This window comes from Haliotis cracherodii, unplaced genomic scaffold, assembly GCF_022045235.1.
Source record: "Haliotis cracherodii isolate W230 unplaced genomic scaffold, xgHalCrac1.p SCAF_16, whole genome shotgun sequence".
Taxonomy (NCBI): domain Eukaryota; kingdom Metazoa; phylum Mollusca; class Gastropoda; order Lepetellida; family Haliotidae; genus Haliotis; species Haliotis cracherodii.
In genome coordinates this window covers 720,474-864,652 of record NW_027266271.1, presented here as the reverse complement: position 1 = coordinate 864,652, position 144,179 = coordinate 720,474, and the positions used below count along the sequence as shown (strand labels likewise).

The 144,179-nt window shown below is 39.4% G+C and overlaps 2 protein-coding genes across 2 annotated transcripts; both read right to left on the bottom strand.

The window, feature by feature from the left end:
• Window positions 1–14,057: 14,057 nt before the first annotated feature.
• On the bottom strand, window positions 14,058–15,299 carry LOC139464124 (uncharacterized). The gene has a single exon (XM_071245659.1). It carries the CDS (start codon window positions 15,060–15,062, stop codon window positions 14,058–14,060), a length of 1,005 nt encoding a protein of 334 aa, XP_071101760.1. The 5' UTR covers window positions 15,063–15,299.
• A 17,853-nt stretch (window positions 15,300–33,152) lies between these two features.
• LOC139463337 (uncharacterized) lies at window positions 33,153–100,465 on the bottom strand. The gene is made up of 6 exons (XM_071244587.1): window positions 100,345–100,465; window positions 85,903–86,012; window positions 80,409–80,531; window positions 77,688–80,048; window positions 64,227–64,349; window positions 33,153–33,829 (listed from the first exon to the last, which is right to left on the bottom strand). Exons 1-6 carry the CDS (start codon window positions 100,436–100,438, stop codon window positions 33,641–33,643), a joined length of 3,000 nt encoding a protein of 999 aa, XP_071100688.1. The 5' UTR covers window positions 100,439–100,465; the 3' UTR covers window positions 33,153–33,640.
• Between the last annotated feature and the right edge of the window lie 43,714 nt (window positions 100,466–144,179).

The following is a 144,179-nucleotide window of genomic DNA, read 5'->3' as shown; positions in this document are numbered from 1 at the left end:
CAATTTAATAGCTTTTTCCATTATTATATATATTTATGTAAGCATTTGTCTAAATGTGATCAAACGATAGTAAGCAATCTATTTTTAATCTCCAACCAGTTCTTTGGTTTTGGCACGGAATAATTGACGCGCTTGTTGCCTCCCCTGTTCTATGAACTTTTTTTTCTCATCCTCGCTAATACCACAGGTCTTATGAGATTTTGATCGAATCTCCTGCTTCATTTCATTGTATTTGGTGATTTCCGACAGCACTAAACAAAACTCTTCTTCGGATATCTTACAATCGACCATTGCTGTCGAAATATGATCCTCAATGCTGTTCAACTTTGCTTCGGCGAGTATCCGAATACTATCGTGTTTTAATGCTTTCTTTTGCAACCTACGAGTAATGAAATGAGTCCCGAGACTCCAGCGGCTATTTCTAGCTCCATTAGGCTTAAAAAATTCATCATTGAGTGAGCATACGCTGTAATACCCATCAGGTATAATAATGAGGTTTTTTTCACTTGATATCCATATCTTATTATTACCTTTCGCAGCACTTATATTGGTCAACAGCGGGTAATACGTTACATCGCATAGAGCGACTTCGAGTTGACCAGCCGAGTTATCGATAGTATGAAGCAGTTGAATAGACTGACCATTTGTTATTCCCGGGTGTGTAACATACATATTAAATATACAATGATACTATATCATAACTTAAATATGAAATCGAGATACATTACTAATCAATCGATTATAGTAACTGCCTCTGGTGCTGAGTTTACCGTTAAATTCCACGATATCTTTAAAAAATACAGTTTCACAGCAACTAGCGATAAAATGGTGCACGATTGGTTTCACAATCCGATGCAATTTTGGCACAATCAGTTAAACGTTGCCGTATGGTGTGCCACAACGGGATGTGGCGTATCTGTTAATGCCCCAGGATTTAAACTATATAAGTCTGTTATATTATTTCACGTGTACTATGAGATTAGACGTATACTTAAAGAAATTAATGCTCCATTACCGCTGGATCCAGCATGGAATCACGCAAATAATATTTATGATAAGAGGGCCTTCGAACGTATTTGTAATGAAGTTAATGTTTCTACGAGTAAAGATTGGCACATTAGTGGACCTAGCCATGGTCTAGGTATTCCGTACTCTGGACAAAGAACTATTAAAGATAAAAGCGATTATTTAATTAAAGAGGGTGTGATCCCTTCAAGCTTTGCTCTCTCGGATAAACAGTTTAGATCAGATCGTATGAACTTTGAGAGTGGCATTCCTTATATCATAACAAAGTTTGTGCATCCAAACGATACAACAGACGCTTGGAATGAATTTCTTAATGATAAAACGGAAAATGATTTTACTAACCCAGGATTTGAAAGAGTTAATGAATCGATAAGATCTGATGTATGGGCAATTCTCGGTGCACAATCGCAAACACGAACGTCCATTATCGGTACTGGGACGGCGTTCGATGCGCAAAAACAGTTTGTCTCAAACTTGGAGGACGCCATTAATTCACCAGTTGACATACCATCATCTATAAAGCTCAATCAAAAGTGGACTACGTTTATGCGCCGGGACTACACATGTCTCCGAGTAATAAACTTAAGATCGGTCAAGTGATAGGCTATAATAATAAAATTGTTATCGCTACCGATCAACAAAAAACAGGTATAAATTCAGATATTAACGTCGAATTAATAACGCAAACGATCACGGGCGAAAAGGGAATAGTCAAGCCACAAACACCAACTATCGCTCAACCATCTACTGACACACAAGTGTCACCGCATATTGCGGCTAAAAAGCAACAACATATCGATGAAAAAACAGCGCTTGTAGTAGGTGGAGTCACGGCTGGTTTACTCATGATTTGGTTAAATAGTTCTTAGCGAATACGTACCAGAGCCCTGCAATTGCTACGATCAGCCCCACAAGTTTTGACTAAGCCAAGTGGTGGTCTTAGCTAATAAATTCAATAGCCAGGAAACAACACTCCCTATTATACCGGTAAGTGCGGCCGCGGCTTTCTCAGCAAGCTTTCCCAGTGCTGAACCTAATGCTTTTAAATGCTTTTTTATCCACTCTTTTATACCGTCACTGGGCGGTGATCCGCCACCACCTGTACCACCTGTGCTGCCACCGGTTAACGCGAGAGTCAAAGTCGATATAATAAATCCCAACGCGGTTAAAATACTGGCAATTGTTATTCCCTGTTCTCTGAACAATGTTTTAACTTTATCGGCCAGTGTAGTGTCATCGTTGAGGACTTGATTGATAGTTTCTCGAATTCGACTGATTTGTAAACGAAGTGCCTTTCTATTACTGGAAGCTGCTTCGATGCGAGCCGATCTTTCGTCTTCTAAGTTATGCAATCTTTCCGCTACGCGACGTCTACTGAACTCATCGCCCACCTGTTCGAGTTTTGTTTTCTCGTAATCTATATGCTTGTCAATTTCGGATATCTTGGCCATATTATTTATCAGTTCTCCCCGCATTGTTTGCATTGCCTTGTCAAGACCTCGTAATTCCCTAATACTAAACTCCGAGGATGGTGGTACCTGTAACGTAGAATTATCGTAGTAGGTATCCAAGATTTCTCCGAGTCAGTTCGAGGCCACCGTCGAGGCTGCTTCCAAATTATCTGTGCTACTGAGTTCATTCCGCACAGTCCTAAGAACCTTAGTAGTCTTCGCGGAAAGCCGCGAGTAGTCTACAAAACTTAATTTATCACGAACAGTGCTGGTGCCATGTTTACCGGCTATCGTAGAGAAGGCTAGGGGCTTACGAGTACGAGAATTAATAATATCAATATGCGGAGAGTCACGCAGTCGCAATATTCCTTTACTATCTATCTCAAACTTTGAATAGTCACGACCTATCTTCTTTTAAGGCATCGTAATAATCACTGACGGTTGATTCTAAAATTTCATCGTTAAGATTCGTGCCACTAAAGCTGGTTTCATCAGTATCTTCGATTGGATTCTGGTTATCAAAGTCATCAAAGGTATCTAGATCAAAGTTATTAATATCAAAATTAGTCATTTTTATATTAAACATGGGGTACATGTTTTCAATATAACAATGTCTTCGCAATATGGACGCAAGTTAAACCCACAATATAGACTTCGAGATCCATTAGGGGTCAAGGCAATTCGTCAGTCTGTAACTATAACTAATAACCCTAGTACCATCGATCAGAATCAAACGCTTCTGGTTCGCTTTCCTAACCTCGGCGCACACGATGTGTTAGTTCCCGGAACTGTCCGACTAGCATTTACGATTAGTTTGACTTAACGTCGGTAGTTAACAGGGAGCCCGTTCAGAACATAGGTCGTGCTATCGTTAAGAAAATCGTGATTAAAATTAGCGGTAATGAGGTTTTGAGTATCGACGACAGCGATGTACACTATTGTTACATGGATCTCTGGAGAACGGATAAAGAACGGGAAAACTTACAGTACCAAGGTATTTGTAATAAGAACACATTGAGACTGCGCGTGGGCGCTGAAAATGGTGTTGATACCAACAAAAATGATAAGGCCGTTGCCGACGCATTAGGTAACCGATTCTATGTTCCCCTAGACTTTGAATTACTAGATTCCCACATGCCCTTTTATCAAGCATCCCTAGGCGATAGGTTAGAATACGAACTCACTTTTAATGACTACGGTAGAGTAATCAGATCTGCTGATGATGCTAGCTATTCCATTGACAATATCTCGCTCGAGTACGATATGATAACGGATCCCGAATTAGCCAGACAAATTCGTAACCATTATTCAGGAAGTTTAGCCATTTTGTACGATCGCGTGCTGCGACACCGAAAGATCACGAGGGACAGAAAAGATACGATGTGGAATATCAATCTAATCGTGCCCACGAGGTCGTTGAAGGGTATTTTAATGTTGTTCGAGGACCCCTCCGATGCGTTTAAAAGAAATACCGAGAAGTTCTACAATCCAAAGATTACAAAAGTAGAACTGACTATCGAGGGCGTTCCTAATCAACTATATAGCCAAGGAATGCTAGCGTATCACCAGTGGGATGAGATTATAAAACTTCCTTCTATAAAACGTTCTCCGGAAGTTAACACGGTCATGAAAGATCTGTCTCTCGGGAGTGTATCGATGGGTGAATACCTCACCACGAAGTACGCGCTATGGCTCGACATGCGAACAACGGACGATGACTGTGGGAGGAGAATAGAAAATGCTAGCAAGGGTTCCACCATACAGATAACGAAGCTCCAGGAATCAGCTGGTAAATTAAACATATATTTGTACGTGATTATGGATGCGCAACTTAATATACAGAATGGGAGATTCGTGCAAGCAATCTATTAATAATCTTTTACCTAAACATCCGCACTGCGCTATCATATGCGGGCAAACGGGCTGTGGAAAAGCTTTTATTCTAGATATTTTACAAAGTCATTATCGGAACTTTTTCGATCATATTATTATTCTGTGCCCCGACTATAAGTGTTAATAAAACATACTTATCGAGAGATTGGGTAATGAATGACGACGGGGTACACAGAGTCGATCCGGGCGATCGTTTACAAGACTGTCTCCGAGTATGTCACAAAAAATACAAAGGAGAATCAACCCTTTTCGTAATAGACGACTGCAGCGCGAGTAAAGAACTCACAAAAAAGAAATATATGCTTTCGTATTTAGCATTCTCCGGACGGCATACTCAACATAGCGTTTGGGTACTTACTCAAAAATACAACTCTGTCCTGAAAGATCTGAGAGAGCAGACCAAATGGGTAGCGCTGTTTCATTGTAAAGATCGAGATTCATTCGAGGAATGTCTACGCGAAAATGACGTCATTTATACCAAGCTCAAACGTGACAAAGTCAGAAAACTGTTAGCGTCAACAAAGCACTGTAAACTCGTATTAAAAACCGATCAACCAGCTGCTTATGCAAATGCTTAGCAAAATGTAACAAAATGTAGCAAAATTATAGCAAAATGTAGCAAAATTATAGGAAAATTATAGCAAATATAGCAAAATTACAGCAAAAATACGATAAGTTGAACATTAGCGGTTAATATGACATAAAATGTGGTTCGAAATCCTCATTCTTTTGCAACAGTTCATTATTACGGGTTTTATTGGATATGTCATATTCCATTATGTTAGACTTAAATATCTCCTTAGGTATTACATTATGGAATGCGACAAACTCATCGAACAAATGCTCAAAGAATCTGATACAGATCGAAATGTAGATAAATCTTTAGATAAACATAGAGAAAGACTCGCGGCTTTGGTAGCCAGTGGAAAATGTTCCCAATATTTGGGAAAAAATTATACCATCGAAAAAATTGATAACATGACCGACGAAGAAATTAAAAAACTGTATGGGCGTTACGAGTCTAGACTGGGAGCTACCATGACTAAAACTATAGGGTCGGCTATGTTACAACTATACACTGTCGTAGCTAGTACGTTTCTCCCTATCCCGGCAGAACATCGTATGTATTTATGCGAATCTCTAGAGAAAGACCCACTCATCGAACACGCTATAAGCTCAGTAAGCTGTGAGTTTTATCATAGATATGGAATGTTTTTAGCTCCACTCACCACAGCTTTAATAACGGCTAGGTATTGTCAATTTAAACATACGTGCCCACTTAATAATATAAATGGAGACTCAACAGGTGACACCACAGATTGTGAACGAAACTGCACAACAGATTGCGGAAACGCAACAACATGTGAACGAGGAACAACTAGTGAATGAGGAACCACCACAACATGTGAATGAGAAAAAACTAAAAGCCAGAGTTACTAAGAACCCCCAAAAAATAGCCACAGGAAGGAAGGGAGGACTGGCCAGGAAAGCGAAATTAATAAATAATTCAAATATTTATCCGATTAAAACATGGGCACTAGTAGGAGTTGCTGGTATAGCGGCTGTATGGTTCTTTTATAAGACCGGAGAAGAGAAAACGTCACCCCCAATGCAACAACAAGTTCAGTTAGAGGTTAGCCCCCATATAATGCTATAAGAAGCATGACTACTCCAGTTACAGACGGTAAAATGTTGGTAAACGCAACGTATCATTCAGCGGTGGTCAGCGGCTTGGCCATTGGCTATGCTCGTATGGCTAAAATGATTACTAAAGCCACACCTCCCAAGCTAGATTTTAATAGTTTTGACATCGGTATGATGGTTCTGGATATTGGATTGGCTATGGCAACGAAGGATATGCTCAAAAAACAAGGGCTTATCCCTGAAGACATAATGAAGTAATTAAACATTTGAATATTTTATATTATTGAACATTTGAATATTTTATATTCATATTGTAACCTTAGGTTCCGGGTACTTTACCCTTCTACCTATGGTCACTTCTACTTATCAACTACTCCTTCGTTCTAGGGATGATGTAGCTCTCTTTCAAAATCACAAGTCAGATGGTTTGCTCCAGTCCTTTTTTATTTATGATAGAGTTAATCATAAATACACACACATGGTCCTCAGATATATTCTTGTTGTTGCCTGATATAGATACAACACATACCTAGATGATGGTTGAAGAGCCTGATGGTTTTTCTGATGAACGTTAACTCTACTTCTTTTCTGACTCGGGATCCCAAAACCTACAGAGAACCGTTCTGTTCAGCTGTATGCTCCCGACTCCCCGCACCACTCTCGGACAACTAACAAAATACTATCGATGATAATTTTGGCTCCTCCCTCCAAAATCACCTTTGACATCATGAGAAATGAGTCATAATGGTCATTCCCCAATTTCCATAGTAATTAGTTTTATCATCAAGCCCTTCGGTCTAACCAATCTGATTACCTCTTCTAGAGTCATTGGTCAACTCGGACATACTCATATAATCAAATACCCTCAAGTACTCTGCTAGACTGGAAGGCGCCGAAAAGATACTTAATCATGTTATTTTGACATTCCAATCAAGCAGTAGTATTCAGAAATATTTGATCACCACCAATCTTAACGATTTTGTTCCATCCATCTATCTCCCTTCTAACATTTTCATTGCAAGACCGAATTCTACTAATCTCACACTAGTGACTAATAAAAGCAATATCCATAATCACTTGCCCTGGGGTTATGCCCTCACCCTGTTCAATCACTTCTCTCATATGCGTCTATATGTTACCCAAAAGCTTAGTTTAGTAAACTACATTTTAAGTAAATACCAAAAACCCTTTTTCTAAAATACCCTTGTTATACATGCCCTTCCCGTTGTAGAGCATGTCCCATGCGATTGACCAATGATAACAGAATATAAGATGTAAATACAATAGTACAATATCAAGATGTAACAACTTGTGTGTGTATGCATCTGAGGACCAGAAAAATCAATACAATGAAATTTTTACAGGGTAATGTCTCAGATAGGACCTGTTTTGGGTTGTACCTATCTGAGAATAATAACATGCCAAGACTTTTAAAGGCATAATCAAACAATTCTTCTTTGTAAAATTTACACTTTTTCAGTAGATGCAGATTGGTAATAAAAACATTTCGATCTTACATGTAAAGACATATGAGTCTTCAATAGTATCACAACATCAATAAACAACTGATGAACAGTTTCAGAGTTCTACGTGTCCAATATATAATCTTACTATTCTGTATCATCAACATGTTCCATGTCAGAATGTTCTATGACATATTCAACTTACTCTTACTCTTATGGTCTTGATCCAATGGGAAAAGTTCTCCATATCAAATGATCAAAAATGTCCTGGAAGTTTATTAAAAATGATTCTCTCCATCATCTTATAGAATGAGGTGTCTCATTCCTACATGTATGACAGTGAAATCTTTGACAGTCCAATCTCTGATGTCCAAAAAGGGTTAATTGTCCAAAAATTCAGTCATTTGTAAATCAAATAGGAAATTACTTTAAATTCATGCAAGAATTTAACTGAAGATTACAACAGTTTGTTCTTATAATTTCTCAAGTAAATGTTGAAATTTAGCTTCAGCATCTATACTCAGTAAACAAACAACATCTCACCTGACTCAACAATCACAATAGTTGTTTTTTTCAACATCAAAACAACATCAACTTATCATAAGGTCAATGAACATGCACCTATATAGAATATTGTCAAATGTCTCATTTGGCAGTGATCGCATGTGCAATATATCAACAAATATTCAAGTTATCAAACATGCCACAACATATATATTCCTAATGGTAAAACTCTTTACAAGTGTTATTGTAGAAGACTGCGGCATCTACCAATACAGTATCCGTTTTCAAACATCAATGAACTCCTGCGGTGCAATGTAATGCACCATATACAACATACTGGTAATATAACAGATAAATTTTCTCTCATGATATTCAACATATGTTTTTATCATATGGTAGGTGTACCCATTCATATATATTATAAATAAATGCATATAGGTCAGCACAAAAACATAAAATATGTAGTAAAAGTAACATCTTGAATACAGTATAACATCAACATTTATACAAGAGGACACTAGTATGTCTGAGATCACTTAAATTTCTAAAACTGTGACATTTCAATGCTCTCCTTATTTTGATAGAGTCCGCCTTAAATGTCGGAAAGGTATCAACTCGGGTGATAGTACATTTTCTAACAACTTATATAATAATGTGCTCAACTGATTAATCTTCCTTTCAACCATAGTAGCAAAATGTAACTCCTTTGCAACAAGTTGTATCCAATATGCATACATGGCCTGAAACCATCGTATCCTACCATCCTCTCTCTACCTTTATTAGTTCAGGCAATTCATTATGATTTGCAATTATACCTTGCTTCAAACCGTCCACTCTGTCATTGGCCTTAGACATGTACGAACCCATGTAATTAAAAGCTGCTTCTTCAGCTCTCATTCTGTTTGATAAGATATTGATATGTTGACGGATTATGTTCACATCACTGTCACGGCGGTACCAAATAAATTGGGTGAGAATTCACCAATAAAAGGTAGCAATACTCTCTTGGAGCAAGTCTGAGAACCAACAATTTGACCTTGAAGAATAATGTTCCTGATCAAAGTAACCCCTTCTAACATGTCTTCGAAAGTGTCATCATGTATGCGATAAATAAAATTCAATACAGCCCTCATATTCTCATCACAGTACGTATGATTCGCCTGAAGACTTATATTCTTACAAGTATCTCTAAGCAGATTTTAAATCTGATCTCAGTTCCTACTCTGTTATCCCTATAAAGCCATATCTTCCCTAAGTGAAAACAATAAACAACAATCCCAATTGATCGTCACCAATGTACCATACAACATATTACTCTCTCATAAATAATGTCTACCAACATTAAGTAAACCGCAGAACACAGCGCTTATGTTCATACAGTTCCAGTTCATGTGTCAATAATATGCTGTACTTGTGGGTCAGTTGAATATTTTTAAGTTAAAAGGTTAAAAGGTTGATTTGATACATCTTCAACCCCAGTAATATATAACCGAATGTCCCTTTTCACTCCTATCGTTGTGTCTTTATCTGTGTCAGCATCATAACTCATGAAAATACAAAACCTCTTTAATATTCCATCTGTACTCTCTTCAAACATTTCCTCTCCTCAACAGGAGGTATACAACAGCCTTCTGACTAGGCAAAACTCTTCTGTACAAATATGATTGGCCAATCATCTACATCCCACGACCGTTTTATAGGTCTTCACCCAGGCTACGAGACAAATCGACCCTCTGTCCTTCGTCCCGAGTGAATTCATTGTTAGTCTTTCGACTGTCCTCAGTATACTCAGCAACTTGAGGTAGAGACATATCTACCTCACCACTAGAGACTGTCAGGCATCTCTAGACTTGATCTTTCAAGCTTTGAAACATCATAGGCATGTCCTCATCTATGTGTTTATATTCAAATAACGTAGGCATGTCTCCTCTACGTCCTTGTCGACATTATTACTACGTGGGCATGTCTCCTCCACGGCTTGACAGCGTAGGCATGTGACCTCTACGACTTACTATCATTTCATATCTACGTAGGCATGTTACCTCTACGACGTTGTTCATCATCTCATATTTGTGTAGGCATGTTACCTCTACGACGTTGTTCATCATCTCATATCTGCGTAGGCATGTTACCTCTACGACTTTTCATTATCATCCTTGATTTCCTATCTGGGTACCCATTTGCTTTGACACATGACACTATAACTTGGGACTAAAACCAACTTGTTATCATAACCTTGGATCTACATATCCTCCGCATATCATATACCTATATGATTGTCACACTTCTTTACTTGCAGTTCTATTGTTTACTTTTTGTTGTTTACTTTCTTCACTTTCCCTGTCATTGTTCTTCTGACATGGAAATTCTCCACAATTTCTGAATTGAGAAACTCACTTAGGACCCCTTCTCTTTTCGAGACACCTGCTAATCGGACTTGGTATCGCATTCCTCTACGACTTATCAACTCCCATTTCATATTTGGATATCCATATTCCCGTCAATCAATGAGTCCCGTCAATATCAACATGGTTGAATGCTTTGTCACCTGTGGTGATAGGCATGGTATGTGTGTTGTCACTGTCTCCTAACTCTCCATACACATTGGCAATATTGACTTCTTCAATGACACCTATTGCTAACTGAACCTGTGAACTAGCAGGGTTCATCAACCTAAACAATGGTACTTGATTGACAGATGAAGTGAGATATCTAGCACCTCACACATGTAACCATTCTGCAATAGACTCAGTTGGCTCAACAACGCCTAACTTAATGTACACCGGCAACAAAGTTTCATGTGTGGTGGTGGTACCACATCACATATACATGTAACAAGGTTGGTATTAATCTGAATAGGCAATGAACTTTGTCTCTGTAAGTCCATCCTACAAAGTCAACCTATTATGGCTAATATCAATTTTAGCCTTCTGGCATCTCAAGAAATCTAAGCCTAACAACACATCAATTGATAAGGCTAAAAGACCTCAAAGTCCTGTACAACACATAGCTGACCAACTGTAAGAGGAATTTTAGATATGCCAAACACATTTTTCCTTCTGCACCGACCAATGACCTTGCACCTCATTTCGTTATAGGAAAACTACTCTCACCTCCAATAGATGAGAATACTTTTGAATTCATACAGCTCAAAGTTTCACCAGAGTCCCATAGGGCAGTGTAAGTCTTTCCAGATATCTTAACCCTAATACTGCTGTGAGATAAGCCCACACTACAAGTCAAAACAACAACCTCGCTCAAATCACTTATCATTTCTATGATGTGGTTCTGTATTATTTCTCATTGTAAAAGTATGGCCTATGATGTTACCAACATTATCAAAATCAATATTTGCTATATTGGCGGCAGGCTCAAATCCACATGTAGCACTGCCCTTGTTAACCCTTGCATATGTTTGGCTTAATTAGAAAAGTAGAATCTGCTTAGGTGGCCTATCCTACAGCATTGAAAACATTGCATAGATCTCACAAGACTCTCAGACATACTAAAATGTGTCCTACCTCATTGTCCATAAATGTTCCATAATAGCGGTTGTGACCAGAGACCATATAATAGACGGACGGCCCTCTAGCCTATGCGCGAAACCATCAGTGCTACGGCTTGTACTGCGCAGCCTGTCCGGAAGCGAGCAGAAACGCGTTCACTGCAGTCATCGTTGTCGCCTTTTTTTCCCATGCAAAAGATATATTTCACAATACATATTCACACTCATGTATTTCTTAACATTGTTAACATTACAACTGAGATTTGTTGGTGCCCTAAAGCATGTCGTTGTCACTGTATTTGATGGCTGTGATCACGCTTTGTCTTTGTCCGAGAGAACAAAATGGCGCACATGTAAAATCGGCAAAAGGGCAGATTTTGATTTTCAATAATGACCTCTAATTCGCAATGAAAGTCCTTGGTTACCTAGGTGTATAAGAAGGAGATATGTTAAAAATTGGCTTGGTGCCATTAACAAATTTAGGGCGGATGCGAAATTTCAGAATTTGACTCCAGAAATGGGACTAAATCTGAATTTTTCCGAAATAATTACACCCCAACTCTTAATTTTCGCATGCTTTCAGACGAATGTGTTCCTATTATCGGTCCTGAATTAAAAAGTTTTACATTCATCACGATTTCCCCTTTGGCTTGGTACCAAATACGATCCGTAGTTTTTTTTGTATGATTTTTGGCGCAAGGCCATATTTTACGTCACATATTTTAAGTAAATTACCTTATAGCAGACGACATAACATGAATTTTGTCTGTGATTATCAACCACATATATCGTTTGAAACATTCTACAATGTGACTTATAGTGTATGATATTAGAATTGTTTTTGCAAGACGCGTATTTTTTTTACCATTGATTTCGCCATTTCTTCGTAAGTTTAACTTTGTTTCAGTTAGGCTGATATCACATATCGCTCATATACTACATACTACAATACTACATATTTGTTATCTTCTGTAGATTTTGTCTGTATTCATCATGACTACATTTAATCAATTATTTATTTTATGCCGTGTAAATATTGATTATGAAGAAGGATTATATCGGCAGTCGTCGGGAGAGAAGTTCGAGACAACAAGGTCGAAGGTGTCATTCAGTAAAATAAAAAGATGGTCTATTGTCCTTTTCTATGAAAAATACATTTACATATGTCAGAGTTTGTGATGTTTTGTTTCGTTTTAATAGTAATAGTTGCATGCCTCGTTCAAGGTTAGAGTTTAAAGTTTGTTTTTCATTGATCAGATATAAATAGAAAACTATGATGAAACAATTTTGAAAACTACAAACGTTACAACAGTTTACGATATACTAGTATATATCTGGTACTATGCTCGTTGAAGCTATATTGTTACCTGAAATACCTAATTATTTGTATGCTGAAATATCAAACTAATCGGGTAATATTAAATAACGATTGTAAAATTACAATCGTCCTCTTTGCTTTGGAATTTAACAGTAGCCTCCCTTTGAAAAACCCCAATAAGGTTTGCTTCCTTCGAAGCACATTGTCGGACGCATCGAAAATTCATTGAACAACGCTCGTAGTTTAATGTGTATTTTTAATTCATTGGAACTATTAGCATTACAAAATAGTAGCGAATTTACATGAAATAAAAACATTAATATGGCGTCATTTGTTTCTGGCTAATAGTAAAGCATTTACACCAGGCGGTGATCATGCATTTTTGCAAGTAAATCTAGTCTGGACTTATTATAAGATATGAAGTTAATCTGGAGATATATTTTGTGAACATCGGGAATATGGTGATATGTTACAAGTGTCTTCCTTGCTTCTGGATGAGTTTTATTTACACTTCCTGAGTTCCTGTGCAATTTACCGGATCGTAGTTTTCTGTGGCGTTCGTAGTAGATTTGGTATATTTGTTTATATATAATAGTTAACAATTGCAGCATAAAATGAGGGATTATTAACTGATTGTTAAAACAAATAGAATACATTATAAAATACTTTTGATATCGGAATGCCCTCGAAAACTTACGCTTGTGGACAGACGTCATATTTTCATTTCCTATCTTTTTCTTTGAGTGAAACCTTTTGGGAGGTATTTACCAACGGCTTGGTAGTGGTAACATCACTGTCATTCTATTTAGACCAAGAGTCATCCGAAACCAACCCCTGATCGAAGAATGGGAATTCTTCAAGTGGCATATCTAGGTCCAAGACGAAATCATCCCAGTGAATGTTGTCATCCATGGCTGTGGCGAATGTAAATTGAAATAAATGTCCCGGAAGACACACATGTTCATCAAACAATTTGCAGCCAACTGACATGTGCTAATGAGAGATATCATAAAAAATCTTTGTAATCCGCTAAGAGACGTCCATTCATTCGATTTTCGCTGGTCGTAGTCGGAGAAATCTCGGCTAAGGGAATTAACTCTTACCCCGGATATTATGTAATATTGTTTACGTGGTTACCAGAATGGTCAGTCGTGAATGTCTGCGCATCTATTGCGTATCTGCAGCGGTACAGGGAGGTTGACAGCAGGGTGTCGGGGTGTATCAGTTACATGCCAGACCGTAGCGCTGATGGTTTATGATAAACTGTTGGTGAGGGCCGTCCCTCTATTATATGGTCTCTGTTGTGACACCTTATGCTCCTCCATGTTCATATTCCTTGGAGCAGGGCTCCAGTTTTGTCCACAGGGCACATCATTGTCACTCATGTCCCTGATATTAACATGTGTTGATGCACAACCACTTCTGTGATGTTGATGGAATGTTTGTGTCCCGTTCTTCACTGGTTGTTGGTCATCAGTACACTCAGTCCCAGTTTTAATGTACTGTTTTCTGTACATAGAGTCATCCTGGTGCTCATATGAAAAGTTCCCTCCTGTTCGAGTATTTTCAGCACTGGTCAATAAGGATACTTGTCCAACGAGCTCCTCTATAACAGACACAAGTCTGTCATTCTCTGATGTGGCCAGTCCAAATGCAGCATCTGCTATTCTTGCACTTTCCAGGACTTGATCCTTGGTCTGATGCAATCTTGTCAAAATGAACTGTTTAATGTGAGGTTGAGAATTCCTAATGATGGCATCCATGATAAAGTTGTCGTCCACTCTATCAAGATGTTTTGCCTCATATTGCAATTCTTGAAAAAAGTCCTCAAAATCTTCAGACTGTTTCTGTTTCCTATTATAAAGCTTGTCTAGTCTTTCATATCTTTTTGCTGAACCTATTTTGTACATTGCAAGGAAAGCTGTCTTCACCTCATTCCAGGAATTGTCTCTAAAGTCTTGAGCTTCATGCCACTTTAAAGCATTTTTGTCTAACCATAAACTAAATGCTGTCTTTGTCCATTCTTCTGAATAATGATGTAAAGAATTAAATTTCTCATATCTGCTTAACCATGAACTTGCAATTTCTGGATCACTTCCATTGAATTTCTCAAGAGAAAACTGACTTAGGGAAAAAGCCCTTGCTAAAGCTGCAAAACTGTTGTCTAATTTGTCCTTATTTCCAAGTCCTCTTGAAAATAAACTGCCATTTGTCTCTGTAATATCAGAGGCAGAACAAGTTTCATTGTCATGAAACATTTTGAGTCACTTTGGTTCTTCTCTGACAATATGTCCAAATTCAACATCATAATTTCAAGACTTCTCGTGCTCATTGTTGGTGATGAGAGATAATAACAGTCTTATAATACTGCAGAAAGTTCCTATGCACACAAGCGTGCAGCTAGGGTCCTCCATCAGTGTGACTGTCCCACACTAGAAAATCAATATCACTGTTATGGTAGTAGCCGTACTACCAAAGAAATCAATAACACAGTCTCTTCATGGGAAACTGACCACCCCGCGGCTTTCAAACAGTCAACCATAGTCCCGCTGGTGAGCATAGTTCACAAATACAAGGGCAAAACACATCTCTCACAATCAATTCACGCTTTACAGGACATCACCTACCGTGAATGGCAAATAGCATCGACTCGTTTCAGGCTAACAACCAACAAGTGTACATCAACTCAGCTGCAGATGCAAACTGTTCAAACTTGTGATGAGCATGGTACGGTGATCTTAGAGCAACTCCGCCATATGTAACCTTAGGTTCCGGGTACTTTACCCTTCTACCTATGGTCACTTCTACTTATCAACTACTCCTTCGTTCTAGGGATGATGTAGCTCTCTTTCAAAATCACAAGTCAGATGGTTTGCTCCAGTCCTTTTTTATTTATGATAGAGTTAATCATAGAGTTAACACATACCTAGATGATGGTTGAAGAGCCTGATGGTTTTTCTGATGAACGTTAACTCTACTTCTTTTCTGACTCGGGATCCCAAAACCTACAGAGAACCGTTCTGTTCAGCTGTATGCTCCCGACTCCCCGCACCACTCTCGGACAACTAACAAAATACTATCGATGATAATTTTAGCTCCTCCCTCCAAAATCACCTTTGACATCATGAGAAATGAGTCATAATGGTCATTCCCCAATTTCCATAGTAATTAGTTTTATCATCAAGCCCTTCGGTCTAACCAATCTGATTACCTCTTCTAGAGTCATTGGTCAACTCGGACATACTCATATAATCAAATACCCTCAAGTACTCTGCTAGACTGGAAGGCGCCGAAAAGATACTTAATCATGTTATTTTGACATTCCAATCAAGCAGTAGTATTCAGAAATATTTGATCACCACCAATCTTAACGATTTTGTTCCATCCATCTATCTCCCTTCTAACATTTTCATTGCAAGACCGAATTCTACTAATCTCACACTAGTGACTAATAAAAGCAAAATCCATAATCACTTGCCCTGGGGTTATGCCCTCACCCTGTTCAATCACTTCTCTCATATGCGTCTATATGTTACCCAAAAGCTTAGTTTAGTAAACTACATTTTAAGTAAATACCAAAAACCCTTTCTCTAAAATACCCTTGTTATAATATACTATGGCAACAATTGCGATGATGGTCGGTGGAGCTATTGTTAATGCTCTAGCTTTTTCGGGGAGTAATTATTTATTTTCTAGTATGAGGGAATCAAACGCTAAAGAAGTTGAAGAGGAGCGTAAACGACATAACGAAGCAATGGAACAACTCCAAGCAGCTCAGTCACAATATACGCGGCAGAGAATGAAGAGATTAGACTTTATTCATGAAAAACTGCTTAAGGAAGGACATTCAATTCAAAAGTTTAAGGATGTCAAATCTGCCATGCACGAATACTACCTCGTTTATGGGAAAAAACTCGACCCAATACCGAGACCAACAATGAGTCAGTTTTATACACCGTCAGAGGAACAAAAGAACCGCGAGGTCACATTTGTGATTATGGGATTGACTGCTGTATTGATTTTCAGCTATACAATTACACATAAATAACCACAGCTGTGGCTATGCATCAAAAGTGTAGATGTGATTTGCATTTAGACAAATAATATGATAGATGTATAAACCATGAATAATTGCAAATTTACACTCATGGGTAAGACGACTCTATGTAACCGACGCTGTGTTGATATTTACTGTGGCGTACACAATTATTACATCAGGCGCGGAAACATAAACTATACGTGTTCTGAATGCGGGATAGGGGTCAAAGGTCGTTATTGTTTATGTAAGAAACACGGTGCTGATAGGGTCAGGAACCAGATTATTTATGCTAGGAAGAGAGATTACATCAATGAGAGGAATAGGTTGGGGAGAATACGTATTTAGATATATGAAAACAACCAATTAGAGATTTGTCTCATTTTGCATATACCATTCAACCACAATGGTTTTTGTCAGAGAGTTAAAAGCTATGGCAAAGCAACGTGGTCTACGTGGATATTCTCAAATGAGAAAAGCTGAACTGATTACCTTACTCGGTTTGGAATACAACAAACCCCAGACTGTTAGAGAACTCAAAGCTCGAGCGAGAAACAGTGGGCTGAGAGGTTATTCTCAAATGAGAAGAGCTGAATTGATCGCTTTACTAGATAATAATAATGATGTTGATAATCAACAACAAGAATTAATATTTGTACCCACATCCGCCGGCATTGGTAAATATCTAAGAAGTTGGAAGATGGATATTAATTCCAACATGGAAGTTAACGATATTAAGCCCATCATATCGAGTAAAATTAATGAGGAGTTAGATGATTTACATAGTATAAAATACCAGCTGACGATTAAAATGTTATTGAGTAAAAACGATAGCACCGAATATACCGAACCATATTTCCGTAGCAATCAAGAAGTTATAACCGAATCCGATACTATAAACGCATCATTAGATACATCAATTCAGAGGATACAGGAAACTTTAGAACGTTGGACTAATGGAGGTTCGGGTTGGGGTGTGGATAAAATCGATAGTTTATATTTAGATATAGCAAATTATATGCCCTTCAAAGGTAGATCTTATATAGATTTACCCCCGTATTATAAGAAGAAAAAAGCCATAATTAACGTAAAAAATAAATCCGATGACTGTTTAAGAATGATGATAAGATCTGCATTGTTCCCCGTAGACAAGCATCCGGATAGACCTTCTAGCTATCCCCAAAACGATGGACTCAACTTCGATGGTATAGACGAACCTACACCAATATCACAAATTGATAAGGTGGAAAAGCAAAATAATTTAGCTATAAATGTTTTCAGACATTCTAAAGGAATTGTTGTACACAGGATGAGCTCCGCTCCGGAACATATTCCTAGAATCAATTCATTTTTAATCGAAAAAGATGGTAAATATCATTATACGTGGATAAAGAGTTTAAACAGGCTATTATACGATCAAACAAAAAGAAATATTTCTGCGAAAGATGCCTACATGGGTACAGCAGACAAGATCTATTAGAAGAGCATAAAGAAGACTGCAGAGGTGTTGGACAGACCGCTTTCAGGATCGATATGCCTAAAGAGGGAAAAAATATATTAAAATTTGAACATTATTGTAATCAAATGCCACTACCATACGTAATTTACGCCGACTTCGAAGCGCTTATCAAACCCATAGAAAATAATCAAGGTAGTAGTTTTACGAAAAAAACTCAAGAACATATTCCTTGTGGGTTTGGATATATAGTTGTAAGGTATGATCGGAAAACAAACACTCCCGTGATTTACAGAGGTCCCGATGCAGCGGGAAAGTTCCTAGAATATCTACAATATGAAGAGAGAATAATCAGGGAAAAATTATCGTGTAAGAAACCCATACGTATGACGAGGGATGATTGGAGGGCCCACAAGAAGTCAACTAGTTGTCATGTTTGTAATAAACCCCTGGATGGGGATTCCGTAAGAGATCATTGCCACGTCACGGGTAATTATCGGGGAGCCGCGCATAGCGAGTGTAACTTGAAACTAAAAATGAATTCTCAAACAATACCCATCCCCGTTGTGTTTCACAACCTTAGGGGATACGATTCACATCTCATTATGCAAGCTATCTCAAAGACCGACGGCGGTTTAACCTGCATTCCTAACAATATGGAAAAATACATATCGTTCTTGTTGACTAAACCTATACATTATAGGGACAAGGATGGGAAATCTAGAATAAAGCAAAGTAAAGGGCTTAGATTCATAGACTCCGTACAGTTTCTGTTATCTTCCCTGGACAATTTAGCTAATGCGAACAATCCCGATGACTTCGCGATAACAAATCAATACTCGTCATTTGTTGCTAAGAAAAGGTGTATATCCTTACGAATATATGGATGATTGGTCTAGATTCGAAGAAACAAAAATTACCACCCCTCGAATCATTCTATAGTAACTTAACAGAATCTAAAATAACAGATACCGATTATGAACACGCTCTGACGGTCTGGGATAAATTAGGTTGTAAGAATTTAGGCGATTATCACAATCTGTACTTAAAAAACGATGTACTGTTACTCGCTGATATATTCGAGATATTTAGAAAGACATGTTTAAAACAATACGGCTTGGACCCGGCATGGTACTATTCCAGTCCCGGACTATCGTGGGATGCATTGTTGAAGAAGACCGGCGTAGAATTAAAACTACTCACAGATTACGATATGCACTTGTTTATTGAGAAAGGATTAAGAGGTGGGATATCGATGGCAGCGAAAAGGTATTCTAAGGCTAATAATAAATTAGTGGAAGGATACGATCCGAGTAAACCCGACACGCACATATTATATCTCGACGCTAACAATTTGTACGGATGGGCTATGAGTCAACCTTTACCCACGGGTGGTTTTGAGTGGGTCGATGATATCCATAATAATGATGCGAATAAAGGGTACATAGTTGAAGTTGACTTGGAATATCCAAGTTCGTTACATAAAGATCATAACAGTTATCCGCTAGCTCCCGAAAGATTAATGGTTAATAAAGATTGGATGTCGGAATATCAATGCTCCTTGATGGGTAATAGTAGGTTAGCTAACGTAGAAAAACTCGTACCAAATTTGATGGATAAGACAAAATATATAGTTCACTACAGAAATCTCCAGTTGTATCTATCGTTAGGTATGAAACTTAAGAAAATACACAGAGTTTTAAAGTTTGATCAAAGCCCTTGGATGGAGCCCTATATGAGGTTGAACACAGATTTAAGAAAGATAGCTACCAGCGATTTCGAAAAGAATCTGTGTAAGCTCATGAATAACTCAGTATTTGGTAAAACTATGGAGAATCTAAGGAAGCGTGTTGATGTTAAATCAGTCAGATCTAATGAGGAAGAAAGACTCAGGAAACTTATAGCCGGTCCGGCTTTTAACAGGAGCAAGATATTCGATAACGACTTAGCCGCGTTGCATATGCAGAAGAGTAATATAAAATTCAACAGACCGGTGATAGATATGTACGACACGAGCGATTACCCTAAAGATAATCCACTGCACAGCGTAGTAAATAAAAAGGTGTTAGGTAAGATGAAGGATGAATGTGCTGGGACCCCTATAGCGGAGTATGTAGGATTAAGACCTAAGATGTATTCTATAAAGAAGTCCGATAATGGAGAGATAAGAAAAGCCAAGGGTGTTAAGAAGTATGTTGTAATAAAGCACATCAAACACGAACAGTATAAAGAATCATTATTCAACGGTAGAACGTTCAAACATGAGATGAACTCTTTAAGAAGTTACGATCATAGGATATATGGATTAAGAATGAACAAGACATCATTATCCCCCTTAGATACAAAGAGATGGATTGATAATGATGGTGTAACTACCTATGCTTTTGGTTATGGTGGTAATACCGTACTGTGAGGAACTATGAACAATTCTTCTCGTACAAATGCCCTACCCGGTCCATCTTGAAGATAATAAAGAATAGGCTCTCCTTTCGTAACCAATCGACTAATGTTATACGTCTTAAGGGACTATATGGGATCGGTTGCGCGACGTAGGCCTCCTTCGAGTTCACCGGGCTGGTATAAATATCTTACGCTTACTCTATCCGGAAGTTTTCGTTCTTTGCCTCTCCTCGGTGCTGAAGATTCAGAAGTCACGGATTTCATTTTATTAGCATCAGATGGTTTCTTCCCTATTAATCTCGTTACTTCATTATTCAGTGCTGATACAACGGCTGATAATCGTGTCACCCATTCGGTTGATCTCAATCGCTCGGATTTCCTTTCGATCCCATACTGATAGCCAAACAAACGTTCCACTAATGTCCTGTTAAATCTTTCGACGATAGCTTGACTGCGGTGGGCCTCTCTTTCACCACGGACGATTTCGACATCGTGCTTTGTTAACAGTTTAGTTACCGATCCCATAAACTCGCGACCGGGATCTGCTTGAAATAGCTTAGGCCATTTTAGCGGTCCGCGTTTATATATGCGGCTCAGTGCATTAGCTACTTCTGTTGAATCTTTCGAGGTTAATGGCTCTGCCTCTTTGTATCGACTAGCCACATCCACTACTGTTAAAGCGTATTTATACGTTTTGCGTCTTACCTTATCGTGGGGAAGAAACAAGAGGTCAGCCTGATGAACTTCATTCGTTGTAAAAATATCAAACTTCTTCCTCGGTATATATAACGCAGTGCCGGTAAATATATTTGCCACAACGCTTGTTACTTTAACCAATCCTTGGCCACATCTTTAGATACATTAGCCGCGGTGGCTAATTGTTTTATTGCTCCTATACCTTTCCAATATCCTCGTGGGCTATAGTAAATTTGATTCATTCGTTGAATCGCATAATCATTTTGGCATAAAAAATCCCCCTGTAGTAGCAGTATAGGTAATAAATCCAGCTCCAGTGGAAGTGGTCCAGAACCCCCATTACCTATACTACTCCTTCTTTCTGATAGATGTCTTCGATGTAAGCATTGAGATCGGTACAACCCTCGGCGTATCCGCTGGCTTCGGTCTTCAACTTGAAAAAATGGTCAACATAACGGGCGAAGAGTCCCCCTTCCCGGGTCTCGGGGTCATATGTGTCAAAGGTGTTGAAATGCCAAGCTTCATAGATCTGATTCACTTTGTAGCCACACTGCTTCACGGCTTCTTGGACTTTTAGGGTGGTGTACGTGCCCACCCAGGCCCTCTCTTCGTCCGTGTGCTCACAGGACATCTCTGACTGGGTTTCGGCACAAAAGAAAGAACAGTTTTCCACCCGATCTGAATGGCAGAAGAGGATGGTAGAGTTGTGCCGTGGTTGGACACGGCATTGGATAAGGCCATGCAGATCAAACAAGGTTTCCATAGGAGGATGGTCGCAGAGGGTAGGGTGTCCTTTGGGAAAGGTACCGTACTTGCAAATGTAGGGATAAAGCGAACAGACATCAACATACCGGATGGTTTCACCTTCTGAGGCCTTGTAGTATAATTGGGTGGCATTGGTTCGTCCACCATAGAAGGCCTCACGAGGGTCAGCGGGTCAGGTAAGTCAGGTAAGTCGTTACAGTGTGGTCCATGCAAGAAAGCACTCAAAGCTGGATCTGTCCGTTGCTTGGCTTTAAAGTCGCATTCCCACAGGGTGACGATATGTTTCACATCAGGGTGTTGGTTCAAGAGGGTCAGGTGATACTGGGTCTGGACATAGCGTACACCCATAGACATGCCCAGGACGGGATGAGGTGCTCCACGTTCGGTCTTGTAACAGGTGGGGCACCCATGCCAGAAACGGCCCATGAATTCAAAGACGGTGCCTGTTGCTGGATCGTATCCATCCACACTGTAATGATGGCTACCCTCTGCACACGTGAAAGTCACTTCACCCCCATTCCTGGCATGTTGTATGTGCAGATCCGGAGTGGTCTTCATGAGATAGCGTAACCAGTGCAAACAGGCCAGGGAATAGCCTCTCTCGGGTCGGTAGCCTTGAGGTGGGAGGATGGCAATGGTTTTGGGTTTCAGAAAGAGTTTATTGTAGGTTTTCTCACATGCTGAAGGGAGTGTCACTGCCTCTGCAAAGGGATCCACATCGCACTGCTCCATGAAGAACTGTCGGAAGGAATCACATCCACGACTCAAAATATCGACATCACTCTGACAGTAGGTTAAGAGTTCTTCTTGCAAGTCAATCAAGGCTCCTTCTTGAACTTTCTTGGTATGCCACTGGAGGAAAGTGGTGCGTTACGTGGGAGACACGCCTTCAGGATCGTACATGGCTGCTGGCGGATAGGGACCTCTGTAGGTCTGGTTGGCCTGGGCATTGAACAAGTGAGGAAAATACCCTTTCTTCAGTTAAGTCAGTGCAAAGGTCTGCTTTCAGCGTCATGGTCAGGAAATTCAAACTGTCTTTGAAACACAAGCGTCCCACTGTCATCTGCAAAATCTGTTGCCCTCTCAGGATCACGTCTGGGGTTTTCACCAGATGCGGGTGCATGGCCTTCATGATCACGTGTCCATCATACCCTCGCGCGTTATGAGCAATTGCATAAATGACGTCATCCTCATCAGGCGGCAGGGTGGGTGTGTCCACCTCCTCCTCAAGCAGGGTGGGCTTGTCCACCTCCATGGGAGGGTGTGCTGCTGCTGCTGCTGCCCCCTTGCGTGCTTCATCCTCCTCCTCAGGGTGTGTCTTCTTTGTTTTTTGGTCAGGGTCATCAACCATGCACACACATCATCTAACGTGGTGGGACCTTGAAACACTTTCACTCGGCTTTGACCTTGACCTTCTGGCTTCCATGGACACTTTTCTCACAACTCGCTTGTCGCTTGTCATCATCATCATCATCATCATCATCATCACAGGCTTCACGGAGGGGTGTGACATAGCATTGATGCTCTGGGGTCACAGGTTCTTGACACACTTGACATGGAGGGCGGTCTTCTGTGCATAATGTTGTGCCACCACAATGGCCCTTGCCAAACAGGATCGATCTTTGTTCTTGATCTGTACAATGCACTTTTTGCGTTCTAAAAATGCTTCCAGTCCAACCACATTATTCAGACGCCCACTGCCTGATCCTAGCCTGGGATCTGCTACATGTAATAATTTCACATTTCACATCTTTGTTGGACTGCTGGACTTTTTCCGAGGCATACAAGATATCCTGGACATGGAATCTGTATGGGGCAGTCGAAAGCAGGGTGACGGATACATAGACCAATAGGATCACCCTTCTGGCATGACACCTGTTGGTACATGTCCTCGATCACACTGTCAAATAAACGTTGCAGTTCTGTGGACAGGTGGTGTGATGGAATGTCTTCCAAGTAGTCTTGGTTCAATGTCAAACGATAAGTAAAGTTAGAGGTAAGAACTTCTATCTTCTCCAAGCCATATGGTTCATTCTGCTTGTCAGTCATGATGCCTATCAGTGCCTGATGAACGTCTGCTTTTCTTGATTTATAGACAAGTCTTCCCCAAAACAGGATCGAAAATCTGGCCAATCAGAAGCGTGGGTTTTCGACCAATCAGAAGACAGCACCAACCAATCCGAATGGAACAGGCCACTACTGTGGCAAGAAGGGGCACGGAAAGTCTGCAGCCCCCAAATCAGAAAAAAAGAATGCCCAGCCTAGGTCATACTTGCACGCTGTGCAGTCGATCCAATCACTTTGATTCTGTGTGCCGCAGCAGAAACAAGAAAAAATTGGAGAAACCCAGTAAAAAAACAGAGGAATATGAAGGTGCAATCTTTGATACACTGTGTGCAGTCACAAACCTTGGCTGGCATCGTGGTAAAAGAGCCATCACCCTTGCCCACCACCTCTATGACCAACTGTCTGACACATGGATAAGACAAGCCTCTCGACCCCAGCCTCTTACTCATCTCACTGCAAAGGTTCTTGGGGAAGACTATGAACAACTGGACTTGGGACACATCTTCACATTTAACCCCAAATCAGCTTCCCTTGCCATCATGGCTGACACTGGCTGTCAGAGTTGTCTTGCTGGTATCATGGTTATGTATCAACTTGGGCTCAGGAAGCGTGACCTCATTCCTGTGACAATGAAGATGCATGCTGCAAACACCAAGGGCATCACTATCCTCGGTGCAATCATCATGCAGTTATCAGGCAAAGACCCTGATGGTAATTCAGTTGAGACCCACCAGCTTGTATACATTACAGACAACTCTGACAATTTCTTCCTTAGCAGAGAGGCTTGCATTGCACTCTGCATGATTACCAGAAACTTTCCCATGATCGGTGAAGTTAGAGGAAGCATGAGTGAAGCAGTGAGGGCATTGCGACCAAGGCACACATTGAGAACTGCCTTAGTGTAGAATGTGAGTGTCCCAGGCGCAAGTTACCATCCCCCATTCCTAGCAAACTGCCCTATCCTGCAGCCGAAGCAGAGACAAATTAGAGCAGCACCTTCTTGACCTTTACAAGTCAAGCACATTCAACACTTGTGAGCACCAACCACTCCCCCTCATGGAGGGCCCTCCAATGAAGCTTATGGTTGACCCCGATGCTACACCAGTTGCTTACCAGACACCTGTACCAGTTCCTCTCTACTGGCAAGATGATGTCAAAGCTTGCTTGGATCAAGACGACAGACCAGGTGTGATCGAGCCAGTACCAATAGGTTAACCTGTCACATGGTGCCATAGAATGGTTGTTTGTCCCAAGAAGAATGGTAAACCAAGATGCACTGTTGACTTTCAAGCTCTTAACGCACATGCAATCAGAGATACACACCACACACAGTCCCCATTCCACTAAGCCAGATCTGTACCCACGGCAAAAAGAATACTGTATTCGATGCGTGGAATGGTTACCATAGCATACCCATTCGGGATGAAAACAAACATCTGACGACGTTCATCACACCCTGGGGAAGATACAGATATCTCACTGCCCCCCATCCCCCAGGGTACATTGCCTCAGGAGATGGTTACACCTGGCGTTTCGATGAGATTGTTGCTGATGTACCTAACAATACCAAGTGCGTAGATGATGCACTCCTCAGGGCTGATGACATTACACAGTTGTTCTTCCAAGCTTGTGCATGGCTTGACATCTGTGTTAGAAACGGCATCACACTGAACCCTGAGAAGTTTGTCTTTGCTCAGGATACGGTTGAATTTGCAGGCTTTGAGATAACACATGACTGTGTTCGGCCCTGTAAAAAGTACCTCCATGCCATCTTACACTTTCCCACACCGAGAAATATTACAGACATGCGGTCATGGTTTGGCCTACTCAACCAGGTATCTTATGCCTTCAGCATGGCAGAAAGGATATGCAACCATACCGTCAGCTAGTGAAGCCTGGGACACCTTTTCGATGGGATGACCACTTAGACATGTTGTTTCAGGAATCAAAGGCAGTCATTGTCAGTGAGATTGAGGGTGTATGAATATTTGACAACGCTACTGACTGGTCAAAAGGTGGAATTGGATTTTGGCTATTCCAAAAACATTGCAAATGCCCCAAGACAGTGCCTTTCTGTTGTCAGGATGGTTGGATTCACCCATGCAGCTGAATCCTGCTACACCCCTGTGGAAGGAGAGGCATCAATGGCAGTTGCTGATGCACTGGACAAAGCCAGGTACTTTGTTCTCGGCTGTAACGATCTCACTGTTGCGGTTGACCATAAACCACTCCTCAAACTGGCAGCCAATCCCTCGAAGATATCTCCAATGCACCACTGCGAAGCCTAAAGGAAAAAACATTCCGCTACAAATTCCAAATGGTTCATGTACCAGGTGCAAAACACCGCGCTGCTGATGCTGTGTCCCGCCATCCAACTGGCCACCCTAAGAAAATGGTGTTAATAGATGATGTTGCAGCCATCTGCCATGATGACGACTTGCTTGACCTCCCAACTTTCTCAAATGTCAGTCACATGATCCTAGCCTCAATAAGATGCAGCGAGAAGCCGAATGACAGCATTGAGGACTCAGTTATACACTCAGCCGTGTCGTCGTTCAGCTCCCTCCAGTCCATTACGAGGTTCGAGTAGCAACAAGCAGTGACAGGGATATGGTGAAGCTGGTGGAGATGATTGAATTCCGCCATGAATTACAATCATCACCTTGCGAATACTATCAATCTTGTGAGTATCTTTATACAGTCGATGGGGTTGTCATATACAAGGATCGAATCATGATTCCCCCATTACTACGACAGGATGTCCTGACTGCACTCCACTCCGCTCACCAAGGCGTGTCATCGATGATGGCAAGAGCTGAAGCATCTGTCTTCTGGCCTGGAATCACTCCAGCTATCACAGCCCTCAGAAAAGATTGCAATCACCACAACCGTATGGCCCCCTCTACCCATTTCAGCCTGTGCGTGCTGACTTTTTCCATTACAAAGGGATCAACTACTTAGTGGTTGTTGACAGATACTCCAACTGGCCTATAGTTGAAAGAACCTCCAGTGGTGCACCTGGCCTGATTGATTGTCTATGCCTAACATTTGTCACCTTTGGCATCCCGGATGAGCTATCCTCTGATGGTGGCCCTGAATTCACAGCCTCAGCTACCAGAGAGTTCCTTCGAACATGGGGTGTGCATCATCGCCTGTCATCTGTTGCCTTCCCACAAAGCAATTGTCGAGCAGAGGTCGGTGTCAAGATTGTCAAAAGATTGATAACGAACAACACTCAACCTAATGGGGAACTTGACACTGAGGCCTTCTAATGTGCAATGCTACAATACAGGAACACTCCAGACAGAGACAACAAGTTATCCCCTGCGATGTGCGTCTTCGGTAGACCCATAAAGGACTTTATACCCATAGTATCTGGTCGCTATAAACGACATGACACATGGCACGATACCCTTTCCATGAGAGAGGATGCTTTGAGAAACCGACATATGAGGATGGCTGAACGGCTTACTGAGCACACCAAACAGCTACGACCCCTTGTTGTTGGGAATCTCGTCCGAATCCAGAGCAAACAGGTCCTCGCCCACTGAAATGGGACAAAACTGGATGTGTGATTGAAGTTCGCCAATTCGACCAGTATGTTGTACGTGTGGATGGCTCAGGGAGAGTGACTCTACGCAACAGGAAATTCCTCCGCAAATACACTCCTGTATATCCACCGACACCAACAGTCACAGTTGCTGATCATTTACCAGGCCATATTCATTCAACATCACCAGCTTGTCTCAATGGTACACAATACCGTCCTTTCTTGCAGAAGGCCTCATCCAGGCACAGCAATGCCAACAGTAATCAGCCTGCTGCCCCCTCGCACAAGGAATTAAACTTGATGGAACCATCATCCTCAGCTGTGCCAACAACTACTGTGAGTCCCTCAGACCTGTCATCGGAACTACCAAGCTTTCAACACCAGACTGTTGCTCCTCAACAACCTGCCGCACCTTCGTTGACAACAACACCAAATACAGGAACACTACCGTCCCCATGTCCTGCCCCAGTGGGCGCTGAACCCTACTCAGAGAAAGATTGCACCCTCGTGGCTTAGTGACTATATTCATGCTATTTGGGTGGAAAAAACCCTCAGACATGACATACCTGTCATCCTTCCCTTCCATAGATATGGAGGACTGGAACATTTATAATATGTGACATCAACACACTTGAAGACATTTCAGTTCATTTAAAACTCAGTCTCTAAAGACTTGTCAAACCTTTTGCAAGATCTACCATTGACTTGGGTTGGGATAGAGGATTATGTACATTTACATTATACAATCATGTGTTGCATTAAGTTATGTTCCTGATCTCCATCATTTGTGATGTCAAATAAAGATATCTCAGAACAGTATAACACCTACTAATTAATTTACCACAATCACGAATTGACTAGAACCTTTAACTTTTAATACATCTGATTAAAAACTAGTAACAATATTGTCTTAGAATAACAGTGAAGATAGCTAGATGGTAAACATTATACACATGGTCATGTTCTGAAAACCCCCCACTTATTTTAACTGCAAAAAATACTGTAGCAGATATGGTTGTGAGTTTTAAACTTTAAGAATTCTATCAGTCATGATAAATATACTGTTCAACATTTGCTAAGGACTAAAAAAGTCTACTTTAGTCAAAGGTGTGGTCCTCACTCAATGTTGAGTAGTATAATAGGTTTAAACATAACATTTAAACCAAAAAAATATAATTCCTTTGGTTCAATTGGGTTTCTTGACACAAGACTGATGCATACATTTAAGGTATATGATATGATATGATATTAACCACGAATAACTATATGAATATTCAGACATTGTCCATTTTTCTATCACTCTTTCAAGACGCCCCTTGATCTTCCATGCAACAGGGGCCCTAAAAAGATATCATTTTTTAAATTATAATTTGTTCAGTTTTTCTTTTAATTGTACTTGGTATCAAAAGGAGGAAATTTCAGGTATTTTTGTTGTTGTTAATGCAGTAAATAATTCCTTTTTATGAATTTGCAGGAAATTTTAATTTTTAATTACATAAACAATTTTACAGATAGTCGAATTTTCGATCACCCAAGGGCCCCCCATGACACTGAAAGTCTTCAAACATCTTTCGCAAAATGAATAATTTTGGTTGTCTGACAACATTCTATTAAAAAACGGTCATACTTTCGATGTATTGTGGCCAACTGTTTAGATTGCTTGTTAACATTTTAACACCTCTGGGTATAAGTCTGCATTATCAACAGTACCTATTTGACACCTATTTATAATCATTTCTAAATGACATTGACCACCATCACACTACAAAAAGACATCGTTTTGAATATTGATTTCTGCAATACACTTGGTCATCAGTCAGCTGTGTAGAAGTCACACAAAGCTGTGTAGAAGTCACGAAAAGGCGGAAATCCTGTGTAAAAAGCAAGTGATGTAAAACATAATAAGATCAAATTTAACTTCATGAAAGTTAGAATTCATAACTGATCAACATGCACAGCTGAACTACCACCATCATAACACTCATACTCTTAGATTGGTTACCTCTCACTGTCAGATGACATTCATGCTCTTAGATTGGTTACCTCTCACTGTCACATGACATTCATGCTCTTAGATTGGCTACTTCTCACTGTCACATCATATTATTCATGCTCTAAGATTGGTTACCTCTCACTGTCACATCATAACACTCATGCTCTTAGATTGGTTACCTCTCACTGTCAAATCATTACATTCATGCTCTTAGATTGGTTACCTCTCACTGTCACATCATAACACTCTTAGATTGGTTACCTCTCACTGTCAAATCATTACATTCATACTCTTAGATTGGTTACATCTCACTGTCACTACAATAATGTCTAATATCATCAGGTCTCACCCAATTTGGATGGGATTCAAAATACAATACACATGGAAGTGCAGCTGGTGACATGGCATGTTTCAGATAATCCTAGCCATATAGCTAGTCTTATGCAATACATCATGACCCGTGAAGATCCGGGGTAGAATAGGTCTTCAGCAACCCATGCTTGCTGTAAAAGGCAACTATGCTTGTCATATGAGGCGACTAATGTGATCGGGTGGTCAGGGTCACTGACTTGGTTGATGCATGTCATCGTATCCCAATAACGTGGATTGATGCTCATGGTGTCAATCACTGGATTGTCTTGTCCAGACTCGATTAATTACAGACCGCCGTCATATAGCTGGAATATTGCTGAGTGCAAACAAACAAACAAACAAACAAACAAACAAACAAACATCTTGCTATCTTATATGATAACATTTATTAACACATGAGGGGCGGTCGGGTAGCCTAGTTGTTAAAATGTTTGCTCGTTATGCCAAGGACCTGGGTACAATGTGTGAAGCCCATTTCTGGTGTCCCGCGCCGTGATATTCCTGGAATATTGCTGAAAGTGGCATAAAACCATACACACTCACTATTAACCCATGATGCAGTACAACAATAAAACAAAACGTATCATGTCTCCAGCTTCCTTTATAAGATACTAATTGTTTTTAAATATGACACTGCATAAATAACTAAATTGTGTATACATTAGCTTGGTCTCGTCGCTATATGGCTGAAATAATGCCGATGCGACGTTAAATTTTAACTCACTCACTCATAAGATACTAGTATTCATATGCCTAATGTCCCTAATCTTCAGTCATGGCTATGAGCTGCCAGATAATGTCAAATTGCATGTATATATGAACAATGAATTAGTCCTACAAGGTAGACACAATTTTATGGATAAAATTAGTCCTAGGTATCAAATAGTGCAGGGGAATAAAAATTCATAATATGCAGAAATTGACCATGGGAAGGAAATACAGTCCTCATCCTGGGTTTATTGTTGTACAGGAACCAATACTCCTGGTATATCGATCTACCAGAACAATGGGTTCATAACATATTTACGTTCAGATATACATGTTGGGTTTTCTCAAAGTAGTATTTAATTCAGTACAATGTTTGACACTACAGTCCGTTTGACTCCAAATGAGAACGATGAATTACAAAATAACTCGAAATCCAGGAAAGTGTATGAAACATCAATACGGTACTTGACCATGATTACCCTGTACCCAACAAAATCTGAATTTTGTTTATTTTAAGACCCATGACGGATGAAGTTCTTTAAGAAACTATCATGTAATTTTGTATAGAAATGTGTACATGACACGTAGTGGGATGAACCATGGAAGGAACAGCGCAAGCATGGTCTGCACGTGCTACACAGTGACCGTGTTCATTCAATGACAAGATGCGCTACTCAGCAGATGTTAAACAGTTGATGTTGAATGTGTATGATTTCTTTAGAAGTGAAGCAGAAAGAGCAAAGCCTTTTTATGCAATTAATAAATTCTTGAAACGAGCTTCAAAAGCTCTTGGTATGTCCCCTCAGAAACTTAAAAATGTTGTTAGTCGACGAGATACAAATGGTCAGGCCAAGGAGGTAGGGAACATGTCAAAACCACGGAAGGTTGATAAATTAGACAGTTTTCAGAGGGATCAAGTCAGACGTGCAATTGTTAAACTGCACTCAGAAAATAAGTACCTGTCCCTAAGAATTTTGAAGAAACACCTTGAAACTGACCATGATTTACGTGTTACAAAGTACAAACTATGGCAGCTGTTGCATACATTTGGTTACAAATACAAAAAGATAACTGGAGAAAATAGGGCTGTGTTGTGTGAACGGTCTGACATTGTTCGTTTCCGAAATCATTACCTTCATACCATCAAGCAGAAACGTGAAGAAGGATATGAGCCCGTCTTTTTAGATGAGACATGGGTAAATGCGTCACACACAGCCAGCAGTCAGTGGGTACCCAGTGGTGACTGTAAGGAGTCTGGTAGAAAGTTACCAATGGGAAAGGGTGAAAGACTCATAGTTCTCCATGCTGGTTCTGCTAGTCAGGGTTTTCTCCCAGACTGTGACCTCATCTTTAGAGCCAAGGCCAAAGACAACAGGGACTACTACACAGAAATGAACGGCAATGTATTTCTGGAGTGGGTGAAAGATAAATTAGTCCCTGCTTTGCCTACCAAGTCTCTCATTGTCATGGACAATGCACCGTATCATAGTGTGCAGGATCCAGAAAGCAAGACTCCAACCTCTAATAACCGTAAAGGAGACATGGTTACTTGGCTGCAATGGAGGAACATTACCTTTCCTTCTCGAGCGACGAATCCACCGCTCTATGAAATCATCAAAACTATGAAACCTGACCCCGTGTATAAAGTTGACAGTTACATCAAGGGTCAGGGTCACGCTGTCTTACGACTGCCACCTTATCACTGCGACCTGAATCCAATCGAGTTGGTATGGGGCATCGTCAAGGGTGACGTTGAACGATCGAACACAACGTTCAAATTACGAGACGTTGAACAACTCGTAAAGGAATCCCTTGGTCGGGTAACAGTAGAAACATGGAGGTGTTGTGTGGCCACAGTCATTGACGAGATAGAGCCACATTATTGGTCACGAGATGGACTACGGCCAGCAACAGTCCAACCTATAATAGTGGCAGTCGGTTCAGGCACCAGCAGTTCCGACGACGAGATCTATGGCATGAGCGAGTCAGATTGCGACTGAAATTATCATGAGATGGCCCCTCTAACGCTCTGTCATTTCCCCTACCACAGAACGTGCAGTGCATTCATGCTTGCGCTGTGCCTTCCACGGTTTGTCCCCCCTACGTGTCATGTACACATTTCTATACAAAATTACATGATAGTTTCTTAAAGAACTTCATCCGTCATGGGTCTTAAAATAAACAAAATTCAGATTTTGTTGGGTACAGGGTATTCATGGTCAAGTACCGTATTGATGTTTCATACACTTTTCTGGATTTCGAGTTATTTTGTAATTCATCGTTCTCATTTGGAGTCAAACGGACTTTAGCTGCCAACCCATGGCCTTGAATTGGTCACACTTTAGTGATCATGCACGTCATGTCTATTTTCCTATTAAAAAGAATCAAGCATAGTTACCAGGGGTTTGGATGCTTATTTCAAAAGGGGTGACCTTGACCTTTAATTATCACTAGTCACATGTAAAAACATTTATGCACATTATACTGCCATTTCTTTAGAAATGAAACTGTTTTCAAGTAGTTTTAGGAGTGATTGTCCTTAAAACTGACTTTGACATATAGGCATAACTCTGACACTGTTTGAATTATGCTTGTTTCTCATGAATGGAACCAAATATTCTTGAGGCTTGCGTCTTGACCCTATCTTATCACGTCCAGACCACACCACAGAGATTGTATATAAACTTTCATCACACTAAAACAGATGGGTGATCTCTAACTTTCTGTCAACAAGTACAAGTGCAAATAAAAGTCTTGTTGGAACTCAGGTCTGTTGTGACACTTTTTCTTTTCTTATACAATGAACTCATCATCACTTATTTCCACCTCTTCATTGGGAATATTATCATTCTTCAATCTGTTAGTAATAGTAGACACTTCTTGCTGCCATGGGCACAGAGAACGCATGTCCCGAATGCATGTATCCCGTTGTGCAATCTGGGCACGGAGGAAATCTATTTCCTTTATCATTTGGTCCATTTTCTGCAAAAGAAGAACATTGCTTGTTACCAATGCAACAACTGAATGAGACTTCTCAGCGTTGTGTCTTGACTTCATACAGACTTAACCCATCTTAAAGTAGGAGGTCTTTGCATGACATGCAAAAGTTGAAGCAGCCCAAGTCCATCTTTTCTTGAATGTCCCAAAACTTTCCCATCAAAAACATATTTCATGATCCATTATAATTTTATTATATCAGGTGACAGCTAAACTCACACATAACCGATGCATGTATAACTACTTTTAAACACAGAGTCCCATGCCTCTAACGACCCTAATAACAAAATTAAGAGCATGTTCGGTTCTAAAACATCACTTTTAGTTTCAGGTTTTTCGAGTTTGGTCTAACGCATATCCAATGAAAAACAATTTGTAACAGTAAGTCTCATGTCTGAAGATACCTTACAAATAAAGTTATTAGCTCATGTGGTTATTAATTTTCTATATTATCATTCTTTTACTCTGATGTGACACCTGCCTCTGTGAAGATCTGAGGACTCGTCAATTTGATATCATGTCAAGTAACATTCTAATCTTGTGGAGGCTTCTAAATTCTCGGTAAGAGTGAGCGAAGCATTGAGGCATTGAAGATTTCTGGATATTTTATACATCATATCATTTGGTGAGTTCCATGGCATCTCCAACCAAACGGTTGTACTATCAAGGGTATATTTGCGTTAAGATCGAAATTTCCAAATTGAGTTAGTAAAGAAATGAAGCCGATTTTCTATAGAAAGCTGACATCAGATTGGTTCAAGATACCATGAATCCTTCATTTTTAGATTGGGTGGCCAAATTCGCTCAGGATTCACCTGATGTAACTGTGACAGAGTTTTCCTCAGATCTTCATGCAACATGTCACCAGTCAGGTGATGATTTAATTAGACTGGCAATGGCATCACTTCCAGTTTGGGAAAACATAGGCTTAATGCAGTAAAACTTTAAGAAAAGGAAGTCCTAAGCCTCTAGCTACCTTACCAAAAATGTTGCCAGAAAAGGTATTAAGTGACATGCAGTGTTACAAAAGAAAACCTCCTGTAGCATACTGGAAATATACAATCTGAATTATAGTGTTTGCAAGATGTTTTACAATGTCACTGACTGTAACATTTGATATGACCTTGCCACATGGTAAGAATAGAAGAAAGTGATGATGTATTATTTATGATATAAAAATGTAAGGCATAATCATGAATTATATTCAAATAGTCCATTTCTTTTAAAGAATTCAGTGACCCCATGCATACTAAGCTTTGTCAAATTCCATTCAAAAATACTCAAATAGTTGTACACACAAGTGTTTTTTATGCTGTTATATGGTAGTCTAATTTATTGTCAAACAATGTTATAACTGTATTACATTGTTTGATGAGATTCAGAAGAAGCTCATAGCATTATGTTTTCAAAATGGTTAATTGTCAGGAATGTAGTACTATTTAATGTAAGCAGTTGTGGGGAAGTTACTATATTTAGATGCCAGTGTCATCAGGTGTAATCTAGAAATTTCTGGAGACGTCTATAACAGCATTGACTGACAGAGCATTGTGTAGAAAGTTCTGGAAGCTAGTTAGACTATATACGGGGACGAGTGTGTGCCTCTCTCACCTCACCTTTCATCTCACAAATCATCAAGACAAGATTTTGTGTGAAGATCACATTTCACCCTGGATATCCATCTAAGGCCTATCTTGGAAGCTTAACCAGTGTTACTGCAAGGTGAATATTATTTCTTCTGCTCTTATAATGCCATTGTACTTGTACTGCCAATCTGTTGTGTACTGCCATTGTAATTACTGTGCAGTAATTTGAAATGGATTCACTTGTAACCCTAGTTCATTTTATAATACAGTTGTTAGTTGTATACCATTTGTTTTTTTCATGTACAGATTTCTTGGTTAAAGTTTTGTTTCAATTTGGAAGTCAGCACGGAACAGAAATTAGGGGCCTTGTCCAGGGGGCAAAATTTAATATATCATAAAATTGTTTGTCATAATGTATGGATAAACATTTTATTGTCTAAACTGCATCTCCCTCTGTAGGTCTTGGAGAGATATAAGTGTGCCCAGACATGACATCCACCAATTTGATGGTCAAGTACACTTGGAATAATTACTCTTGTTCTCCCATCATCTTTTGTAGTTGAAATCTTGCCCCTATATAGACGCTGTCTTGAATGGGTACTATCTCTGACTTGTTGGTGTGAACCAGAATGCCCAGATACAACAGTAGTTGTGAGAAGAAGACTAAGTTCTGCTTGGTCTGTGACTGGTCCAGATCGGCCAGTAGCAAGTTGCTGATGTAGCCGTGCTGTCTTACAAGCATTAGATGAGTAAACTCAATAGTTCTTGTGAATCCTCTACCTAGGTGCAGATGACCAGAAGTGACATCTGAGCCGGAAGAGATAGAAACCAGAGTGAGTGAGTGAGTTGGGTTTAACGCCGCTTTTAACATTATTCCAGTTATATCACAGCATGTCAGCTTAATGTGGGAGGAAAGCCCAAAGTGATGCAGGTCTAAGACGTTTACCACTTCGGTGAAACCCATGAGCACGGGTATGGTGCTGACAAACCTAGAAACATAATTGGGGCGAACCGGGATTCGAACCCACAATCATAGGTTTCTGGCACCCAAGGGACGCAACTCTGCACAGCAAATCGCGGCGCCTTAGACGACTGGGCCACCTGTGCCCCTGATAGAAACCAGAAGTGACGTCAGCACCGGAAGTGACGTCAGCATAGGAAATAGCAGTACAACGTCCATCTAATCAGGAAATTATGTCTTTTGGTAGAAATAGACCATAAGAGATGTCATTATCCAATAAAACGGAAGTGACAAACCGGAAGTGACCGGAAATAGTGTCACAAATCCATTTTAACAGGAAATGACGTCATTTGGTAGAAATAGACCAGAAATGGCGTCATTATTACTAACAAGATCAGCAAATATAACAGTAATTCTAGTGAAGTTATCACATATTTGACTGATTCTTGATACATTCTGATTTTCAAGTCCTCAACAGAAATTTCAGAGGAAATTATCAAGGGTAAGGATTAGAATCAGTAATCAAATGGTTTCCAGAAGAGGACTACTGTCAATTACACAAGGGAGTTACTGGAGGCAGATCCCACTGGGTTCCTCTGGTATATTCTGGCAAAGGATGTAGTAGGGGTAGAGGATTTGCAACAATTATCAAACAATAGTTATCATTATTAATAATTCTAAGAATACTACCTCTATTACATCAGAAGTACTCCCACCCATCTCCCGAATTCATCTCCCTCAAGTGGTTAGATGTTGGAAAGAAGTGAGGTTTCCTGCCATTGCACATGTCATAGCTTGGGTTGCTATAGTGCTATTAGGGAACAACTAATTGTGTGTAAATGACAGTAAAGAGGACGTCTGTTGAAAATCTGAAAATTTAGTTAGTTTGACTGAAACCAAAATACAGGATTTATGGCAAAGGATGTAATGGAGGTAGTATTCTTAGAATTATTAACAATGATAACTATTGTTCGATGATTGGGTAGTGGTCAGGGAAAACAGCTATGGAGCAATTGATATGCTTCTGCCCTTTGGCTTCAAATAGGAAATAAGGTAGACAGCTTGGATGAATGGGAACATGAAGATAGGCCTCATGTTAGTCTAGATTTATCATCCAATCTCCCAGTCTGAATGACTCCATTTGGAACTTGGGAGGATGTACTAGATAGTCCTTGTTGAGTACTTTTATGTTGACAATCATGCTCATTTCCAATGTATGGAGAGTAGAAGACCTTAGTGGTGTCAGACTCATTTAATGTGCTGATAGCTCCCTTGGGATCAGAAAGACTTGTCATATAAACAGCCACCTAAGAAGTGGCGAGTCGGGGATACGACAACCATCAGTCTTCTCCGGATTCGTTTCATCAGCCTGACTACAAGAAACGAGGAGCCTATTGCCGAGACAATTCCAGGGGCAGAGGTGAATGCAGGTTCTGACTTCCTTGCCACCTTTTCGCCGTTATAGACCCTTTCAACCTGGTTATGTCTATGGACTGTGATTACCCCTACCATCTTTCAAAATAATGCTGACTCCGAGGCCATTAGGAGGGCGTCCTCTGTCACACACTGAAAATTGGAAGCAGATTACGCCCGACCGCTGGGTCCTACACGTCGTGTCTCATGAATACAAAATGGCATTTCAAGAGGCATCCCATCCTGGCATCTCAGGCAGCCAGCTGCTGATTCGGCTAGTAGGAGTCAAGCTAGCGGCAGCAGATCTGGCTGTCAGCAAAGGTTTTTATTCTCCAGTAATCTTAGTTCCGAAGAAGAATTTGCCGGACATGAGGATGATAATAGACTTAAAGATCCTCAAGAATTCATTTCTGGTACCTCCTCCAAAGTTCCAGATGGAATCCGTACGGAAGTTGCAGTCAACTTTGAGGACAGGATATTGGATCATCAGCCTTGACCTGCAATCAAGGATAGAGTTCCAGGTCTTACCATTGGGGAAATCAATAGCCCCTTGGCTGTTTACCAGGATTACAGCGCAAGTCATCAGGTTTGCCCACCTCCAGATAGTACGAATGCTTGGGTACCTGGACGATTTCCTGGCAGCAGACCAAAAAGAAGCTCAGTTAAAACAGAACAGGCTATTTCTGCTTCAGCTTATGACCTACCTAGGCCTCCTAGTCAATCCCTCGAAGTCAGAGACCACTCAGGTTCAAGACATCATATACATCGGAGTGTGTTTCCAACTGCACAAGGGATATTTATGTCCACCAGAGGATCAATTTGTCAAGACTAATACGATGATTCAATCCCTATCAATTCATCCCAGCAGGTCTCTAAGGTGGTGGATGACTCTTCTAGGCAACCTAAAGTCTCTACAGGATATGACCTTCAGAGAAAGGTTGATGTTATGTCCTCTACAGACATGGATCAACTCACTATGTTCCACACCTTAGGGTTCAAGACTCATTGGTGGACTCACAGAGATTACGTGATGAGCGACATTCCTTTGACTTCTCCTACGCCCGAACACCATCTATTTATAGATTTGTCAGATTTGGGATGGGGAGTCTATATGGACAATCTCATGGCACAAGGATCTTGGAACACGGAGAGAGGATCCTACATATTACCTGCAGGGAAATAAAGGTAATTTATTACGCCATCCTGGCATGGAAGATACATCTCTTCCAATCGTCCATCCTCATAGCAACGGACAACACCATATCAAGGAACACCCAGATACAGTTCTCTGATGATAGAGACTACACGATTGTTTGCCTTGGCAGACTCCATCATTTGCCGGATGGAAGCGAGACATATTCCGAGAAAGCTGAACATCCTTGCTGACAGCCTTTAACGTCAGGGGAGAATGGTGGCAACCGAATGGACCTTACCAGTGCTGTAGCCAGCCGGGGGGAAGGAAGGGCAGTTGCCCCCTGGATTTTTTTTATAGAAAACAGTTTTATTTGAATCATGAAAATACAAGTTGGAGACAAGTGATACTTGTACAAATATTTGACCCCCCTGTCAAAAAAGTTAACTACGGCCTTGCTTACATCCCAAGATCTTTACTTGGATAACCAAGTTATGGGACACACTGCATCTAGATCTCTTGCACCTGCCAAAACCATCAACTTCCGGTTTATGTGCAGATAGTTCCCTTCACAAGAAGTTTCTACATGACCATGTTTGCTGCAGTTACCCTGGCCCCTGACAAGATGTTGAATATTGGTCGTCCGCAATCAATGTCCATGAGATGAATCAGGTCAACAGGATTTGGAGGAATATAGTCGAGTAGTATAGGTAATGGGGGTTCTGCCGCAACTCCACTGGAGCCAGATTTATATACCTATACTGCTACTACAGGGGGGATTTTTTATGCCAAAATGACTATGCGATTCAACGATAGTCATGAGACGTATTAAAAGAAACATCAATATTAATTAATAATGAATAAAATTTACTATAGCCCACGAGGATATTGGAAAGGTATAGGAGCAATAAAAAAATTAGCCACCGCAGCTATGGTATCTAAAGATGTGGCCAAGGATTGGTTAAAGAAACAAGCGATGTGGCAAATATATTTACCGGCACCGCGTTATATACCGAGGAAGAAGTTTGATATTTTTACAACGAATGAAGTTCATCAGGCTGACCTCTTGTTTCTTCCCCACGATAAGGTAAGACGCAAAACGTATAAATATGCTTTAACAGTAGTGGATGTGGCTAGTCGATACAAAGAGGCTGAACCATTAACCTCGAAAGATTCAACAGAAGTAGCTAATGCACTGAGTCGCATATATAAACGCGGACCACTAAAATGGCCTAAGCTATTTCAAGTAGATCCCGGTCGCGAGTTTATGGGATCGATAACTAAATTGTTAACAAAGCACGATGTCGAAATCGTCCGTGGTGAAAGAGAGGCCCACCGCAGTCAAGTTATCATTGAAAGATTTAACAGGACATTAGCGGAACATTTGTTTGGCTATCAGTATGGGATCGAAATGAAATCCGAGCGATTGAGATCAACCGAATGGGTGACAATTATCAGCCGTTGTATCAGCACTGAATAATGAAGTAACAAGATTAATAGGGAAGAAACCATCTGATGCGATTTAATGAAATCCGTGACTTCTGAATCTTCAGCACCGAGGAGAGGCAAAGAACGAAAACTTCCGGATAGAGTAAGGGTAAGATATTTATACCAGCCCGGTGAACTCAAGGGAGGCCTACGTCGCGCAACCGATCCCATATGGTCCCTTAAGACGTATAACATTAGTCGATTGGTTACAAAAGAAGGAGAGCCTATTCTTTATTATCTTCAAGATGGACCGGGTAGGGCATTTGTACGAGAAGAGTTGTTCATAGTTCCCGACGGTACGGTATTACCACCATAACCATAAGCATAGGTAGTTACACCATCATTATCAATCCATCTCTTTGTATCTAAGGGGGATAATGATGTCTTGTTCATTCTTAATCCATATATCCTATGATCGTAACTTCTTAAAAAGTTCATCTCGTGTTTGAACGTTCTACCATTGAATAATGCTTCTTTATACTGTTCGTGTTTGATATGCTCTTTTACCACATACTTTTTAACACCCTTAGCTTTTCTTATCTCTCCATTATCGGACTTCTTTACAGAATACATCTTAGGTCTTAATCCGACATATGATAGGTTAGAATACGAACTCACTTTTAATGACTACGGCAGAGTAATCAGAACCGCTGGTGAAGATGCTAGCTATTCCATTGACAATATCTCGCTGGAGTACGATATGATAACGGATCCCGAATTAGCCAGACAAATTCGTAACCAGTATACCGGAAGTTTAGCCATGTTGTACGATCGCGTGCTGCAACACCGAAAGATCACGAGGGACAAAAAAGATATGATGTGGAATATCAATCTAAACGTCCCCACGAGGTCATTGAACGGTATTTTAATGTTGTTCGGGGACCCCTCCGATGCATTTAAAAGAAACCTGAGAAGTTCTACAATCCCAAGATTACAAAAGTAGAATTGACTATCGAGGGCATTCCTAATCAACTATATAGCCAAGGAATGCTAGCGTATCACCAGTGGGATGAGATTAAAAAACTCCCTTCTATAAAACGCTCCCCGGAAGTTAACGCGGTCGTTCGGAAGTGTATCGATGGGTGAATACCTCACCACGAAGTACGCGCTATGGCTCGACATGCGAACAACGGACGATGACCAACTACACGGCAGTGGGAGGAGAATAGAAAATGCTAGCGAGGGTGCCACCATACAGATAACGAAGCTCCAGGAATCAGCTGGTAAATTAAACATTTATTTGTACGTGATTATGGATGCGCAACTTAATATACAGAATGGGAGATTCGTGCAAAGCAATCTATTAATAATCTTTTACCTAAACATCCGCACTGCGCTATCATATGCGGGTAAACGGGCTGTGGAAAAACAGCTTTTATTCTAGATATTTTAAAAGGCATTATCGGGACGTTTTCGATCATATTATTATTCTGTGCCCGACTATAAGCATTAATAAAACATACCTATCGAGAGATTGGGTAATGAATGACGACGGGGTACACAGAGTCGATCCGGGCGATCGTTTACAAGACTGTCTCCGAGTATGTCACAAAAAATACAAGAGAATCAACCCTTTTCATAATAGACGACTGCAGCGCGAGTAAAGAACTCACAAAAAAGAAAGATATGCTTTCCTATTTAGCATTCTCCGGACGGCATACTCAACATAGCGTTTGGGTATTTACTCAAAAATACAACTCTGTCCTGAAAGATCTGAGAGAGCAGACCAAAAGGGTAGCACTCTTTCATTGTAAAGATCGAGATTCATTCGAGGAATGTCTACGCGAAAATGATGTTATTTATACCAAGCCTGAACAAGATAAAGTCAGAAAAATGTTAGCGGCAACGAAGCACTGTAAACTCGTATTTAAAACCGATCAACCAGCTGCTTATGCAATTGCTTAGCAAAATGTAGCAAAAATGTAGCAAAATGTAGAAAAATGTGGCAAAATGAACATTAGCGTTAATATGACATAAAATGTGGTTCGAAATCCTCATTCTTTCGCAACAGTTCATTATTACGGGATTTATTGGATATGCCATATTATATTATGTTAGACTTAAATATCTCCTTAGGTATTACATAATGGAATGCGACGAACTCATCGAACAAATGCTCAAAGAATCTGATGCAGATCAACAAGTTACAGATAAATCTTTAGATAAACATAGAGAAAGACTCGCGGCTTTGGTAGCCGGTGGTAAATGTTCCCAATATTTGGGAGAAAATTATACCATCGAAAAGATTGATAACATGACCGATGAAGAGAATAAAAAACTGTACGGGCGTTACCAGTCTAGACTGGGAGCTACCATGACTAAAACTATAGGGTCGGCTATGTTACAACTATACACAGTCGTAGCTAGTACGTTTCTCCCTATCCCGACAGAACATCGCATGTATTTATGCGAATTTCTAGAGAAAGACCCATTCATCGAACACACTATAAGCTCAGTGAGCTGTGAGTTTTATCATAGATACGGAATGTTTTTAGCTCCACTCACCACAGCTTTAATAACGGCTAGGTATTGTCAATTTAAACATACGTGCCCTCTTAATAATATAAATGGAGATTGCGGAAACACAATCACAACAGACACCACAGATTGTGAACGAGGATCCACAACAGATTGCGGAACAACATGTGAACGAGGTACAACCAGTGAATGAGGAACCACCACAAAAACAACCCAGAGTTACTAAGAACCCCAAAAAAATAGCCGCAGGAAGAAAGGGAGGACTGGCGAGGAAAGCAAAATTAATAAATAATTCAAATATTTATCCGATTAAAACATGGGCACTAGTAGGAGTTGTTGGTATAGCGGCTGTATGGTTGTTTTATAAGACTGGAGAAGAGAAAACATCACCCCCAATACAACAACAAGTTCAATTAGAGGTTAGCCCCAATATAATGCTATAAGAAGCATGACTACTCCAGTTACAGACGGTAAAATGTTGGTAAACGCAACGTATCATTCAGCAGTGGTCACCGGCTTGGCCATTGGCTATGCTCGTATGGCTAAAATGATTACTAAAGCCACACCTCCCAAGCTAGATTTTAATAGTTATGATATACCAATGATGATTCTGGATATTGGATGGCTATGGCAACGAAGGATATGCTCATCAAACAAGGACTTATCCCAGAAGACATAATGAAGTAATTAAACATTTGAATATTTTATATTATTAAACACTTGAATATTTTATATTCATATAAACCATGGCAACAATTGCGATGATGGTCGGTGGAGCTATTGTTAATGCTCTAGCTTTTTCGGGGAGTAATTATTTATTATCTAGTATGAAGGAATCAAACGCTAAAGAAGTTGAAGAGGAGCGTAAACGACATAACGAAGCAATGGAACAACTCCAAGCAGCCCAGTCACAATATACGCGACAGAGAATGAAGAGATTAGACTTTATTCATGAAAAACTGCTTAAGAAAGGACATTCAATTCAAACGTAAAAAGGATGTGGAATCTGCCATGCACGAATACTTCCTAGTTTATGGGAAAAACTCGACCCAATACCGAGACCAACAATGAGTCAGTTTTATACACTGTCAGAGGCTCAGAAAGACCGCGAGGTCACATTTGTGATTATGGGGTTGACTGCTGTATTGATTTTCAGATATACAATAGCTACGCAGTGACAGCTGTGGCTAGTTAGGAGAGTCAGAGTGACAGCTAATCTATAAATAGCCTAATCAATATCTCAATAGTGTAGCTGTGATTTGCATTTAGACAAATGATATGATAGATGTATAAACCATGAATAATTGCAAGTTTACACTCATGGGTAAGATGACTCTATGTAACCGATGCTGTGTTGATGTTTACTGCGGCATACACAATTATTACATCAGGCGCGGAAACATAAACTATACGTGTTCTGAATGCGGGATAGGGGTCAAAGGTCGTTATTGTTTATGTAAGAAACACGGTGCTGATAGGGTCAGGAACCAGATTATTTATGCTAGGAAGAGAGATTACATCAATGAGAGGAATAGGTTGGGGAGAATACGTATTTAAATATATGAAAAACAACCAATTAGACATTTGTCTCATTTTGCATATACCATTCAACCACAATGGTTTTTGTCAGAGAGTTGAAGGCTATGGCAAAGCAAAGTGGTCTACGTGGATATTCTCGAATGAGAAAAGCTGAATTGATTACCTTACTAGGTTTGGAATACAACAAACCCCAGACTGTTAGAGAACTCAAAGCTCAAGTGAGAAACAGTGGGCTGAGAGGTTATTCTCGAATGAGAAAAGCTGAATTGATCGCTTTACTAGATAATAATGATGATGTTGAGAATAAACAACAAGAATTAATATTTGTACCCACATCCGCCGGCATTGGTAAATATCTAAGAGGTTGGAAGATGGATATTAATTCCAACATGGATGTTAACGATATTAAGCCTCTCAAATGGAGTAAAATTAACGAGGAGTTAGATGATTTACATAGTATAAAATACCAGCTGACAATTAAAATGTCATTGAGTAAAAGTAACACAGATGATAGCACTGAATATACCGAACCATACTTCCGTAGCAATCAAGAAGGTATAACCAAATCCGATACTATAAACGCATCATTAGATACATCAATTCAGAGGATACAGGAAACTTTAGAACGCTGGACTAATAGAGGTTCAGGTTGGGGTATGGATAAAATCGATAGTTTATATTTAGAAATAGCAAATTATATGCCCTTCAAAGGTGGTTCTTATATAGATTTACCCCCGTATTATAAGAAGAAAAAAGCCATAATTAATGTAAAAAATAAATCGGATGACTGTTTAAGAATGATGATAAGATCTGCATTGTTCCCCGTAGATTCTAAAATTGCAAATAGACCTTCTAGCTATCCCCAAAACGATGGACTCAACTTCGATGGTATAGACGAACCCATTCCAATATCACATACACCATTGATAAGGTGGAAAAGCAAAATAATTTAGCTATAAATGTTTTCGGACATTCTAAAGGAATTGTTGTACACAGGATAAGCTCCGCTCCGGAACATATTCCCAGAATCAATTCATTTTTGATCGAAAAAGATGGTAAATATCATTATACGTGGATAAAGAGTTTAAACAGGCTATTATACGATCAAACAAAACATAAGGAAAAGAAATATTTCTGCGAAAGATGCCTTCATGGGTACAGCACAGCAGACAAGATCTATTAGAAGCGCATAAAGAAGACTGTAGAGGTGTTACACAGACCGCTATCAGGATTGATATGCCTAAAGAGGGAAAAAATATATATTAAAATTTGAACATTATTGTAATCAAATGCCAGTACCGTACGTAATTTACGCCGACTTCGAAGCGCTTATCAAACCCATAAAAAATACCAACCAAGATAATAATCAAGATAGTAGTTTTACGTACAAAACTCAAGAACATATTCCTTGTGGGTTTGAATATATAGTTGTAAGGTATGATGGGAAAACAAACACTCCCGTGATTTACAGAGGTCCCGATGCAGTGGGAAAGTTCCTAGAATATCTACAAAATGAAGAGAGAATAATAAGGGAAACATTATCGTGTAAGAAACCCATGTGTATGACGAGTGATGATTGGAGGGCCTATAAGAAGTCAACGAGTTGTCACGTTTGTAATAAACCCTTGGATGGGGATTCCGTAAGAGATCATTATCACGTCACGGGTAATTATCGGGGAGCCGCGCATAGCGAGTGTAACTTGAAACTAAAAATGAATTCTCAAACAATACCCATCCCCGTTGTGTTTCACAACCTTAGGGGATACGATTCGCATCTCATTATGCAAGCTATCTCAAAGACCGACGGCGGTTTAACGTGCATTCCTAATAATATGGAAAAATACATATCGTTCTCGTTGACTAAACCTATACATTATAGGGACAAGGATGGGAAATCTAGAATAAAGCAAAGTAATGGACTTAGATTCATAGACTCCGTACAGTTTCTGTTATCTTCCCTGGACAATATAGCTGATGCGAACAATCCCGATGACTTTGCGATAACAAATCAATATACCGATAAGAAAACTCGTCATTTGTTGCTGAGAAAAGGTGTATATCCTTACGAATATATGGATGATTGGTCTAGATTCGACGAAACTAAATTACCACCCCTCGAATCATTCTATAGTAACTTAACAGAATCTAAAATAACAGATGCCGATTATGAACACGCTCTGACGGTCTGGGATAAATTAGGTTGTAATAATTTAGGCGATTATCACGATCTGTACTTAAAAACCGATGTACTGTTACTCGCCGATATATTCGAGATATTTAGAAAGACATGTTTAAAACAATACGGCTTGGACCCGGCATGGTACTATTCCAGTCCCGGACTATCGTGGGATGCATTGTTGAAGAAGACCGGCGTAGAATTAAAACTACTCACAGATTACGATATGCACTTGTTTATTGAGAAAGGATTAAGAGGTGGTATATCGATGGCAGCGAAAAGATATTCTAAGGCTAATAATAAATTAGTGGAAGGATACGATCCGAGTAAACCTGACACGCACAGATTATATCTCGACGCCAACAATTTATACGAATGGGCTATGAGTCAACCTTTACCCACGGGTGGTTTTGAATGGGTCAATGTGAATAATATCAATAATAATGATGCGAATAAAGGGTACATACTAGAAGTTGACTCGACACAGATTCTTTGTTGATGGAAATACAAACCGAGGATGTGTATAAAGATATGGCAGAAAAAAATAGATATGTACGACACGAGCGATTACCCTAGAGATAAATCCACTGCACAGCGTAGTAAATAAAAAGGTATTAGGTATCATCACCATTTTCAGCACCTACACGCAGTCTCAATGTGTTCTTATTACAAATACCTTTGTACTGTAAGTTTTCCCGCTCTTTATCCGTTCTCCAGAGATCCATGTGACAATAGTATACATCGCTATCGTCGATACTCAAAACCTCATTACCGCTTATTTTAATGGAGATTTTCTTAACGATAGCACGACCTATGTTCTGAACGGGCTTCCTGTTAACGTCGGTAGAAGTCAAACTAATCGTAAATGCTAGTCGGACAGTTCCCGGAATTAACACATCGTGTGCGCTGAGATTAGGAAAGCGAACCAGAAGCGTTTGATTCTGATAGATGGTACTAGGGTTATTAGTTATAGTTACAGACTATGAGCAATGAATAAGGTTTTGTGGACTACTCACGACTTTCCGCGAAGACTTCTAAGGTTCTTAAGACTGTGCGTACTGAACTCAGTAACACAGATAATTTGGAGGCTTCCTCGAAGGTGGCCTTGGACGGATTCGGAGAAATCTTGACCACCTTTGATGATCCTCAGTTACAGGTATCACCATCCTTAGAGTTCAGTATTAGGGAATTACGAGGTCTTGACAAGGTAATGCGAACAATGCGGGGAGAACTCATCAATAATATGGCTAAGATATCCGAAATCGACAAGCATATAGTTTACGAGAAAACAAAACTTGAACTGGCGGGCGATAAGTTCAGTAGACGTCGCGTAGCGGAAAGATTGCGTAACTTAGAAGACGAAAGATCGGCCCACCTCGAGGCTGCTTCCACTAATAGAGAGGCACTTCGTTCGCAAATCAGTCGAATTCGAGAAACTATCGATCGAGTCCTCAACGATGACACTACACTGGCCGATAAAATATAAACATTGTTCAGAGAACAGGGAATAACAATTGCCAGTATTTTAACCGCGTTGGGATTTATTATATCGACTTTGACTCTCGCGTTAACCGGTGGCAGTACAGGTGGTGGTACACCAACCCACACCGCCTTGTGATAAAAACGGTATGAAAGAGTGGATAAAAAAGCATTTAAAAGCATTAGGTTCAGCACTGGGAAAGCTCGCTGGAAAAGCCGCGGCCGCACTTCCCAGTATAATAGGGAGTGTTGTTTCCTTGCTATTGAATTTATTAGCTAAGACCACCACTTGGCTTAGTCAAAACTTGTGGGGGTTGATCGTAGCAATTGCAGGGCTGTTGTACGTATTCGCTAAGAACTATTTAACCAAATCAGTTCATTAACCAAATCATGAGTAAACCAGCCGTGACTCCACCAACTACAAGCGCTGTTTTTTCATCGATATGTTGTTGATTTTTAGCCGCAATATGCGGTGGTACTTGTGCATCAGTAGATGGTTGAGCGATAGTTGGTGTTTGTGGCTTGACTATTGCCTTTTCGCCCGTGATTGTTTGCGTTATTAATTCGACGTTAATATCTGAATTTATACCTGGTTTTTGTTGATCGGTAGCGATAACAATTTTATTATTATAACCTATCACTTGACCGATCTTAAGTTCCATATTACTCGGAGACATGTATAGTCCCGGCGCATAAACGTAGTCCACTTTGGATTGAGCGTACTGTAATGCATCTTGAAAACGCTTTATAGACGATGGTATGTCAACTGGTGAATTAATGGCGTCCTTCACGTTTGAGACAAACTATTTTTGCGCATCGAACGCTGTCCCAGAACCGATAATGGACGTTCGTGTTTGCGATTGTGCACCGAGAATTGCCCATACATAAGTTCTTATCAATTCATTAACTCTTACAAATCCTGGGTTAGTAAAATTATTTTCCGTTTTATCATTAAGAAATTCATTCCAAGCGTCATCGTTCAGTTGTACAATTTTTTTAACAATATAAATAGACCCACTTTTTAAACTCATAATATCCCCTCTCCAAGTGTTACTATAAAGTTCCCAGCCTTTATACCAATGACTGGTTTTATGCCAATGATCATATATTCTTGAGTAAAGTTTGCTGGTACGCCGTAACTTAGGAATATCAACTGGAAGTTTCCTAAGTTTTTTATATACATAATTGCTTTCTTCTTTGACGGTTATATTTTCCTCTGCGTAAGGAACTCCTAGACCATGGTTTGCTCCTTTAAAACACCAATCTTTACTCGTAGAAACATTAAATTCCTGACAAATACGCTCATACGCGGACCTATCATAATTATTATTTGTGGAATTCCACGCTCGATCCTGCGGTAATGGAGCACTAATTTCTTTAAGTATACGTCTAATCTGATAGTACACGTGAAATGTTATAACAGACTGATATAGTTCAAATCCTGGAGCATAAAGAGATACGCCACATCCCGTTGTGGCACACCATACGGCAAAGTTTAACTGATTCTGCCAAAATTGCATCGGATTGTGAAACCAATCGTGTACCATTTTAAAGCTAGTAGCCGTGACTCTGTATTTTTCAAAGATATCGTGGAATTTAACGATAAATTGAGCACCAGAGGCAGTTACTATAATCGATTGATTAGTAATGTATCTCGATTTCATATTTAAGTTATGATATAGTATCATTGTATATTTAATATGTATGTTACACTCCCGGGAATAACAAATGGTCAGTCTATTCAACTGCTTCATACTATAGATAACTCGGATGGACAGCTCGAAGTAGCTATCTGTGATGTAACGTATTACCCGCTGTGGACCAATATAAATGCTGCAAATAGAAATAATGTGTTAAGAATGAATAGAAAAGGACTCATTATACCTGATGGGTATTACAGTGTATGCTCACTCAAAGATGACTTTTTTAAGCCTTTGGGAGTTAGTCTCACACAAAATGAGTCGAATGGGATGCTGATTTTTAACTCTGGAGAAAAGGATATATATCTTCACAGGAACTTAGCAGATACATTTGGATTTGTAATAATATCTCAATGCTTCAGATGAGCCAAAATGGTAATGAAAATATTCTTTATTATTTTTATCAATAAAGTGATATTCAACATTTTTATTAAGTTCTTTGTTCATTTTACTAGGAGACCAGACTATATAACTATACTCTTCTTGGAAATTGATAAGAAACAATTGATAACGGTATTTGGTTGGTTTGACATCACTGATATGATAAAAACCTTAGTAGCTTTTTCGATTGTTGGGTTGTAATTCTCCATTATTATATATTTATGTAAAAATTTGTCTAAATGTGATCTAACGATAGTAAGCAATCTATTTTTAATCTCCAACCAGTTCTTTGGTTTTGGCACGGAATAATTGACGCGCTTCTTGCCTCCCCTGTTCTATGAACTTTTTTTTCTCGTCTTCGCTAAAACCAGTGGTCTTACGAGAATTGGATTGAATCTCCTGCTTCATTGCATTGTATTTGGTGAGTTCCGACAGCACTAAACGAAACTCATCCTCGGATATCTTACAATCGGCCATTGCTGACGAAATATGATCCTCAATGCTGTTCAACTTTGCTTCGGCGAGTATCCGAATACTATCGTGTTTTAATGCTTTCTTTTGCAACCTACGAGAAATGAATTTTATCGTTATTCCTGCCAGTCCCGAGACTCCAGCGGCTATTTCCATGCCGAGCACGATAGGGGCGGCGATTATAGTTGATAATAAACCAACACCTGCTACACCGAGTCCCATGCCAGCTGCTAGAAGCGCGGTGTCAACTCCGTCCAGAGCATTCACGGCTCAAGTTATCTTTAATATCATCGAATTCAGTAACCAAATTTAAACTAACATTTTTTAAGGCCGGAAGACTATATAACATATGACCTGGGTCTTCTGGCAGGGGAGAGACTAACACACTTTTTCGTTTTGAAGGGATATAAGCCGCGAGTACGATGCCACTATTTATAATCTTAGTTAAATTATGTCCCTTACCCATCATCACATAAGGTGGGGTAATGACGATATTCAATAGCCACTCGATGTTTGCTTCAACCATAGTCCATTTATTCTCGCCGTTGAGAATAATATTGTACAAAGTGTTTTTAAGGAGTCTACTAACGTCGACATCGCTTAAATCTTCTAGATTACCCGTGAATGTAACTTCTTTCCGTTTGTATACATCATCTTGTAAGTGTAAAGCGTATAACTTACCGGGTTTATCGAATCCTTCTGTGTCTTTGAGATCGGAAGGCGCAATTGTATTACATTGTCTGAGCGTTCCAGGGCCTGATGCATCAACCATTATTTATAATATGGAGTGTTACACTTAAGTATCCTATATGTACAGGTTGGTGTTTTACATCTAATACAGAAATTTTAAGGTCTGAAATAATACCATGCTTTTAATTTTTTATATTGTAATAACGAGAAAGATTCCGTTCTACCGCTATTATATTTTTCATTTTTCACTGGAATAGATCTGAGCAGAGTTGAAGGACTTTCTAGTTGAATATTATCTGTTGTACTGGTTTGATCAAGACGGATGCACAACTCTTTATAGGGAACTAAGTCGGGTAATGCATATACATTCACTGTTTTGTTGGGTGGTAATGTTACTGACTGTCCAAATCCAAGTGTAATTGCTAAGTTCTCGACAATAAATACTATACCTTTTTCTCCAGTGTATATTTTCACTGTCCCATTCGACTCATTTCGTGTGATACTAATTCCATTAGGCTAAAAATTTCATCATTGAGTGAGCATACGCTGTAATACCCATCAGGTATAGGAATAGATTTGTCAATAATATTTTTTTCACCTAATACCAATATCTCATTATTTCTTTTCGAAGCAATTATATTGGTCCACAGCGGGTAATACGTTACATCACAGATAGCTACTTCGAGCTGTCCATCCGAGTTGAATAGACTGACCATTTGTTATTCCCGGGAGTGTAACATACATATTAAATATACAATGATACTATATCATAACTTAAATATGAAATCAACTTACATTACTAATCAATCGATTATAGTAACTGCCTCTGGTGCTGATTTTATCGTTAAATTCCACGATATCTTTGAAAAGTACAGGTTCACGGCAACTAGCGATAAAATGGTGCACGATTGGTTTCACAGTCCGATGCAATTTTGGCAGAATCAGTTAAACTTTGCCGCATGGTGTGCCACAACGGGATGTGGCGTATCTGTTAATGCCCCAGGATTTAAACTATATAAGTCTGCTATATTATTTCACGTGTACTATCAGATTAGACATATACTTAAAGAAATTAGTTCTCCATTACTGCTGGATCCAGCGTGGAATTCCACAAATAATCATTATGATAAGAGGGCCTTCGAACGTATTTGTAATGAATTTAATGTTTCTACAAGTAAAGATTGGCGCATTAGTGGACCTAGCCATGGTCTAGGTATTCCGTACGCTGGACAAAAATCTGTTAAAGAAGAAAGTGATATTTTAGCTAAAGAAATGGTAAAAAAACCAGTAGATACACTTAGGTGGTCGCATAGAAGCAAACTTTATGTAAGATTACATAATATTTTCTTAAAAACTCATAATTGCGATAACAACTGGCAACTTTTTAATAATGATTGGAGGGAAGATATTATGAGTTTTAAGAGTGGCTTGCCTTATATTGTAACAAAGTTTGTACATCCAAACGATACAACAGACGCTTGGAATGAATTTCGGAAACGGAAAATAATTTTACTAACCCAGGATTTGAAAGAGTTAATGAATCAATAAGCACTTATGTATGGGCAATTCTCGGTGCACAATCGCAAACACGAACGTCCATTATCGGTTCTGGGACGGCGCTCGATGCGCAAAAACAGTTTGTCACAAACGTGGAGGACGCCATTAATTCACCAGTTGACATAACATCGTCTATAAAGCGTTATCAAGATGTATTACAGTACGCTCAATCCAAAGTGGACTACGTTTATGCGCCGGGACTATACATGTCTCCGAGTAATATGGAACTTAAGATCGGTCAAGTGATAGGCTATAATAATAAAATTGTTATTGCTACCGATAAACAAAAACCAGGCATAAATTCAGATATTAACGTCGAATTAATAACGCAAACAATCACAGGCGAAAAGGGAATAGTCAAGCCACAAACACCACATGTTTCACAACCATCTACTGACGCACAAGTACCACCGCATATTGTGGCTAAAAATCAACCACAATAGATGGAAAAACAGCACTTGTATTAGGTGGAGTCGCGGCTGGTTTACTCATGATTTGGTTAACGAACTGATTTAGTTAAATAGTCTTTAGCGGATACGTACAACAGCCCTGCGATTGCTACAATCAGTGCCCACAAGTTTTGACTAAGCCAAGTGGTGGTCTTACCTAATAAATTCAAGAGCCAGGAAACAACACTCCCTATTATACCAGGAAGTGCGGACGCGGCTTTCCCAGCGAGCTTTCCCAGTGCTGAACCTAATGATTTTAAATGCTTTTTTATCCACTCTTTTATACCATCCGATGTAGGCGGTGATCTGCCGCTACCACCTGTACCACCTGTACCACCTGTACCACCGGTTAACGCGAGACTCAAAGTCGATATAATAAATCTCAATGCGGTTAAAATACTGGCAATGGTTATTCCCTGTTCTCTGAACAATGTTTATATTTTATCGGCCAGTGTAGTGTCATCGTTGAGGACTCGATCGATAGTTTCTCAAATTCAACTGATTTGCGAACGAAGTGCCTCTCTATTACTGGAAGCAGCTTCGAGGTGGGCCGATCTTTCGTCTAAGTTACGCAATCTTTCTGCAACGCGACGTCTACTGAACTCATCACCCACCTGTTCAAGTTTTGTTTTCTCATAAGCTATATGCTTGTCGATTTCGGATAGCTTGGCTATATTATTGATGACTTGTCCCCACATTGTTTGCATTACCTTGTCAAGACCTCATAATTCCCTAATACTGAACTCCGAATATGGTGATACACTGTTCGTGGAATTATCGTAATAGGTATCCAAGATTTCTCCGAGTCCGTCCGAGGCCACCTTCGAGGAAGCCTCCAAATTATCTGTGTTACTGAGTTCAGTACGCACAGTCCTAAGAGCCTTAGTAGTCTTCGCGGGAAGTCGTCGGTAGTCCACAAAACCTAATTTATCACGAACAGTGCTGATACCGTGTTTGGTGTATATCGTAGACAAGGCTAGGGGCTTACGAGTACGAGAATGCAGAAGATCAATATCCGGAGCGCCACGCAGTCGCAATATTCCTTTACTATCTATCGTAAACTTTGAATAGTCACAAACAATAGGACTATCATCTTTAAAGGTATCGTGATAATCATTGACCGTTGATTGTAAAATTTCATCGTTAAGATTTGTGCCACTAAAGCTGGTTTCATCAGTACCCTCTTCGATTGGATTCGGGTTATCGAAATAATCTATATCAATATCAGTCATTTTTATATTAAACATATGGTTATATAATTTCAATATAACAATGTCTTCGCAATACGGACACAAGTTAAACCCACAACGTAGACTTCAAGATCCATTAGGGGTCAAAGCAATTCGTCAGTCTGTAACTATAACTAATAACCCTAGTACCATCGATCAGAATCAAACGCTTCTGGTTCGCTTTCCTAATCTCGGCGCACACGATGTGTTAGTTCCCGGAACTGTCCGACTAGCATTTACGATTAGTTTGACTTCTACCGACGTTAACAGGAAGCCCGTTCAGAACATAGGTTGTGCTATCGTTAAGAAAATCGTGGTAATGAGGTTTTGAGTATCGACGATAGCGATGTATACTATTGTTACATGGATCTCTGGAGAACGGATAATGAGCGGGAAAACTTACAGTACCAAGGTATTTGTATTCGGAATACATTGAGACTGCGCGTAGGCGCTGAAAATGGTGATAGTACTGTCATAAAAGATACGGCCGTTGCCGACGCATTAGGTAACCGATTCTATATTCCCCTACACTTTGAATTACTAGATAGTCACATGCCCTTCTATCAAGCATCCCTAGGCGATAAGTTAGAATACGAACTCACTTTTAATGACTAAGGTAGAGTAATCAGATCTGGTGAAGATGCTAGCTATTCCATTGACAATATCTCGCTGGAGTACGATATGGTTACAGATCCCGAATTAGCCAGACAAATTCGTAACCATTATACGGAAGTTTAGCCATTTTGTACGATCGCGTGCTGCGACACCGAAAGTTCACGAGGGACAAAAAAGATGCGATGTGGAATATTAATTTATACGTCCCCACAAGGTCGTTGAAGGGTATTTTAATGTTGTTCGAGGACCCCTCCGATGCGTTTAAAAGAAATACCGAAAAGTTCTACAATCCCAAGATTACAAAAGTAGAATTGACTATCGAGGGCGTTCCTAATCAACTATATAGCCAAGGAATGCTAGTGTATCACCAGTGGGATGAGATTAAAAAACTTCCTTCTATAAAACGTTCTCCTGAAATTAACGGGGTCATGAAAGATCTGTCTCTCGGGAGTGTATCGGTGGGTGAATACCTCACCACGAAGTACGCGCTATGGCTTGACATGCGAACAACAGACGATGACCAACTACATGGCAGTGGGAGGAGAATAGAAAATGCTAGCGAGGGTGCCACCATACAGATAACGAAGCTTCAGGAATCAGCTGGTAAATTAAACATATATTTGTACGTGATTATGGATGCGCAACCTAATATACAGAATGGGAGATTCGTGCAAGAAATCTATTAATAATCTTTCACCTAAACATCCGCACTGTGCTATCATATGCGGGCAAACGGGCTGTGGAAAAACAGCTTTTATTCTAGATATTTTACAAAGTCATTATCGGGACGTTTTCGATCATATTATTATTCTGTGCCCGACTATAAGCATTAATAAAACATACCTATCGAGAGATTGGGTAATGAATGACGCCGGGGTACACAGAGTCGATCCGGGCGATCGTTTACAAGACTGTCTCCGAGTATGTCACGAAAAATACAAAGGAGGATCAACCCTTTTCGTAATAGACGACTGCAGCGCGAGTAAAGAACTCACAAAAAAGAAAGATATGCTTTCGTATTTAGCATTCTCCGGACGGCATACTCAACATAGCGTTTGGGTACTTACTCAAAAATACAACTCTGTCCTGAAAGATCTGAGAGAGCAGACCAAATGGGTAGCACTGTTTCATTGTAAAGATCGAGATTCATTCGAGGAATGTTTACGGGAAAATGACGTCATTTATACCAAGCTCGAACGTGACAAAGTCAGAAAACTGTTAGCGGCAACGAAGCACTGTAAACTCGTATTAAAAACCGATCAACCAGCTGCTTATGCAATTGCTTAGCAAAATGTAGCAAATATAGCAAAAATATGGCAAAATTATAGGAAAATTATAGCAAATATAGCAAAATTAACGCAAAAATACGATAAGTTGAACATTAGCGGTTAATATGACATAAAATGTGGTTCGAAATCCTCATTCTTTCGCAACAGTTCATTATTACTGGATGTATTGGATATGTCATATTATATTATGTTAGACTTAAATATCTCCTTAGGTATTACATTATGGAATGCGACGAACTCATCGAACAAATGCTCAAAGAATCTGATGTTGATCAACAAGTTACAGATAAATCTTTAGATAAACATAGAGAAAGACTCGCGGCTTTGGTAGCCAGTGGAAAATGTTCCCAATATTTGGGGGAAAATTATACCATCGAAAAAATTGATAACATGACCAACGAAGAGATTAAAAAACTGTACGGGCGTTACGAGTCTAGACTGGGAGCTACCATGACTAAAACGATAGGGTCGGCTATATTACAACTATACACAGTCATAGCTAGTACGTTTCTTCCTATCCCGGCAGAACATCGCATGTCTTTATGCGAATCTCTCAAGAAAGACCCATTCATCGAACACTCTATAAGCTCAGTGAGTTTTATCATAGATACGGAATGTTCTTAGCTCCGTTCACCACAGCTTTAATAACGGCTAGGTGTTGTCAATTTAAACATACGTGCCCACTTAATAATAATGGAGACTCAACAGGTGACACCACAACAGATTGTGAACGAGGATGCACAACCACAACAGATTGCGGAAACGCAACATGTGAAAGAGGAACAACAGATAGTGAATGAGGAACAGCACATGTGAATGAGAAAATACTAAAAGCCAGAGTGACAAAGAATCCTTTGAAAATAGCCACAGGAAGAAAGGGAGGGCTGGCGAGGAAAGCGAAATTAATAAATAATTCAAATATTAATCCGATTAAAACATGGGTACTAGTAGGAGTTGCTGATATAGCGGCTGTATGGTTGTTTTATAAGACTGGAGAAGAGAAAACATCACCCCCAATACAACAACAAGTTCAATTAGAGGTTAGCCCCAATATAATGCTATAAGAAGCATGACTACTCCAGTTACAGACGGTAAAATGTTGGTAAACGCAATGTATCATTCAGCCGTGGTCACCGGCTTGGCCCCCATATAATGGCCCCCATATAATGTTATAATGACTACTCCAGTTACGGACAGTAAAATGTTGGTAAATGCAACGTATTATTCAGCAGTGGTTACCGGCTTGGCCATTGGCTATGCCCGTATGGCTAAAATGATTACTAAAGCCACACCTCCCAAGCTAGATTTTAATGGATTTGATATCGGAATGATGATTCTGGATATTGGATTTTCATTTGCTACAAAAGATATGCTCATCAAACAAGGGCTTATCCCGGAAGACATAATGAAGTAATTAATTAAACATTTGAACATTTTATATAATTAAATATGGCAACAATAGCGATGATGGTCGGTGGGGCTATTGTTAATGCTCTAGCTTTTTCGGGGAGTAATTTTTTATTTTCTAGTATGAGGGAATCAAACGTTAAAGAAGTTGAAGAGGAGCGTAAACGACATAACAAAGCTTTAGAACAACTCGAAGCAGCCCAGTCACAATATGGGCGGCAGAGAATGAAGAGATTTTATTCATGAAGAACTGCGTAAGGAAGGACATTCAGTTCAAACGTTTAAGGATGTCGAATCTGCCATGCACGAATACTTCCTCGTTTATGGGAAAAAAATTGACCCAATCCTGAGACCAACAATGAGTCAGTTTTATACACTGTCAGAGGCTCAGAAAGACCGCGAGGTCGCATTTGTGATAAATGGGTTATCTGCTGTATTGATTTTCAGCTATATCAGAGCGACAGCTAATCTATAAATAGCGTTGGCTGACTGCCTAATCAATATCGTAGATGTGATTTGCATTTAGACAAATGATATGATAGATGTATAAACCATGAATCATTGCAGATTTACACTCATGGGGAAAAAAACTCTATGTAACCGACGCTGTGTTGATATTTACTGCGGCATACATAATTATTACATCAGGCGCGGAAACATTAACTATACGTGTTCTGTATGCGGGATAGGGGTCAAAGGTCGTTATTGTTATTGTAAGGAACACGGTGCTGATAGGGTCAGGAACCAGATTATTTATGCTAGGAAGAGAGATTACATCAATGAGAGGAATAGGTTGGGGAGAATATGTATTTAGATATATGAAAAACAACCAATTAGACATTTGACTCATTTTGCATATACCATTCAACCACAATGGTTTTTGTCAGAGAGTTGAAGGCTATGGCAAAGCAAAGTGGTCTACGTGGATATTCTCGAATGAGAAAAGCTGAATTGATCGATTTACTCAGTTTTGAATACAACAAACCCCAGACTGTAAGAGAACTCAAAGCTCAAGCGAGAAACAGTGGGCTGAGAGGTTATTCTCGAATGAGAAGAGCTGAATTGATTACCTTACTAGGTTTGGAATACAACAAACCCCAGACTGTTAGAGAACTCAAAGCTCAAGCGAGAAACAGTGGGCTGAGAGGTTATTCTCGAATGAGAAGAGCTGAATTGATCGCTTTACTAGATAATGATGTTGAACATAATGATGTTGATAATAATCAACAACAACAAGAATAAATATTTGTACCCACATCCGCCGGCGTTGGTAAATATCTAAGAGGTTGGAAGATGGATATTAATTCCAACATGGATGTTAACGATATTAAGCCCATCATATCGAGTAAAATTAACGAGGAGTTAGATGATTTACATAGTATAAAATACCAGCTGACGATTAAAATGTTATTGAGTAAAAGTAGCACAGACGATAGCACCGAATATACCGAACCATATTTCTGTAGCAATCGAGAAGTTATAACCGAATCCGATACTATAAACGCATCATTAGATACATCAATTCAGAGGATACAGGAAACTTTAGAACGTTGGACTAATAGAGGTTCGGGTTGGGGTGTGGATAAAATCGATAGTTTATATTTAGATATAGCAAATTATATGCCCTTCAAAGGTGGATCTTATATAGATTTACCCCCGTATTATAAGAAGAAAAAAGCCATAATTAATGTAAAAAATAAATCGGATGACTGTTTAAGAATGATGATAAGATCTGCATTGTTCCCCGTAGACAAGCATCCGGATAGACCTTCTAGCTATCCCCAAAACGATGGACTCAACTTCGATGGTATAGACGAACCTACACCAAAAACACAAATTGATAAGGTGGAAAAGCAAAATAATTTAGCTATAAATGTTTTCAGACATTCTAAAGGAATTGTTGTACACAGGATAAGCTCTGCTCCGGAACATATCCCCAGAATCAATTCATTTTTGATCGAAAAAGATGGAAAATATAATTATACATGGATAAAGAGTTTAAACAGGCTATTATACGATCAAACAAAACATGCTAGAAAGAAATATTTCTGCGAAAGATGTCTATTAGAAGCACATAAAGAAGACTGTAGAGGTGTTGGACAGACCGCTATCAGGATCAATATGCCTGAAGAGGGTAAAGATATATTGAAATTTGAACATTATTGTAATCAAATGCCAGTACCGTACGTAATTTACGCCGACTTCGAAGCGCTTATCAAACCCACAGAAAATAATCAAGATAATAATCAAGATAATAGTTTTACGTACAAAACTCAAGAACATATTCCTTGTGGGTTTGGATATATAGTTGTAAGGTATGATGGGAAAACAAACCAGCCCGTGATTTACAGAGGTCCCGATGCAGCGGGAAAGTTCCTAGAATATCTACAAAACGAAGAGAGAATAATCAGGGAAAAATTATCGTGTAAGAAACCCATGTGTATGACGAGGGATGATTGGAGGGATTATAAGAAGTCAACGAGTTGTCATGTTTGTAACAAACCGCTCAATGGAGATTCCGTAAGAGATCATTGCCACGTCACGGGTAATCATCTGGGGGCCGCGCATAACGACTGTAATTTGAAACTAAAAATGAATTCTCAAATAATACCCATCCCCGTTGTGTTTCATAACCTTAGGGGATACGATTCACATCTCATCATGCAAGCTATCTCAAAGACCGATGGCGGTTTAACCTGCATTCCTAATAATATGGAAAAATACATATCGTTCTCGTTGACTAAACCTATACATTATAGGGACAAGGATGGGAAATCTAGAATAAAGCAAAGTAATGGGCTAAGATTCATAGACTCCGTACAGTTTCTGTTATCTTCCCTGGACAATTTAGCTAATGCGAACAATCCAGATGACTTTGCGATAACAAATCAATATACCGATAAGGTAACTCGTCATTTGTTGCTGAGAAAAGGTGTATATCCTTACGAATAAATGGATGATTGGTCTAGATTCGAAGAAACTGAATTACCACCCCTTGAATCATTCTATAGTAACTTAACAGAATCTAAAATAACAGATGCCGATTATGAACACGCTCTGACGGTCTGGGATAAATTAGGTTGTAATAATTTAGGTGATTATCACGATCTGTACTTAAAAACCGATGTACTGTTACTCACCGATATATTTGAGATATTTAGAAAGACATGCTTAAAACAATACGGCTTGGACCCGGCATGGTACTATTCCAGTCCCGGACTATCGTGGGATGCATTGTTGAAGAAGACCGGCGTAGAATTAAAACTACTCACAGATTACGATATGCACTTGTTTATTGAGAAAGGATTAAGAGGTGGTATATCGATGGCAGCGAAAAGGTATTCTAAGGCTTATAATAAATAAGTGGAAGGATACGATCCGAGTAAACCCGACACGCACATATTATATCTCGACGCTAACAATTTGTACGGATGGGCTATGAGTCAACCTTTACCCACGGGTGATTTTGAGTGGGTCAATGATATCAATGTGAATGATGTGAATAAAGGGTACGTACTAGAAGTTGACTTGGAATATCCAAGTTCGTTACATAAAGATCAGAACAGTTATCCGCTAAACTCGTACCAAATTTGATGGATAAGACAAAATATATAGTTCACTACAGAAATCTCCAGTTGTATCTGGGCGGTCGGGTAGCCTGGTGGTTAAAGCGTTAGCTCGTCACGCCGAAGACCCGGGTTCGATTCCCGACATGGGTACAATGTGTGAAGCCCATTTCTGGTGTCCCCCGCCGTGATATTGCTGGAATATTGCTAAAAGCGGCGTAAAACCATACTCACTCACTCACTCACTCCAGTTGTATCTATCATTAGGTATGAAACTTAAGGAAATACACAGAGTTCTAAAGTTTGATCAAATCCCTTGAATGGAGCCCTATATAAGGTTGAACACAGATTTAAGAAAGATAGCTACCAGCGATTTCGAAAAGAATATGTATAAGCTCATGAATAACTCAGTATTTGGTAAAACTATGGAGAATGTAAGGAAGCGTGTTGATGTTAAATTAGTCAGATCTAATGAGGAAGAAAGACTCAGGAAACTTATAGCCAGTCCGGTTTTTAACAGAAGCAAGATATTCGATAACGACATAGCCGCGTTGCATATGCAGAAGAGTAATATAAAATTCAACAGACCGGTGTACGTCGGTATGAGTATTCTCGACTTGTCAAAACACTTAATGTATGACTTTTATTACAACGAACTTAAGAAGCAATACGGCGATAGATGCGAGGTGTTATATACCGACACAGATTCTTTGTTGATGGAAATATAAACCGAGAATGTGTATAAAGATATGGCAGAAAAAATAGATATGTACGACACGAGCGATTACCCAAAAGATAATCCACTGCACAGCGTAGTAAATAAAGAGGTGTTAGGTAAGATGAAGGATGAATGTGCTGGGACCCCTATAGCGGAGTATGTCGGATTAAGACCTAAGATGTATTCTATAAAGAAGTCTGATAATGGGGAGATAAGAAAAGCTAAGGGCGTTAAGAAGTATGTTGTAAAAACGCATATCAAACACAAACAGTATAAAGAATCAATATTCAATGGTAGAACGTTCAAACACGAGATGAACTCTTTAAGAAGTTACAATCATAGGATATATGGATTAAGAATGAACAAGACATCATTATCCCCCTTAGATACAATTAGATGGATTGATAATGATGGTATAACTACCTATGCTTATGGTTATGGTGGTAACACCCTACCGTTGGGAACTATGAACAACTCTTCTCGTACAAATGCCCTACCCGGTCCATCTTGAAGATAATAAAGAATAGGCTCTCCTTCTTTCGTAACCAATCGACTAATGTTATACGTCTTAAGGGACCATATGGGATCGGTTGCGCGACGTAGGCCTCCCTCGAGTTCACCGGGCTGGTATAAATATCTTACCCTTACTCTATCCGGAAGTTTTCGTTCTTTGCCTCTCCTCGGTGCTGAAGATTCGGAAGTCACAGATTTTATTTTATTAGCATCGGATGGTTTCTTCCCTATTAATCTCGTTACTTCATTATTCAGCGCTGATACAACGGCTGATAATCGTGTCACCCATTCGGTTGATCTCAATCGCTCGGATTTCATTTCGATCCCATACTGATAGCCAAACAAACGTTCCGCTAATGTCCTGTTAAATCTTTCGACGATAGCTTGACTGCGGTGGGCCTCTCTTTCACCACGCCTGATTTTGACATCGTGCTTTGTTCACAGTTAAGTTATCGATCCCAAAAACCCGCGACCGGGATCTACTTGAAATAGCTTAGGCCATTTTAGTGGTCCGCGTTTATATATGCAGCTCAGTGCATTAGCTACTTCTGTTGAATCTTTCGAGGTTAGTGGCTCTGCCTCTTTGTATCGACTAGCCACATCCACTACTGTTAAAGCGTATTTATACGTTTTGCATCTTACCTTATCGTGGGGAAGAAACAAGAGGTCAGCCTGATGAACTTCATTCGTTGTAAAAATATCAAACTTCTTCCTCGGTATATAACGCGGTGCTGGTAAATATATTTGCCACATCGCTTGTTTCTTTAACCAATCCTTGGCCACATCTTTAGATACCTTAGCCCCGGTGGCTAATTGTTTTATTGCTCCTACACCTTTCCAATATCCTCGTGGGCTATAGTAAATTTTATTCATAATTAATTAATATTGATATTTCTTTTAAAACGACTTTCGGTGAATCGCATCATCATTTTTATACTAATGACAGCATTGATTGGCCTCAGGTGGTGGTCAATTTAACTTAATCTCATGACTATCATTGAATTGCATAATCATTTTGGCATAAAAAATGCCACCTGTAGTAGTAGTATTGGTATATAAATCTGGCTCCAGTGGAGTTGCGGTGGAGTTGCGGCAGAATCATCATTACCTATACTACTTACGTGACGCCCAGGTTACAAACATCCTTACATGTTGGGTTAGACAAAATGGAATTTACAAAATTCAGATGGTTGATGTGTCAAGTATAATGCCAGTTTGACTAAGGTCACTCCCAACAGGACTCTAAAATTGCTTAAAGAGGCCAAGTCTGGCGTGACCCTTACAGGTTATTTCTAATGCTAAACAATTTTCCAATGAAAATCATCATACCCAGCAAGAGATATAAGAAAGAGCAGGTACATGTAAAACTTCAACCAGATACAAACTAATATGTTGTCTTTCAAAGGCACAAATTTCACAATCTCACCAAAATATAAAATCAGAGGCATATTATTTTCTTTGTCAGAACAATCACAATCTAGAATACAAACAACTTAGCATGACATATCATCTAAGATTGGCTAAAAGACAAATTTGAATGAAACTCACAACAGATTTATCGTTGACTTCAGATTTTGAACGTGCAACAGTCAAAATTATTTCCCCTTGAATAATTTCCAGTGTTTTATGGACCAGTTTGGAATCTGCACCGAGAATAAGGCGCCCATTCATCTGAAAAAAAGAAACAATACAGAAGGAAATAGATTACGAACTAGAAGACATGGATGTGTTCAGATGTGCAGTGGCATTTGTTGGCACCATGTATATAGGACATAGGACATGTACCACGATCATACCAGGACCAGTGAGGACGGTAACTGCATGGAGCAAACAATACAACATTAGCTCTTCAGAAGTATTTTTCTGACAAACATTAAAACATGACTATGGAATATTTGCAAAAATAAGATAGAGTGAATAAGAATTACATAACATAGCAGTGGAGCTAAAAGAGGAATTCAATCAGTTTTTGCAAATTGAGCTGTTGCATTTGGGGCCCCTCCAGTTCTGGAGCAGCCTGCAGAAATCTTTGTATGATCCTGTTTTCAGAGTTCATTCAGCAGACTATTCCCTACCTGAGAAGTGTCATATGCAAACGACTTTAACCTGAACTTTCATGTCTTAACTTGGGGGATGTCCACCTATACTTTCTGCCTGAGGGAGTTGGCAGCTTGTGTTAAGGTTATTAATGTTTGAATTAAACTTGGAGAAAATATGTTGACAATTTTGAATACACTTCTGCCTAGAAGTTCATTCCCCTTACACACATTGAGAACTCATGTAACTCACATGTGACACGGGTGCTTAATGGGTTGCACATGGGTTTCAACACCCATTGAACATGCATGTGCCATGCATGTCACATGGGACCATGTTTCAGTTGAAGTTGACAAATAGATCAAAAGAATAGTGAAATAAAATATGATGTGAGATGTGAATCTTGAGTCAATAAGAGGCCACTGACCTGTGTTCACCAGACCATAAGCACAAGGTCGGCCTGTCTTAATTAGTGTTCAGTTGCTGGACGTATACAATGTATGGCCTGACTCAAAACATTCCACAAGGGTCCAAGTCTGGCCAATGTGGCTAGCAGACAGTAGAACAGTAGTGAATTTAGACACACGTTCATTGCTAGCAGAACCCCCCCGAGTTGACACGATTGTCGTGGGTTGGAAAATGTTCACCATTAATGAAGTAATTGTTTGTGGATTGCAGACATTTATGTTTTAAGTTTTGCCCACACAAATCATTCCAGGTGATTGCAAATATAACGTTTTTTCATTCGCCAAATTTATGCTTTAGATGATACAATCATGATAGAGCAGTCACCACTACTTATGTCTTATTATTTCATATAGGAATATGTCCCATTTCACCCACCCCACTTTCTGTTTTAATAAGAATTTTATTTCTGAATAAAAAGGGAATGTTTTGTATTGGACTCTTAACATATACCACTAATTATAAGAGGATAATAGAAATGAATATAAACAGCCATGTTGTCTGAGTGTAGATAGAATTTGTGATCTTCACAATCACCGGGTATGACCATGTAGACAGAATCTCATATGGGTTTGTGATTTTTACATTTGGCCAATGACCATAGTGAGTATTGCAGGGGATACCAAGGTGGCAGTTTATTATTAGAAGAAATTGGTTGTGAGTACTTATACCATGTTGATAGGATATCTTTAGGATGTTAATCCTTTCTTTGTCTGTGGGTAATCCTTTCACGTTGAAGGAAGGAAATCACGCGACCAGTTCATGGAAAATGTCATGACAATGGTTATGAGTCTGGATCGCAATAAGATCACTAGTGGTATATTGATGGTTGCTGGGCATGCAACATACAACATTTACAGTGTATGCGGGCACCTCGTCTTTGATTCATTTGGTATTTAAAACCTTAATATACAAGGCTAATCCTAGAAATAACATAAGTCTAAGAAATCAAGCACTTGCTCGCAAAAACCCACTGTTAAACCCAATATCACAAGGCATACTAGATAACTTAAACCTACACAACCTAAACAACTTAAAACCAAACACAAAACCAAACAACATCATCACATCCAAACTTCAAACCCCCAAAATAGACACAACACTCTCCTCCAAATTAAATACTGATCCAAACACCACCAAAACCACAACACTAGCATATTTACATGAAAAATGTCCAAATTGGTGCCACATTTACACAGACAGGTCCTCTGACCCAGGCTCAAAACACACAGGATTCGGCATCCACATTTCCCACCCCTCAAAAGAAACTAAATCCTATAGGCTCCCAAACAACCAATCAATCTTCACAGCCATACTAATAGGCTACAGCCTTACACATCACTTTAAATGACTGGTTAAGCTATTGAAAGCAAAAACACACACACAAAAAATCACCTAAACTAATACACCAAATACTTAAAAGCTCCAACCAACTCAGAAAACTAGGCAAGCAATTAGACTTCTTATGGATCCCTGCCTACGTTGGAGTGTTCGGAAACGAACACGCTGACAAAGCAGCCAAAGCAGCCACAAAACTACCAGGAGTAAGCCTTAACTTACCAATGTCCAAAAACAAAATAGAGCATCACTGTGGGGAAATTTTTTCCCAAAGTGGCAAAATAACTACCAAAACTCAAAAAGCCACTCAAAGAAGTAAAGAATCATCATAAATCCACACATATTGACAGGGCAATAATCAAACTACAAGCAGTTCACCTAAAACTTTAACTCATATCTACATAAAAACAGACACACAAAACAGGTAAATGCCCACACTGCAGCCAACTAGAAACACCAGAACATGTACTACTACACTGCACACACTACAAACAACACAGAACAACACTCCAAACCAAACTAGACTGCAACACTCAACTAACAGTAGCAAAACTTCTAAATCCGCTAAACAATACACAAACCTTCAAAGCATTAGGCATACTCCTTATTAAAACTGAACTACTCGGACGCATATAATCACCTACAAAAATTAAACTACCTCTTATCAAAACTTATAAAACACAAATCCAAAAACCACACATCCACACCCTCCCTTAGACTCCCAAGTTTCCAAATTCCAAACTTCTCAAAATTGAAAATAAGCAACCCTAACGCCCCCCAGGTTGCCTCGCCTTTCGGAGACAGCCTCCTTTGCACTAAATGGCCTGGCGGGCCAGTGTGCGAAATACACATGGCGTTAAATCTCCAGTAGTAAGTAAGTTAGGCTCTAACACCACAACTGTTGGGAGTGATCTCCACATGGATAAACTTCTGTGTCAAAGACGATCCAACTTGGTTAGAATCTATGTTTATCTGTGACAACTTCCAACTGTTAACATTTTAGTGAACTTGGCAAGTTATGAGTTTTAATATTCATATTATTATAGTTTATCAATTGTAAAAAAATCTTTAATAAAAGTGTCCAACACTTTCGTGAAAACTATATTGTCTGCAAGTTTAAATGTCACGTCACACCAGCATTGTTTCAGTTATACTGTGACGAAATAATTGCCAGCTTGTTGGACTGTATGTAACATGGCTGCTTAAATATTTCTTATACAGATGCTTGACTGCCTCAGTAGCTCATGATCAATGAGATTTTTTATTGTGTAAACAAATCAGTCAAGTTTGCAACAATAGATGAATAAGTTGACAAATTTGGGTCGCAGTTACCGATGATCAACTTAATACATAGGGACAGGGAGCCAATATATAACAAAAGTTATGGTCCTGGTGAGACGATTGACAGTTAGAATGTAGCAGTAAATGTCAGTAACTAGCTGGAGTAAATGTCAGTAACTAATTTGAACATTCCCCAGTAATATTATCAAATACATCATCACCCATAACCGTCTGAGAGACAGCTCTCAGCTATATATGGTAGGGTCGATCGCTTTTGACATTTTTAAGAATAAACTCACTTTAAGGCACTTGGCAAACTCAAATTGTAAATTGTAAATAATCAAGCCTGCTGCCATGTAACTTAAATATATTAAATTAAGCATTATACATGTGTTGATAAAGCACACTGATGCAACTAAGCAAATAATTATTTGCTGTTGGCATGTATCCAGCTTATATATATTTTTGTAGACATAAAACATTCTAATTAATTGTGGATACACTGGGCAACAAAAACTCATGACAGATGAACTGGTGATTTGATATGCAACAAGAAAGAATCTTATTTCCAGGCCATCCTGATAATCGTTTACTTCAATTATGTGTATGGTTGGGGGCAAGATCAAAGGCATCGCCCAGCATTTATTAGACAACAGACAGGGTTGTCCATATCGCTTTGAACCGGCCACCACCCTACCCTGTCAGCATGAGGTATCTGATTGGTGCACAAATAACTGTGTCCAGTCACCACAGGGTTTGGTGCTGAAGACAGGTGGTATGCTTGCAGGAGAACTGGGATCAAGGTTGTCTGCGCCAACGTGGTTGTGGTTGTCAGCATAGTCGAAACTTCTCTAATGTTCTAGTGTCGCTGACCGTCTCCGTGGTCTAGTGGTAGAGCGTCCGTCCAGAGAGCGGAAGGTCCGGGGTTCGAAGCCCGGAAGCGTCATGCAAAAGACGTTAAAAGATGGTACTTGTTAACCTGTCTGGCGCTCTGCATTAAGAGGAGCTTGGCAATTTAGACTGGTCAGCTTGGAGTTAGTATACTGGATCTGAGTGGTGTATTCATATTAAACTGCGGCATGGTATCTCCGTGGGCTTAGCATTATAAATCGGCATCAGTCCAGACTAGCAGAAGCATCCACCCCCCCACCCCACACCACGCCACCCCATCCACACACCCACACGTTCACGTCACTGTACAATTGCAATAATCTTGCGACGTTAAACCTAATTTCACCTCACCTCTAGTGCTGCTAGACTGGTGAGGGCACTGTGTAGAACTTTCTAGTAGCTAGTTGGGCTGTATACAAGAGGACAATAGTGTCTTTATGTATATCTCTCACGCATTTCATCACATCAGAACCAGCTTTCATGTGAGGATCGTTCATTGTCCCTGATTCCCTGCCTAGCCCATCTTGGAAGCTTGACCACTGTTGCCACTGGGTGATTATTATCACTGACTTTTTTGCTATCACCACTGTAATATTGTATTTGATACTGACCACTGCCATCATATTGCACTACCACTCTATTGTGTACTGCCATTGTAATTGCTGTGCAGTAATTTGTATTGATTTGTAAACTTAGTTAATTTTGTAATAGATTTGTTGATTGTATGCCACTTGTCTACAAACAAATTGACAGATTACCTATGGATTCCCTTATATCTCCATTCAGAAAACCTGCGTATTTGATTTAAACATATTTTTATTCAATGAATCTGGATCGGTTAACAAGCCAAGAAGGCATGTTAATACCTCTCCAGTACAAGTTATATTGATGAAGGCATTATATAAAACAATACATGATGATAAACTAAATATGTTAACAAAAGCAAGTGGTCATGGTCAACAGTTTGGTGTAATGAGTAGAAGATTAACATATGCGGGATTTATCGTTCACGTTAGCTTAAACCTTTTGGAATGAAGTATGTATGAATGTACTGATTTTAAGATATCTAGATCAGTAGATTTTGTAAAATTAGCATAACCATTCAATATATAGAAGAATGAATCATTTCTTACATCATTTCAAAGGGACATGAAATTTGACACAATCTAAGGAGAATATGCAATATTATTTCTCCATTGCGTCAGTCATGATGCAGATAAATCAGACTGTCAAAATCAATTAATTGCTCTTTACTGTCGGAACTTTAAAATTTAAAATTGACATAACCCTTGACAACCAGTATCAGCTTTGTCTAATGTTGGAAAACCTAATGTCCAAAAATGGAACAGCCTCACGCAAGCTCTCAGTTGCAGCCAATCAGAATTAACTTTCAAAATATGCCTATCGGGGTGGTTGTATTTCTTGTCAGTCACTGTCAAGGACAGGTTATGCCACATCATGTAAAGAGTTATAATATTAAAAAGCAGTACCCTCATCAGACTATATCAATCTGTTATCTCCAAATATAATAACAAATATCAGATATTATCAAATTAAGATTACCGTGTGTATTTGCTGGAAATAGAAATCACCTGTACACACGTTTCCTCCCAATCTACCGGTGAATCAGTTGAAAAGTACCCAATGATACAACTTCAAAGAATTTTTATGCAGTGGTCAGAAGAAATTGAATCTGAAATTATTTTATCAGGAGTAATATATTCCAAAATGGTGTTATTTTCATTGCGGCACTTTAGTACAGCTGATTGCTATTGCAGGATATTGTTACGTATGGATCAATCTGACCAGTCATCATAGGGATTTCCTGTGCTACATGTATTTTGACTGCGAAAATATCATGTTGACATAAAATAGTCAAATCGCCACAAATATGACTTTAAACGAGTCAAAGTAAGGCATTTATGATATATGTATCCATTCTCTGGCAACTAAAGTATATTTCAGGGTATCAATAGCGGTAATCTGACCATGACTGCTGTAAATAACTGTGAGTTGTGCGATCTACCAATCACTTCACATGATTTCGCTGAAATTAATGCAAACAATATTGAATGAAATTTTGAATAAAATTAATAAATTATATTACAAACATAAATCCAGATATACAATGAACATGTTTTTATAACCAGATAGTATAATGATGGGATTACATTGTGTACTTCAGTTCGGATTTTTTGACTGGTATTTCCAGTGCTACGTATCTCGAGTCACAGATCTCGACATCACATGTGATGCGTTCATGAGTGTTGACACAACATAACAGTATGTTCGTTTGTGCATCAAACCAATCTAATATCTCTTGAATATGAGTAGTTCTTTATATATTAACCAACATGTATATTATGCTTGTTTCTTTTGGCGGTGAGTAAATATACCACCAATGAATTGGAGAAACCCTCAGAACCCTCAACACCACTCTCAAAGAACATCAGACCTCTGTCTACACTTAGTAGCAGTTGAGCAAATACTAGTACACTTGTGACACGGGCTGAGGGTCCTGACCAGACATGTTACCATAGCACTTTGTACAACAGGGCATATGTCTGCAATGAAGCCGAGGTGTAATCACAATGCGTTCCCACCCTGAATATGTATGGTATAATTACAATCCCAACCACGTGGGTTCAAGGACAAGTTTCACAAGGAACACAAAGGTACACAGGTGGCATAGGTACAATATACATGAAGTACCAAGCAAACACAAAGAATACAGAATGCAGGACACGAAAAAGGTGACCACAAAATGATTTCAAAATGGCTAATTGGAACAACAATATGCCTGATACTTACCATGACAAAAAGCCACCATCAAGCGTTAAATATTAATGCAATGGTAAATATCATATGTTAGATATGAAGACCCAAACTATAGGGAGGATAAAATTCACACACAAAAAATAGTGTTCAATAACAAGCAAGTATTGCAATGGATGAAGACAGTAATGTGCTGTTCAGTGACGTCATCACTTCCGTTGTCACGTGGAAGCTGTATGATGGTATTAGCCACAAAACTAGTTGGAACAACTTCTTCATCAGCAATACGTCACACAGCTCTTCTTTCTGTCAAAACAAGAAGTAAATGTATTAAAGAGTAATGCAGGATAATTGAATTTTCACCACATCATATACAGTATGCTAACATTTAGAACACACTGAACACTGGGTATCTGTACAGCATCAAAGATGTATGAAAGATAAAAACTATTTATAACATCAAGCTAGGTGTTATCATAGTTATGGGGGCAGTTCTGCATGTGAATATTTCAGTTAGGCCAGACTCTTTGGGGAGTGATGTGTTACAGATCTTGGGTTGAAAATTCATGCCTGGAGGTCAGAATTTAAAAAAAAAAAAAATCACTTTATAATTTCAAATATTTCTTTTTAGGTAAGTTTTAATTATAGTATGTCAAATAATTTATTTATATTGACACGATAGTAAATAGTATTTTAGAACATTTCACATATTTCTGGTCCACTTTTAACAAAAAGATATTTGAGTTTAAATTAAATTGTATATTTACATATTTATCATATCTGGAACGATGCATTTCTTCTTTCTTCTTTTGAACCTTGTGTGGAAAAGTTTACAGCTTCTTAAACCATTTCGCCCAAAGATCTCTCGCATCACTATGGTCACCACCCAAACAAATGGGTCATGCACTACAATCCCATGCACTATGACATAAGCGGTTTGATCGCCTGACACCCTATGCCACATCTTTCTCTTTCTTGGAGTTGACAGGCTAGTGTAACTGTGATACGGGGATGGATGGGCGGGCATATAATGTGTGATAAGTATATAAATATATAATTTACTGTAAAATTTTCAAATCTTTAAACTTATCCTATCTCACACTATGCATTTTATCCCATGGTTTGACGGTGGGTAGCAGATATACCCTAACATGTACAACCATGAGGTATACATGAAGAAGCTGGTGCTTCAATCATAAGATTATCACACAACAGTGTCTAAAAGACCTGGACTCATGAGTGGGTAATTAGTGAGATGACCCCTTTATGTTACCAGGACACAAAGTCATGAAATCAGGCATAACATGCATAATGTGTCTTCACGTAGGACATCTTTTGAGAACAACAGTTTAGCTTTGAAGTAGGAACCGCGATTTATAACCAATTCGGAAGGTGTCTCCATTCAATTAGTTCTCCAGGACAAACCACCACATACACTCTAAGACATAAGGCTGATCAGCTTGGCATCTCTTTTGATGTTTCTTGGAAGCTATCAATCTCACCGCTGGATTGAAGCATGCTTAGACAAGAAGAGGTAACGATCAACAAACATCCATAATAGAATCTTCAAACCTCACGTACACAAGACAGAGGTGAGCAGGTAAGGGATTGGGACACCGCTGAAACGGTTGCACCTTGCGTTGACCAAAGTCTCTACAGACGAGTGACGACACTCTCCAATTAGAACTCATCTGGGAACCCGAAGCGTACTAATAATAAATGAAGAAGTGTCGTTCCATCATGTATTCAGTACGTACAGGATACGAAGTATGAGTCTGTGGCAATGTGTACTTGTATCTTCTATCTGTGTTGATGAACTCACTTCCTGTTGTGCCAGGACCAATGGAATAACGGGTGAAGGCCCTTGAACATAGGTGGTGGAGATGTCACAAAGGTAATGGGAGTCAAAGACTGTGTCCAACTTCCAGTGGCAACCTTCTAGAAAATTGGATAAGGAGCAGTTGCTGTGTAGGGTCATCGTGGAGGCGACAGCTCTGGACTCATGTGGATTGGACATCACAGGAAGAGGCAATCCATCAAAGGTATCAGCATGAAGAAATGCCGAACAGATCCAGGAGGAGACCCTGGTACGGGAGACTTCTGTGGTGGCTGTCGTGGATAGTGGGATAGAGTCTCTTCCCAGAGCATCATAGCTTCACAATGAGGCAAATGTGGAGAACTCTCACCAGACATAAAGAGATGTCTTCATGGTCATCTGGGTTCAAGATCGAAGCCAAAGAGGGGATGCCAAACAGCAGATGGAGAGTGAAAAATTAGTGGAAGTAGTATGTAACTGTTGAAGGTAATCGCTATTTGTGGAGGTGACGCAGTGGTTGGAGATGAAATACCTTGAGCTGAACCATAGCCATACCTTTCACTTGTGATAGTCTGATCAGCCTTCTGTGAGTGGTGATGGGGGGAATCAGGTTGCGAAGAGTTTAGCCAATGTGTAATCGCTATTACCACTGCTTTGAAATTGAACTTTGAGTTGATGACATGGAGATGAATTCACCTGCAGATTGATCATGATGCCCAATAACACATTAATCTAATAAGTGCGCTCACCAATAATAAGTGGTAAAATTTTGACGTGATGTCGTGAATAGTATCATTAAGTCGAAGCTGTATATTGTAAATCGAGGCTTAACATATAATTCTCTGGTTGATTGATTGTACAAAGCTGGGTGATTGGGACCACATGGAAGTGCGTCAGTACCAGCAACCATGCCTTGAAGGAATGTTGATGCTGATCTGTGCTTGTGTTCCCGACTGTCTGTTTTCTGGAGAAGTGATGGGAAACATAAATAACTTTTTAGTCAATGGTGAGTGTCCCTGAGAGTCCTAGGGAGAAACAAAATCCTATGAGGGAGTCTGCATGTTCATCCTCCATTATACATCCCCATTGGATTCTTTTGGGCACACTGATTGTCTAAACCTTTAATGATGTTTTCTCCTCAGTTAGCACCGTAAGACGATCCCCGTAGAGAATAGGTCTTCAGTATCTAAAGCTTGCCATAAGAGGTGACTGCTTGTAAGAGGAGACCATGGGACCCGAGTTGACAAGCTCGATGACATGGTTGGTGCAGGTCATCATCAAAAGGCGTATATTGATGCTCATGATGTTAATCACTGTCCAGTCCAAACTTGATTAAATACATTTTGCCATCATATTAATGTAGAAATACCGCTGAGTCTCTGTATCAGAGACAGTATCGTTCTCCATAGATAATAACATGATGGAAGATGGCTTGGTCTGATTGACCGTTGAAATAGTCAATCATCTGCTGTTTAAGTAATTCATAAGGCTTCTTAGTAGTTGATGACAGAATGCAGTGAAGGCCTGGTCAAAGTTTGTGGATAGAAGGAACATAACTCAGTGGGCATCGTGATGGCGGATGAAGTGGAACTGGGGATGATGAAGCCCAGGAGATGGTCTTCAGTAGAACGACTTCGCTGTAACTTAAGTGTGTCTGCAATCCAAGGCAACATATCAGCCGGAGCGACGTTGTCAAAGCTGCCAGGTGGAGGGAGGGGGGAGGCTTGACTTTCAGTAGTGATGTCTGGCTATGCTGACGTAGTGTCAAGTTGAACTGATCCGAAGTACCTGGGTAGAAGTAAAAGAAGTCGTGTTCCGAGGGGGTTACATCGATTGGCCAGTGATTTGTTGAAAGGTTGTAGTCATGGCCCATAGCAGCGCTTCAAAATCTGTAGACAAGAGGTTAGTTTGATCCCAATGATCCCAAGAAGTAGGTAATGGGAGAGTAGTCGGCATGTCCCGTGTAGTAGTCTCATCCACAGGTGGGGTTGTTGCACAGGGACAGGTGATTGAGTAAGGGACATTGATCTGATAGTAGATCTGGATGGCTGTCGACTGGGGCGGAACCTCGAGAATATGACGAGGGTCGATATCAATCTGCCTAACTATATCGCTCCTGACATCGCTCCCTGAATAGCAATAGTAGTCAGAAGTAGATCTGTTATTTGGATATGGTGGGTATCTCAATCCACGTAACGGTTAGGCGGTGCATATGGGTAGAAGCTCATGTGACGATATCGATCAGTAGGTGAGGGTATCGATCCCAAATGTGATGCCTACATGTGTAATAGCCCTTGGAAGACAGTTGATAGGTGCACTGCTGAGGGCTGGAGTCAGACGATCGAGACTGACTCTGATATCGATGGTGATCTGTAAAATTGGAATGATCACTTCTGGATGAAGAATCGATCAAAAGATTGATATCGAGCTGGGAGTCGATTCAAGTGTTGTCATCGGTGCTATGTCGAGTGGGTGAACTACACCATCCCCAGGGGGAGCAGGGAATGATAGTCGACCAGCAGCTGAGGGATGGGGAGCGCGGAGATGGTTGATAGCCATAATTGTCACTGTAGCCGGGGTAGCAATGTCTATGGCCAGTACTGTGCGTTTATCAGACGTAAGTTATAGAGACGTCGGCGATAAACTAGGTGCACTGGTAATTGACGGTGACTAGGTTTTGGCGGGAAAATCTCTGAGGAGAAAGCTATCTGAAACCATGTCATGGTAGACGTAGGAGGCTGTTAGACAATCGCTTTGACTGACGAAGTTAAATGTGGCGACACTTGTGCAGGCTGGGCGTCTAATTTTTCTGATCAGAAGCAATAAAAGTAAACAAAAATTGTTTTCTCTACTTGATAACATGTCTCTACATGGAGGGAACGAGAAAGAGAATGATGTGGCATAGGGTGTCAGGTGATCAAACTGCTTATGTCACGGAGCACGGGACCCATTTGTTTGGGAAGTGACTGTGGTAATGTGAGGGACATTCGAGCGAAATGGTTTTAGAAGCTGTAAACTTTGTTGGAGGACGTTTCCACACAAGAATCGATAGAAGAAGGAAGAAATACATAGTGTGAGATAAGTTTTAAAATTTCATTCTTTTAACCCAGCCTTATGATTCCCCCTGCAAAGTTGCAATGCATTTTGTATGAATGGCTGGTCTGAACAAACCAATAATCTATATAATAAAACCGATTTCAAACACTAATCATATCATTCAAGTCTACCGTTTGAAATGGTACAGGTTGTGTTGTCATATACAACATCCTGTTACTTACTGTTAAAATATGGCAGTTATATTGAATCTCGGATTACAAACTTTACAAACACGGTCAACTTGGCAGTCTCTGGGATGTACCCCATTTTCCTGTTTCACTAAACATTTACTCCCGTAATCAGGTGATAATGCATATGTTATCTTGGTTCGACATTTGGTGATAGATTGTATTTGTTTCTTGACATTGCTAAATAGCCTTGATATGTACCTATAGGTGATGGCAATAGTCATGATATAACCCCAGACAAGCTTTGGAGACATTGCTGATCCGGTCAGATAGGGTCATAACAGGGTGGGACAGGATGAATAGGCTAGCTAACAAAGCATGCAGGTTACCAGGCATGACCAATACCTCTAAGAATATAACGTTTCCCCTTCTGGAAATAAGCATACATATACACAGAGCTATGTGTTATTCTTACCAAAGTGTCGTTGGTGATTGCGAAGATGCAGAGTCGAGGTTGGGTGACGTAACAGGTTAAATGGGTCTTCTCTTGTTTCCACTTCAGGTTCATCGTTTTCATACCGCAAAACTGGCTCGTGTCGTTTCATAAGCGCATGGTCTTAAGATTTCTTGATGGTTCAAGGAAATGTCTTCAGAATCAGATGTATTGGATGCCATGTTGTCTTACCATAAACTGGTACTTGATTTCTTTCACGTTGGGACTAGACAGTGGACCAGTTTAACTTAGCACGTATTACGTCATAATCTATGGTGGGTAACTTTGGCCTGTTTATCACAGATAATAAGGGCCTCAAATTGGCAAAACATTTATTTATATACACAGATATTAGCCAATTCTGAAATGGCTCTTTTTTTATATAAGAAAAAAGTGATTTGTGTGTGTACACTTCTTCTTTCACTGTTCCTTTACATAAATGATATAAAAGTGTATGTATGTAAGAATTGGCACTGTTGCTTACTCGTTGACATGGCAGATATGTTTTTGGACAACCAAATATTTTTATGACAGAGATGGGGTCACTCACTGATGATTGCCAACCCCAAAACTTTTGATAAATGAATCCGGAGGTTCAATACATTGCAGTACATATTCTCATCATTATGATCACTTCCTTTGATTTGTCATACAAAATATCTTTTTTAACTTGTCTTGTAAATACTAACCTCAATTATGATATCTCCTGTCTTCAAATCACTTGTAGCATCAAGTATATTCTCTTGTATTCCACCAACTGCAATTAAGGTAAATGGTGTGACACCTTTAGATTTGACAGGTTGAAAGGCACTACCTGGTCCACCAAGGCAAGGGTAATGGCCTGTAGACACGGAGGAAATCCCAGGATCTTTGGGAGTTTCTCTCAAAGTAGGTAGCTCAACTACATGGTCTGTTAGTTGAAGAGATTCATCCAAAGAGAGTCCTCTAGGAAGTACAACCTTTGTTCCATGAAAATTATACATTTGAGCTAACTGATACAGTGTTGGAAATTTGGCAGCAGGTATTTTGCAGCCAATGTCTCCCTTTCCATTAAATCTCCAATTTCCAGGAAGAGTGGCACAGTATTGTGAATCAACAGAGTGTTGTGATGCTACTTGATGTTGAAGATATGCATCAACCTGCTGTCCAGAACCCCAGGATACTTTGTGAGATGATGAGCCAGACTCCGTCGAACAATGGACACCACTAAATCGTTGTTCTGGGTCCCTATTACTATCACTCCAGTGCCTCCGAGCAGAGATATTTTTAGATCTGAGAGGATTTTCAACTTTGTTGTATCTTACATTTACAGGTATACTCCTATGGAGGACTCTTTGAAGACTTGGTCTCTTACTCACAAGGCTTTCTTCACTGCTTTCAGAAGGAATCAAATTTAGATTTGGCTGAGAGGCATAATGTGTAATCTTTTTGCCACTTAGAGTATGATGACTGAAATGACCTGCATCAAGAACAGTTTCTCCATGTCTAGGTTGATAATTATCATTGTGGTATTCCTGAAAACTACCATCCTCTCTCACAGGGCGAAATCCATTAATGGTTGCAAGAAATGTTTGATGTGAGTGTTCCATTCCTTTCAGTACATTATTTTTGATAACAGTGTCCAGTGTCACTTCTCTCCTATTTGCACTCCCTTGACTGGATGTATCAGGAAAATCATAATCAACAGTGTTATTTCCAACATGATCATAAGAGGATGAGTGTAAATTATCTGAATAATTGCTTGTGTACGTTGTTTGTGGCAGCCTTGAACCCTCAGTAGTCCTTCTCTGATTGTTTGAATGAGAAACCTTTGTGTTCATAATGTCAGCGTCAAAACCATTGTTTGTGACATATCCAGAGTCTAATGTACTGCAATGTGAATGTGAATGAATAGTTGTTTGCCCTGAATCTGTGCTGTAGTCTGGCACCTGGGGTGTACAGTTCAGCGATAGCAAGTGCCCTGGTCTCACCCCTTTGTGCTGGTGAGCATCACATGGAGCTCTACATTTTGGTTTTCTGTAATTAGCTTCAGACAGATTTGTTTCTGTATGCAGATAGTGTGGTGCTCTGTCCTGAGCATTTCTAGGTGTCCTGTGACCTGCACTCTCACCAGGATAAAAGAAACTGGACACTTCATTATCTGATGGAATGACTACATTATGTTGAGCATCAGATTGGTGTGGTGTAACTGGCATTGAACTCACTGAAATTGTACCTTGACTAGCTCTACTATTCAATGCCATCCTTGCCTTCATTAGCTCTGTGAAACGTTTAATTCTCTCAGATGCTTCACTCATTGGCACATGAGGCAGACTCCTTTTTCCCTTTAGTGAAGTTATTTCCCTGGATGAAACAATGCTTGGCGACACTCTACCCTGGCCAAGGCAGTGACTTTGTTGTGATAAGTGGCCACTTTCACATGCATGTTCTATCAGTTTCTGAGTTGTTTCTTCAGGAATATTTCCATTAATTTCTGTAACTTGCCTCAGCCTGGATTCTTTCAGTAAGCCAAGAGATGTTTTGGTATGTTGTGTGGTCAAGTTAAGTTTGGTAGTCACATTTAACATGCTGCCAGCATTTCTCTGCCCAACTACTGATAATGTGAGCCCGGTTGTTAAATCGCCTAGGCTGTGAGCTCGGAATACATGGTCAGGAGTGGAGTTGCCCAACTCATCACCATCTGTGTTGAAAGTCGTGTACAACTGGTCAGTTGTTATTTGTCCTTCATCATGATCTAACTCTGGTTCCGAGGGGAGGATTGGTATGTCTGTACAACTATCATATGTTGAGGACAGGGCAGCAGCGTCATCATGCACTGGCACTGTGTCCTTTGCCACCCTGTGGGATGAATTGTTGTTTATTTCTCTGTGAGAAGGAGATTTATGGTTGTTTCCAATGTTCCTTGTCATTGATATGGGTATGAACATATGTGATGTTTTGTGCTTTTGGTGGGCATTGTCATAACTTTGTTCCTGTGGCAAATGTTGTGCATGGGTGACATCTTCGGTGGAAGCTGATGTGCAAGACTCACTATCTTCCTTTTTCTTCAACTGCAACATAACAAGATCAAGTCTTACATATCTTCACATAGATCATGAATGACAAAGGGGAAAGCATGATTCTTTATGTTCTACACTACACATGTATTGTTTGCTATCCCAGCCTACATGAGAAATGTGCAAATATATCCAAATATCCCAAAAATTACATGTAGTTTTTGATACTATAATGATACTAAGGAAAAGTCAGTTCATATTATAGATATTTTTTCCATGATTAAATTGCCCATTATTAGTGGTGCATTTTAAAAATGAGTGAGTATTATACATGAAAAAATATGTGACTTTTGTTTGAAGTTTTGCCAGTTATGACTATATCTGTCAGCTTTAGAAGTCCATGTAAATACTCACACGACTCGTGTGCTTTCTCAGCCTGGTCATTGTATTACTGTAAAAATGCACGGGTATATCTCTGGGTGGGGATAATTGATCGTCTGATAAATAAACATTTGCCCAGCTGTGGGCCTTCAACATCTGAAACAAAAGTATATAAATATATGTTAGCCAGTACATCCTTTGAAACAACTGTACATTCTGTAAATTACAGTGAAACCCTGATAAGTAGAAAATGCAGGGGCCTGGAAACAATCGCTACCAATCAGGTTTTCTAGTTAACCAACTATGACTTTTGTGCCATTAATGATTCATCTAGCTCATTAGCAAGATGAACTCAATGTCAACTCATTGTGATTAGAGATGAACAGGACAGTTTGTGCTGGGTGGGGATAAAATGTTTCTTCTTATCAGATATAAAACAAGGATAATTATATAGTGAGCGTGCCAGGGACCAAAGGAAAGTATCTACATAAGAGGTCTTTCCACTCCTAGACTAAACTGAACCAAGTAGCCCTACCTTTGAAAAGAAAAGTAAAACCCTCTCCATAATCAGCAAATGAGACCAAGGATGTGGACTTCAATAATGCAGTATGGGTAATAGCAGTTGGAATGAATACAATCATTTACTTTATTCACAAACAGGATTTCAATGCAATCAGGTAAAGGAAATGCCAAACAAAGCTTATTCAAATGAAAATCATGTCAGGTCAACAAATGAATGTTTTAGAGGTTCCAAGTGTTGTTTCATGAAATAGCATGATGTTTTGAACGTAAATAACCTATGCCATGTACCAGTATTCTCATGTCAGTTATTACTGTGCTGGTCACACTCACCACATAGAGAAGCAGAGTTTTGCCTGCAATAGAGATTATTTGACCAGGCTGCACAGGACATTCACGTGATAACTCAAATCTGCTTTACCCACTTGCGTAAACAAAACCATTACCACCTTTGTGATGGTACTTATAGAGAAACAGGAAATATGGCTATAAATTACATTGTTTCATGGAAGTATTGTAATGTGATTGATGCCATTGTTTGGGGCAAGAATTGAGGTGGCATTACCACCACCCCAACTAGTGTGATAGAATAATTTCCGTTATATGCAAATATATCCAAGAAGAATAAAAGCATATTTATGGATGATTGTCAATTGTCAATAATTTCATACATCATCAGTTCATTTGTTTTCAATGCCATAATGTTGAACACTGGCAATTGAGAAAACAGTGAGTCATGAGTGGTGTAGGTCGTCTGTTTGATGGGAGGTAACGGCAACTTGTCATTCGTCTGTGTGCGAGTGAGAGTATCATTGGCATGACAAATGACTTTGTTGGTACAGGAAGGCTAATTGTGTTGAATGTACGTGTCATAGACCGTGCCAACTCTGGCTTGGGTGTTCAGTTGACAACTCAGACACTGCAGGTGGTCATTCAGCAGATGATAGATTTCCTCTATCCTCTATCAATTCTGTAACTGTGCAGTCTGGTTTGAATAAACCAATAGTCACTGCCAGCTTTACACCACTGGCAATCGATGCAAGAACAGAATCTGGATCAATAGCCACCCTGCCTGTAGCTGTTGACAGTCAACTATGTGTGCACCATGCCATATGGGGGCGAAGTATCCCTGCTAGACTGCTGTAGCCTTCTGTTGACAGTCAACTATGTGTGCACCACGCCATGTGGGGGCAAAGTATCCCTGCTAGACTGCTGTAGCCTTCTGTTGAGTCAACTATCAGTGCCTCACGCCATGTGGGGGCGAAGTATCCCTGCTAGACTGCTGTAGCCTTCTGTTGACAGTCAACTATGTGTGCACCACGCCATGTGGGGGCGAAGTATACCTGCTAGACTGCTGTAGCCTTCTGTTGACAGTCAACTATGTGTGCACCACGACATGTGGGGGCGAAGTATCCCTGCTAGACTGCTGTAGCCTTCTGATGACAGTCAACCATCTGTGCACCATGCCATGTGGGGGCGAAGTATACCTGCTAGACTGCTGTAGCCTTCTGTTGACAGTCAACTATCAGTGCACCACGCCATGTGGGGGCGAAGTATCCCTGCTAGACTGCTGTAGCCTTCTGTTGACAATCAACTATCTGTGCACCACGCCTTGTGGGGGCGAAGTATCCCTGCTAGACTGCTGTAGCCTTCTGTTGACAGTCAACTATGTGTGCACCACGCCATGTGGGGGTGAAGTATCCCTGCTAGACTGCTGTAGCCTTCTGTTGACAGTCAACTATGTGTGCACCACGCCTTGTGGGGGCGAAGTATCCCTGCTAGACTGCTGTAGCCTTCTGTTGACAGTCAACTATGTGGGGGCGAAGTATCCCTGCTAGACTGCTGTAGCCTTCTGTTGACAGTCAACTATGTGTGCACCACGCCATGTGGGGGCGAAGTATCCCTGCTAGACTGCTGTAGCCTTCTGTTGACAGTCAACTATCTGTGCACCACGCCTTGTGGGGGCGAAGTATCCCTGCTAGACTGCTGTAGCCTTCTGTTGACAGTCAACTATGTGTGCACCATGCCATGTGGGGGCGAAGTATCCCTGCTAGACTGCTGTAGCCTTCTGTTGACAGTCAACTATCTTTGCACCACGCCATGTGAGGGTGAAGTATCCCTGCTAGACTGCTGTAGCCTTCTGTTGACAGTCAACTATCTTTGCACCACGCCTTGTGGGGGCGAAGTATCCCTGCTAGACTGCTGTAGCCTTCTGTTGAGTCAACTATCAGTGCACCACGACATGTGGGGGTGAAGTATCCCTGCTAGACTGCTGTAGCCTTCTGTTGACAGTCAACTATGTGTGCACCACGCCATGTGGGGGCGAAGTATACCTGCTAGACTGCTGTAGCCTTCTGTTGACAGTCAACTATGTGTGCACCACGACATGTGGGGGCGAAGTATCCCTGCTAGACTGCTGTAGCCTTCTGTTGACAGTCAACTATCAGTGCACCACGCCATGTGGGGGTGAAGTATCCCTGCTAGACTGCTGTAGCCTTCTGTTGACAGTCAACTATGTGTGCACCACGCCATGTGGGGGCGAAGTATACCTGCTAGACTGCTGTAGCCTTCTGTTGACAGTCAACTATGTGTGCACCACGCCATGTGGGGGCGAAGTATCCCTGCTAGACTGCTGTAGCCTTCTGTTGACAGTCAACCATCTGTGCACCACGCCATGTGGGGGTGAAGTATCCCTGCTAGACTGCTGTAGCCTTCTGTTGACAGTCAACTAAACTATCAGTGCACCACGCCATGTGGGGGCGAAGTATCCCTGCTAGACTGCTGTAGCCTTCTGTTGACAGTCAACTATCTGTGCACCACGCCTTGTGGGGGCGAAGTATCCCTGCTAGACTGCTGTAGCCTTCTGTTGACAGTCAACTATCTGTGCACCGAGCCATGTGGGGGTGAAGTATCCCTGCTAGACTGCTGTAGCCTTCTGTTGACAGTCAACTATCTGTGCACCACGCCTTGTGGGGGCGAAGTATCCCTGCTAGACTGCTGTAGCCTTCTGTTGACAGTCAACTATGTGGTTGCGAAGTATCCCTGCTAGACTGCTGTAGCCTTCTGTTGACAGTCAACTATGTGTGCACCACGCCATGTGGGGGCGAAGTATCCCTGCTAGACTGCTGTAGCCTTCTGTTGACAGTCAACTATCTTTGCACCACGCCATGTGGGGGTGAAGTATCCCTGCTAGACTGCTGTAGCCTTCTGTTGACAGTCAACTATCTTTGCACCACGCCTTGTGGGGGCGAAGTATCCCTGCTAGACTGCTGTAGCCTTCTGTTGACAGTCAACTATCTGTGCACCGAGCCATGTGGGGGTGAAGTATCCCTGCTAGACTGCTGTAGCCTTCTGTTGACAGTCAACTATGTGGTTGCGAAGTATCCCTGCTAGACTGCTGTAGCCTTCTGTTGACAGTCAACTATGTGTGCACCACGCCATGTGGGGGCGAAGTATCCCTGCTAGACTGCTGTAGCCTTCTGTTGACAGTCAACTATATGTGCACCACGCCATGTGGGGGTGAAGTATCCCTGCTAGACTGCTGTAGCCTTCTGTTGACAGTCAACTATCTTTGCACCACGCCTTGTGGGGGCGAAGTATCCCTGCTAGACTGCTGTAGCCTTCTGTTGACAGTCAACTATCTGGGCACCACTCTATCCCTGCTAGACTGCTGTAGTCCATTTGATCCTGTGTAGAACAAGATGTAGCAGATCATCCTGTTGGTGTGCTAGCGGTAACTGCTGATCATGTGTGTGAGGAGGGGTTCTGTTACGTAGGGACAATTGAGGCTTATGCTGCACACCAGACAAACATCTAGCTGCTAACCTGTCGGTAAGATCAGCCTCAATACTGATGACATCTAGCAAATCATGTTGATTACAATTATCCGTATTGAGGGGAGAGATGTGGTCCGTCAATACTCAATAAGAGACACATAGAATGTCTGTACACACAACCGGCTGTTATAGGTAGAAATAGTGTTGGACATTTTTTACAAACACTGATCCATCATGGCCATAATAGACAAGGTGATGGATGCCTTCATGGACTCAACCATTGATTGGAATAGCAGCTGAAACATGCTGACAGTGATGGGAGTTAACTGCAATACTGTTGTTTCCATATTACCTCGGTGATGGACAGATCGGGGCTGCTTGAGGACCCGTCACCATACATCACCAAGTGTTTGGATGACCACTTCTTTGTGGAGGACTTGACTATGGTGTAAGGTAGAAGTAAGGTATATGATGGATTTACATCTTTTTCAATATGGCTGATGAAAATTTGGATCCAAAGTTGTTGGGGTGTAAAGTCTCAGCTTCATAGGGTCTCGTGGTTTCCGAGGACATAATGTTTACAGTGCCAGGAAACGCATTTTGAGAAAATTTAAGATCGTGGTCAAAGTGCAAAGGTCACATAAAGGTAAAAAATATTGCGAGAAACGGAACATGTGTGTTGAGCCCCACTTCTAGCTACAAATTTCATTACATTTTCAGGGGTTGTGGGATAGCCTACTGGTTTAAGGGTTTGCTCATCACACTGAAGGCAATGTGAAAAGCCCATTCTGGTGTCCCCTGTGGTGATATAGCTGGAATATAGCTAAAAGCAACATCAATCCATACTCACTCATTACATTTTCAAAGACAATGGCTGAATAATGGCCATAAGAAGTTTCAAATTTCAGTGTGTGCAAAAAGATTTAAAATATTTTAAAAAAAACAGAACCTATATCATGTATATGTTGCACCCCACAACTATATAAACTAGGCATCCACCAAATTTAATTTCTCTTTCAGTGGTATCTGAGGCTACTATAGCCTCGGTACCAAAATGTCACATGGAAAGAATAAAGAAGTTGTAAACAGTTAGTGAAATTACAGCTTCTAAAATGCCACTGAAAGATAATATAACAGTACAAATGGCCCCTATCTGTATTTTTCACACTAAACCAAATGGTTTGTCATCTAAGAACAAGGAAAATGGCACAAACCATTTCAGGAAGACTTACTTTTTTAAAGTTGTCCTTTGGACGTTTTATCAGCATCAAACACTTTTCTTCAGCTTGGTAGTTATAAAAGGCAGGCAGGACAATGTCCTTTTCACCTAGGAATGCTTGCACTAGAAAAGAAGACAACAAAATACAGAAGGATAATGCTCCTTCACTTTTTGTATGTTTGCACTATAGCTATAGTAACACCTAGTACATACATGTAAGGCATTGTGACTACCATGCTGCCAAGACTGCTGATTAAAATGGTACTGCTGTTTATTAGATTAGATGACAAATATGAAATGTTCTGCCATTATGTTTAGTATATTTTGTATAACTTTTAGATGTGAAGTATCTGTGCAAGGTGGCATATGTTAATTCGTTCAAAGCTGTTTCTGAATTTGTTTTATTGAAATGAGTATGTAAAAGTTTGAACTGACTACAACATACAAAAGTCATACTGCTGACCCTCCCTCCTTGGTCATTGCACAAAATAAGATGAAATGAGAATCATTCTTATAGAGTAAGGTGCATCTGCTAGCTTGACAAACACTGCCAAATGTCTGGAATACTAACAAACCAAATAGATTATATCAAATAGACTTTTGCAAGGAAAGTACGATATTTGGCAGTGTTTGGCAAGCTAGCTGATGCTCCTTACTCCGTACTATGCAAGTGCAAACTCAGTACCAGAGGAACATATGTAGTTGTTATGGAACCAACCTGCACACCAGAGTGTCATGGGAATTCAGAAAATGCCCACAAGATAACATGGGAATTCAAGGGACAACTGACAAAAGGTTTACTGTCTCATTTCACTAACAAATAATTTTACTAACGTGAACACTGTGAGAGGTTACACTGTTAATTGTAACTGATGACAAGAGAAATAAAGGGTTTTGTAGCCCACGGTCAACCTCCACAAACTTATTGGTAGGAGATAATGACAAAACACAACATGAAAGTAACACATCAGAAGATGTTCAATTTGACCACAAAATAATTAACCATCTGAGTTGAGCTCGTTGATAACTGTATGTTATGGTGGTCTTAAGTTATCCTGCTACTGTAGCCTCAGTGATATCTGATTGACATACCGGTAGGCTTGCAGAATAAGAATAGTCTGCCTGTACATTATATGACCTTCAGTGGCTGTAACAGTAATCTGTCTGGTCCATCCACAACTTTGTTTAAAAATGTCAATGTCCAAGTGGTTTGGCTACTTCAGACTGATTCTTAGCGATAAACTTTGGAAGGGTTCTCAGAGTTATCATACTTTAATCCTGATTGTGAGTGAGGAAAAATCAATGGCATGTAACTTCCAACACTCTGGCTGCCGTGGTCATGGCTAGGAGGAAAGTTGTTTTCCTGGAAACTTGCAAAAGAGAAGCTTTAGGAGCAAAAGGAGCTAATAAAACAGCTGATAGAACAACAGAAGAGATCATGTAGGGAATGGACTTGGAACTTTGATGTCTTCTCGTTGGAAAGATCTCAAACTGAATAAGTACTGGGTGAGTACCTATTGAGAGCCTATTATGATGTAGAACAGAAGCTTGTGCTGACCTGTAGCCCCCAATTCTTATCCTGTCTTAGAAGAAGTAAGAAATTGGCAACTACTGGCACGGTTATACCCAAGCCTCCCAATCCTCCTGCTCTCCGCTACTGTCAGAACTTTCTCAATCTAGCATCACAAATCGCTGAGAATGAAGGTAACCAGGACTTTGAGGATCAGGAAGCATGCATTTTGGACATGACAGTTGCGAGGCATGTAGGTGAAGACTGTCATAAAATAGTCTGATCTTCATTGGCATAGAGATTATGCCATTCTGGCAGCTTGAGAGGTTGTTCCATGAGAAGTGGTAACAACCTTGGGTACCATGCTCTGTTTGGCCAAGACGGGACTATCATAATGATGACACAATCTGTCTCCACTACCTTCTTGTTTACTCTGTTTAAGAGAGACCAAGAGGGAATGAATAGGCAAATAGACCTTCCCAACTCATGAATAGACCATCCCCCTGTAGAGCTTGGAGGTCTGGTACCAGGTTGACGTAAATTGAGAGCTTGTGGTTTAGACAAGATGGGACCATTCTGTCAGAATTATCTTGTTTCTGCGAATCTGACAATCTGGACAAAAAATTTTAATTCCTTGCCTCTGGATGTAAGCTACCACAGAGGTGTTTTTGCTACCAGCACTGAGGACTGATGTTACTGTTCGACTCCATGTCCTGAATGCTAGGTATAAGGTCTTCATCTCCTGGCAGTCTAGTGCCTTGTCATCCTGTAAAGATGATGTTCTGGAGGAGGAAAAATAAGGGGAATGCCCATCATGATGTTTTGATGAATGAACCACCATTTCAATTCCAGTAGTCTGATTGCTTAGAGGTTGAATTATTATGTTCAAGTTGAGAGATCTTTAGGTGTTCACACAATACTGTGAGGAACACAGCTGCAGCCTCACTCTGTACTTAATGAAAGAATTCCTAGACAAGACATTCACTACTGGCAGATCTGTTGGGCCGACAAATTGCATAATTCTGGTAAATAGCAATGGTGCTATGGAGATGCTGAAAGGTAAAACCAGGAACTCATACCTATGACTGTTAACTACAAAGCGTACATAGTGACGGCAGCTTGGATAGATGAGATTATGCAGATATGTGTCCTGTAAATCCAGACTGATAGCCGAATCTCCCAACCTGAGAGAAGTTCTGTCTTTACTGATTCCATTTGAAACTTGGCTGGATGTACACGGTAATCCTTGTCAAGCACTTTTACGTTGATTATCACAATCATGTCCGATGTGTTCTTCCTTAGGACAAGGAATACTGGTGAGTAGTCTGACTCCTCCAATACATATATGACTCTTTTGACTAGTAATGTCCATATAGCTAAATCTGCAGCTGCCAGATTGTGTCCTTCCAGATGGAATCAACAGCCTACAGGCTTGGATACAAGTGCTGGATGTTGATGGAAATATAGCGTGTATCCGTACTTACAACTTCAAGTAACCAGCAGTCTGACATCACTCACATCCAATAGTCAGTGTAAGATGTGAATCGTCCTGGAGTTGGCATTTTGCTGAAATCTGTAATCAAGGTCCGTTAGCCAAGCCAGGTTGATAGGATTTGGAGTAACTTGGGACACTTGTAAGAAGTCCGTTCTGGCCAACACCCCTGCCCCTGGTGTTGGGCTTGCCTTTACCCCTGCAGCATTGTTAGAAGTTAGTATCCACTCTATCATTGAAAAACTGATGAGCCAGCTTGTTGTCCTTCCAATGAGGCGCACGAAAGGAATATTGTCCAGCTTTAATGTGTCTTCTCTTGGGAGGGTCCTGATCGTCTATGCATGCATCCGCATGATGCTTCTGCGAAATAGCCACTAGGCTAATAGTTGATGACTGAAAGTGTTCCTTGATCTTGCGACTAACTTTGTCTATGACAGACCACAGATTGTTGTAAAATAGCTCCAGGGAGGTTAAGGATTGTGACAGAACTGATTTTCTCAAGGGTTTGGGCATCTTGCTACACACTTTGGAAAAAAGATGTATTTGCGAGAGGACGAATAGAGCTGACATCCTGGTTTGAGCGGTTAGTAATGCCTCCTGCATTTTGAGAATGCCTTCAAGAGCACTATGTACAAATCCAACCTGATCCAGCTTCATCTGAGGGGTTCCTGCTAGTAATTCATGTATTACTCCTAGATAGGTGGAAGTAGATGCTGAATGCCTGCAGCAAACCAGTTACTATGGGTTCCAATGTTCATCATATGCCTGTTCACTTGATCCATCTCCTTTAATCTAATAACCTGAAGGCTAATCCTTGTAGAAATATTCTTAACTCATCAACTGGTACATGGATCAGAGGCGCATTATGTGTCTTATAGTCTTTCTTGATGGGAATAGTGGAAGGCATCTGTTCTCCTTCGCCTTTGTAATAGCATTCCATCCAGTGAGGGGCTGATTTCTTGCTATGCTTAATGCGTAAGGAAGGTGTGAAATCTGTATTAAAGTTAGCCACAGATGTAACCTCTTCTGCATCTGTGAGTAATGCCCAGCAGCCCCAGAAGTTACGTTGGGGTGACCTGTCAGCAGCAGACCACCTAGGTGGTGAATAGCCAGCCCAAGCCACATGAATAACCACATTCCCCTTAGTGAGACCTCTCGTCATGTGACAGATCTGCATGAGTAATAGTAGCAGATGGCTTTCTTCTCTTAGACAATAGGAGCATGAGATCTAACAATTTGAAATAATTTCACAATGATTCTAAATGCTGAGACATTGAGTTAAAATCTTAAATGCCATGTTCTAGTCATGAATCATTTGCCACGATAGTTTATTTTATGTTCTGGTTAAATTTTACATAAAAGGGGGATGTAATACTTTTGATATTTATTTTGCTTGATTAACCAAGGCATGAGAAGCATATATACACGTATTAGCATATGTACATGTAATGTTTATATAGCTGAATAGACAAGGTTGTGATAACAGGAGAGTGGAGAAGCCTCCTGTGTGACATCTATGGCAGAAAATCCTAACAGGTGAAGCCAGAAGTAAACTGACGTCCAAAAGAAACTTTACCAGAGTTTGAAATCACTCTTGCTCAAAAACAACAAAACATACATGCATGAAGTAAAGTGTATTGAGAAGATCAATATATCAACATAATCAACACTGAAAATGACAATCATACCGCGACCGAGAATGACATCAGAGCCCCCCAAAGTTGGGTGTGGTACAAAACTCGACCTTTCAGAATCATGGACAATAGGCAGAGTACATAACCAATCGCTTTACGTTCAGTAACAAGTCAATAGTAGGGTGTGTGACGACCAAATGTATCAATACAGGCAAAAACTCCTTGACGCACAGAAAAAGTCAGTCGTCTGATGAGGTGACGTGGGATTTGACGCCATTCTTCTCGGAGGGCCAAGATCAGTTCTTGCCGGTTGGCTGGAGAGTGTGGTCGTTGTCGAACATGACGATCCATCAAGTCCCAGAGGTGTTTTATGGGGGAAATGTCGGGTGAGCGTGCAGGCCACAGCGGGACGTTGACGTTGTTGGCTGCGAGGATGTTAGTGACAATTCTGGCTGTATGGGCTCTAGCGTTGTCATGCTGATAAATGACACCACGTGGCTGCTGTTGGAGAAATGGTAGGACAACTGGACGAAGAATGTTATCCATGTAATGCTGAGCTGTCAAGTTTCCGTCAACGATAACCAGCGGTGTCCGCTCCTGCACACAGATCCCTCCCCACACCATGACACTCCCTCCATCATATGGTACGACCTCCTGCACCAACACGCCGCCGTTCGTTCACCCCTTCGGCAGTAAACACGTTGTCTTCCATCAGCCCTAAACATACAGAATCGACTTTCGTCAGTGAAGACAACCCTCTGCCAGTCACGTTGCCTCTGCCATCTCAATCGCACGACTATGTTGCGCTGTCAATAGCTGTCCGTTGTATGGTCTAAAAGCTCTGATTCCATGAGCCCTGAGTCTCCTGACCACTGTCAGGAAGCGATTTTGGAGGTGCAAGGTATGCAAGTACCGGTCATCATGGGGCATGGTCACCCCGGATCTGCCTGTTCTTGGCCTGTCAGCGGTCCACCCTGTCTGTCTGTAACGTTACCCAAGGCTCGTTCACGCTGTTCGACTGTGAGTCGTGGCATTTCTTTTGTGATTTTTTATCATTGTGGATGTCTGACTTGCCGTTGCAATCGTTTTATACCATTACCCGCACGTGCATTTGCAGTTGTCCGTGGTGCACGTTTTTTACTTTTTCGCGTATTATTTCGCAAACATGTAACAGACGATTAACATTTTCTGCATACACTATTGTTGTATTTAGGTAATGTGTTTTAGATAGACTTCATCGGGGAAAAAATTATACTTTGTCTGAAATTTATATTTTCAGTTGGTAAAGTTTCTTTTGGACGTCAGTTTATAAACAAGAGGATTACAACTGATTGGAAACTGTGATGGGTTGGTAATCAGGACGTATGCTATCGCCTTGATCAAGGTTGACTGATACTTGGATTTGTTTTATGTAGATTGCTTCTTGGGAGTCTTCTCATTTTTAGTCTTTGAGGTTTGTTCTAAGGGATACATTTAATGTCTGAACAACTGTCAAACATTTGAGGAACAGTTGTTGGACAAGAACTGGCATGTGAAGTTTCAGCATCATTGATTCAGTAATTGCTGAGTGCATGATGTTTGCAGTGTGAGGAATAGCATTGTGAGGGAATTAAAGAGCATGGTCATAGTGCAAAGGTCAAATCAAGGTCAAAATTTAAATATCACAAAACCGGAATGTATGTGTTGAACCCCACAACTAACAACACATATACCAAATACGGCAAGCATAGTTGCCTTTTATGGCAAGCATGGGTTGCTGAAGACCTATTCCACCCCGGATCTTAACGGGTGATAATACAGTTGCTACTTACTCCCTTGTTGTCATTTATGTTTTACTGGTATAACCCTACACCTGTGTATTTGTCCATTTTCACTTGATGCTCAGTTAATGAATGCATTAAAGGTATAATTAGTGGTAGCAACGCTCAGAGTACCTGACAAAGGTTCCCATGTGACAGTGTAGCAAGAGAGGAATGATCAGTTCAGTTACCAAAAAAACATCCATCAAAGGATTAACAGAAAATACGTAGACTGACTAATCACTGTTGTCTTGCACAGTGGATTTGTCAATAGTGACATAGACAGATCATCCTTATTTCTTCCAAGTGATGAAGATACATTGATATCAGATATTACAGTATTCCACAAATGTATATATAACTGGGGATATATTGTTTGTACAGGCAGTTTCACATCGTTATCATATAATGTTACTGAGTAGGTTTTTCCATTCAACAGTTTTACATGCAAGGAGCATTATATTTGTTCATAAGTTGTATTCAGTAGCCATGGTACTTTGTGTTGGCAAGCCGCCAAGTGAAAAGGACAGAAAGATATCGTAATCATCGTTCCAGATGCTAGAAAAAGTTGTCACATCTAGTAAATCAATAATAGACTCAACAAGAGTATGTCTTTGTTATTGAGTCTTTTTACAATACATAAATAGATGTTTGATTACATTAAAAACTAATCTGCCGCATAAACATTCATCAGATTGTATACTGTAGGTGTGCTAAGACATGATATGCTAAATCATAAAAGTGTTCGGGTCTTTCAATTGTTAGTAACAATGGTCTGTGTACCTTAGGTGATCATATAAGAGAATATCGTTTTAGGTTTTCTCTTGAATGATGCTGTGCATAAGTTACGTTATGGTCACATACACTTATTTGTTCTTAAACTCGACTTGCCCATGCATGTTTGTTGGGAAAATGAGAAGATTTTTTGTTTCTTTGTTTGTTGTTTAACGCCGCACTCAACAATATTACAGCTATATGATGGCGGTCTGTAAATAATCAAGTCTGGACCACACAATCCAGTGATTGACATTATGAGCATCAATCCACACAATTGGAATCAATGACATGCATCAACCAAGTCAGCGAGCCTGACCACCTGATCCCGGGAAATGAAAAGAGGTAGTATTGGTATGAGAAGAGGTAGAATAGATGTCTATCTCATTATTGAGTTCATACTTATTTACTAGTGATAGCAGGTGGTATACGGGTGACATTTAAAATTTATTTTAGTCATTATGTGTAAAATGTGATTCACACAGGAAATTTAGATTGACTAAAACTTACTGAGATGTTCAAAAGGCCTTAAAACATCACAATTGCCTATAAATGCTGGGATTAAAGACCCCAAAATTAAATGTACTTTTCTTTTCTCTTAATCCTATCATTTTCAGTCACTGAGTGATGAAATTAAACATCAAAATATTTGGAATTCATTATCATAATAATTTTTCAGTCAATATGTAAAATACCTGAATATCTAGGCATTTAATATTTTTAGTAATTTTAGACATTGACTATAACATATAATAACAAGCAAGTGACTTTGTCACCATTGCTAATGCTCCCCCCAAAGATACCTACATTTCATTTTGTTGATCAATGTGACGATACACACTTATACCATCAATAAAAACACTTAGCGTTGGCGCAGCACAGGTCGCGAACTAGCTGAGATTTCTCAGACATCATCTGGTACTCACGGAAAAAAAAAAACCAGTCCCAGAAAATAGCTGTATATCAGAGCCCCTTTAATTCATGGTGATAGAGGAATTATTGATGGGAACTATTATAATTATTTGATTTTGCCGATTTGATAGTTTCCAATATTATGCACAAGAATGCAGTTATTCATTTATTGATGTTGTAAATATTCAATCATCACCCGTCTGAATACAATCTATCTACTGAGGAACATCTTTTGCAATGAATCTATCAGGTTTGTTACGAGGGCTGGCTGAAAAGTTCTAAGCCTAACTTTGAAAGACCCGTACCAAGTCGATGGTTTTCATTTATTTCTCCACATAGTCCCCTTCCAAGTTTACACACTTTTGCCATCGATGCTTCAAGGCCTGGATGCTGGTCAAGAAGAAATTTTCTTCAGCCACCCTAAAAAAGTCATTCACAGCGGAAATGACGTCATCATTACTAGGAAAATGGCGACCGGCTAGTTCCTTTTTCATTTTGGGAAACAGGTGGAAGTCTGACGGGGCCAAATTGGGTGAATAAGGGGGATGGTCAATGTGGTGAGGTGAGGTGAAATGGGGTTTAACGTCGCGTCCAAGATTATTGCACTTATATAGCGACGTGCATGTACGTGTGTGTGTTTGTGTGGCTGCTTGTACTAGTCCGGACTGATGCCGATTTATAGTGCTAGCTCACTGAGATACCATGCCTCAGTTTAACATAAATATCCAACTCAGACACAGTATACTGACTCCAAGCCGACCAGTCCTGGTTTTAGCCCCTTAATGCCGAGCGCCAGACAGGGTAACCTTAAGTACCATCTTTTAACGTCTTTAACCACTAGACCACGGAGGCGGTCCGGATGGTCCATGAGTTCGAAGCCACAATCATGGATCGCTGACATGGCAACCACCGATTTGTGAACAGGAGCATTGTCTTGGTGGAACAGGACTCCTTTAATGAGCATTCCCCGTCGCTTAGCTTTGATAGCTTCACGCAACTGTCTCAGTAGGTCAGCATAATATCTTCCATTGATAGTCTGGCCTTTTTCAAGATAGTCAATAAGCAGAATACCCTTGGAATCCCAAAAGACTGAAGCCATCACCTTTCCAGCAGAAGGAACCGACTTGGCTTTTTGGTGGGCTGGTGATTCCGGATGCTTCCATTGTTTAGACTGAATTTTGGTTTCTGGTTGAAAGTGATGAATCCAGGTCGCATCCATGGTTACAAATCGGGCCAAAAAATCATTGGGATCTGCTTCAAAACAGCATAAATTGTCACGGGACATCAGGAATCTGACACGTTTCTGATCCGCTGTCAAGAGCTTTGGTACCCATATTGCAGAAACTTTTGTCATTCCCAACTCGTTAGTGATAATGTGCTCAACCCTCTCATGAGAGATGCCCACAACACTGGCAATATGTCGAGTGGTCAATCGTCGATCAGCCATCCCCATGTCATGCACCCGGGTAATGTTTTCCGGAATGGTAGCTGTTGAAGGCCTTCCTGGACGCGGGTCATCGTCAAGGCTCTCTCTGCCATGCTTGAATTCCGCAGGCCACTTCTTTACAGTGGAAAAGGAAGGGGCATCATTCCCTAAAGTGGAGACCATATCAGCATGTATCTGTGTTGGAGTTAGCCCTTTCAGTTGCAGGTACTTGATGACTGCCCTAGAGACAGTTTTGTCCATTTCTGGTGATTTCAATGGGTAGGTTCACAAGATGGTCTGGTACAAAGACAATAATAACACTACAGTTGCAGTTCTTATGTCTATGATTCACTAAATGCTTGTACTTGTTGGTGGCAAAAGTTTGTTTCAATCCGATTAAGATATCCCACTTAGGCTTAGAACTTTTCAGCCAGCCCTCATATGTCAAGGATGGTACAAGGCTTTCAAGCTGTGTATTTGGTTGAAGGGTGTTACATCCCTTTCTCATGCATTTTAAGCATGGGAGCCAAAGCCAAAAAGGCATGCAAATAAATGCATTTGTAAGGGTATTCTTGTATATATTATTGTTTTCTCATTTTTGGTTGCAATTATTCTTCTCACAAAAATATCGAGTGAGCAGGATGAAGTAGTTTGATGACAACTATTTTGGTTACATGAAACTGTCATGGAACTTCCACCCAAGCCACTTTCATCACTACATTTGTCCAGTAATGATTCAAAGACTTAAACTGACTCATCCTTGTGGCATCAGTAGCACATGCCTAGGCTTTCCTAGGTCCTTACTGTGATCCATGTTATCCTAACAGTGTTCCCTCCCACACGTTTCTGTCACCAAATAACCCAACAAATAATTAAATGCCATGTCATTCATGTGTACTCAGAATCATGTGATCACAATGTATGAATGGCTGCAAGTTGTGACAAGAAATTGCCAATGTAATCTGGGAACTTATTTGTCTAACACTCATTGGTTTCCTTTGTACTGTCTTGATTGGTTGGTTAAAAAATGTGACTACACCATATAAAGCAGCCGTATGTATTCACAGGTGACGGTGGAGTGGAGTGCAGACAACCCAGTGAAGTATTAATGCAAATAACAAATAATGAGCAGTTTTCTAATTTCTGTATAACATGGACATACCAAAAGGAAGTGTTATGTAACTTCATCTGCATAATAATTACAAACATTGCATCTCAGCATGGCTGCATTGAAACTACAAGTTATGTTCTTTCTATGTCCCTCCTATTGACCAGTCAGATTCAAACAAAATGGTGGCGCCCAGTGAAGGTGGTCTGATCGATAATCATCTGTATTGTTATCAAACGGTTTTACCTTGCAAAATGCAGCAAAGTACTTAAGCACCTTCATTTAAAACATGAAAAGATGAGGAAAATATCTGCATACACCCAGTTGACGGTACAAATGCTTTGCAAATCCTGCAAACGACCTTAATCTGCACAACAGTTTAAGAACCAGATGTCAATTTTGATTTGGTTAGGCAATTTTGATTGGACAATGCATAAGGACTCATTAGTCCAGTCAAATCATAACTCCTAAATTCCAGCCTAGTTTGGCAATGTGGAAACTGAACATTTATAGTCAGTTAACTCCCTTGCTTTGGGAAGATGCCACTAAAATTACATTGTTGAAGGTGTTTTTCTCTAAAAAAAATAAATGTTTTCTTAGCTGTGATGATATATTATGATTGCAACAATCCCGTCCACCCCCAGAATATCAAATGGTTTGTCCCTAACGACACTGTTAAATATTCAACTTATGGCTCATACTTTGGAATTTACACAATGATACACAAAATAACTGAAATTGGATGCAAAAGAAACAAAATCGGTCTAGAAAGCTGACATCTGATTGGCTCAGTACATGTCATTTGTTGAGTGACTTTGAAACAGAAAGTCATATGCCTCCAAGTTAATAAGGAAGTTATATGCAATTCTGGTTTTATGACATAACTTTATGAAACACATGTCTAATTCAAGACAACTTTAAAATGGAGAACCCCATACATTAATAAGAAAGTTATATGCACTTCCTGTTTAATGACCTTGAGCTTCAATTTGGGCTCATCATGCATGCTTTTTCGTAGTTGAAAACATGGGTGCCATATCTCTTACAAACATTTCATTGCAACTTGTGGTTGAATTGTTTGCTGGCATTACTTAGAAGTTGACGGATGACAAAGTAGAGACAATTTATGGATAACAGTAATTAAAGAAGTTGTTATCCATAAATTGTCTCTAGTTTAACATGTGGTTGGTTTAGAACAAAACATTAGAGCAACCTTACAAGTGACCATCACCTAGGGCTAGGACGAGTCCAAATTTACTACCCAGGTACCTACCACTCTATTACCTGACCCTACCCAGGTACCCACTGTAGGTCTCAGGAGTTGTCTCAAAATGTCTGACTGGGAATACTTTTAGCAGTGCCCTGGCAAAACGTATTTAGATACATGTATTAAACAATCTGGTCATTTATACACAGAAGTTGAATTAAAATACATCTTTATTCAACCATATGAAACATCAAAAGGTATGGGTGCATAGTTAGAAAGAAATGCGAATATTAGTGACTTGTAGTGTGACCATACATAATTTCTAGATAATTTTTGTCATTAAACAAATATCCCGGGTCCGGTAGTCCTGTGGGTACCCAGGTCCTACTCAGCACCCACCCGACCCGGTACCCAAATAACCTGTCCCAGCCCTACCATGACCATCAGTGAAAGTTACTTAAAACCTTCCCACTTCATTGCTCTACCATATGGATGATAGTTACATTTTCCATTTTATTCTAAACCAAATGTGATGCCAATAGGTGGAATTCAATGAATTCAACAAAAATATAGCATATTCTTACAAATCGAGAGTAGGTTGCTGTGACATACTACTGATCTCATAGGATTATCACTTGTCATAATATGATCACTTCATGTATAAAGAAAAAGGCAATTTAATGAAAACAACAACAGTGAAAATGACAACATATTCTATGATTAATATGAATGACCTTCAGTTAGCTTTACCTTGTACGTGGGTGACTCACAACCTTTTCCTATCTCCACCCTAAGGATGACATGTCCCAACTTTCATTGACCTAATGACAAGTTACCTTCAAGCGACCCATAACAAGTTGCCTTGATTTCAATGGAGAGATGTCCAATTGAAAACAAAGCACAGCATGAATACATGAAGAACTCTGTGAGAGGTCATTGGAAGACAAATTTATCTGTAGCTGCTTAAAAATGAGTTTGAAATTACAATAATCATTATTTCAGAAAAAATATTTTTTATATTTTCATAATAAATAGGGCAGTTTAATTTCTAAAACTTATTTTTATTCATGCTGGTCATCAATCAGTTCAGATGCATTGTCTCAAACCTTGTACAGCTTAAAACTTCTGTTAAAAAAGGTGACCTTGCATTACCAGTTTTATCTACAGCATCTTAAGTATGAGTTTGGCTCAAAATACAGAGTATGTCAACTTATATACAATGTATGTTAACATATACATTTTATATGCTAAAAAGATTTCTCACCCTTACCACAAAGAAACTTCCCTTCATTGAAATATTTGTCCTTATTGAATACAAGGTAATACTGTTGATGTGAGCCAACACAGCTAGCAAGTTATGTTATTTCAGTTAGCCTTCATTTCCGATGGAGAGATATATGATTAGAGACCAAATGGAGGATTGGTCTGTCCTACAGACCCTGAAACAAATATATCCAATACAGCCCATGCAAAACTATAATAGTGGGCAGGTCTAGATTACTACAATTATGTTTTATTAAGATAATTTAACAACTGTTTCTTTTGCTGTAATATATGTTCATTTCAGAGACTAGATGTTTATAGTCTTGAGGTGGATATGACTTAGCATTGTGCCAACGGCCACATGTAGACAGTTTCCGCACCTTTGTTCCTAGCCTCCATGGTCAACAGGCAAATTGCCACTCATTAAGCTGGCCTAGGGCATAATTACAACTTGTTTATGACCTCATGTATATGATGGTATTTGAAACTAAGAAACAGCATGCACATAGAATCACAAATAACTTTTGTGTTACACCACAATGACAACAATTAAGGGACATAATATATAATAGGCTATGAGTTTTGCCCATCATATGAGTTCATGATAGCATGGAAATCTTTTCAGATTCACATCATCCATTTTAATACACAGCCTCATGTCACTGCCTTTCTAAAAACTGATCACCAATTTACTTAATTTAGTTGGTTTATTGTATCCTTTCAATACAGATTGCATGGCTGCAAGAGACAAGAAAAATCACATTACATTTGAATAATAGTTCCCAAATAAGTAAAGGGCCATATCATAAAACAGGAAGATATTTTCACAATCAATATCTTTTATGATGCAGTATCAACATTAATTAACCATTCCACCACACAATGCTTTACGTTGGGCATATGGAGACAATTATGAGCCTCCTAACAGACAACCCTTCCTATTTACATCACATTACTGACAGTCTAACAATTCCATTGAATCCATCATATCTAGCCAGCTCTTCCACATGTAAGTGTGTGGAATATTTAGCATGTGTAAGTAAACATTCAGACCTAAGAAGTTTCTCATTCCTCTTCTATATGTGTGGAATAAATACCATATTTCTGTGCAGTGCTTGACCCAGTTTCACAAATGAAAATTCTCATAATCCCGTCATATTGTTATCCTCCGTGTAACTTACATACTGGCATATTGCCGGCTACATTAGGACGAGACTGTGATCTAGGTCAAGCATACCTATGACATGCAGCACTGCTGGTGAATGTTGTGGGTTTAACATGAACCATTACCTGTCCAGGTGTAAGCTCACACACTAAAGACTCCACCTACCAGTTGACAGCGTATCAGCTTCACAATGTCGGTCTAGGTGCACCTCTGTTCCATGATGGGCTGGTGACAGCATGTATCCAAGAGTTGATAACATTTTTTTACATCTCCATTTTAACTACCTAACAACATTACTCACATCAACAGGTGTGTGCAATAACTCCTTGTCCATGACCTCCATTCATTTCTCCTCTGAGGGTTACAAATCACAGCCACGAACAAATAGGGATTTCTGCAATGTTTTCAGGGATGTTCATACAATCTTTTGACTGTCTGTCTACAACAGCCATGTGCCCGCAACTGACTCAACAAATAAAAAGATTTTATCCCCCCAAACACTGACTACTTGACAAAGAGCTATTGTCAAACTATAGTCAGTTTCACATTTCCACATAACGCTTAACCTGTATATCGCAAGGCATTTGAGCCTGCAGTGTGACGGCTTCGCAGAGCTGACATAAGTGTATCGAGTGTATTCATTCCTCATTTTGTGGTCCTGGGCTCATGTAGGTGTCACATTAGAATACGCTTTAGAAGCACAGATCAAGAAAGGCAGACTTTATTAATCTATTTTTTAAACACAATAAGATATAATTTATACTTTTCCCAGAAGGCACATGACAACTGTTTCAGTGTTGACGTTATTTCAACATTGACAATTCAATATTAGAAGATGTGTTGAAATGTGATGTTGTGTTCAACATTGATTCAACTTTGGCCTTTCGATATGTGTAAATATTTTGGAATTTGACTTTTCAACACTGACTGTTAGATATTTGAATATATGTTGAAATCTGACATTGTTTTCAACATTCATTCAACATGGCCTTTCGATATTTGAAAATATGTTGAAATCCGACATTGTTTTCAACATTGATTCAACATTGACCTATTGATATTGAGAATATGTTTAAAACTGGTATTGTTTCAAAATTGAAAAGTAAACTAAAATTCAATTTCATTTCAACGTTGAAGTGCAACATCGTTTCAACATTGATATCTGATGATGATCACAACTTTCATATTCAATTAAAAATCAATGTCATTTAAACATTGAAGAAAAACATTGTTTTAACATCGATATCTGATGATGATCCAACGTCTACATTTCAACATCATCACAACTTTCAAATCCAACTAAAAATCAAAATCATTTTGAAGCATAGCGTTGATTCAACATTGTCGCGATACTTTATAATAATTTTTTTTTTCAATATGATAGTAATCATTTTAATCTGTTCTTGAACAAACAAAAATTCAGTCATGTTTATTTCATGTGTAATAGGCACCCTCTAACGTTTTTATAAGGTTTTCCAGTGACAGGAACAAAATTGAAATGTGCAAAGGTTGGATGTTTACTGAGGTGTTTTGCATTCTGTTCTGGTCTCCCCATGCAGTATTCTTTATGTTCTGTGAGGCTCCTGACCAGGTTATCAATTCTAATTATAGATGGACAAAACATAACAATGAATGTACAGTAAAGTATGGTTATAACGAACTCAAAGGGACTACTAATTTTAGTTCGTTATAACCGTAGTTCGTTATAAGCATATATACAGCATAACTACAGCAAATAGTCGGGACCAAAAGTAAGTTCGTTATATCCGTCAGTTCGTTTTAAGCGTGTTCGTTATAACCGTAGTTTACTGTAGTTTAATTGAAAGTTTATTATTTAACAGAAAACAGGAGGCAAACCTTCATGTGCTTATTTAAAGAAAAACCTACATACTTTTCCCCCTTCCTCTCAACATCCCTTGGCTTATTCAACGACATTGCCTGTGGAGATGACAGATCACAGACAGGGGCTTATGCACACTCGATGACCCCAGCAAAGTTGTTGCTAGGCTGATGTCACATGGGATTGTTTCGCCGATGGATCTTAAGCTGGTTCCCGGCTCCCTATGCGCGTCGTCAACTTGCGCCAAGTTAGGAGCCGGTAAAAACACCCAGCGTGTTTATTTGACGTTACATCCGGTGATTTCCCAAAATGGCTACGCTAATGCCGATACAGGGGAGGGACACACCTGTGATAAGTGTGTCATCTTGCGTTTGCTGTGGTAAACCAAAATCTGATGGCGGGCAATTTTATTGGGTGGAAACTAGACCAACAAAATCAACTGACAACAGTCTCGCTAATCTTTTGGAACACTACAGCGGATAAAAGTGGTTCATGGGTTGAATTCTTAGTGAAAACAGAAAATATAAAATTCGGAAATTCGATTATTTTGTTTGCGTTTGTATATTCCCATAAACCTAAAACAATTAGAATTTTTTTCGACTTCAAAGTGAGGGTTGAAGAGGAGGGACATATATGTCCCTTTATCATCCAAGGGGAAAGTCTGTCGCAGGTTCTCTACTTCATAACATTTTTAAGATTTTGTAAGCCGTCATTCTGGACAAGGTGTAAATGGACCTCGTTGTCGAAAATCTATAAACTCGTCAAAGATCAATCAATCAATCATAAATAAAAGATTGCAGTCTACTTTTTATATAATATTTACGTTAGCTGTTCTTAGGACTTTGTTGTCCTGTGTGATTTACGACGCATCTTAGAATAGCGACCGTGACAGTTACATTGTAACTTGGTGGTGGTATGGTAGAAGTTGCCTCTTTACATTTTCGAGCAAATACAACATAAACACATGGGTACTAATAGTTTGGCAACTATCCATGAAACGTGATAGCTTCCTATATTATGTCAATGGAACATAGATTATTTCAGAGTTGACTTCAGTAATTTAGTTTATGGAGGTATTTGCAAACGAAAAAGCTGGAGTGCACACTTTGTGTAATCCGCTAAGAAAATAGAAGTGAATTCTTGTAAATAAATATGTCAACAATAATACCTTTGCAGCTCTTTTAACCATTTAGAGGACATGATCTAATTGTTTTAGGTTTATGTGAATATACAAACGCAAACAAAATCATCGAATTTCAGAAATGCATTATTTTTATAATTTTCTGTCTTCACTTAGAATTCAACCCATGAACCACTTTTAATCCCCCTTAGCGCTCCAAAAGATTAGCGATACTGTCGTCAGTTGATTGTGTCTGTCTAGTTTCCACTCTATACTTCATAAAATTGCCCGCTATCCGATTTTGGTTTACCACAGCAAACGCAAGATGACACGCTTTTCACAGGTGTGTCCCTCCCCTGTATTGGCATTAGCGTAGCCATTTTGGAAAATCACCGGATGTGACGTCAGATTAACACGCCGAGTGTTTTATATTTTGGCCTGTACCGGCTCCTAGCTTGGCGCAAGTTGACGACGCGCATAGGGAGCATAGAAACATTGCAATGGCAGGGGTAGAAACTAACAGTTTCAGTCCACTAGTCCTTATAATGATAACATATAGCAAAACCCCTAAAAAAGGCAAATTTCTACTAGTCCTTATCACTTATGATACCTTTACTATTGGGCAGTTTGGCAAGGACTACAGGACTAGTGCCATTTTCTTCTCTTCTTTTCAACAGAAATTGTCAAAGTTTCCGTCCTCTGACGCCATGACTGACGCAAAATCACGCACAAAACAACGGTATTTATCGGTATTTCTGACTATTTCTGTTGCTTTAAATGAATAATATCACAACAAATAACAGTGCACTGATTGTCAGAATGATTCTGATTACTTACATGTCACATTTATGTATATACGATCCCTGAATCAACGAAAGTCCCCTCGTAAAATCCGCGTACTGTTGACAGTGAACACGCCATTTTGTAACAGTCTGTCACCGGTAGTGATGACATATTCGCCAACATTGTTGTACATATTTGGTAATTTCTTTGAGTGAAGGTCCTTGAACAATGCTGAATGAAAGCACACACGATCATTGTATCCGGCTGTTTACAGTTATAATTATTATGTAGATTTTGCATATCTTTCATACATTTTTCACACATATAGATCTAATTTAACTTTGGTTATTTGTCAATGTTCGATATGATATCATACGTAAATCTAGGCCACAACACGTATAAACCTTTGATAATCTTCTGTTTGTTTGAAAATTGTTTATGTAAGAAATTGATAAGTTTATAGTGTCGTATACGACATTTTTTAATGAACTGTACAATGTGCAGAATGTATTTTATGTGTTTTTATTATGCTAAATATTGAGATATGCAAGACAACAAAGCCCGAGAGGAGGTATGGGAACCTCTTCTCTCTGATTGTTTGGGGATAGTTGTAATGCATTAATAAAAGGTTCCATGTCACAGAGATAACTCCTTTTGAGGAGTATGCCCATGTCTGTTATGTTCAATATGATGGAAAGCAGTTTTCTAAGAACGCATACCATAAGACCCCATAGATCTACCATCTTTCCAACGATCTTGACAATTATCAGCATAATCACTTAAATTAACACAAGTTTGATTTATGTAAATAGTTACTAAATACCATCCATGTTTAAAAGAAAATCGACACCTGACCGCAACCAGGCGCAATCTTAGACTACATTACTACTATGGTATTATTTGTAACACTTTGAAAAGGAATGTCACCTTCATACTGCTGCCACTCAGCTACAACGTTGTACAAAGTTAGAAGTGATGACTGGGTGAATGAATAGAAACCATCCATTATGATTCCGCCAATTTGTTGAGTAACGGACATTGACTTATTTCGTTGGTATTAATAATCGTTTTGCATTAGAATGTTATTAAAAAAAATATAGCTAGAAAATATCAACATCGGCCATGGTCTATTGCTATTCTATTCCAATTTCAATAGTGTAGTGTAGAAATGCTGACGTATTCAAAGCATGATTTAATGGGAATTAAATTGAACAATTTTCAATGATGATATTTCTATATCTAGAGAATTATTACTGCTTGAGTATAAATTGCAAAAATATACTCGAGTAATTTGCAATACAAATAGATATATAGGTCATTGCGATTTTTGTGATTGATTAAAATCATATCTAAAAATCTGTAACAAAATGAATAATATCTAAGAGAGAGGACAACAATGTCCATCAGATTGTACTTCAATGTAAATAATGGTAGTTTTCGATCTGCACTAACCGAAATCAGATCACTGTCATATTTGTTTACAGTGTGTCACGGACGTCACTCCTGTCACATTTCAGCATTTCATTAAATTGAAAATATAATTCTCGGACACACTTCGACAACGCCGGGTCCTCATCGAACATTTCAAACAGCAAAATAAAGACGTTTCAAGCAAATCTTTAGATATATTATTTAAAGTAATAAAATCGACAAAGATATATATAAAAGTTGCCAAGCTGACATCTAAGTTATTATTTCCAACTTTTCATGCGATCGCATATCGTAAGTCAAATGACATCTCGGCTTTCGTCGCCTCTATTTCTCGGCTCGGACACGATGTCTTAATGCCAAAATATATGCATAAGCAATCTTTGTCACAGCTCGTAACCTAGCACTATGCATCCATGAAGTTCCATATTTTAATATAGATCGCGATTTCATGCTTAAAACGTTCAGAATAACATGATTTAACCCAGACCTTTCGCCAAAGTCTGAAAATTATCAGTACCGTTGCTGTAATTTGATTGGCTGCCTTAGGTCATATGCATAAATTTGACCAATCACGAACCTTGTAGCAGATTATGTCGGTGAAACAATATAAGTTTTTCTAATGTATACTGACATGGCAGCCTTCGACGTATGTGTTATTCATACGAAGCTTCGAAAACGGAGGTATTTCCTCATGTTAGTGAGCGGACAGCCACTATCATCGGGAAATGGGTGATGACAGATATTATTTGTAATTCTTTTTAAAATAATGTTCCGACTGCGTAAACAAATAAAAATATAAAAAATAGGTAAATGGATTTTATGAAATCTTATATTTGCCGAAAATCGTTAAATTTTCGCTTCATTAGTCCTTAATCTGGACGTTTTGAATTATTTTTTATTTAAACCGAACTTTATTAAGTTGTTAATGAAATATTTAAATAATTTCATACACATAATTTTTATATTTATAAACATTAGGATTAATTAGACCTTTCAAATAGTGTATGGCCAAACATGTAGTAGCAATGATGTTTTACAAACAGATAATTTCCTTGATAAATGACACAAGAGTCTCTGGGAACTTGGTGTCACAGCAGTAATCTTCTGGTTGGCTGGTGTTGAAAGAGTAAAACGTTGCACATGCTGCCAAAATAGCAGCGTCATTCATGCATTTCCCTCCCATGACATGAATATTGTTATATTGCCATTTGTGCCAGGGATATGATGAAATATGAAGTATAAGTAGCTTGCACCAAGAATTGTTTAACATACTGTGCAAGTCGTTCTACATCTTTGACTGTAGCAGTACCGAAATAGCGAATGACTAATTGAACCAATAAATGGAAGAATTGCGCGTTTCGTGCGAGAATCCTGGGGGAAATTGTTAATATGTGGAATTAACATTTTAATGTCTTTATTGACAGTTGTCCAGTATGCGAACAACTCTCGTTCGGCTTGCTTTATAGAACTATCTATCGCTCAGAGGGTATAACAATGCAAAGTGTGAGATTCACATCTTGATATTTAGACCTATTGTCCATTCCAGATAAATCAGGTAATATTTATTGAAATACATGAACCCATTTGTTTTGTGAAATGTCAATACGCGGCGTATGTAGAAATACAACTCCTCATGGAGGAGGTTATTCTGTATGCACAGAATGAACTTGGTTCCGGATGCTGACAAGCAGCATCATCATTAATAAGACCCATGCTGGTCGAAGATGACTCCTTGATTCTAAAATTTTAAAGAAATATTTTCATGAACATAAATATTAACTGGAAATCAAATATTATGTATCATCAATGTTCCGTTGAAAAAAGTTTCCATTCATTAGTAACCTTAGTAACTGTCCGACTGCATTCGTTGCGAGTCTTTACCATCTTCCCGAGGCAAGTGAGTTAACTGACTACAAAAGTCCAGTTTCCGCCCTTGCCGAACTAGGCTGGTATTATGGAGTTACATTTTGGTTGGACTAACGAGTCTATGCATAGTCAAATCAAAATCGCGCACCGAAAAACGAAATCCGGTTCGTGAAGTGTCATGCAGATTTTGATCGACTGCAGCATTTGCAAAGCATGTGCACCGCTAACTCGCTGTCAACAGATATTTTCTAAATCTTTTCAAGTTAGGTAATTTAGGTTAATTAAACGAAATTGTAACATATATACTCCCTAAACTGTGAGTCCCCTATCCCTACTCAGAACCTTAATCTAATTAGGACTGATCCATTACACCTGTAGGTATATTCCCTCTTTGCCTAAATAAAAATGTCTAATAATTGGGACGTCTAACTAATGTGACGTCTAACTAATGGGATATAACCACATCAAACATAGGATAAACAAACAAGAACAATTTAGTTTTTGTTGACACATGTCAGACTTGAGTGGCACCTTGAGTTACAAAGCAGCTTATCGGCCTTGAAACATCTACATCTGTTGGTCTGACATTTCTTTGTACCAGTACTCTACTCAGCGGTGCTATTTGGTGTGTGATTGGATTAATGTAAGGTCGGATTAGGGTGATGATTCTCCTGTAAACCTGACAAAACATTTTCTTCATATATAAATCCACTGATGCTTGAGGGGAGAGGGTAAAATCCAAACACGAAAATTTGCTACACCTGCATCTAAACCACTCCTCCCTACGCCACACCCAAACACCATCCCACAAACAAACACCACACCCATAACCGACAGCTCTAGTAGTATAGGTAATGGGGATTCTGGACCATTTCCACTGGAGCTGGAATTATTACCTATACTGCTCCTACAGGGGGGATTTTTTATGCGTAAATGATCATGCAATTCAACAATAGTCATGAGATTAAGTTAAATTGGCTCTAGCTCACCAATACCTGGGGCCAATCATTGCTTTAGATGAGCCTAAATGGTAATAAAAATATTCTTCATTATTTTTATCGATAAAGCGATATTCAACATTTTTATTAAGTTCTTCATTCATTTTACTAGGAGACCAGACAATATAACTACACTCTTCTTGTAAATTGCTAAGAAACAATTGATAACCGTATTTGGTTTGTTTGACATCACTGATATAATAAAAACCTTGTGGTAATTCTCTCCATTTAATAGTTTTCTCAATCTCCATTATTATATATATTTATGTAAGCAGTTGTCTAAATGTGATCAAATGATATTTTTAATCTCCGACCAGTTCTTTGGTTTTGGCACGGAATAATTGACGCGCTTGTTGCCTCCCCTGTTCTATGAACTTTTTTTTCTCATCCTCGCTAATACCACTGGTCTTATGAGATTTTGATCGAATCTCCTGCTTCATTTCGTTGTATTTGGTGAGTTCCGACAACACTAAACGAAACTCATCCTCGGATATCTTACAATCGACCATTGCTGTCGAAATATGATCCTCAATGCTGTTCAACTTTGCTTCGGCGAGTATCCGAATACTATTGTGTTTTAATGCTTTCTTTTGTAACCTATGAGAAATGAATTTTATCGCTATTCCTGCCAGTCCCGAGACTCCGGCGGCTATTTCCATGCCGAGCACGATAGGTGCGGCGATTATAGTTGATAGTAAACCGACACCAGCTACACCGAGTCCCATGCCAGCTGCTCCAAGAGCGGTGTCAACTCCGTCCAGAGCATTCACGGCTCTGCGATACATTTTATACAATCCAAGTCACAACTCCCTATCCTTCTCTATTCGATGTTTTATGTCGCTTATTTGATTTAATCGAAATCTATCAACAGTTTCCATCTTTTCATCGAGAGCTGGATATAAACTCATAGTGTATATTACAAATATATAATAGTCTTTAATTGGTCTTGCTTAAATGTTTTGAGAGTATACATCAACCTTATCAAATGTATATTATACGGCAAGAATATCTTAGAAAGAGAAATACTACCACTTTTAATAATTTGAACCCCCTCGAGAGTTGCAACGGACGATGCTCCGATATGAATAATACTGCAACGTTGACGCTCATGTTTCTTGAGCCATTTAATCGATAGACCTGGTAATATTTCGAAGGCATCTACCGGTACATCTCCGAACAAGACTTCAATAATAAGCGTAGAAATATTAGGTATTGCACTCAAGTTAACTTTAATATCATCAAATTTTGTAACCAAATTTAAACTAACATTTTGGACTGCCGGACGACTATATAACATATGACCTGGTTTTTCTAGCAGGGGAGTGACTAACACACTTTTTCGTTTTGACGGAATATAAGCCGCGAGTACGATACCACTATTTATTATCTTAGTTAAATTATGTCCCTTACCCATCATCACATAAGGTGGGGTAATGACGATATTCAGTAGCCACTCGATGTTTGCTTCGACCATAGTCCATTTGTTCTCGCCGTTGCGAATAATATTGTACGAAGTGTTTTTAAGGAGTCTACTAACGTCGACATCGCTTAAATCTTCTAGATTTTCCGGGAATGTAACTTCTTTCCGCTTGTATACATTATCGTGTAAGTGTAAAGCGTATAACTTTATTACCCGGTTACATTGGTACCGGGTTTACCGAATCCTTCTGTGTCTCCGAGATCGGAAAGCGCAATTGTATTACATTGTCTGAGCGTTCCAGGGCCTGATGCATCAACCATTATTTATAATATGGGGTGTAACACTTAAGTATCCTATATGTACAGGTTGGTGTTTTACATCTAATACAGAAATTTTGAGGTCTGAAATAATACCCCACTTTAATTTTTTATATTGTAATAATGAGAAAGATTCCGTTCTACCGCTATTGTATTTTTTATTTTTCACTGGAACACTTCTGAGTAGAGTTGAAGGACTTTCTAGTTGAATATTATCCGTCGTGCTTATTTGATCAAGATGGATGAACAACTCTTTATAGGGAACTAAATCGGGTAAATTGAGTCCCTGATCTGATGTCTTGATTACTGTTATTTCTCCTCTCCATCCAAGTGTGTATTTTGTGTTAGACTAATTCCATTAGGCTTAAAAAAGTCATCAATGAGTGAGCATACGCTGTAATACCCATCAGGTATAATGTATTTTTTACAATTTATTTCTGTCTCATTATTATAACCTCTCGCAGCATTTATATTGGTCCACCGTGGGTAATACGTTACATCACAGATAGCTACTTCGAGTTGTCCATCCGAGTTATCGATAGTATGAAGCAGTTGAATAGACTGACCATTTGTTATTCCCGGGTGTGTAACATACATATTAAATATACAATGATACTATATCATAACTTAAATATGAAATCGAGATACATTACTAATCAATCGATTATAGTAACTGCCTCTGGTGCTGAATTTTTCGTTAAATTCCCCGATATCTTTGAAAAGTACAGGGTCACGGCAACTAGCGAGAAAATGGTGCACGATTAGTTTCACAATCCGATGCAATTTTGGCAGAATCAGTTAAACTTTGCCGTATGGTGTGCCACAACGGGATGTGGTGTATCTGTTAATGCTCCAGGATTTGAACTGAATAAGTCTGTTATAACGTGTTATAACGTGTACTATCAGATTAGACGTATACTTAAAGAAATTAGTGCTCCATTACCGCAGGATCGAGCGTGGAATTCCACAAATAATAATTATGATAGGTCCGCGTATGAGCATATTTGTCAGGAATTTAATGTTTCTACGAGTAAAGATTGGCGTATTAAAGGAGCAAACCATGGTCTAGGTGTTCCTTACACAGAGGAAAAAATATCCGTCAAAGAAGAAAGCGATTATGTATATAAAGAACTTAATAAACTAAATGTTAATTTTAATAAGTTGAGGAGTACCAGCCAACTTTACGCAAGAATATATGATCATTGGCATAAAACCGGTGATTGGTATAAAGGCTGGGAACTTTAAAGTAACGATTGGAGAGGGGATATTATGAGTTTTAAGAGTGGTTTAATTTATATTGTTACAAAATTTATACAAATGAACGATACCGCAAATGCTTGGAATGAATTTCTTAATGATAAAACGGAAAATAATTTTACTAACCCAGGATTTGTAAGAGTTAATGAATCGATAAGAACTTATGTATGGGCAATTCTCGGAGCACAATCGCAAACACGAACGTCCATTATCGGTTCTGGGACGGCGCTCGATGCGCAAAAACAGTTTGTCTCAAACGTGGAGAACGCCATTAATTCACCAGTTGACATACCATCGTCTATAAAGCGTTTTCAAGATGCATTACAGTACGCTCAATCCAAAGTGGACTTCGTTTACGCGCCGGGACTATACATGTCTCCGAGTAATATGGAACTTAAGATCGGTCAAGTGATAGGCTATAATAATAAAATTGTTATTGCTACCGATCAACAAAAACCAGGTTTAAATTCAGATATTAACGTTGAGTTAATAACGCAAACAATCACGGGCGAAAAGGGAATAGTCAAGCCACAAACACCACATGTTTCACAAACATCTACTGATGCACAAGTGTCACCGCATATTGCGGCTAAAAATCAACAACATATCGATGAAAAAACAGCGCTTGTAGTTGGTTGAGTCACGGCTGGTTTACTCATGATTTGGTTAATGAACTGATTTGGTTAAATAGGTCTTAGCGGATACGTACAACAGCCCTGCAATTGCTACGATCAGTCCCCACAAGTTTTGACTAAGCCAAGTGGTGGTCTTAGCTAATAAATTCAATAGCCAGGAAACAACACTCCCTATTATACCTGGAAGTGCGGCCGCGGCTTTCTCAGCGAGCTTTCCCAGTGCTGAACCTAATGCTTTTAAATGCTTTTTTATCCACTCTTTTATATCATCACTGGGCGGAGATCCGCCACCACCTGTACCACCTGTGCCACCGGTTAACGCGAGAGTCAAAGTCGATATAATAAATCCCAACGCGGTTAAAATACTGGCAATTGTTATTCCCTGTTCTCTGAACAATGTTTTAATTTTATCGGCCAGTGTAGTGTCATCGTTGAGGACTCGATCGATAGTTTCTCGAATTCGACTGATTTGCGAACAAAGTGCCTTTCTATTACTGGAAGCTGCTTCGAGGCGGGCCGATCTTTCCTCTTCTAAGTTATGCAATCTTTCCTCTACTAAGTTACGCAATCTTTCATCGCCCGCCTGTTCGAGTTTTGTTTTCTCTTGAGCTATATGCTTGTCGAGTTCGGATAGCTTGGCTATATTATTTATCAGTTCTCCCCGCATTGTTCGCATTGCCTTGTCAAGACCTCGTAATTCCCTAATACTGAACTCTAAGGATGGTGATACCTGTAACTGAGGATCTTTAATGGTGGTCAAGATTTCTCCGAGTCCGTTCGAGGCCACCATCGAGGAATCCTCCAAATTATCTGTATTACTGAGTTCAGTCCGCACATTCCTAAGAGCCTTAGTAGTCTTCGCGGGAAGTTTTCCTTGGTAGTTCACAAAACCTAATTTATCACGAACAGTGTTGATGCCGTGTTTAGTGTATATCGTAGTCAAGGCTAGGGGATTACGAGTACGAGAATTAATAAGATTAATATGCGGAGAGTCACGCAGTTGCAATACCCCATCCCTATCTATCGTAAACTTTGAATAGTCACTACCAATAGGACTATCATGTTTAAACCAATCGTAATAATCATCAACGGTATATTTTAAAAGTTCATCCATAAGATTCGGGCCAACAAAGCTGGTTTCATCAGTACCCTCTTCGATGGTACTAGTATCAGTTATGGTATCTAGATCAAAGTCATTGATATCAAAATTAGTCATTTTTATATTAAACATAGGGTACATGTTTTCAATATAACAATGTCTCCGCAATACGGACGCAAGTTAAACCCACAACGTAGACTTCGAGATCCATTAGGGGTCAAAGCAATTCGTCAGTCTGTAACTATAACTAATAACCCTAGTACCATTGATCAGAATCGAACGCTTCTGGTTCGCTTTCCTAATCTCGGCGCACACGATGTGTTAGTTCCGGGAACTGTCCGACTAGCATTTACGATTGGTTTGACTTCTACCGACATTAACAGGGAGCCCGTTCAGAACATAGGTCGTGCTATCGATAAGAAAATCGCGATTAAAATTAGCAGTAATGAGGTTTTGAGTATCGACGATAGCGATGTATACTATTGTTACATGGATCTCTGGAGAACGGATAAAGTGCGGGAAAACTTACAGTACCAAGGTATTTGTAATAAGAACACATTGAGACTGCGCGTGGGCGCTAAAAATGGTGTTGATACCAACGAAAAAGATAAGGCCGTTGCCGACGCATTAGGTAACCGATTCTATGTTCCCCTAGACTTTGAATTACTAGATTCCCACATGCCCTTTTATCAAGCATCCCTTGGCGATAGGTTAGAATACGAACTCACTTTTAATGACTACGGTAGAGTAATCAGAGCTGCTGATGATGCTAGCTACTCCATTGACAATATCTCGCTCGAGTACGATATGATAACGGATCCCGAATTAGCCAGACAAATTCGTAACCATTATTCAGCAAGATTAGCCATTTTGTACGATCACGTGCTGCGACACCGAAAAATCACGAGGGACAGAAAAGATACGTTGTGGAATATTAATCTAAACGTCCCCACGAGGTCGTTGAAGGGTATTTTAATGTTGTTCGAGGACCCCTCCGATGCGTTTAAAAGAAATACCGAAAAGTTCTACAATCCCAAGATTACAAAAGTAGAATTGACTATCGAGCTTCAGGAATCAGCTGGTAAATTAAACATATATTTGTACGTGATTATGGATGCGCAACTTAATATACAGAATGGGAGATTCGTGCAAGCAATCTATTAATAATCTTTTACCTCAACATCCGCACTGCGCTGTGGAAAAACAGCTTTTATTCTAGATATTTTACAAAGTCATTAACGGGACGTTTTCGATCATATTATTATTCTGTGCCCGACTATAAGCATTAATAAAACATACCTATCGAGAGATTGGGTAATGAATGACGCCGGGTTACACAGAGTCGATCCGGGCGATCGTTTACAAGACTGTCTCCGAGTATGTCACGAAAAATACAAAGGAGGATCAACCCTTTTCGTAATAGACGACTGCAGCGCGAGTAAAGAACTCACAAAAAAGAAAGATATGCTTTCGTATTTAGCATTCTCCGGAAGGCACACTCAACATAGCGTTTGGGTACTCACTCAAAAATACAACTCTGTCCTGAAAGATCTGAAATAGCAGACCAAATGGGTAGCACTGTTTCATTGCAAAGATCGAGATTCATTCGAGGAATGTTTACGGGAAAATGACGTCATTTATACCAAGCTCGAACATGACAAAGTCAGAAAACTGTTAGCGGCAACGAAGCACTGTAAACTCGTATTAAAAACCGATCAACCAGCTGCTTATGCAATTGCTTAGCAAAATGTAGCAAATATAGCAAAAATATGGCAAAATTATAGGAAAATTATAGCAAATATAGCAAAATTACCGCAAAAATACGATAAGTTGAACATTAGCGGTTAATATGACATAAAATGTGGTTCGAAATCCTCATTCTTTCGCAACAGTTCATTATTACTGGATGTATTGGATATGTCATATTATATTATGTTAGACTTAAATATCTCCTTAGGTATTACATTATGGAATGCGACGAACTCATCGAACAAATGCTCAAAGAATCTGATGCAGATCAAAATGTAGATAAATCTTTAGATAAACATAGAGAAAGACTCGCGGCTTTGGTAGCCGGTGGTAAATGTTCCCAATATTTGGGAGAAAATTATACCATCGAAAAAATTGATAACATGACCGACGAAGAGATTAAAAAACTGTACACGCGTTACGAGTCTAGACTGGGAGCTACCATGACTAAAACGATAGGGTCGGCTATGTTACAACTATACACAGTCCTAACTAGTACGTTTCTCCCTATCCCGACAGAACATCGCATGTATTTATGTGAATCTCTAGAGAAAGACCCATTCATCGAACACGCTATAAGCACAGTGAGCTGTGAGTTTTATCATAGATACGGAATGTTCTTAGCTCCGTTCACCACAGCTTTAATAACGGCTAGGTATTGTCAATTTAAACATATGTGCCCACTTAATAATATAAAGAAAGAAGTTCAAATAAATAATGGAGACTCAACAGGTGACACCACAGGTTGTGAACGAAACTGCACAACAGACTGCGGAAACGCAACAACATGTGAACGAAGAATAACTAGTGAATGAGGAACCACAAACACAAAAACAACCCAGAATTACTAAGAACCCCCCAAAAATAGCAGCTGGGAGGAAGGGAGGACTGGTGCGCAAAGCGAAATTAATAAATAATTCAAATATTAATCCGATTAAAACATGGGCACTAGTAGGAGTTGCTGGTATAGCGGCTGTATGGTTGTTTTATAAGACTGGAGAAGAGAAAACATCACCCCCAATGCAACAACAAGTTCAATTAGAGGTAAGCCCTCATATAATGCTATAAGAAGCATGACTACTCCAGTTACAGACGGTAAAATGTTGGTAAACGCAACGTATCATTCAGCCGTTGTCACCGGCTTGGCCATTGGCTATGCTCGTATGGCTAAAATGATTACTAAAGCCACACCTCCCAAGCTAGATTTTAATAGTTTTGACATCGGTATGATGGTTCTGGATATTGGATTAGCAATGGCAACGAGGGATATGCTCATCAAACAAGGGCTTATCCCGGAAGACATAATGAAGTAATTAAACATTTGAATATTTTATATTATTAAACATGGCAACAATTGCGATGATGGTCGGAGGAGCTATTGTTAATGCTCTAGCTTTTTCGGGGAGTAATTATTTATTTTCTAGTATGAGGGAATCAAACGCTAAAGAAGTTGAAGAGGAGCGTAAACGACATAACGAAGCAATGGAACAACTCCAAGCAGCCCAGTCACAATATACGCGGCAGAGAATGAAGAGATTAGACTTTATTCATGAAAAACTGCTTAAGGAAGGACATTCAATTCAAACGTTTAAGGATGTCGAATCTGCCATGCACGAATACTTCCTCGTTTATGGGAAAAAACTCGACCCAATACCGAGACCAATGAGTCAGTTTTATACACCGTCAGAGGAACAAAAGAACCGCGAGGTCACATTTGTGATTATGGGATTGACTGCTGTATTAATTTTCAGCTATACAATTACGCATAAATAACCACAGCTGTGGCTATGCATAAACCATAATCTATAAATAGCGTTGGCTGACAGCTAATCAATAGTGTAGATGTGATTTGCATTTAGACAAATGATATTATAGATGTATAACCATGAATAATTGCAAATTTACACTCATGGGGAAGACGACTCTATGTAACCAACGCTGTGTTGATATTTACTGCGGCATACACAATTATTACATCAAGCGCGGAAACATAAACTATACGTGTTCTGTATGCGGGATAGGAGTCAAAGGTCGTTATTGTTTATGTAAGGAACACGGTGCTGATAGGGTCAGGAACCAGATTATTTATGCTAGGAAGAGAGATTACATCAATGAGAGGAATAGGTTGGGGAGAATACGTATTTAGATATATGAAAACAACCAATTAGACATTTGTCTCATTTTGCATATACCATTCAACCACAATGGTTTTTGTCAGAGAGTTAAAAGCTATTGCAAAGCAACGTGGTCTACGTGGATATTCTCGAATGAGAAAAGCTGAATTGATCACTTTACTAGATAATAATGATGATGATAATGATGATGAGAATAAACAACAAGAATAAATATTTGTACCCATATCCGCCGGCGTTGGTAAATATCTAAGAAGTTGGAAGATGGATGTTAACGATATTAAGCCCATCATATCGAGTAAAATTAACAAGATGATTTACATAGTATAAAATACCAGCTGACGATTAAAATGTTATTGAGTAAAAGTAACACAGACGATAGCGTCGAATATACCGAACCATACTTCCGTAGCAATCAAGAAGTGATAACCGAATCCGATACTATAAACGCATCATTAGATACATTAATTCAGAGAATACAGGAAACTTAAGAACGCTGAAATAATAGAGGTTCGGGTTGGGGTGTGGATAAAATCGATAGTTTATATTTAGATATAGCAAATTATATGCCCTTCAAAGGTGGATCTTATATAGATTTACCCCCGTATTATAAGAAGAAAAAAGCCATAATTAACGTAAAAAATAAATCCGATGACTGTTTAAGAATGATGATAAGATCTGCATTGTTCCCCGTAGACAAGCATCCGGATAGACCTTCTAGCTATCCCCAAAACGATGGACTCAACTTCGATGGTATAGACGAACCTACACCAATATCTCAAATTGATAAGGTGGAAAAGCAAAATAATTTAGCTATAAATGTTTTCAGACATTCTAAAGGAATTGTTGTACACAGGATAAGCTCCGGTCCGAAACATATCCCCAGAATCAATTCATTTTTGATCGAAAAAGATGGTAAATATCATTATACATGGATAAAGAGTTTAAACAGGCTATTATACGATCAAACAAAACATGCTAGAAAGAAATATTTCTGCGAAAGATGCCTACATGGGTACAGCAGACAAGATCTATTAGAAGCGCATAAAGAAGACTGTAGAGGTGTTGGACAGACCGCTATCAGGATCGATATGCCTAAAGAGGGAAAAAATATATTAAAATTTGAACATTATTGTAATCAAATGCCAGTAACATACGTAATTTACGCCGACTTCGAAGCGCTTATCAAACCCATAGAAAATAATCAAAGTAGTAGTTTTACGTACAAAACTCAAGAACATATTCCTTGTGGGTTTGGATATATAGTTGTAAGGTATGATGGGAAAACAAACACTCCCGTGATTTACAGAGGTCCCGATGCAGCGGGAAAGTTCCTAGAATATCTACAAAACGAAGAGAGAATAATAAGGTAAAAAATATGGTGTAAGAAACCCATGTGTATGACGAGGGGTGATTGGAGGGCCCACAAGAAGTCAACGAGTTGTCACGTTTGTAATAAACCCCTGGATGGGGATTCCGTAAGAGATCATTGCCACATCATGGGTAATTATCGGGGAGCCGCGCATAACGAGTGTAACTTGAAACTAAAAATGAATTCTCAAACAATACCCATCCCCGTTGTGTTTCACAACCTTAGATGATACGATTCACATCTCATTATGCAAGCTATCTCAAAGACCGACAGCGGTTTAACGTGCATTCCTAATAATATGGAAAAATACATATTGTTCTGGTTGACTAAACCTATACATTATAGGGACAAGGATGGGAAATCTAGAATAAAGCAAAGTAAGGGGGCTAGATTCATAGACTCCGTACAGTTATTATCTTCCATGGACAATTTAGCTAATGCGAACAATCCAGATGACTAATAAATATACCGATAAGATAACTCGTTTTTTGTTGCTGAGAAAAGGTGTATATCCTTACGAATATATGGATGATTGGTCTAGATTCGAAGAAACAAAAATTACCACCCCTTGAATCATTCTATAGTAACTTAACAGAAACTAAAATAACAGATGCCGATTATGAACACGCTCTGACGGTCTGGGATAAATTAGGTTGTAATAATTTAGGCGATTATCACGATCTGTACTTAAAAACCGATGTACTGTTACTCACCGATATATTCGAAATATTTAGAAAGACGTGTTTAAATCAATACGGCTTGGACCCGGCATGGTACTATTCCAGTCCCGGACTATCGTGGGATGCATTGTTGAAGAAGACCGGCGTAGAACTAAAACTACTAACAGATTACGATATGCACTTGTTTATTGAGAAAGGATTAAGAGGTGGTATATCGATGGCAGCGAAAAGGTATTCTAAGGCTAATAATAAATTAGTAGAAGGATACGATCCGAGTAAACCCGACACGCACAGATTATATCTCGACGCCAAAAATTTGTACAGATGGGCTATGAGTCAACCTTTACCCACGGGTGGTTTTGAATGGGTCAATGTGAATAATATCAATAATAATGATGCGAATAAAGGGTACATACTAGAAGTTGACTTGGAATATCCAAGTTCATTACATAAAGATCATAACAGTTATCCGCTAGCTCCCAAAAGATGAATGGTTAATAAAGATTGGATGTCGGAATATCAACACTCCTTGATGGGTAACACTAGGTTAGCTAACGTAGAAAAACTTGTACCAAATTTGATGGATAAGACAAAATATATAGTTCACTACAGAAATCTCCAGTTATATCTATCATTAGGTATGAAACTTAAGAAAATACACAGAGTTCTAAAGTTTGATCAAAGCCCTTGGATGGAGCCCTATATAAGACTGAACACAGATTTAAGAAAGATAGCTACCAGCGATTTCGAAAAGAATCTATATAAGCTCATGAATAACTCGGTATTTGGTAAAACTATGGAGAATCTAAGGAAGCGTGTTGATGTTAAATTAGTCAGATCTAATGAGGAAGAAAGACTCAGGAAACTTATGGCCAGTCCGGCTTTTAACAGAAGCAAGATATTCGATAACGACTTAGCCGTGTTGCATATGCAGAAGAGTAATATAAAATTCAACAGACCGGTGTACGTCGGTATGAGTATTCTCGACTTGTCAAAACACTTAATGTATGACTTTTATTACAACGAACTTAAGAAGCAATACGGCGATAGATGCGAGGTGTTATATACCGACACAGATTCTTTATTGATGGAAATACAAACCGAGGATGTGTATAAAGATATGGCAGAAAAAATAGATATGTACGACACGAGCGATTACCCTAAAGATAATCCACTGCACAGCATAGTAAATAAAAAGGTATTAGGTAAGATGAAGGATGAATGTGCTGGGACTCCTATAGCGGAGTATGTCGGATTAAGACCTAAGATGTATTCTATAAAGAAGTCTGATAATGGAGAGATAAGAAAAGCTAAGGGTGTTAAGAAGTATGTGGTAAAAAAGCACATCAAACACAAACAGTATAAAGAATCATTATTCAACAGTAGAACGTTCAAACACGAGATGAACTCTTTAAGAAGTTACAATCATAGGATATATGGATTAAGAATGAACAAGACATCATTATCCCCCTTAGATACAAAGAGATGGATTGATAATGATGGTGTAACTACCTATGGTTATGGTGGTAATACCGTACCGTCGGGAACTATGAACAATTCTTCTCGTACAAATGCCCTACCCGGTCCATCTTTAAGATAATAAAGAATAGGCTCTTAAGAATTATACGTCTTAAGGGACTATATGGGATCGGTTGCGCGACGTAGGCCTCCTTCGAGTTCACCGGGCTGGTATAAATATCTTACCCTTACTCTATCCGGAAGTTTTCGTTCTTTGCCTCTCCTCGGTGCTGAAGATTCGGAAGTCACGGATTTCATTTTAATCGCATCGGATGGTTTCTTCCCTATTAATCTCGTTACTTCATTATTCAGCGCTGATACAACGGCTGATAATCGTGTCACCCATTCGGTTGATCTCAATCGCTCGTATTTCATTTCGATCCCATACTGATAGCCAAACAAACGTTCCGCTAATGTCCTGTTAAATCTTTCGACGATAGCTTGACTGCGGTGGGCCTCTCTTTCACCACGGACGATTTCGACATCGTGCTTTGTTCACAGTTAAGTTATCGATCCCAAAAACCCGCGACCGGGATCTACTTGAAATAGCTTAGGCCATTTTAGTGGTCCGCGTTTATATATGCAGCTCAGTGCATTAGCTACTTCTGTTGAATCTTTCGAGGTTAGTGGCTCTGCCTCTTTGTATCGACTAGCCACATCCACTACTGTTCAAGCGTATTTATACGTTTTGCATCTTACCTTATCGTGGGGAAGAAACAAGAGGTCAGCCTGATGAACTTCAGTCGTTGTAAAAATATCAAACTTCTTCCTCGGTATATAACGCGGTGCCGGTAAATATATTTGCCACATCGCTTGTTTCTTTAACCAATCCTTGGCCACATCTTTAGATACCTTAGCCGCGGTGGCTAATTTTTTTATTGCTCCTATACCTTTCCAATATCCTCGTGGGCTATAGTAAATTTTATTCATTATTAATTAATATTGATGTTTCGTTTAATACAACTCATGACTATCGTTGAATCGCATAATCATTTTCGCATAAAAAATGTCACCTGTAGTGGTGGTATAGGTAATAAATCCGGCTCCAGTGGAAGTGGTCCAGAACCCCCATTACCTATACTACTGCTCTGTCTGAGGCCCCTACCAAGAAACCGCACCCACCTCACACACACAAGCAGCCACTCAACCAACCACGAACCCTCCCACATCTCACATAGCCAAAACATCAACCCCCGCATGCAAAACAAACCTCAAAATGACCACCACAACACGACCCTCATCCAAGCACCCTACAGCCCACATGGCAACAACACTCTCCCACAAGCATGCACAACAACAAAACACAAACACTAAGAAATCATCAGCTACACCCATCCCGCAAACACCTTCACAATCCTCCACATCACATGCCTCCCCCATGGAAACTCAATCAGCTAAACCTAATCTAACCGATGACGAAGATTTCTCCACTGCTGAGGAAACAATAGACACTACTCCAACTGAAAACAAACCAAACTCCCCAACCAGCCAACACCCAAAACCTAAATAACCTCACCTTACTCCTAGCATACATGCATAGTCAAAACTCACCAAAAGCTAGCATGAAATCCTTCCACAAAGTAGCTTTCAATCTAAAATTAACCGATCTTCCCTTCTTCCTCTTTAACCTCCATCTAAAAGAACTCACCGAATAAAAGAAAAACTAAATCACCAATCACCCGAACCCAATAATGGAAGGACTAAATATTTTTCAGTGGAACGCCAACGGACTCACCTCCCACGGCCATGAACTAAACTTAATAAAAGCCCTCACATTGCTTGTATACAGGAAACCAAATTCTCAAAAAAATCCAATTTCACACTACCTTACTACAACTCAGTTAGAACTGACAGAGCTAAACCCAAAACAAGAAGAGCCGCAGGAGGACTAATCATATTTATCAGGGAAGATATAAATGACGAAGAAATAAAAATAGACACGCCAAACCTAGAAGCCAACGGCATTAAATTCACATTAAATAACCGAAACATAAACATCATAAATATTTACCACTGGGCGGAACAAAAAGTCCAACCTGAGGATCTAAACAAACTACTCCAAATAAGCGATAAATCTACTATATTCCTAGGAGACTTTAACGCTCACCATCCTACATGGAGCATAGATGATAAAATAGATAATCATGGCAAATTAATCTCCGAATGGATAGAAACAAACGATCTAGTACTCCTTAATAGCAACCAACCCACGATGTACGACAAGATAACCCCAAAAATGTCGGCTATCGACCTAACCATATGCACCGCAGATCTAGCCCAAAGTACCCAATGGGAAGTAGCACGACGTCCCGCTAGGTAGTGACCACTTCCCAATAAATGTAACCATAGGAAATACAAACGTACCAATCCAAACAGAAAACCAAGAACCAAAATTCCATTACAATAAAGCTAACTGGGACCAATTCCAAGATATCTGCAACGAAGCTAACTTAAACGAAATAGAAAATAATGATCCAGAAACCTATTGTAAAAACCTAACAGACTATATAATAAACGCAGCCAAAACCTCCATCCCCTTCAAAACATCTAAGACAGGCAAACCGAACGTACCATGGTGGAATGAGGAAATAGAACAGACTACACGAAAACGTAAATCAGCCTTCAATAAAGCAAAACGCGACTACAAATGTTTAAACATAGCCCACGAACTAAACCACCAGGTTCAAAAACTAGTCCAAATAGCCAAAAGTAGAGACTGGAAAAAATTCTGCGAAGGTATAAATAACCGTACAGATGCCAGAATGGTCTGGCGCAAAATCCACGCCATCAGAGGCTTAAAACGACATAAAAAAAAACCCCTAACATTGACAACTCAACCAACCCCGCCCAAAAAGCAAATAATCTCGCCAACCACTTCAACTTCAGTCAAAAATTCCAAGATAAACTTAAAACAGAAAACAAACCCACAAAAGAACCAAACAATAACAATCTAGAAATAAATCAACCCTACACAATGGAGGAGCTCCTGTACGTAATTCAAAACAGGAAAAAGGGCACAGCCCCAGGATTAGACCTTTACTTCTTACCAAATAATTAAAAAACTCCCCCTAAAACTACTCCAGGCACTACTCAAACTATACAATCTCATCTACCTAAACGGACAGGTTCCTACTCCCTGGAAACAGGCCCTAGTCATGCCAATCCCTAAACCTAATAAACCAGCTAATCAAGCTAACTCATATAGACCAATATCCCTAACTTCAAACTTATGTAAAGTAATGGAATCAATGGCTAAAAATAGATTACAACATTACTTAACCCAAAATAACATCATAAACCCAGATCAAAGCGGTATCACTCCTGGCCGCTCAACCCTAGATAACCTCGCCCGACTAGAACAAGATATTAAGACAGGACAACTAAATAAACAATATACCACAGGCATCTTCTTAGACTTCTCTAAAGCTTTCGACATGGTATGGCACGATGGGCTAATACAAAAACTTTAAAAAATAGGACTCAAAGGTCAGATAATAAACTACATCCAGGACTTTCAAACAATCGTAAAACAACCGTGGGTATAGACCAAACTCTATCGGACCAATGTCCCCTAGAAAATGGCACTCCACAGGGCAGTATCCTCAGCCCCACCCTCTTCAATATAATGATAAACGATCTATTCGAGGGCCTATTCCCTAAAGTAAACACATCAAAATTCGCGGATGATGGAGCCATCTGGATCCGCACTAAAAGCATGAAAATGGTCCAAAATTTACTCCAAAAATCTCTTAATAAAATACAACAATGGGCTGACAAATGGGGCTTCTCCCTTAACTCAGACAAAACAACAGGAATAGTATTCAAACATAAAAACATGAAACCAGCCTCCCCAATCCTTCAGCTAAACAATCAAACAATCAAATTTCAAAAACAAACCAAATTCTTAGGACTTATTTTCGATGAACATCTCACCTGGGATGCTCACACCCAAAACCTAACAACTAAATGCAGTAAAGACCTAAACACCCTAAGATGCCTAACTGGCTCTAACTGGGGAGCCTCCAAAGATACCCTCCTCTCTCTCTACATATCACTAATTAGATCAAAACTAGACTACGGTTGCGCCATATACAACACCCTAAACAACTCTCTTTTAAAAAAAACTTGACTCAATACAATATCAGGCTCTCAAACTAATTACACGCACCCAACATGGCACCTCCTACACCTCACTTCAGGCCTTAACAGGAGAAATGCCACTAAGTCTACGCAGGGAACAGCTAAGCTTAAATTTCTGGGCCGCGTCCCAATCAAACCCTCTCATCCAAAACTTAATAAACCAAAACATCAGCCCCAAAACCCAAGCTCTAGCTCGTAAACACCCCTTACTTACCCCAATATGCCAAAGAATAACAAACTACCTAAATGAACACCAAATTAAAAATCTTAAACAAAACTGCAAACAATCAAATATCTTCACCCCTAAACTTAAAATACCCAAAATAGACACAACACTAGCTAGCCAAATAAATAAACAAACCGACCCAAACATAGCTAAAACTACCACACTAGCATACATACACGAAAATTGGCCAAATTGGTGTCACATTTACACGGACGGATCATCAGATCCGACCTCCAAACACACAGGTTTCGGAGTCCATACCACACGACCAACTAAAACCACACAATCCTTCCGACTCCCAAACAAATCCAAAAAACCACAACAAAATCCTAATACTTACCGACTCCCTAAGTGGACTGCAAGCCCTCCAAAACAAAAATACCAAAAACCGACCTAAATTAATAAATCAAATACTTAAAAACTCCAACGACCTAACTAAGGCAGGAAAACAAATAACCTTCTTGTGGATACCCGCCCACGTAGGAATATACGGTAATGAAAACGACGATAAAGCAGCTAAACTATCCCTCAAAATCCCAGAAATAAGCTTCAACTTACCCATCTCAAAATCAGAAATTAAAAGTGTAAACAAGCAAAAAATCACAAAAAAATGGCATAACCTAGATTTAAACTCAAATAGCCAAATCAAAAAAGTACTCAGCAAACCACTAACCAAACCAAAAATTCTCCATCCATCAAAAAAAATCGACAGAGTAATCACTAAACTCCAAACAGGACACACCAACCTAAATAACCACCTAAAAAAAACAACACACACACACTACAGGTAACTGCCCACACTGCAAACAACCAGACACTGCACACACTACCTAACACATCGAACCGCATTACAAACCACCCTCAATCCAAACAAGGCTCTCACTCTAGAAGCAATACTAAACCCACAAAATAAACTAGAAAACTTCAAGGCCTTAGGCGTATTCTTAATCAAAACGGAACTAATAAAACGCATCTAAAAACACAATAACATACCAAATCAAAATCACATAAACAAACAAACATCCACCATACCCAGCTCCCTTAGTTCTCCTCCCCAACCCCATCGGCATCTATTCCAAATCTCAAAATTCCCAAATCCCCCCTCTTGGGTTGCATAGACCACTTTCGCCCCTTACGGAAACACATTAAATGGCCTGGCCGGGCCCGTGTGCGAAATACGCATCAGTCGGAAAGCGCACGTTAAATCTCCAAAGTAAGTAAGTAAGTAAGTAAGTAAGTAAGGGGAGAGGGGTGTCGCATTCATATTGAGTCGCATTTTTGGCTAGGGGCCAGCGGTCTAATTCTTTTGGAGACGCATTAATTGCACGATTTACAGTATTTTAATCTTATTTCTATCCTATGTTTTGATTACAGCTAAAAATAATTGTCACGTTACGTGAAAGGTATTTGTGAAAGGAATCTGTTAGGCTCTGTGGTCACTGTTCGGTGACCAACAATAGTTGGTATCATAGTACCATTTACCCAGATAGGAGCAACTGTTTAACCATTTTGAATAGTGAAATTGGAAATTGATGACAGTGGCTTGGCGTATCATGAAATCTAAGCCTAAAATCATGGGAGACGCTAAATCTGCAACAATTTGAAAACATTGCTCCATTTAATAATCACCAAATTTTGATGGGAAGTAAAACTTGTCCTAATACTGGTACTATATTTTGACCTCTCCCTTGAAGAAATGTCACATCTGACTTTTGAAAAGGGATTTCTTTCCACAGACCTGAGTCATTGAAAACTTCAAGACTTAAAACATTAATAGCAGCGTTTGAATCCACAATTGATGGAACTAAATGTTCTCCCATAGTATTACCAATTCCTTATCACATGGTGAAATGGAACTTATGTGACTTCAAATAAGTATTGTCAAGAGTTTGCTCAGCCCAGTGGAAAAGTTGCCAGCGCGGTCGTGACTAATTGCTTTCTGCTGGGTGGGGAAACTGATTGATACGTAGCTCTAAATACTCCTTTAAACTGTCATTTTGTCTTACAAAGTTGAGACTGTGCTTTGCGCGGGAGACAACTATCAGAATGAAAGAAGACATACTTATTACCACTGGTGAGGTTAGTCTGTTAAGAAGTTGGTTGCCGTCGTCAATGATGTTGTTGGTCAGGCTGGTGCAGAAACTGATGTCCTGTCTGCTGGTATGGGTGAGGGCCGGGGAGGGAATGAAGGGCGGAGAAAGGCAGTCTGCGATAGTAGGGATGGCCGGCATACGGACGTTACTATCGGAACGACAACAGGCAAAAACAAAGAATGGGATCGTCTTAAACATTTTGTTCAAGGAAACCGAGAGACTCCACCATGTCGTAACTGCGTTTTGGGGTTAACTGAGCTCTACTACAGTTACCTATTTTATTGTCATTCCGTGTCGTTATAGGCAAGGTAAGCCATGACTTAGCAACTCGCTTGGTCAGAATCGGGTCATCTCAGTCAAGATGTCTCCATTAGCCTTCATGTACCCGCCGTTGCACTCACTATAGGAATAAGCACAACACACGGGTTATACTCATACTTTTAATAACGCTCCAGTCCGTTTTTAAATACAACTTCTACATAAGACTAGCTAGACTCGTCATATACTGGACAAACAGACTGGTATCGAACCGTCTCAGTCACTGCCAAACCGCGCACCATCGCTAGTGCTGAACGCATCTTTTTAAAGAGGTCGACTCCAACCTTTCTTTGTCACACGTAACAATGCCTCAGTTCGATTTGTTAAAAGTTACATCTGACCATGAACTCATGAGTGTCATAATCGGACAAATACCAAAGCCTACGTGCCAGATTGAGCATCCCTCACTTCCTGATTATACAAATGAAAAGTATCTTACCTCATTCATTATTCATTAACTAATCGACGATAATGTGGGAACAATCCTACGATAAATACAAAATGTCCGGAAACATTCTGATGATGAATCTGAAATGTCATTTCTTTATTATTAATTCTTTCCTAGCTAATAATTCTGTCTCCAAACTTAATGAAAATGCAACTACATCATTGCAGGTATGAACGGTTTAATATGTTACCATTTCGTTACCATTTTCTAATGTTTTTGAGATGCATTTTTAACCTTATAACAGTACCGCACAATCAAGACACAACAGCAATGCAGTTTACAAGGCGCATCACCTGCAACCAGCAGCTGATTATGGTATGGCCCGACCCTGTCTGGCTGTACAGCTACCGTGGCTCACGCTCCAATGCACTCCACTTACCCGTGCGGAGAAAGGGGTCCGCGATAGTAGGGGGTATTTATGAGACGCTTCTTTCAGTATCTTCACTGCATGAGACTATATCAGACAATAGAAAATCAAATAGAGCCGCTAAGTCGCGCTTCTTTAACATGAACCAAAAATAAAAAACATTGTGCAACAAATAATGTTGATACACACAGCCAACTTAATTACTAAGTGTTCTATGCATAACCGTTGAAGATACGAGGAATAGTCAGGAACAAAATATGTTGTTCATAAGAATTATCTTCTATTTCTCTCTCCCTAGTCTTCAGAAGTATGATGCTGTAGTTGGAGATTACAATAAAAAATCATAGTCTTCATACAGGAACAAAAACTGGTCAAACTCGGATGAGTGTTGTCTGAGCTGCAGATTATAAACGGTATTTTTCAGATTTCGTGGAGGCTTGTGACGAAAAAGATGATATCTTTATACTGCCTAATATTTTGGCTGTCCAAAAACGTACTGGTCCTCATTTATTACCATATAGGTTGAAACGGCCCCTGTACTTGTTAGATTTTATAGTTCAACGGTAGCTAACACCATATCTTGACATGATGCACATACACTCTAGAGTTTCTGCAGACCTTTCTACTAGGATTATGCAATGCTGTCTCTCTGCCACAAATGAAAGCAGTAATGGAAAACGAACATCCCTAGTTTTCCAGAGAACAAAAAGCAGAATCATGACAGAGGTCACTAATTCTAAAAGTACCATGCCTATTGAAAAAAGCCTACCCGACAACAATCTCCATTACTCTAGCATCAAGCAAAAAAACGAATTGGGCTTATTTGTACGTTTCTGTGATGCTTCTTTCAGTATTTTTACAAGAAATCTTTAGATGTAACTGACAGCAAAGCGTTTAAGCTTTCACATGCACCCAAGAGCAAAAATATGCACCAGGCAATATTAATTAAGAGATAAACGTACTGTGTTTGAAAATTAGATTAATGTTAGACGGAACTGACAGTCTCAAAAAATTATTTGAAACCGAACCCTTCAGTTAACTGAACGCAGTAGTGTAAGGTTTCAAATGATATAATGTAGATTCTATTAATTCGGTCTAACATAAATCTAATTTTCAAACACAGTACATCTATCTCCATTCTGTCATGACCAATTTAAAATCAAACTCCTTTGTTCCAGTGGGTAATCTGTCATGGCACGAGAGGCGAATTGAACTCGTTTGTGAAAGGGATGGTAGGTGCCTTTCGTAATTGTGTTTTTTTTTAACATTGTAACGTTAACAAAATATTCGTCAAAAGAAAACAAACAACAATTTGTTCAATGCAACAATGTTTACATTGTAAATAAGTAACAGTTTGGTTATATAAACCCTCCAAACAGGCCAGAAACCGGCTTACTATACACATGCACAAAAGTTAAGCGCCATCATATTCATAGTCTCTAGATTTCACGTGTGGGAATCAGAAATACGAAATATGATGATGTATGACTGAATTAGGCTTCCATAGTTTCATGAACCCAAATTTGTCCAGATACCACAAGGAAAGCGTGCTTTACGTGTTGCTGCAGTTCCCCTACCCTATAAATAATGAAATTCACGTTTCAGACACGTGTTTGCATTTTGCTCCTGTGGTAGATTCCCCTTCCAATAGAGGTTGAAAATCAGCCATGGTGAGGAGAAAGTTAACGAACGCTGAAAGATGGCAAGTGATAGGCATGAAAAATACTGGCATGTCATGAAGGGCCATTGCAAGACAAATGGGTCGTCATCACAGTGTTATCACTCACTTTGATTTGTCAACCATGGTCAAACCAATGATGTCAATGACAGGCATAGGTCTGGTAGGCCAAGAAAGATCTCTAACAGAGAGGATAGACGTCTTTTCAGGATAGTCAAACGAAATCCATTTGCCACTTCAACAGATTTAAGACTGCAGTGGATTACCCATCAGAGACTCTCGGCGATGACCGTAAGGCGTCGCCTCAGAGCGGCTGGTTATAACGCCAGAAGACCAGTAAAACGCCCTCAACTGACCGAGAGGCACATGCGGAATCGTCTGATGTGGTGTCGTGCCCGTAGTCAATGGAGCTTGGCCAACTGGAGAAGGATCTATTGGTCTGACGAGTGTCGAATGCTGCTACGAACTGTTGATGGTCGAATACGTGTTTGGAGGCAACGTAACACTCGTTTTGCACCAAGGAACATCCAGAAGACCTTAGCAAGTGGCGGGGGTCTGTCATGATATGGGGTTGTGTTTCCTTCGGTTGCAAACTTCCGCTGGTGACAATTCGTGGAAACCTGAATGGCCAGCAATACCAAGATGCCGATCTTCGTCCAGTGGTAGTCCGTCATTTTGACAACCATCCTCTTAAGACAAGACCTGTTTACATGGACGACAATGCTAGACCATACAGATCTCGATCAGTTTTGGCTTATTTGTGTCAAGAAGATATTGCCAATCATCCTTGGCCGGCCTGTAGTCCGGATCTTAATCCGATTGAGCATCTCTGGGATATTCTTGGCCGGAAAATCAGACATCGTGATCCCCCAGTTCAAAACCTCGCTTATATATAATAAGCTGGTAAATTACATGCCTCATGATGAGACCCGTGAAGATCCGGGATAGAATAGGTCTCCAGCAACCCATGCCTATAAATAATCGAGTCTGGACCAGACAATCCAGTGATTTACATCATGAGGATCGATTCACGCTATTGGGATCGTTGACATGCATCAACCAAGTCAGCGAGCCTGACCACCCAATCCTGGTAGTCGCCTTTTACGACAAGCATAGTGGCCTTTTACGGCAAGCATGGGTTGCTGAAGACCTATTCTACCCCGGATCTTCACGGGTCTCATCATGAGGCATGTAATTTACCAGCTTATTATATATAAGCGAGATTATTATTATTATTTTATTAAATTATCTCATGAAACAATATGTTCTGCAAAACAGATTCATAAATTATTCCTACAGAAACAAGAGATGCAAACTACTCATGATGGAAGCCAGGTCTGTACACATGCATTAATAATAATAAATATAAATACAGATCTAGACTGTAGGCTATTCAATTAGCTGGTTAATGACAGGCCTCATTATATAATTGTAAACAAAACTCGGATAATCATGATAATCTAGTTGTTTTCGCTTTTTCAATAATTCCAGACGTTTATCTTTTTTTATCAGGTGTAGCCGATCAACCCATGTTCAATTTGTCAACGCCGATTAATGTTGTTTCTTCCTTCTTTGGCATTGTTGGTGCCAATGTAGGTTGTTCATTCTCTGGGATGGAACTTTCTGTGATTTCTGATATGAGTTGAAAAATGATCATGTACTTTTGTCACCTTGTATAAAATATTATTGTTTTTATTAATGCAATATTTACGAAGATAAAAGAGATGTTTTCATAACATATGCCTACACATTTAAGAAGACAATATTGTCGTTCGATATTAAATATACTGAACAACAAAAGTTCCTGTGACATTGAATAAGATTTAATGCAAAGTTATCGTTTTTACCAAATCTGAAACAATTTTTCGCAACAGATAAAAGACTCCTTCAGAGAATGCGTGATGCGATATCGGTCCATATCTGCTGGAGCATGTTTCGAAGTTCCTGGAGTGTCTGTGGAACACATGGTTGACGTCGAAGGCGCCGATCCATCTCATCCCACATGTGCTCGATTGGTGAGAGATCAGGGGAGCGAGCCGGCCAGGTGATGACATTCACGTTGTTTTGTTGAAGAGAATCCTGAACAAGTCGAGCAATATGAGGCCGGGCGTTGTCATGTTGAAAGGTAATGCCTGGGCCATGACGACGCAAAAAATGGTAGAACAACATGGCCGATGATCTCGTCTCGGTAGCGCTGACCATTGACATTTCCCTCTACTACTATCTAATGGGTCCTCTGTCTTGCTGTAATGCCACCCCATACCATAACGCTGCCGCCCCCGAACCGATATTCTTCCATGATGCAATGATTGACGTAACGTTCACCTCGACGTTGGTACACTCGAATCCGTCCATCGCTGTGGCTGAGGTGAAAACGAGACTCGTCAGTGAATAGAACTTGTCCCCACTGCATGGCCGTCCCAGCGTAGATGCCGTCTGCACCACTGTAGACGTGCTTGACGATGGTTTCCTGTCAAAATGAGACGTTTGGCGGGTCTTCTGGCGACAATCCCTGCACATCTGAGTCGACGACGTACGGTTTGTGCAGATATTCATCGAAGGCCAGGGATGCTTCTTGCAGTCACTGTTGCTGGCTGAAATCGATTTCGTAGGTGTGTTGTTCGAATCCAGTTGTCTTGTCGATTATTGTTTACACTTGGCCTGCCACTCCGAGGATGGTCTTTGACTGCATTCGTCTGTTGCCAATGTTGCCATAAACACCAAATGGTGATTCTGTGGACGTTAAATTGTCTTGCAACATCACGTTGACTCGATCCTGCTTCAAGCATACCAATGGCTCGTAGACGCTCATTTTCGGACAGGCGTGGAATTTCGTAATGTTGAATAATTGCGTAATTCTGTTGTATTTCTGAGTGGTTGTTGTTAGCACGATGATAAACAATGCATATGGAATCCCGTTAACGCACATGTTTTTCTACCCATTCTTGGGTAGTGAAATGCACGGGGCTTGCATAAAAGTCAACTTTTGCATGGGATGCATGCTTTTCTGCAGCAGTAGTATAGGTAATGGTGATTCTGCCGTAACCCCCACTGGAGCCAGATTTATATACCTATACTGTTACTACAGGGAGATTTTTTTATGTGTAAATGATGATGCGATTCAATGATAGTCATGAGATTAAACTAAATTGTAATGAAAATATTCTCTATTATTTTTACTCACACGCATACCATTATTTTGAACAAAGTAATATTCAACATTTATACTAAGTTCTTCATTAATTTTACTAGGAGACCAGACTATATACTCTTTTTCTAAATTGGAAAGAAACAATTGATGACCGTATTTGGTTGGTTTGACATCACTGATATAATATATACCCTGTGGTAATTCTCGCCATTTGATTGGCTCCATTATTATATTCTAATGTAAGCATTCGTTTAAATGTGATCCAACAATAGGAAGCAATCTATTTTCAATCTCCAACCAGTTCTTTGGTTTTGGCACGGAATAATTGATGCGCTTGTTGTCTCCACTGTTCTATGAACTTTTTTTCTCGTCTTTGCTTATACCACTGGTCTGACAAGAATTTGATCGAATCTCCTGCTTCATTACATTGTATTTGGTGAGTTCTGACAGCACTAAATGAAACTCCTCCTCGGATATCTTACAATCAGGGGCGGTCAGGTAGCCTAGTGGTTAAAGTGTTCGCTCGTCACGCCGATGACCCTGGTTCTATTCCTGACATGGGTACATTGTGTGAAACCCATTTCTGGTGTCCCCCTCCGTCATATTGCTCGAATATTGCTAAAAGCGGCGTAAAACCATATTCACTCACTCACTCAGTCTGACAATCAGCCAGTGCTGTTGAAATATGATCCTCAATGCTCTTCAACTTTGCTTCGCCGAGTATCCGAATATTATCATGTTTTAATGCTTTCTTTTGCAACTTACGAGAAATGAATTTTATCCCTATTCCGGCCAGTCCTGAGACTCCGGCGGCTATTTTCATGCCAAGTATGATAGGAGCGGCAATCATAGTTGATAATAAACCAACACCGGCTACACTGAGTCCCATGCAAGCCGTTACAAGCGCAGTGTCAACTCCATCGAGAGCATTCACAGCTCTGCGATACTTTTTATACAATCCAAGTCTCAACTCCCTCTCCTTCTCTATTTGATGTTTTATGTCGCTTATTTGATGTAATCGAAATCCATCAACAGTATCCATCTTTTCAGATGCTTCATCGAGCGTCGGATATAAACCCATAATGTATATTATTATATCATATAATAGTCTTTAATTGGTCTTGCTTCAGTGTTTTGAGAGTATACATCAGCCTTATTAAATGTATATTATACGGCATAAATATCTTAGTAAGAGAAATGGTATCACTTTTAATAATTTGGCCCCCCTCAAGGATTGCAACGAGTGATGCTCCTACATAAATAATACTACAACGTCGACGCTTGTGTTGCTTGAACCATTTAATAGATAGACCTGGTAATATCTCGAAGGCATCTTCTGGTGCATCTCCAAACAAGACTTCTATAATAAGCATAGAAGTATTATGTATTGCACTCAAGTTCTGTTTTATAACATTGAATTCAGTAACCAAATTTAAACTAACATTTTTTACAGCTGAACGACTCAATTACATATGACCTGGGTTTTCTGGCAGGGGAGCGACTAACACACTTTTTCGCTTTGATGGCATATAAGCCCCGAGCACGATGCCACTATTTATTATCTTAGTTAAATTATGTGCCTTATACCCATTATCACATACGGTGGGGTAATGACGATATTCAGTAGCCACTCGATTTTTTCGTCGATCATAGTCCATTTATTATCATCGTTGCAAGTAAGATTGTATGAAGTGTTTTTATGGAGTCTATTAGCATTGACATCACTTAAATCTCCTAGATTACCTAAGAATGTAACTTCTTTCCGCTTGTATACATTATCTTGTAAGTGTAAAGCGTATAACTTGCCATCGATACCGTGTTTACCGAATCCTTCTGTGTCTCCAAGATCCGAAAGTGCAATTTTATTACATTGTTTAAGGATATGTGTTCCAGGGCCTGATGAATCAACCATTATTTATAATATGGAGTGTTACAAGTATCCTATATGTACAGGTTGATGTTTTACATCTCATACAGAAATTTTGAGGTCTGAAATAATACCACGCTTTAATTTTTTATATTGTAATGTTGAGAAAGATTCCGTTCTACCGCTATTGTATTTCTCATCTTTGACTGGAAAAGCTCTTAGCAGAGTAGAAGGACTTTCTAGTTGAATATTATCCATTGTACTGATCTGATCAAGATGGATGCACAACTCTTTATAGGGAACTAAATCGGGCAATTAAATTCCATTCCAGTTGTATTTCTGCCATTATTCCTGCACCAGAGTTTACAAGTCCAAGTGTAACTGATAAGCCCCATTCAATATCTACACCCTTTTCTCCAGCAATTAAAATCAGTATCCCATTCGACTCATTGTGTGCGAGACTAGCTGCCAAAGGCTTAAAAAGTTCATCATTGAGTGAGCAATACCCATCAGGTATAACGATGGGTTTGAATAAATTATCAATTACGAATAACCCATTATTATATCTCGCAGCACGTCTATTGGTCCACTGCGGGTCACGCATAGAGAGACTTCAAATTGACAAGCCGAGTTATCGATAGTATGAAACGGACCCATCAGTTATAAAAATGTTTATTTCTTCACCCATTCTTAACCAATTATTTCTTTTCGCATCATTTATATTGGTCCACTGCGGGTAATATGTTACATCGCAGATAGCGACTTCAAGTTGTTCAGCCGAGTTATCGATAGTATGAAGCAGTTGAATAGACTGACCATTTGTTATTCCTGGGAGTGTAACATAATATTAAATAATAAATATACAAAGATACTATATCATAACTTAAATATGAAATCAAATTAAAAACTTCACATTTTTAAAAGTAATCCTTTATATGATATACAATGGACAAATGTATCAGAGAAGGTAAGTTTTAATCATAAATGTCCAAAGAAGGATTTTAATTAACGGTGGTAACCATAATTTGTTCCAAGCACCTACGGTATTCGGTAATAACATCAACCGTTTAAATCATAAGTCCCAAGCACGAGAATCTGATGGCACACAAGTTCAGTAGCGTGTATGGCCACCATGTGCGTTGACAACTGTCACACAACGCCTCCGCATGGACCTTGTGATACTTGTGAACATATGATTTGGAAGACGACGCCATTGTTGCTGCAAAATGGTGCCAAGATCTTGCAAATTCTGTGGTTGGTTCTGGAGAGTGCGCAGACTTCTGCCAAGAACATTCCAGACGTGTTCGATGGGAATGAGGTCGGGAGACGTTGACGGCCAGTCCATGACGTTGACTCCCGCATTCTGAAGGAAATTCCTTGTCAAAATTGCTGTGTGGGGTCTGGCATTGTCGTGTCGGAAGACCAAACCGGGTCCATTGCACATTTGAAAGGCGTGACATGTCAAATGGCCGTAAAGACTTTTGTTTTCTTGTGTTTTTTGTTTTTTGTTAATGACTGCTAACAAGTATGGCTGAAAACGCGTGCGGTATTATGGTCACGTGACCAGTTGCACGTGAAAAAAACACTTTTGCCACTATAGTGCTGTGCACATGATTTTGATCAATTCACCTGCACAAAAACAGGTGTTATCTGAAGACAATACGTGGCCATTACTGTTTAAATACACAATAAGGGCCCACAATGATAACTGGTCAAAGTGTTAAAATTTTAGGATTGTGAAGTTTTTAATTTGGTTCAGTATATTATCCGTTGTACTGATCTGATCAAGATGGAGGCACAACTCTTTATAGGGAACTAAATCGGGTAATTTGATTCCATGCAATGTTGTGTTGATTGATATTAATCTTTTTACTAATTCAACTTCAAATCCAATTGTATCTACTATGCCCCATCCAAGAAGTATGACGGATTTTTGTGGAATCCATTCCATTGCAGTTAGAAAAAGGAATATTAATTATTCGTGTTTTGTATGTGGGATTGGGGTCAAAGGTAGTTACTGTTTATGTAAGAGTCACGGTGCTGACAAGAAACAGTTTCAAATTATTTATGAGAGGAAAAAGGCTTACTGAAATGAGATAAATAGATTGGGTAGAATTCAAACAAATTAGAGATTAGTTCACATGTAGTTATATATCACAATGACTTATGTTGTCAGAGAGCTGAAAGATTTGGCAAAGCAATGTGGTCTACGTGGATATTCTCGAATGAGAAAAGCTGAATTGATTGATTTACTCGGTTTGGAATACAACAAACCTTGGACTGTTAGAGAACTCAAGCTCAAGCGAAATAAAGTGGGCTGAGAGGTTATTCTCGAATGAGAAAAGCTGAATTGATTGATTAACTGAATGTTGATAATAATCAACCCGATGATAAAAATAATCAATCAGTTGATGAGTTAAAATTTGTACCCACAGCCGGCGTTGGTAAATATCTAAGAGGTTGGAAGATGGATATTAATTCCAACATGGATGTTAATAATGTTAAGCCAATCGTATCGAGCAAAATTAACGAGGAGTTAGATGATTTACATAGTATAAAATACCAGCTGACGGTTAAAATGTCATTGAGTAAAAGTAACGCAGATGATAGCACTGAATATACCGAACCTTATTTCCAAAGCAACCAAGAAGTTATAACTGAATCCGATTCTTTAAGCACATCATTAGATACAGGAAACTTTAGAACGCTGGACTAATAGAGGTTCGGTTTGGGGTGTGGATAAAATCGATACTTTATATTTATATATAGCAAATTATATGCCTTTCAAAGGTGGATCTTATATAGATTTACCCTCGTATTATAAAAGAAAAAAGGTATAATTAATGTAATAAAGGCGATGACTGTTTCAGAATGATGATAAGATGTGCAAAATAGTATCAACAAGCTACAAAAAACTGATCTGGTGGCATGTAACATTACTGGAATGTTTAATTAGTACTCCACACTGTTAGCGGGAGTACATACTCTCCTTGCAATGATATTGCAATGATATTGACGGGAAAGCGATTGAGGCGTCTGGTTCTTTTCCTGGCGCGGTGCTTGGTATGTGATTAGACTTTATGGTCAAATGCACAGAGAGGATAAGCTGTCGGGGGTGATTGCATTGGCGGTGACTTCTGTTTTGAAAGTGTTGAAATCAATTTGTGCTGAGCTTGGATTCGTTTGTACGGGGAGGCTGCGATGTGATTTGTAACATGCTTTCGTGCACATGTCAGATTAGCCAACAGAGTGGATTGCACACAGAAATTGTTAATACTTCAATAATGACTTTTTTTATGATAAAGTTGTCTATTATAAGTGAATGAGATGTTTTACAGTTGTTCATGTGAAAAAAACTATGAATGTTTATTCAGCGTCCGAAAACCCATAACACGGGGATATATGTTGTATTAATGTCTTATGTTTTACAAAAGATAAGTAAGTACAAAGGTATGTTTTTCTCAATATGCTTCAACATGGGGAAAGGGACATTGCACGTTTTTGGCAGTATTGCTCCCAGGTGGCGGCGTCGTCCACAAATGCCTACATCCACTAATGCCTACGGTCTACAATAAACAAAGTCATGCACCAGTGATTTTCAGCGACACCTGCTATCAGTGCGTCATTTCTGCATCATTGGATTAGTTCTTATAGTATACACCAGCAGATATTTGATGATTTCAAAGAAATTTCAAAGAGTCCATTCCTAGCATGGGTATGTTGTTTTCACTGTGTAGGCATTATTCCACACTGCTTTATTTTTTGTAGGCAATAGTAACTGTAGGCAAAAGTGGACGTAGACATTAGTGGCTGGAACCAAGGTGGCCGGGTGCGCAGAAACTATTCCCTATTTTTGAAAGTACTGATTTAACTCCGAAATTTTACATCCGCCATCTTTGTTTATTTGACTTTTGCCACTGTTTAATTTGTTGGTATGAATATTGTCCAAACGGCACAAAATTGCTTAAAATGCAATCAAATGTTCAAAACATTTCTTGGGGCTCAGCCTAATATCTTTAGCAAAGCCAACAAACTACGACCATAAATGTAATGTACAACAGGCGCAAGAACATTTAAAAAAAGTCTTACAAATACAAATGATAAGAAGTCGAATATGAATACTTATACCTGTACTTTTTAGATCAAGAAATTGACACATTGACGTATTCACATTAAATTGATATGTCCTTTACTTATGTAAATGCAAATGATGAAAAAATAATTAACAGTGAGATACTCTGGCTATTGTGCAAAGCATTTAGGCCCAATGAAAGTGATCTTAGGAAAATGTGCGCCAGAAAAATAACCTCGGCATCCAGAGGGTTAAAGCGGGAAAAATAAATATATTGCCCCTTCCACATGTATCTAAATGTTCACTGAGTAGAATCGTGCGGTTTTGTGGCTGCTTTATTTGTGAACGGTGAAGATTCATTCTTCTTTTTAATTTATGTTCTGTCTTCCCGATATACTTTTCATTGCATCCACTACAAACAATCAAGTAAATATCATTTCTAGTATCACAAGTCATATTTTGTTTTACAGTTAATTTAGTGTCCTTTGTAATTTGGACTGAACAGCCTTCAATTATAGTGCTGCAGGTAAGGCAACGTTTGTCACCGCACCCAGAAACCTGATGACAATAGATTCAAAATTTGAACTTGTCACAATCTTCAGATTCACCTCAGTGAAGTAGCACTATAAATCGGCATCAGTCCGGGCTAGTACAAGCTGACAAACACACACACACACAAACACACACACGTACAAGCACGTCGCTATAGAAGTGAAACGTTACACCCCAATTAACATCACTGATTCTGAAACGTCATCTAAAATCTTTGACATGAGTTGTGAACATGAACAAAGGCGTTTCCCAAATTGAACAGCTGCTGTATACATGAACGTATATTGTATTGCATGGTTTCTTGCATGCAGTGACATCTGCTAGCTTCGTGTCATCAATATATCAATAATGTGGTTCCCATCTTTTCCCCAGTCAATTTACACCCAAGTGCATCTTTAGAATTCAGCACTTCTGGTGAGGACGATGTTTGCCAAAGGACACATGTCAAGGTCAATGCCGTACTAATAACCTAGTGACGCACGTAACAACTGTCAATCTGTCTGCTACAGCTACCATACCATCCATCATCCCTGTCACAACCGTCTTATTAACGGCTTATTCAAAATATTGATTGTAGAAAGTTCGTTAAGACTAACGTATGTCGTATACAGTCCTCTTATTTGATAACAAAGTTGGTTGGTTGGTTGTTTTACGCCGCACTCAGCAATATTCCCATCATCCCTGTCACAACTGGCTTATTAACGGCTTATTAAAAATATTTATTTGTAGAAGGTTCGTTAATACTAAAACGTATGTCGTATACAGTCCTCTTATTTGATAACAAAGTTGGTTGGTTGGTTGTTTTACGCCGCACTCAACAATATTCCAGCTCTATGACGGCAGTCTGTAAATAAATCTAGTCTGGACCAGACAATCCAGTGATTAATATCATGAGCATCGATCCACGCAATTGGGATCCATGACATGCATCAACCAAGTCATCGAGCCTGACCACCCGATCCCGTTAGTCGCCTTTTACGACAAGCAAAGTCGCCTTTTACGGCAAGCATGGGTATGCTGAAGACCTATTCTACCCCGGATCTTCACGTCAACTGGGAATTCAACTGGATGTTACATTCCTTATATCAGCTAACAGCCCTGTTTGTGATGATAAGTAATAGACATAAGATTTAAAGACTAATAAAATCAATTGTATGACCGCATAGACCATAAAACCGAATAAAACATGTCTTGGTATCGTCGCTTGTGTATTAGATGATGGTGATGATCTGATGTTATAACGTTAGATTAGGAAGGAGAGACATTACAGTGTTTTATAATACTTGGGAACATGAGCAATAGGATGTAGCTACATTAACAGGCTTGGAATAGGGAAAATGGTGAAAGCAAATTGAAAGAGATTTTAATAAAACATTATTGTACTAAACAACTTGCAAAAGCGGTGCCCCAAATTGTTTGACCGTGTTATTTGTGTTGTCGACTGAGGACTAGCAAGTAATTGTCATGCTGTACGCATGGTTCCATATACGAATTCAGATATACATCCGGTATGAAACTGGGAACTGAGATGCCAAGTATAACCTGAATTCACACACGGAAGCAATATACTTGTGTGTATGCCCTCTCCTCTGAAAAATGTATCGTTAAAGTTTTGCATTGTAATAAATATAGTATTACTAAAACTTGGTAATTTGGTAGGTCTCCGACAGATATGATTTTCATTTTTTTACACCTTTGATTGATACGGATTACGTAAATGTTGTCACTGTCGGTAATGTATCTGCTTGTTAGAAATTTCAAATGTACTTTTATGGCAGTTCCTTAAATAAGGTAGTTTCTTTTATCGGGTATAAATAGTTGATTCGTCTTGTCACGCAGTCATTTTTAATTGATCGAATGATTTCCACGAAACATTCCGGCAGAGAGTTCTGTATTTTATTATATACATGTACTGTTAATTGTAGAATATGCTTACATCACTGTATCTCAGAACGCAAAACTGATAACATTCAAACATGTAATTAGTACACAGTTAATTGTTACATATAATTTCCTGCATATTCCTTTTTGAACAAAAAGCCTACATGTATACTGTAACCGGTGTCCACTTTTAAAAGGGTATTAGTGCAGTCAGCCATGGTAAAAGGAGAGACAATAATAAGTTGATTAATTATACTCTGTTGCAGAATATGCCGTTAAAGTGTAGTCATTTATACATATACACCTCACACATATACAGATGAAATACACGATATGCTACAGTGCAAGAACAAATTCCCTGAATTTTGAGAAAGGTCTCAGCATGGGACTGTTAATTTCTTCTTAATGATGTCTACAAGCTTACAAACGTGGAGATGTTGGGGCAGTTAGGACCAAACTTTTTCAGCTTAGAGTGACAATCTTCACGGTGTTAGTGGTCCTGGAACCCATAGTGTCAAACAGGTTCTGCACAATACGTCCATCCGATTCTATTGTTCAGCAACATCGTCACTGAATTTCAGAACTCTGGAATGATCAAGGATTCCGAAGGTGAACGGGGGATTTACGCACGTGGATTTACTTTTAGGTTATTATTGTCTGGAGTTCACACTTTTGGGCATTTCAGACACTAATTGAACAGAGTTCACCTGCACATGTCCACTTTAGTCAGACAGACTGTAACCAAAAAATGCAATGAGCTATAGCTTTTAATCACTTATAATAACAACAACAACCAGGGTGAGGGCACAGTAAGGTTAAACCGTGTCCACCAGACAATCTCAGGTGGCTAACGCATCAAGTCAGCTCTATTTATCAAGTTCAAGTTCATTTATTCTCCAAAACCACGTTTGATGGTACAAGAGCATATACAGTATACAAAGACAAATGAAAAATTAATTAATACACAATGATGAATTACAGAATTAATAAATACAAGATATTATACAAGATGGCTGGAGTTAAGATTCTACTGTTCTTGTAAGAGATAATACCTTCGAGAGGTATTTTGATAGATTAATAATTTCTTTGACGCCTTTGGTTGTAAATAATTTAACAAAGTTTGGTATACTTGGATATTTTGTTATGAGAGATGGTAAGTACATTTTTCTTGCTCCACAGAGAGTTTTACAGTAAAATATGTAATGAAATTCATCAGCAATAGAAGAAGATTTACAAAGATTGTAAGTTCGTGGTAGGTTCTCCCAGCGGCCAGTTTCTATCGGTAGATTATGATTAGATGTAATAAATCTTAGTAAAGGAATATAGAATCGCTTTTGAAAAGATAGATATGCGTCAAATAATGGATACGTTTTGAGATATTTATAATAAAGTCCTTTTGGGCTCGAGGCAACATCATTTCTCCACTTTTGAATAAATTCATCTTTAAGTATTTGTTCCACCTGTGAAGCTAGCCATTGGGTAGTACATGAGCTCGGGCTATTAAATACATGTCAAACCAGTTCCATCTAAAATGTCTTTAACCTTTAACAACCAGGTTTTTTTTCTAGTTTTTCATTATTCAAGGTCAAGTAAATATAGACAGGTTTGAAAGTTTATTTACACCGTTATGGTAGGTTAATTTATGCCAAAAGGAAATTTATCGTGATAGGGAATCTGCCGAGTTCACCATAGAGCATAAAACGAGGGGTCGAGTTCCTTAATCCTGTAACAAGTCGAAGAAATTTTAGATGTTCAATATAGTTGTCTTCAGAGCAATCTAGTTTAACACCATTACAATTAGAGTCAAGAAGGTGATTTTCAATGTCATTAATAAAGATTGAAAACAGTAAAGGAGATAAGTTTTCTCCCTGTCTAACACCAATATTGCAGTTGAAGTAGGCTGATTCATTGTTATTATATTGTACAAGAGATTTTATACCAGCTGCTGCTGTACTGTCCAGCTTATTCATGTATGTCTCATCTGCGAGCCTCTTCGCCATCTGCAGTTCCGTCGACTCGCAGTTCTTTGGTCGTACTGTAAAAATTCTTTATGCCGTCTTCGTCATAGTTACTTTCCTCGGAGGGCATCAACTGAGCTATCTTAATGCGTCCTCGTACCTCTGTTTCTTCTGGACGGGAAGGTTGCGATGGCGTATCCCGAGGACTCGGTTACGACTCTTCTGAAGAAAAACAACAACTTTATTTACAATTGCATTTCAAAATTTATAATGCATATGCATGTATATCCATGTATATACTCATGAGTAAAGGAGGAAAATATGTGAAAATCAAATTCAGATTTATTCCGATAACCCTTAAGCAACGTGTCAGCTTTATAGCTTGATGTATTAGAAGAACACTATTTGTGAATGCCAGGTGCTACCGGTAGTGTTGGGTATGATTCACTCTTTGTAATTCGACATCAAACGGATTACATCACACTCTAAGTAAATATTCTCATTTAACCCTTAATAAGTTAATTAATCTAGTTAACCTGCAGTGTACTGTATCACTTGGTATTGCCTTAACGAGGAGTAATCCCTTGGCAATTGTTGGTGAGTGATTAATGTCGGGAGAAAGGGATTAGTCTTACTCACAATAAATTAACATTTCACACTGCAACAGAAGAGATTATCGATCATTGTGCCTTTATAAGAATGTGAGAAAGATAAAGATTGAATATGGGAGGAAGCTCTAGTAATCCCAATACCTAAACCAAATAAGCCAGCAGATCAGGCGAACTCCTACAGGCCCATCTCCCTTACCTCAAATCTCTGCAAAATAATGGAACTTATGACTAAAAATAGGCTTCAGCAGTACCTAGACCAAAACAACATCATAAACCCCGACCAAAGCGGCTTCACTCCTGGCCGATCAACTCTCGATAACCTCGCCCGACTAGAACAGGATATAAAAACAGGACAGATAAACAAGCAATACACCATAGGCGTATTCCTAGACTTCTCTAAAGCTTTTGATATGGTATGACA

What these genes read in the sequence shown, in the direction of transcription:
- LOC139464124 (XM_071245659.1), bottom strand. Translation starts at nt 15,062, where the DNA reads ATGTTTCATGACAATGAAACTTGTTCTGCCTCTGATATTACAGAGACA.
- LOC139463337 (XM_071244587.1), bottom strand. Translation starts at nt 100,438, where the DNA reads ATGTTATCAACTCTTGGATACATGCTGTCACCAGCCCATCATGGAACA. An exon ending in AGCTGATACGCTGTCAACTG is followed by an intron (nt 86,013 to 100,344) that starts GTAGGTGGAGTC and finishes CTTCTTTTCTAG; the next exon opens with TGCAAGCATTCCTAGGTGAA. An exon ending in CAGGAGATATCATAATTGAG is followed by an intron (nt 64,350 to 77,687) that starts GTTAGTATTTAC and finishes TCTTTTTTTCAG; the next exon opens with ATGAATGGGCGCCTTATTCT.